The 144179-nt window shown below is 44.7% G+C and overlaps 2 protein-coding genes across 4 annotated transcripts; one reads left to right on the plus strand and one right to left on the minus strand.

Annotated features, from left to right (window-relative positions):
• The first annotated feature begins 22475 nt into the window (after positions 1-22475).
• Positions 22476-30658, plus strand: RFXAP (regulatory factor X associated protein). Its single transcript, XM_084642249.1, has 3 exons — positions 22476-23192; positions 25214-25321; positions 27099-30658. Exons 1-3 carry the CDS (start codon positions 22737-22739, stop codon positions 27207-27209), a joined length of 675 nt encoding a protein of 224 aa, XP_084498375.1. The 5' UTR covers positions 22476-22736; the 3' UTR covers positions 27210-30658.
• A 12440-nt stretch (positions 30659-43098) lies between these two features.
• On the minus strand, positions 43099-112553 carry SMAD9 (SMAD family member 9). Of its 3 annotated transcripts, XM_084644776.1 has the most exons (8): positions 112406-112553; positions 96291-96402; positions 85000-85629; positions 73902-74159; positions 68048-68155; positions 59429-59650; positions 49740-49996; positions 43099-45003 (listed from the first exon to the last, which is right to left on the minus strand). In XM_084644776.1, exons 3-8 carry the CDS (start codon positions 85409-85411, stop codon positions 44860-44862), a joined length of 1401 nt encoding a protein of 466 aa, XP_084500902.1. In that variant the 5' UTR covers positions 85412-85629; positions 96291-96402; positions 112406-112553; the 3' UTR covers positions 43099-44859. The 3 variants fall into 3 exon arrangements, with proteins under 3 accessions (XP_084500902.1, XP_084500901.1, XP_084500903.1); XM_084644775.1 differs by lacking the exon at positions 96291-96402; XM_084644777.1 differs by lacking the exons at positions 68048-68155; positions 96291-96402.
• Positions 112554-144179: the final 31626 nt, after the last annotated feature.

A 144179-nucleotide genomic window follows, 5' to 3' on the forward strand; every position in this document is an offset into this window, starting at 1 on the left:
GCATGCTACTGTCACACACCGAAGTGTAGGCAGTGTGGTCTAGTGGTTGGAGCAGAATCAGAGAGCAGAGCCTGAGGTATGGTCAGGAGGTAAGCCAGTGGTTGGAGCCAGGACCCAGAACAGAGCCAAAGGGCAGAGCAGGAGGCATGGTTAGGAGACAAGCCAGTGGGCAGAGCCAGGAATCAGGGGGGTTCAAAGGAAGCCAGGGACTAGGGCTGGAGCAGAGCAGGGGCTGGACAGGAAGTAGGTTTGGCACAGTTGCAGGCGTGAAACACATTGAGCAGACTCTGTGCTGCTCTCGCTACCAGGTTTAAACAGGGATCTGTTGGCCCTTCTGTCCAATCAGGGAGCGCAGTCCCTTAGTGAGGGTTTATTGGGCCCAGCCAAGCTTATTGGGTTGCTAGGAGACCGTGCCCAGAGCCATCTTGAGTTCCTGACAGCTGCCAGTCTCGGTACAGAAGAAATCACAAGAGTCTTGGCTGATTTCTATCTTTTCTGGATATGACGTGGTTATGCACAACAGTACACCAGAACACTGTGACGCAATGGCCCATGTGGTGATGTAAGCCTTACACAGCGTTTGCACTGATTTCACAACACAGTCATATTGATGTATAGAAGACTACGCAGAAATAACAAAAATACCAATCTGTAATAGCCTCTGCGGGCAAACAAGGTGGGTTTGAGCAGGATAAGGATATTCCTTGTATATAAGAACAGCAATAAGGGAATGCAATGCTCCTGAAAGCTGGCAGTAGAATGACTGGCCTGCAATGACACAAGCAGAGGCAGTGCAAGCTTGTCCAAGTTCCCCCTCTGATGTACTTCACCATGAACTTAGAGAGGTCACTTACATTAGCAGGTCTATATCCACAGTCAGTTCTCAGTATTTCTGTTGACATGGCCAACAAGCTTGACAATTAGAACAGAGCAGCGTTTCTTCAACACGGATCCCTGGGGGTCCACGAGGATACTCCAGGGAGTCCACAAGTCATATCTGGGGCCGCCGGCCCCACTGATCAACTCCTCCCCCTCCCTCCCAGTGCCTCCTGCATGCCACAGAACAGCTGTTCAGTGGCATGCAGGAGGCTCTGGGAGGGAGGAGATGTGGGGATGGGACACGCATAGGGGAGGGGCAGAAAGAGGCTGGGAAGAAGAGGGGCAGGGGTGGAGTGGGGTGAGGGTGGGGCCTTGGATGGAGTGGGGGCGGGCCCTGGGGCTGAGCGGGGAACTTGGGGGTCCATGAAAAATTTTAAATCAAAATGGGGGTCCTTGGGTTGCTAAAGTTTGAGAACCGCTGGTATAGAAGGTATTGCGCTCAGAATATTTATATAGTAGAAACAGGGCTGAGACAATTCACTCATTTCACATAGACCATCAAAGAGCCTTCACACTGTAACAACTTTTAGTTACTCACAACCTGGGCTAGATTTAACCTGGTGACCTAGTGTGTGATTTTCAAAAGAATCTAAGTGACTTAGGAACAACAATCCCATTGGCTAACACTAGGCCAGCTATATAGGAAAGTACTCACATACACAGCCCTCTGGCTGCATGGTGTGGATGAGATCTGCTCACCTGAACCAGTGTGGGCAATAGTGGAAAATCTTTTGAAAATGTCCCTTACAGTAGATGATTCATGTCAGATTCTGCATAAAACTTCCCAGCCTTAAATTATCCCACCCTCAACTTGTGGCTGTTTTGTTGTTATTATTCCAAATATTGAGTATGCTTTGGTCTGTTAAATTGGGTTGTCCACCTTTTTTCTGACTGCACTGAGAGTCATAAAAACCTCCCTTTCAAACTGTGTTTACACTAGGGATATTAGAAAGAAATCTGTACCAGTGTTACTACTTGTGCAGTTAAACCACTGTTAAGAGTGGGGGGGGATATCTCCCCTCGAAAAAATCCCTAATGTAGACATGGCATTCAACATAAGGGTGCAAATGTTGGCTGCTAACTGCCTACCTTCTACCGTTCTTATTTAAGGCCTTTCAAGCACTGGAGTGTTAACCTGTCAGTGAGCTGATGTATCTGCAGTGGCTCTTTGCAAAAAGAGACAGGCAAAGTATGAGAGTGTTGAAATGCAGTGAGTATGTATCCAGTGCAACTGTATGACCTTTATCAGCTAGAGGTTACCAATCAGTCTTCTATGCATTCATATACTAGCCCCCACAACTAGATATTTATTACATGGACAAAACAATAGCAAGGGAGACAAAAGGATGACCCAACAGACTACACAAATACAGTACTGTTATTTGCATTCATCTCATGTTGGTTTTCACTAAACCATTCCGACTCAACCCTTCAGAGAGAGGACCAAATTCTCTGATTTCTGTGGAGTTATGCCAGCAGCAAATTTGGCCCAGAGATTTATTTTCGTGTTGTCAGTCGTCAGCCTTATATTTGGAACCAAAAGGAGCAGATGGCAGCAATTCTAGTAACAACTGGGTCCTTGTAGTGTGCTTCAATGGAACAAAAAATTACAAATAAGTCTTTTCCATCTGTAATTGTATGTCAGCTATGATCTTCAGAAGAGCAGTAGTACTGGTTGGCAATAAGCCAGTTGATTTTTAATTCTCATTCATTTAGGGCTCTGGAAGCAACCGCAATACAATTTTACAGTACCAGTTTCAGGATGATTAGAGCATAAACTATTTATTCCTCCAGCTTCTGAGGTGTAGATATGTAGCGTCAGATATCCCATGATTTTTGGTGGCAATATCAATGAAATATTGCTATTATAACTGTTAGGACCAATAATTATTTTAATATTTATGCAGAATCATTGGTGTGATTGAGATATTTGCCTCAGAGACCTCACCTGCACTACGAAAATTACCTCCTGCTGACATTGGGTCTCCCTGAACTAGTGCTGGAAGAGTTTAACCACAAGTGAGAATGGGACATGATCATTTTCAATGCTGTTACAGGTACTGTTCTTGAGACTTAGTTGGGGCAGCTCAAAGGGACATATGCTGACAACAACTGTCAGCAATGGGTCAATTTCCTAATGTTGATGAAGTCTCTGAGGCAAAGCAAGTCTCATGACATTAATATCAGTAAAGAGCCAGTCACACCAATGGTGCTATATAAATAACAACATAATCATTAGCAGTAATAATTAATGCTAATATTTCACTGAAATAACAAGAAGAGATCATGGACTATCCCATGGCACCAGTTGTGCATGAACAGAAGTGTATTCTACTCAATCTTCATACACAGCACAGTAGCAACAAAGCAGTTAAATGTATAAGGATAAGGCAGTCACTCACTGCACTTTTATAGTTCAGATTGCAAGAACCATGGAAAGGTAATTTCCTTCTAGTAAATTCTAAGGAATTGGGTTTTTTAACAAAAGTGATCATGCTTTTATTAACCTTGTTTTTTTTCTTCTTATATGTAGGCAGTGCTCAGTGCTCTGAAAAAGCTTTGCAACATTTCAAAGGTCATGATTTGAAGGGCATTTCATAATTTACTGAGCCAGAAGGAGAGCAAGATCCAGACTTTATGGTTCTCAGCTTGGGACAGCTTTCTAAGGAGCTTTAATTACCTGGCACAAAAGCTGGGCCATGTGTTGGGACCACATTCTGCCATTGTTAGTCAGAGGAATGCTCCTCCAGCAATTACAATTTTTCATCTGTGAGAAAGTACTTTGATGAATCAGTCAGGTGGTAGTTTAATTACAGAGCTCAAGCATGATCTCATTTTGATTCAGGAAAAGGCTTTTGAATACTAAAATCATTCCATTAGCTCAATGTTTTCCATACAGATTTGGTGGGAGTCAATAAAGACACATGGTACTATTAGGCAGGATGAGGGGCAATGAGGAGGGAGACTTTTTTTGTGAGATTCCTCAGACTGGGTGTGTGATTAGGCTTTGTGTTTTGAGTCCTGACCAGCAGAATTTTAATCAGGAAAAACAAGAGAATGCAAGTGTCTTAGGAAAATCACAGGGAAATATATTAATATCAAATGAATCAGATGGCAAAAATAGGACTGCACTATTAGTGTTCTACACTTATTTGAGGGGACATAGGCGGTGACTCTGTGGGTGCTCCGGGGCTGGAGCTATCAATATACATAGCTCATGTAATAGATGGCTGCATGCTGTACTTGTGGATGATCCTCAGTGGGTAGACAATCACAGGGAACTACTCTGGGGTCTTGTACATGACCACAGACTAGTGAGGCAGAGTTGTATTCATGACATGGAATAAGCAGCAATAGCTGCAAAACTTTAGAATGGGGAAGCAGACTTTCCTGAGTGTCGTGGGGTGAGCCAGCCCCAACATTACAGTACCAGACCACAAGGATGAGAACTCCCTTCCTCATGAGACAGAGTGGTGTGAACACCCCGTGGATAATCACTGGTCAGTTGGCACCAGTTTGGAGGTGGGAGCTGGGGTGCTGGAACAATTTTTATAGTGGGGGTTCTGAGAGCTATTGAACCAAACTGTAAATCCAGTATATAATGGAACCACTTCAAGCCAAGGAGTGCAGCAGCACCCTGAGCAGCCCTAGTTCCAGCACCTATGGTGGGTGGTGTATGATGGGGGAGGCTTCTGTGGGGGGGGTTTTCAGGGCAATCCATAGTGTGCTGCAGGGGAGGAGATCTAGGTGGCCAACATTCCAGAGATGACTGAGAGAATTAAGAAGTTGGGGTACTTGAACTGTGCAGATTTCACTGAGATAACCCACGTGCCACAAAATCCCAGGAGTACAGTAACAGAAAGAGGCACGGTCAACAGTGATTCAGGCTTTGAGGTTCATTGTGGAAGATTCATGGATGTGTCAATAGGATGCCAGGCAGACTGCATCATGCTAGAATTTTCACAAATCTAGACTTTTGAAGATTGGACAAAGAGGAACTCTACACCTGCTGAACAACACTGACATTAATGGTGTTTCTGTCCCAACTGTGATTCTGGGTGACCTACTTACTCACTTTCACCATAGCTCATTTCCTGACTCCACAAACTCTGCAGGAGCAGGATGTTATGGTCCCTTCATATTCTCCATTTTATTTTTTAGTGATTCTTTTATTCTGTCTTCTCCAATGTTGGTCTTCCCTCAGAAGCATTTAAAGAAACATTTCTAAAATATTTTGGCTTATTTTTCTTATCATGATGGCACCTAGGAATGCCAGTCCAAGATCAGGGCCTCTTTTTTGCAAGGTGCTATGCAGACAAATAACAAAGAAAACAGACCCTGCACCAGAGGGATTACAGTCTAGGTGTCAAATAGGATGCTACAGGTGGACAAAACACACAGAAGGTATATGGGAAGACCAGGCAGCAAAGATAACAGAGTTTAGCAAAAACCCTAAAACCTTTTCTCAAGATATTTTTTTCTCATTGTTTTCCTTTCTCCTCTTCTCTGTCTAACTTCAGGGTATTTTCTTTTCTTCCACTCTCTTCTCCCATTCTCTCCCTCCATTCTTTCCCCATAACTACTCTATCCACTCTTGGTCCTCTCACTCTGTTACTGTCTCCTCACTCTTCTCCTTGACCCTGTTATTATGGAGGGTATAGAGTATGTCCTGCTCATATTTCAGATATGGCTGGATAAGCATTTTGAGGACGAGTGGGCAAGAGGAATTTGCAGGCATTTCCCTCTAGCAGCCTTATCCAGAGATTCCCAATTGACATCAGTGGACTTTGGATCAGGTCCCAAATATAGGTGAGTTGATAGGTTTGCTCTGCAGTCTCCTGTCCAGTCTTCCTCAGCTAGAATATTGAGGGCTGCAACGCAGGGCATCAAGAGTAAAAGTGAAGTGCAAAATAAAGGAAAATGGGGAAGGTTTAGAGTTCTGATGGGGACGTGGAAAAACTCTCCAGAAACAAACACAGTGAACATTAAGCCAAGTGATTCAAGGCCTAAACGATTTTACAGTGGTATTGCTCTTTATTAAGCTCTAACATTGTTACAGGAAAAAGCCTATAGCCGTCCAGGCTGCACTTAGGTTTAATCGCCAGTATAGCACATTAGCTGGAATTACATTTACTCCATGTGCTAGCTAGACTCAAAGTTAAATTAACCCTTGAGAAATATATAAAACCATTTGAAGGGTGGTTGGCAAGGTAGGAGTTTTTATTGCTATTCTAGAGGCTGGATTATGCAGTGTCACTCCCATGCTGCTTCAATAAATATATATTAAATTGAAAAATGCCCCTTTAAAAATTCTCTTTTGGAAATTTGAAGGCTAGCTGTATAATATGTTCTGCAGTAACTGCTGAACTTCTGCAAAAGGACACATTACATTCCTCTTGTAGTAGATAAGAGCTTTGGCCCAAGGAGAGGCTAATTCCTAAAGATTCTTTTTTTGATGCTGTCACATATGACATTCTCAAAAGTGAACTTGGGAAATACAGTCTGATGAAATTACGAGTGACCAACTAGTTGAAAAACCCATTCTGAAAGAGCAATTATCAATGGTTCACTGTCAAACTGGAAGGATGTATGTAGTGGGAGGTGGGGTCTGTCCTGGGGTCAGGTGCTATTTAATATTTTAATTAATGACTTGGATAATGCAGTGGAGAGTGTGCTTATAAAATTTGTAGATGACACCAAACTGGGAAGGTTTGCAAGCACTTTGGAGGATAAGTTTAGAATTCAAAACAACCTTGACAAATTGGAGAACTGGTCTGAAATCAACAAGATTAAATTTATTAAAGACAAGTACAAATATATTTAGGAAGGAAAAATCAAATGCAGAACTACAAAATGGGGAATAACTGGCTAGGTGGTAAGACCACTGAAAAGCATCGGGAGGTTATAATGGATCACAAATTGAATATGAGCCAACAATGTGATGCAGTTTCAAAAAAAGCGAATGTCATTCTGGGATATATTAACAAGTATATTATGTAAGACACGGGAGGTAATTGTCCTGTTCTATTGGTACTAATAAGACCTCAGTTGAAATACTATGTCCAGCTTTGGGCACCACACTTTAAGAAAGATGTGGACAAATTGGAGAGAATCCATAAGAGAGCAACAAAAATGATAAAAGGTTTAGAAAATCTGACCTATGAGAAAAGGTTAAAAAAAACCCTGAGCATGTTTAGTCTTGAGAAAAGAGAGGACCTGATAACAGTCTTCAAACATGTTAAGGGCTGCAGACATTATTTTATCATCCAACTTCAACCCAGAAGACACCTGGCAATGGGCAGGCTCTGATGTAAACAACAAGCACCTCATAGATGATTCCCACCATCTGGTCTCTTGCTCTGCTGAAGACAGTGGCCAACCATCAACGATATTAGGATGTTGCACACACCTGATGCACAAATGGGGGATCAAGGATTTGCCACAGTGTTAATGTGGAGATCTCCAAACCATCAAACACATTGTGAACAAGTGCTCCCATCTTTTCATTTCCAGGAGGTATACCAAAGGTGCACTTGGCATCTCCTGAAGCCTCAAATGGATTACAACCTTTCTGTTAACTTGTAAATGTTGCTATTTCCATACAAAAGAAGAGCTGTGATAAAGAGGACAGTGATCAATTGTTCTCCATGTCCACTGAAGTTAAGGAAAGAAGTAATCTGTAGGTTAGATATTTGGAAACACGTTCTAACTATAAAGATAGCTAAGCACTGGAATAGGTTATCTAGGGAGGCTGTGGAATTCCCATCATTGTAGGTTTTTAAAAACAGGTTAGACAAACACTTGTCAGGGATAGTCTCGATATACTTGGTCCTGCCTCAGTGGAGGGATGGACTAGACGACCTCTTGGGGTCCCTTCCAGCCCTATGTTTATTTGATTCTATGATTCTGTATAATCTGCTGGTGACACAAACTACAGCATTTGAAAGTAGCCTCAGCTGGTTTTATTTTAATAGGTGAGAGCTCTTGGAAGACTACTCTATGACAAATTATAAGGAATTTACAAATAAAGATGTATGAGCAAGTCAAATCAGTGGGAATTTTTAAAATGATGATGATGATGATTGCATAGCACCAAGAATGTACATGGAGCCATACAGTGGAAAATCTGTGTCAAACAGGTTGCTACTCCCTTAGCCCAGAAAATCTTTGAATCTAATGGCCCCAGCAAAGACAAACCTTGCAAACAAGACAGAAAGAGTGGGATTACAAGCAGACTTTAAGCTGAGAGGTGCAGCACCTAACTTTTAAGCACACTGCCACCAAGTGCAATTCACAGCCCCAAGTTGGGTGGCTAGGCTCCCTGTACAATTCCTGGTACTAGACACATTCTTGGTTTTCATCTAAAGACTCAATGGATTTAAACATGACTGTTGAAACACAAATTAACAGTATGCTTTACCACTGCAGAATTAAAACATACATGCTCAGAAAGAGCTAGTCTCTTTAGCTGGGAGCTATGCACTAGAAAATTAAGAGCAAGAGATAAAAGGGATGGAGCAAAGAGGGAACTGGGAGTTATAAAGCAAAACGTACATATTTTCTTATAGCATGGAATACTGACATTACAAGTGAGATTAATGCATGCAGCAGCTTACAAGCATTTCACAGAGTCTAAACACTAAATACATTCTTATCAGACTAACAGCTATTTTGAGCAAAACTAACATACAGATGAATTGGTCTGGACTCCTTTAGTAAGTCTTTTGATACTGCCTCACATGACCGTCTCATAAACAAACTAGGGAACTACAGCCTAGATGGAGCTACTATAAGGTAGGTGCAAAACTGTTTGGAAAATCATTCCCAGAGAGTAGTTATCAGTGGTTCACTGTCATGCTGGAAGGGCATAATGAGTGGGGTCCAGCTGGGATCGATTCTGGGTCTGGTTCTGTTCAATATCTTCATCAATGATTTAGATAATGGCATAGAGAGTACACTTATAAAGTTTACGGATGATACCAAGCTGGGAGGGGTTGCAAGTGCTTTGGAGGATAGGATTAAAATTCAAAATGATCTGGACAAACTGGAGAAATGATCTGAAGTAAATAGGATGAAATTAAATAAAGACAAATGCAAAGTACTCCACTTAGGAAGGAACAGTCAGTTGCACACATACAAAATGGAAAATGACTGGGAAATGTCTAGGAAGAAGTACTGAGGAAAGGGATCTGGGGGTCATAGTGGATCATAAGCTAAATATGAGTCAACAGTGTAACACTGTTGCAAAAAATGCAAACATCATTCTGGGAGTAGTAGGATACAGTAAGCAAACATGAGAAGTAATTCTTCTGCTCTACTCCACACTGATTAGGCCTCAACTGGAGTATTGTGTCCAGTTCTGGGCGCCACATTTCAGGAAAGATGTGGAGAAATTGGAGAAAGTCCAGAGAAAAGCAACAAAAATGATTAAAGATCTAGAAAACATGACCTATAAAGGAAGATAGAAAAAAATTTGTTTGTTTAGTCTGGAGAAGAGAAGACTGAGAGGGGACATGATAACAGTTTTCAAGTACATAAAAGGTTGTTACAAGGAGGAGGGAGAAAAATTGTTCTTCTTAACCTCTGAGGATAGGACAAGAAGCAATGGACTTAAATTGCAGCAAGGGCGGTTTAGGTTGGACATTAGGAAAAAGTTCCTAACTGTCAGAGTGGTTAAGCACTGCAATAAATTGCCTAGGGAGGCTGTGGAATCTCCATCATTGGGGATTTTTAAGAGCAGGTTAAACAAACACCTGTCAGGGATGGTCTAGGTAATACTTAGTCCTGCCTTGAGTGCAGGGGACTGGACTAGATGATCTTCCGAGGTCCCTTCCAGTTCTATGATTCTACGATTTACGAACAAGGAAAAGAGCATAGGGTTTAGATAGCAGTAAGAGCAAGGAGCCTGGGGGGTCAGGGAGCAAGGTGGTTCCTGGATATGGACAGCCAAGTAGGGAGCGTGAGGTTCAGATTATCTTTGTCTCTTCTGTGGGAGCACAGCTGCCTTTTCCACAAGCATCTCACACATTCACAGCCAGAACTGTAGCAGTCATCACTCTAGAAATTTATACAGCTAATTTTTAATTTCTTAGATTAATTTCTCATATGAAACCTTATCAGTGGGACAAATGCAATACTGGTGACAGAGTAGACTAGAAAGGAATTTGCATTTATATAACACCTTTAATAGACAAGTTAACACAAAGTGTTTTTCGAAGTGATGACTCCAACCCTTCTGTTGCCTTCCCTTGGCACAGAGGGGAGGAGAAAGTTCTCAAAGTCATAGAAGATGGCCGTCAGGGACTGAGAAATGTGGTGTGCTCCTCTCACATTACTTAGCTGGTGGCAGTCCTTCTGTGAACTACTCAGAACCCTTTTTGGGTTAGGACCCCTACAGTTACAATACGTGAAATTTCAGATTTAACTAGCTGAAATCATGAAATTTACAATTTTTTAAATCCTATGACCATGAAATTTACCAAAATGGATGTGAATTTGGTAGGGCCCTAATTATAAACCTTCAGGGATATGAAAGGGGTAAAAAGTAGCTTAGCCTTTCTGCTGCTGGGCTTTTTCCAAAAGCAAGATGGATCAGCCAGTTACTGTAGGGATAACTAAACGTATCATGATCTTCTTGATGTAAGGACTTGATTTATAAAATGAAACATTGCCTCTTTCCCCCAATTCATCAAGTAAATGATGCTTAGTGTCAAATTCTGCCCTGACATAACGTAATTGTACAGGATGTAAGTCAGGGCAGAATTTGTCCCTTAGCATTTATATATATATATAATAGAAAACAGGCATATTTGTACATAATATCACTATCTGAGATCTTTATATACATTGTTTTCAAAAGTGAAAACAGAAAACAGCACAGGAAAACTTTGTAACAACACACAAGCAGATTAATATGGCTTAAGACTGGCATTTATGAAAATAATGTCTGCCCACAGTAGATGAGGTAGCTGATCAGAACTACTAGGTACTTTCCTCCAAAAGACCTTTTGTGACAAAAGCTGAAGCATACTGAGCTAAACTTCATCTTGTCATTATTTTTACTTTCCAGAGCTCAGCCTTTGCACTACTCCTTCCCCACCAATAGAATCACAAATCCACACCATCTCCGCTTCCGACATTCACCCAGTTCAAATCCCATTGACCAGCACTCCAGCAGTGGCTTTATCCTCTGAGTACTGCACTGTTGTTTTCAACCCTTAACTACGTGTACACTAAATGTCTTTTACCAAATGTTTACAGCCAGATGCTACCTTCCTTACAATGACTCCTTACAGAGGAAGTTATTAAGCAGAGTGAGTAATGGCAGGAGAATTTGGCCCACAATAAGTGACAGTGACAGAAGAAGCAAAAGACTAACATGGCTTGAATCATGTGCTTTCAGATTTTTAGAAAATACCCCGATACCTTATAATAACTGCAGAAAAGCAGAATGAGATAAAGTTTATGACCTGACTATTAATTAGCTCCTTAGTCAAATTTGTAATATTACTTGGCGTACAATATGCTTGGTTTCAGCTCATGTAACAGAAATGACTTATAAATGGGAAAAGAATCAATGCTACAGTAACTAAGTTCTTTTTTGTACAGTTGTACAATGTGCAATTGTAATGTGACAAGGCACTTTGAAGCTGGTGATGCCTTCAAGGGGAGAGGAAGTATGCTACCATCCCCACCTTACTGTCATTTCTGTGAGGAGAAAAGCAGACTTGTTGATGTTCTGAGCATTTGCAAGATGCGTTTTTAAAGTATTCCCAACTCCATGATTTTAGTGTGCAACAATTTAGAGCCAAATGCTTCCCTCTATTGGGCACTTGCAGAAAACTGGTTTGAAAATTGAGGTTGGAAGGGAAAGCAGCCTAAGCAGTGTGTTTTTCCCTCCCTCTCAGTTGCCTCTCTACACAAACACAGCACATTTGAAGATCAACAGGGTCTGATGAGATATGATTGCCAAGATAGAAGGCACAGTCAGAGAGCAGCTGCAGGGACATAGCACATACATATATTAGTCTGTTTTTCCTTCCATCAGCCATTTCTGCATGTTATGACAGAAAACTCATCGTGTAGCATCAACCAGAGACAAAACCAGGGGAGAAGCACACAGCTGCTTCAGCACTGATGTGTTACATTCTCAGGATCATTCAGCGATTCAGTCCTTTGAATAGTGTGAACCTTTCTCTCCCCTGGGGGAGCTCTTTCCTTCTGAGATGCTCTGAATCTGATCCCACTGAAGTCAATAGAAGCTTTTGCTATTCATGACAGCAGGCTCTTGACCAGCTAATGGCAAAGAGAGTTAAAGCCCTGAGAGCAGCTGGCAGGCAAAACACATTAATGAAGAACTTATAAATCTTAATTAGTGAGAGGAATATGGTCTTAATCAGTGACTGCATAAGCCAACAACTCTCAATCTTTTCCATATCAGGACCACCCTTCCTCCCTATACCACCTTTCATCTACTTGGTGTCTAGCTGAGAAAATCTCCATCCCGACTAGCAGTCTGTGATCCCCTGATATCCATCATGACAATCAATTTAATAATAATAAAAAAGCAGTTTCCTAAGGACAAACTAGTAACTGAAACATCTGTACCTGCAGATAAGAATTTGCAGAATTGCTATTTCACAGCTTGAACGAGGCAGTAGGAAGAGGTGAAGAAATATAATTGCAGTCCAAGAAAAGAACTTTCTGTACATAACATGAAACAATTCTCACTCATGGAGGTGACTCATGAGTGCTACCAAAAAAAAAATCATGAAAATCAGAAAAATTGGATGATTTTTAAAACACCTATATGTGAGAAATTCTTTGCATAAGACCAGGAAGACAAAATAAAATATAGATGCTGAGCTAAATATGCAAGCAGAAAGAAGTTTTAAAACTTTGCAAGAAGTAGCTGCATGGTTGACCTGTCACAGAATGTCCATGTATGTACTGTGCAAGTCTCACAGACAACATCTTGCTGGTTGACTAAAGTGAAGGTGATAGGTCTATGTAGGGCGAAACTTGTTTGTAGCTGGCTTGAGACTCTAATGAAATACGAATGGCTCCATAATCAGTGCATGAAGGAAGTTAAGTAGTAGAGCCAAAAAAGGTGACTCCCTGGCCCAACTATTATTACGAGTTAGAGAACGTAAACAACTGAAATTCCCCAAGGCCATAGATGTTAGAAGTGGAAAGACTTGCTGGACTTCATAGATCATCTGGTCCATCTCCCTGACAACACAGGATTGCTTCTTTGCTAACACTTTCTAGTGCTTTGTTCAGTCTAGTTTTAAATGTCCAAAGCAACTGGGCTTTTATCACTTCTACTGGAAGAATGTTTTACATCCTAATGGACCTCACCGATTTTCCTGATATTCAACCTCATTTTTTTTCATTTCTTCATTTCATTGCATTACTTAGCCTTACCACTTCATCAAGCACAGTAGTTATGCCTACTTTTACTATACATGATCATTTTTCTCTCTATTTGGTGCTCACACGCTTTGGGCTGCAAACATTGAAATCTTCTGCATTGTCAGTGTAAAGTGGAAATGGATTAAATGTTTTAGAAAAATAACAGTCAACCAATGTAACAATAGTCATTAGAATCAGGGATATTGACCCTTGCCAAAGTAACCGCTATGTTATCTACATCAAAGTCATATGCTATACCCACTCTAAAGGAACAGAAGACATCTAATCACAATCAAGAAGGACACTGGCTCTGCATTTGTTGAGGACATCCAAAATGCTACTGATAGTGTACCTGTGCTAAAAGAAGTAACATATGCCCACCCAGTCACAGACAATGAAAAATGCAATAGCAGCAAACATGGGATCCAGATGTCAAATCCACTCCAGCTGCTGAAAAGGCTATCACAGAAGGCTTTGTGTTGAGAACACGAAGTGGCCAGGTAACCAAAAAGCAGCTGAGGTTCAGCGATAGTAGTTCAGGACAGGTGTCTGCTAAGAGGCGAAATAATCCCCTTTTCTCTCCAGGAGATTGAGATCATCTTCCCTGACCTCCTTCCCTGGCCTGCACATTTCTATTTGTTTTTTTAATTAATTTTAATCAGATATCATTTTATTTTCATTTAATATAAAATAAATAAATGAAGGGGAGGAGGCAGATATAACAGTAACCATTAGAATCAGTGGATGTGCCCTGCCATGGGACAGAAATACCCCTGAGAAATGTCATGTGCCTGAGACCAAGAAATAAAAACTAGCCTTTTACCAGCACTCTGACATGTCACGCTTTTAGTACAACCTGAACCTTTTCCCACAACTCAGACCAAACTGATCCCAAACTTTTTTCTGAGTTTGACATACCAGGGCACAATCTAGACTAGTCCTGTAACCTGGGGTGCCCTTTACACTGCTTTGCTGATGTAGTGTCCAGTCTGGACTGGTCATAAACAGCCTCCAAGTTACTCCTAGCTATGTCTGTGCATGTGCTGCAGCCAGCCAGCCATCCACACCTTGGCTTTTACCAGTCTGGTTTATGCTGTAGGGTGACCCCAACACACCCCCAGTCCCAGATTTTCCCACAAAAATGTATGTCCTGTACTGCCTGGCCTGCTCCTGGACAGTTTAACATATTAAATTTGTTATTCCTTTAGGGGAATAATATGCCAGCTTATTATCTTAAATAGTTATCCAGACAATTCAATTTAAACACATTGGATTAGATAAAATAGTAAAACAAGTTTATTAACTACAAAGAGAGAGATTTTAAGTAAGTGCAAGTAATGGCATACAAGTAAAGGCATACAAGTCATAAAAATAAAGATATAACATTTACTAGTGCCTAACTTAACAAAGTATATTAGATTCAAGCAAAATTTCTCACCACATGCTTTCAGCAAGGTTACTGACCAAACTCTTCAGGTGAGGATCCCTCCCACAAAGTCCAGTGGCAGTTCCTTTTGTCTTCTGAGGTGCAGAGAATATGCTGGGCAGGGAGAGAAAGGGAAGGGTGTCTTGGGATGTCTGTCACTTTTTTAATAGTCTCTTCCCCGCTTTCAGAAGCATTTCCAGCTGGGAGCAAGGAACAGGCAATCTAGTGAAGAAAGAAAACTCTATGCTGTTTCTTTGCTAAAATGTAGATTTTTGTCCCTGCCCAGTTCCTTGCCAAAGAATGGCCACTTAGCAGGTAATGGTCCATCAGCCTTGGTCACACCCGGCTGAGGCACCAGAGCTTGCCTTTGTCTCTGAGAAACTGCTTTAGCCACACCCCAGACTTATCTAGGAAACATAGTTCAGTCATGATTTCAACTTATGTTCATAACTTTACATATAATGTTGCTCTGTGCATTTTGTCATAATATTCTTGATGAGCAAGTTATTTAAATAATACCTCACAAGGCAGACCTTGTACAAACATTATTACAGTAGTAAAAAGAAAAGGAGTACTTGTGGCACCTTAGAGACTAACCAATTTGTGGCAAAAACCAATTTGTGGCAAATTGTGGCAAAAAAGGTGCCACAAGTACTCCTTTTCTTTTTGCGAATACAGACTAACACGGCTGTTACTCTGAAACCTATTACAGTAGTGTGTAGGGTGAACACAGGTGTATACTCTGTCACACTGAGGTTTGCAAAAATGTAGTCAATTTTTATTTTTGAAAGGCTATGTCCTTCTGCATGTTGTCTGGAAAACCGAAACACTTCAGTACTGTGAGAAAGGCTGTTTATAGTATTTGATAATATAAGCATCAAAACTTTGGTTATCAAAACCAAAACTTAAGAAGTTCACCACTGGCAGTCTAATGCAGTTTGCATTGCCATTAATGATGAGGGTTCAACATTCATTGCTTTCAAGGAATTAATATTCATAAGGCACATTTCACCATTTTGTTTGTTTTGTCTTTTTTGATTGTATGAGGTTTTCCTATTACCAGGCTTTAGAATCTCCTCATGGTTTTCTGACTAGGTTTTATTACTCAATATGGATGGTGTTAAGCGGTAAAATGAGCAACAGAACTAAAGGACAAGAAGCCATTTTTTCTGCTACCAACTTTTGAATCCTTTTCAAAAAGAAATGTCTTTGTTAAGAGATGGGCTTTAAATGAGATTAATTCTCAGTTTAGGATTGGCAACCCTCCAGGAATTAAAGATTAATCTTTAATTAAAGATTATATTATATGTGATGAAATCTTCAGGAATACATCCAACCAAAAGTGGCAACCCTATCACAGCTTTACTCAGAAGGCTCTATTTCCTTGTATTATTCATGTATCTTTCAAAGCTGTGTTTTAAAATCTCAGGCACTCTCCTTAGCTTGACGTTTTCATTTTATAATGGTGTAATAAGGTTACAAGATAATTTGCATTTATTTTATGGTTTCTCTGTAAGGCTACCTTAACGTTGGATATATGAATTTCATCATCTCACTTTCCACTGAAGTTCTCAATATTTCATGAGATACACACATTAAAAGATAACAGCAAAAGCACTTTGTGTGCAAAACACTCTTAAACAACAATAAGCAAACAGACCTCATACCCTCTGTTCTCATAAAAGGGAAAATTTTGCTGCAGCTGCAAGTATACACATCAGTGCCATCTTATGCCAGAACTAGGGCAGCTCAAGTGGCCTAATCACTTCATATGGATAGTGAAAGACAGGTTGATGTGCTAATACTGAGTTCACACCCTTATATTAATATTTGGAAAAAAAATCACTGCCTGTCAATATATTCTTAGTGTATTCCAATTGATAATGGCTTCCCCAGTTCCTCAGTTATGACCTAATAACTCTAATTTATCACCAGTCTGTACATATGTACAAAATGAAAAGTGGTGGTAGTAATGCTAACAATATACTTTGGAAATTTTACCTCTGCTGGGAAATTATAGTATATGAAGCCATGGAGGATACAAGCCCCTCAAATCTCACATCAAAGAGAAAAAGATTCTCCAGAAACTTTGAAAAATGTGTTATTTGTCAAGAAAATCAAAACAATGCAAAACTGTCAAAAGCCACCAGTGGTGGGTGGTATTCTGTGCTGCTGGCAGAGGAAGCCAGGAGAGATTAATTGTATTGGTGGCTACTGGATGAGTTTACTAGTTTAGATGATGTGCCATCAATACTCTCACCATCATCAATATTCTCACAATCTTCTTGAGTTCTGTCCCCAGTGACTGCTTTTCTAATGAGTACTTCTCACCAGGATAGTTACTGAGGACTAGGTACTAAAAAATTGGCACAAAAGCTCTGGCACATCAAAATGAACCACTTTATGAGCACTAATGTAGATCAGAAATGTACAGACTCTATTCAAACCACGAGTAGGCAGCCTGCACAGAGATGAATATCTATGATTTAAGCATGCAGTTTTTGGCATCCGATGTTAGACAAACCTGGGAAGGCCAAAGACTGTGTATCTGTTCCCAGCTGGGCAGCTGGGACATGGAGATACCACATTGTCAAAACATGGCCTTAATTCCCCAAAATCAAGGCTGGTACAAATGGTATATGGCATATAGCATTTGGTTTTTGCATTTGAACGTTTCTTTCTCAACATTTTCTACAGTCTCTCCTAGGCACATCAGGAACAAAACAATATTTCATTGCAATTTTTAACCCATAATATTCCATGAGTTCAAAGTTAGGCTAAATTGATTAGCTATCCATTCCTTTTCCACTTCTGTTTCTTCTTACACACAAACGTTCCAAATCATTCAAAAAGCAACGTTCTGGTTAACACAAAGTAGAAACATCATAATATTATAATATTTTGCTTTGCATTCTAAAGTGCCTTTCATCAAAGGATATCAAAGTATTTTGCAAACTAATTAAACCTTACAACATCCCTGTGAGATCCATCAATGGCGATTAGCCAAGATAGTTAGGGACACAATCCCATGCTCTGGGTATCCCTAAATCTCCAACTGCCAGAAGTTGGGACTGGATCACAAGGGATTGATCACTGAAAACTTGCCCTGTTCTGTTCATCACCTCATAAACATCTGGCACCGGCCACTGTCAGAAGAAAGGATACTGGGTTGGATGGACCATTGGTCTGACCCACGGCAAGCCTACACTCAAAACACTACATGGATGCAACTGCATAACTGTGGCACTTTAATGAAGATGCTCTAAACTGATGGGAAAGAGCTCTCCTGTCGGTGTTGTTAATCCACCTTCCCAAGAGCTATGTAGATATGTCAGTGGGAGAAGGTCTCCTGCTGATATCCCACTGTCTACATGGTGGGTTAGGTCGGTATGACTATGAATTTTTCACACCCCTGAGCAACGCAGGCATACCATTATAGATCTATACTGTAGACCAAATCTCAATATGCCCATTCTTGTTATCTTCATTTTTTTCAGGTGTAGAAATTGAGGAACAATTATACTAACTAAGGGCCAAATTGTGCCTTTAAAGCACAGCCCTCCAGTAAGAACTCCAGTGCTGCAACTGAGATCAGAGAAAGTGCCTGAGATACCGTCTCCTCAGGTGAAAAGAGAGGGAGCTGCCAACAGGGTGGTCTTTGCAAAGACCTCTCAATTTTGGACATAATCCTCCACTTTGGTCTGAAATAGCCCATGCCTGTTGGTTTTCCTGGCATGTTGCAAAACCCATCTGTCAGACAGGACTCTTAGGGAGGGCTGGGGTATTTTGTAAGGAGTTTTGCCTTTGCTTGTTGGGCATTGTTAGGGGGCTTATTCCTTCACCCACTTACTTCCCTGGTCCTTCTCGCATGAACAGAGAGCAACAATACCCGAAGTCCAAAGGTGCAAACAATTCGATGTTTATTGGGGTGAACTTCCAGCAAGCATGATTCCAGTTTCCTTCCTTAGTATCCTCCTTCCCAGCTCTGACACCACAGAGCCTTACACCTGTGTCCCTGTTCCCATTCCTACCCTTAGCCAAACATGATTCCAACTTCCTCACTCCCATTCCCTGTTCCCATTTCCCCCTTTAGCAAAACATGATTCCAATTTTCTTACCCCCATTCCCTGTTCCCATTTCCCCCTTTAGCAAAACATGATTCCAATTTTCTTACCCCCATTCCCTGTTCCCATCTCCCTTACCCACATGCCCACACCCACACCCACCCACACCCACACCCCCTCACTTCCTCATTGACTACAGATTATATAGTAAAACTTGAGTTCTGCTTAGCTATACCTTAGCCAATCATTTTCCTGAAATTTAACTAACCAATCCTAACATATTGTAACATGATTATGTAACCAATTATATCCCACCACCTTAATTAGTTTACACCCAGCAAAATTAATTATACAGCAGACAGGAACAATCACAGAACCAGACAGAGATTATACAGACAAACAATAGCAAAGTGGGAACTATAATGACAAGACAATACAGAAGTGAGGATTTCACATCCCAGCTATTGATAAGTGAGTTCTTGCCAGACAGGATGCTATCAAACTAAGTTTCCTTGTACATTTTCTAGGCACTTCCCTTTCTCTGGAGGTGATAGGAACTATCAGGACAGGATTGTATTCCTAACAGCCGAATAGCACCTTATTTCAGTGTGACTAGTTTGGAATGTGAGGATGTGACCGTTCGCTTCCCAGCTTATGGCTGCCTCTGCTGCTTAGCCAAAGGCCTTAGCCTAAGAACAGGGCCTCAGACTGTCACAGTAAGAAAAGGCCCTTACACCAGCAGACAGTGATTTTGATTCTTTCTTTTATACCTCTATAATTAGCCAAGTGATAAGAATACACCTAAATTCTTAGAGTATAGGCCTTTACAGACAGGCCTGAATATCTATATCCTAACAGGCATGTGAAGGGGTCTGATGTATAAAACATGTTCCAACTAATTATTATATGGTTTTGTGGAGAAGGGGGGAGAAATGTGGTAGTATTCAGGTTTTGTCATTATTTTTGTACTATGTTTTTAATTAATCAGAAGGACATCCAGAGTTTCAGACAGGCATTCTGTCTAGTTGCATTTAAATCAAAACAAATAAAATTAATTGACTTCAGCAGAACTACTCAAGTTCACCATTGAGTAAAAGGGTTCTGAGAATAGCCCTAATTGTCTGAGGTGTATATTATTATTCTCATTACTATTGCTACATATTTGCAGTAGTGCCCGCTATGTGCTAGGCACTTTCCAAAAACCTATGAACAATCCCTGCACCACAAAGATCACAATCGAAAGACAGAGATCAGGGGATGGGGAAAAAATAATATGCAACTTCTATACAATTTATATATACATCAACACGATTCACTCTAGGTACCAGTTCAGAGCTGGTTCTTTCAGAGGGCTACAAATTTGGCAAGATTCTTGTTGCATGCATGCAAGAAGGCACATCAGTGCTTTTCAAAAATGGAAGGTATTGGTGCTGTTGATACGTGTTGTGGTTCTTTCCACTGCATCCTAGATAGAGCTGGGTAACAATGGGGCAGGGAACAGGCAAGACTCTGCCCAGCCCTAGATGCGGGGCTACATACAGGCTGATTCGTGGGGCAGATGAGCAGGACAGTTCCCTGGATCACCATGTGGCTTGGTTTTTTTGCTGGGCTGCGTGGGAGAGTGGGAGCCTAGAGGGGCTGTCCGTAAGTTACATAGCACATTTCTGGGTCATTTTCATCCCCTCCTCCTTGTCACTCTTTGCAACAGTGTAACAAACATGCAGTATTAAGGGCCTGTGCCAGATTGTACTCCTTTAGTCACCCCTTGCATACTAATTGTAATAATCTTTGTACAAAGTAAACCTCATGAGATATCATTTGAAAATTCATAATTTCACTTGTCCTGGTAACATATGTGGCAACAATGTATGTAAAACTATAACATTCCACTGTATGGTGTTACTAAAACATGTTTCAAGCCTGGGGAGTGACCAAACCAGTTTCTCAAAGATATAGGGCAAGCTGACATCTCAGCCAGGTGTAAACAAGGTCATTGGGTCATTCCTGCTAACTGGCTATTCACTGGCAAGAAAAAGGGCCTGGGCAAAAATAATAATTTTATTAAGATGATGTTGAAGTAAAAAGAAAACGGTACAGAGTTTAAGCATAGAAGTTTCTTGTTATCAGGGAATAAGGTACAGATTATCAAGGGGTGCAAAATTCGGTTTAGGAGCAGGTGGCGTAAGGAATACATAATCTGCAATCTCCCCGATTGGGGGTAAAAGTTTAATGGGTCAAAGTACAGACATTGAGATATGGGGGTATATCTACATTTTAGCAAAGAAACAGAATGGGGTTCCTGTCCACAGAGTCTGCCTGTCACCATACTCCCAGCTGGAAATGCTTCTCAAAGGGAAGACAGGACTATAAAAAGAAAGGGAAAACACCCCAAGGCACCCCTTTTCCTTGCTCTCTCTCTGTTGATTCACTGCACCAGAAGGAACAAAGGAAGCAGCCAGTAAAACAGAAGGAGGGGTCCTGCCCTAAAAAGTTTGGCCAGGAAGTTTGTGGAGAGCATGTGGTGAGAAAACTTTGAGTTTAACACAGTTTAAGTTAGGCACTAGTTGCATTTTATCTTAATTTTTATTGTAAGCATTTCTGATTTTTACGTCTCATTACTTGTATTCACTTAAAATCTTCCTCTCTGTAGTTAATATCCTTGTTTTATTGTTTGATCTAATCCAATGTATTTGAATTTAAGTGCTTGGGAAACTCCATTTGCAACAACACAATCTGTGCATATAATTTATATTAATAAAATGAGGGCCTTCATATAAGCTTGCATTGCCCAGGAGTGGGCTGGGCAATACACTATGCACACTTGTGCATGCGGGAAATCCAGGACTGGTGAGGGAGGAGCTGCTCTGGGGGTCACCCCACAGTAAGACGGAGGCTGGAGAGAGCCAGAGTGTAAGCTAAGTGTGGCTGGCAGGTGGCAGCTGCACAGACACTCAAGGGGTGGCCTGCATGCTGGGAACTCCTTTAGCAGGGCATTGCGAGGCATCCGAGGTTGCAGGGCAGGTGTGACATACTCATCAGCGTGGGTTGTACCCGAAGTCCGGGTAGCCCCAGCAGGGCCTGGCGCCCCGTGCCACAGCTCTCCGGCACAACAACGCATGTGGGAGTGGGGCTGCCCCGCTTGGCACGCGGCACGCGCACGGACCTCCGCAGACAAGGCGTCTCCATTGTCAAATGACCACCCCAGCTACCCTGGGCGCTTAAGGGCGCCGCAGGCCCCCCCCCACTCCTCATCTCATTTGGGGGGCAGGGATAGCTCAGTGGTTTGAGCATTGGCCTGCTAAATCCAGGGTTGTGAGTTCAATCCTTGAGGGGGCCATTTAAGAATCTGGGGCAAAAATTGGGGATTGGTCCTGCTTTGAGCAGGGGGTTGGACTAGGTGACCCTGATATGCTATGATTCACGCCTCGCCTCTTCGCCCATGTAAGGTTTGCGCACGCGCAGTAAATTGCGTCTTGGGGTCGCGACAGAACGACCGCCGCGCACGCGGACCTGACGCCCTGGTGTGGCACTTCCCTAAGTGCCAAGTTAGTTTTCCACAATGCGCATGCGTGCTCACTCCACACTCCCCTCAACAGTTGCCGCCGTAAAGCGGGCCCAGTCGCGCGCCTGCCACTGCCCCCAAGGCGCATGCGTTCCCGGGCCCACAACGCATGCGCAGTAGGCACCCGGGGGGTGGCTGCGGTACCCCCGCACGCGCGCTAGGTCTCAGCGCTGGGAGGCAGCGTGTTCGTTTGGTCGCCGGTCAGGCCCGCCGCGCCTGCGCAGTCACTGCTCTGTGGCGGCCGGTCCAGAGCCGCCCGGAGCGCCTGTCAGAGGCGCTGGCTGGGTGGGAGAGCGGGACGGAGGGTCTGGGCGGCGGCGGCAGCAGCAGGGCCCTGTGGGCCGGTCCCGCCGCCGCTTCCTCCTCGCCCCCGCAGCTGACGCTGCTGGTGATGCAGCCGTGCAGCGGCGACGAGGAGGCGGCGGGCGGCATCGTGCGGCGTCAAGGCCCCGCGCAGGCCCCGGGGACCTCCGGCGGCCTCGTGTTCCTGTGCGAGCTGGGCCCCAGCGAGGGCGAAGGGGACGCGGCCGAGGAGGGCGAGCCGGCGGGCGGCGAGAGCACGGCCAGCCCGGAGGAGCTGGAGGACGAGGAGGCGGCGGCGGCCTCGGGCGGGGAGGCGCCCCCGGGGGGCGGGGGCTGCAAGAGCTGCACGTACCAGGGCTGCAGCGAGACCACCACGCAGGTGGCCAAGCAGCGCAAGCCCTGGATGTGCAAGCGCCACCGCAATAAGATGTACAAGGACAAGTACAAGCGCAAGAAGAGCGACCAGGCCCTGGGCGGCGGCGGGGCTGGGGCGCCCCCAGCGCAGGGCGGGGCTGCCACCCCGGGGGCCAGCGCGCGGGCCGAGGTGAGGGGTTTGTGCCCGGCTCACCGCTGTGCCACGCTGCCGCGGTATCAGGGCAGAGATGTGCGGAGGTGGGGGGCAGCCGAGGCTACACATCAGCACCCCCCCCCACCCCCACCGCTGTGTGCAAGGGTGGCTTGCTGTGCAGCGACCAGTTAGCAACACACCGAATCACTTGAGCGAAGGGAGAGTTGCAGGTAATCAAGTTTTCGGCGGGCTCCCCCCATTGGAGGGGGGAAACCTAGCCTGCCACTATGTGCTGCTGTTACAGGTGTCTGGGAACGGCACCTCCCCCACTGTAGAGCCACATAACTCTCCTAAAAAAGAAAAGGAGTACTTGTGGCACCTTAGAGACTAACCAATTTATTAGAGCATAAGCTTTCGTGAGCTACAGCTCAAGTGAGCTGTAGCTCACGAAAGCTTATGCTCAAATAAATTGGTTAGTCTCTAAGGTGCCACAAGTACTCCTTTTCTCTTTGCGAATACAGACTAACACGGCTGTTACTCTGATAACTCTCCTAGTTCTCTTCTCCACTAAGGTACAGATTCAGTGCAGAATGGCACTAGTTATTTACATCACCTGCCTAGCTTTTTGGCTGCCCCTACTCCCCACACAAAATGAGTTCTTTCTAACCAGCCTGTCAGCCTGGTATGATTTCCTGTCCTGTCGAGTTCCAGTTATCTAAGCATGTTTGTGGTGGCCCAGGTGGTTCCAATAATAGTAATTCTCCTGTACCAGAAGGAAATCCACACCCTTCTTATAGACTGAGGCCACTGTGCCAGGGAAAGCCTTGCAGAAAATAACTTTTTGGCCATCCGCTTTCCTGCTCCCCCCTCCCTGCCCCTTGTCTGTTACACTTATGAAACCCTGTAAGCATGCTTAGTCCTTGTATAATACTTTAAACATTCAGAACTATATGGAGTCTCACAACATCTTCATAAACTGAAAAACAGAGGCACAGGGATCACACAGTAAATCAGTGGTGGAACTGGTATTAGCAGTTTTGGCTCTCAATCCCAAACTCTATACAATGTAGTCTCTGATAGTTGCCATAATTTTTATAAAGAGTTTTCAAGCAGATTTTGCGTTTTGTGCATGTATTGTATCTTGGAATAGTATTTGGAAGGGGGAAACCACATTTCTTCTACTGAGTTTAAAAAAATGGTGATGGAGGCAGTTTGTACTGAGGGGATGGTTTTGGAAGGGGCCGGATTTTCCTTTTCCACAAAGTAGTGTCTACACTAGGCTTTGAAGATTAGTGAGACTCAAGATCGAATATCCATATATGCATCTAATAAAGGCTGAGTCTTTTGACATTTAAAAAGAGATTATATGCTTTCAAGCACTGTAGACAATCTTGTTCATCTAATAGGTCTCTTTCATTTTTTTTCTTTTTCTTCAACAGTGTTGAAGTAGCAGATGCTAGGATAGGTATTTGCCTGACCCCTTTCAGTTGGAAGAATAGTTAACAAACTTTACAGGGTGGGATGCCTCAGGCCAGAGAGAAACCAGTGTGAGGAATCTGCAGGATATTGTGAAGTTAGCATCTTATCTGTGCTAAAATGTGGATAGAACTGCTGCAGCTGTGAGTATAGCCTGACCTGGCCTCCAACCTCAGATTCTCTAGACACACATTACTTTCACGGAAATATGGTTAAAAAGTGTGGAGGGAACAATTGGACTGTTTCAAATTACTTAATTTTTGATCAAATAGATTAAAATTTTATTAGCTAGCTATGGTAACTTGGTTAGGAGTCTAATTTAGAAGTCTAATTCACCAGTTTTTGGAGTCGTGCTCACTGTGGCGAGTGGAGACTAGAAGCTGTATGGAGGGAAAGGAGAAAAACAGAACATTGTGTGGATTCTTTTCCTCTCTGGCACACCTTTATTTCCTTCCACAGGTTAGGAAAGGGAAGCAGGCCCTTTTATTGTGAAATCTTTCCCCTGTAGAAATGAAAATGCGTTGTAATGACTGAACGTATAACATATGTCTTTCCTCTTGTATTTTGTGTCTCATGTCCAGGATTGCGTTGAAGGTTCAGTTTCTGTTACAAAACAAAGAACAGGGTCTATTGGAGATCGCCCAGCAAGACCTACTCTTTTAGAACAAGTATTGAATCAGAAAAGGCTGGTAAGTACCATGGCTTCACAAGGCTGAAGATAGTAGGGTTGCATTTTGAGAACCAATTTTTGAAAAATTCTGTTGCTTACTCCTTTTCATATAGAATATGTATTGAAAGTTATTGGTGCCCCTCTGGAAACTTGGAAGTCAGTAGATTGCTGTTGTGCATTACATAGTTATACAAACACGTTTTAAAAACTGAAATATCAGAGTAGACATGAAAGATGCACATTTCAACATCTGCTCAGAACACAAATATGAATAATCATGAGTATATGAATCACAATTACATTAGCTACATGTGGACATTTCTGTACTATTAGAGAAATGTGCAGTTCTTTCTTTGGGCAGATATCATTCGTAATGTATATAGAATGTTTTAATCTGTTAACCTAACTTTGCTGTAAAGTCTCCAGTAAAACAGTAAGATGTGCACTTTAAATGGTTCCAGTGCAAGCTTCAGTCATGGCAGTGTAAGAAATAAAGTTAGTAGAATTCTTAGACTCACTACCTCACTTACTATGATATTGTATACACCAGTGGTTCTCAACCTGGGGCCCAATCAGCACTGAGCTGCAGCCCATGTGACATCCTCAGGGCCGTACAGGTAATATTGGATGTGGCCCACAATGGTAAGTAGTTTGAGAACCACTAACACTAACATCTGTTTTACATTCTAGTCAACACAAGATCATTTTTGTGGCTCCTTTAACTGCCTTCCCTGAAGGTCACTTACATGGAGGAGAGAACGTAATATATTTGGTGGTTTTGGCTTTTATTGTGACTGTTTCTACTGTACCTTCACCATTGCTTTTAATCTCCTTCCATCAAAAGAGAAAACTGCTCTTCTACTACCTTCATTAACAATGAAAAGCAGCATAACCTGCCCTGATTATTGTGCTGGAGGTCTCTTTAGCCACCTACGTGCATGATTAAAATGGAGGACTCCAGGTCCCAGATATTGTGAAGATGAAAGTCTTTAAAGAAAAGACCTCAGAATCCTAGGTTTACAGCAAAATAACCTTATTTTTGTCTCTCCTCTCCCAGTGATATACAATATATAGAAGAAGCACCTATTTAAAGTCTAGAAATAAACTTTGGAATAGTGTTCATGAAGAAGAAGTTATTTTCTCTAATTCTTTAAAGTAGCCTGCAGAAAAATTGGAGTCACAAAGCAACCCTTTGGCTGCTCTCTGAGTCTTGCTATTGTATTGCAGTTCTTTGGCTCCCTTGCCTGACTGACAGTACCTTCACAGCTCTTAGCTGCACTTGACAAGGTCCTTTTAGTAATGGAAACTGAAAACACTTTTATGATTTCCCTAGAAATATAGCAACCAGATGATCTTGGGAAAAGTAAATATTTCTTTGAAAGGCCTTTGCGCAAGATTGAAGCTCTTTCATTCATGGTTCTGCCCATCAAACAGAAAAAGCAAGGCACAGGTCCTCCTTGAACTGTGTTGCTGTCTTCTTCAGTGCTTTGCCCCTTTTTCTCATTCAGCAATATTTCTTTAGGAAAGATCCCTTTGTTTTTAATATAGCCCACCTGGGCCAAAGTATGTGGGAAGGAGGAGGACATGATCTCATAAACCATAAGGGTATTTTTAAATGGAATGTTATTGTATACATCTTGAAGTTTTCCAGAAAGCCAGTTCTTTTTCCAAGTGGCACAAGGATGAAAACATTTCCTAATACAGTAGATAATGCTTAGCACTTTTATGGCACCTTTTATTCAAGGATCTTAAATATTTTGGTGTCAATTTAAAATATCCTCTTTTCTTTCTTTAAGTCATTATTAAGAAGTCCGGAGGTGGTACAGTTTCTGCAGAAACAGCAGCAACTGCTAAGTCAACAGGCTTTGGAACAAAGGCAGCAACAGTTTCCAGGAGCACCCGTGTAATGGGGAAAAAGATCTGCAGCAGAATCTCTTGCTGAAGTGGTGGAGGGATATGTATCTTACATAAGTGAAAAAAGGCGTGTTAAATATTAAGATGGAAGACTAAAATTGTTTCTGCTGCATTATACCTGTATTGTTTTGTGGTTGCACTTTTGGGGTTCTGAGCTGCGTGGATGTCCACAAATTTGTGAGCAAATCAGGAGGAATCTGGTTCCCCATTCTGTTTCAGAAATGTAACTTATTCATAATTTTTTTTATATAAACGTCATTGTATCAGTAATCCTTACATAACCCCCTACCCCTAGCAAAGTCTTCCATTATAAACTAAACACTTTGCTATGTGAAAGATTTCAGTGTAGTCACTCTTTGATGATAATCATTGAAGAAATAGAGGCAATTACTTTCTGTGGAAGTTGTGAAATAAAAAAATTACTGACTTTGAGCCAGCCCAGTAAGATGATATAGTAGCATATTGCTCAGGGATCTAAGAGACTTGGAGGCATTAGATGCTGTTGCACTAACAGTTATAGACAAAATAATGCCATGCAGTAGCTGCACTAATGGCTAAGAGTGTAAGTCATTGGTTGATCCTGTTGGTCTGTGTCCATAATTCACAAGTCTAGCTGGATTGGAGTGTTTAACTGTTCTCTCTAAAAGAAGTGCTACAGGGCTGTAACCAGCGTAATGGGTAGTTTGAGGGAATTGATGTGGAAAATAGTCCCAGAATGAATAGAAAGGAGAAATTGCCATTTAAAGGAAGAACTAAAGTGCAAAAAAGAAAATAACCTAAGGTTTTTCCATTGTTTACATGACCTTCCACTATCCAGTGTTCATGAACTTTACAAAAAGTAATATTCAAAGAATTGGCGGTCAGTAGTGGTGGACCGTAGCTTGCTGAGTGATAAAGTGACCTCATGGATGAACCAGTTTAAGAATGATATTAATTATTATTAATTTGTCTTGGATTTGAAAACCGTGAGTGACTTTCATTCCTCTCTGTAAGTGAATAAAATGAAATATTTAGAGTTAAAGTTGTTGAATTTAGTTATAACATCTGTGTGCAAAGAGTAAAACTAAATCCATATCACTTGTTCCTTATCCATAATCTTCCTCCTACAAAAACAAACCTTTTAAAAGAGCTAATACAAAAGAAATATAATCTAATCCACTCAGGTTTCTTGTTAATTAAAATTGTTCATTGTAACAACTGGTTTACCTGTTTAAGAATTGAAACATTATATCACAAAATAATGAATCCTGAGTTTTTCTTAGTATTAAAACTAATTTTCTAGTAGAGGGTTTTTAAGTAATAGTATAAGTACTTATTAAGCTGTGACTTTGGTACAAACTCTTAAGGTCCACTAATAAGTATCAATTCAATAATATTTCTGTTACTCTTGTATGGGTGTTGTGTAAGATGTATTTATTTACAGAAATTGTTCAGATAGGAATCTATTAAACAGCAATTGTGTGTCTGGAATTGTGCAGGTGGTTCTCATTTCAAACATGTTTTAAGAAATTTTGTATAAAAAATTTTGGACCAATAAGTGTTCTTTGAGCAACTTTTTTGTAAAAACTCGTGTTCCTTATATTTCTTATTTGAATGTATTGTACATTCATTTTTATATTCTGTCTCTGTATTCAAATGGCTAGCTCTGGTTAGGTAACCTTACACTGTGCTGCATTTCCAAACTGCTTGTGTTCAGAGAGAGACCACACATTTAAAAAGATAAAATCAGATAAAGTGTTTTCAGGGTGTAAATGGTTGTTATATGAAAAGAAAAAATAAATACTAATTATAGATTTTTATTCTGATATTTATATATAGAAGAAAGTAGTGGGGGTTTTTTGGTCTAATTTGGCTAAGTTTTTGGGGGGGGTGTGTGTGAAAACATTTTGGGCGAGACAACTTGCAATTCAGTTAATTTTAAAAAAAAAAAGTTACAGTAGTCTTTGCTACTATAGGTTTCAGAGTAGCAGCCGTGTTAGTCTCTAAGGTGCCACGAGTACTCCTGTTCTTTTTGCGGATACAGACTAACAAATTTATTTGAGCATAAGCTTTTGTGGGCTACAGCCCACTTCATCATATGCAGAGAATGGAACATATAGTAAGAGGATATATACACATAAGAAAATATGAAAAGGTGGAAGTTGCCAAACTAACTCTAAGAGGCTAATTAATTAAGATGAGCTATTATCAGCAGGAGAAAAAAACTTTAGGTACTATACTTGCCCCAGAGCTCCCATGCCAATTATTGTGGGGTTTTTTGTTTTTTTTTTACAATCTCATTTTCTTATTTTTAAAGTTTTCTGGCCTGTTAACAATTTGCTGAGCCCATACATAAGAACATCTATACTGTGTCAGACCAGTGGTCCATCCAGCCCAGTATCCTGTCTTCTGACAGTGGCCAATGCCAGAAGCTTCAGAGGGGATGAACAGAACCCGACAATTATCAAGTGCTCCATCTCCTGTTGTGCACTCCCAGTTTCTTGTAGTGAGAGGGTTAGGACGCCCAGAACATGAGGTTGCATCACTGGTCATCTTGGCTAATTGTCATTGATGAACTTATCTGAATCTTTTTGAACCATTAGTTTTGGTCTTCACAACATCCCCTGGCAATGAGTTGCACAAGTTGACTGCATTGTGTAAAGTGCTTTTTTTGTTTTAAACCTGCTTCCTGTTAATTTCATTAAGTGACCCCTGGTTCTTGTGTGATATGAAGGGGTAAAGAATGTTTTTTCTCCACACCATTCATGATTTTATAGGCCTCTATTATATCCCTCCCCACTCTCATAGTCAGTTTTTCAAACTGAAAAGTCCCAATCTGTTAAATCTCTCCTCACATGGAAACTGTTCCATACCCCTAATCATTTTTGTTGCCCTTCTCTGTACCTTTTCCAATTCTAATATCTTTTTTTGAGATGGGGCAATCAGAAGAAACTGGTCTACAAAGAGTAGATCTGGAAATGGACTATACAAAGTGCTGTCAAATGCAAAAATAAATTAGAAATTTTTCTTTTAATCTTTTAGTAATAGTTAAGGTGACTGCTAATTGTTACAATAATACATAATTATCAGAATTTGATTTGTTAATGGTGGGTCTTTCTGAAATGTCACTCAAAATACTCATTCTGTCTAAATTATGTTTGTGAATGTTTAAATTGAAGGTCTGATTCAGCAAATCCTCCATTTACGCAGCTCCTAATAACTTTCAGCATTTGGATATTGTGAAGCAGGAATATATCACACTTGTCTAATGATTTCAATCTATTAAAAACAATCTGACATTAATTTACTAAAGTGAAGTGATGACTCAGGCAGTAGTGTGCTGTTTGTGATTTACTGAGCTTGTAAAGCATGTTAGGAGCCGTACAATTTAAAGATGTGACATAAAATGACTTAAGTTAGAAAACTATGCTTCAAGAACTAGGCTGATCTCACTCAGAACATAAAGAATAAAATGTATGGGATGAAAATAAAATATAAAAAAAGGAAAGCAGAATCAAGTCATGTTGGGACTAGCAACTTCTTTGTGAGGCTTATCATCCTTATATTGATAACTTGTTATTCTGTTGTCTGTCCTAGTACATAGACATAACAGCTGGTGATTAGATTTCACTCTGATTGCCCTTGACAGTCTAACAAGGAAGCTAAATTTTTCACATGCCTTCCTTAAACTGTGAGATATTGGCATCTGAAAATTAGAATGTTGCATGCAGTGGCTGAACAGGCTACTTCCTTGCATAATAACTTATACAAGTCCATTTTACAAGCACATCATATAACTCAAATATCTATTATCTACCATATTGCAAGCTGACTGAACTCAGAAATACATGATCTGTGCTATTTTAGTATCTGTTATCTTAATTTTCTCAAGTATGATATCTATTTGGGGCAGAGTGTCTTTCTTGAGTGTTTCATAAATCCTTCTCAGAGTTTAACATATTAAATAAGTATATTTGATATATCTAGCTTACCTAAAGGCTCAAATTTTTGACAGTGAGGGTGATGAATCATTGGAACAAGCTACAAAAGGACATGGTGTATTCTCCATCTCTTGAAGTCTTCAGACCAGACTGGATGCCTTGCTGGAAGATTTGGTCAAACAAGTTAGTGGGCTTTTATTCCCAGTAACTGAGTGGTTAGAACACTCGCCTGGGATGTTGGAGACAGAGATTCAAATCCCTATTTTGCCTGATTTGGAACAGAAACTTCAAGTCTATATTCAAGTCCCATCTATATGCCCTAGCCACTGGGCTATGGGATATTCTGTTGTGGTTTTATCTCAGTAGCTTCTGTTGAAGCTCTTCCAGTTTGAATAATTAAATAGTCATTGGAACCCAGGTCTCCAGTGTTTGTGCCAACCATGGGGCTAGAGTCATTCTCTCTCAGTATTTAAGTTGTTTTTTTTTTAATATACAAAGCTGCTATGGTAGAGATTGAGAGGGCCCCACCCCAGAATATGATTTAGCTCAGTAGCCAGGGCTCTTGTCTGAGAGGGAAGATGTGGGTTCAAGTGCGTGCCCCAAAACAGGCAGAGTGGGGATTAGAACCCTAGTGTTCTACATTCTGGCTGACTTCTCTAACCATGAGATGATATACAGAATGGGGGGAATGTGACATGCCAAGCATTCAAATGTATACACCACTTGCCCAATGTATGCAGGAGTCTTCGCTACCCCTCCAAGTCAGGGACCAGATTGGGAAAAACTGGCACTCCTGCTCCACCAACAATTTACTCATGCTGTTAAAATGAAAACAGATTCACAACGGGTCATGTTGATCTATGTCCAATTCCCACTTCTTTTCTACAATGTTTGCATGCTGTGACACTGGCTGATCATCATCCACACAGAAGCCATTATTTGATGCAATTTCGTAGATCAAATGTTCTGCCAGATAGCCTATCAAGGCTCACAAACATCTGTTCAGGCTTTATAGTTATTGAGTGAATGGAGTGACCTGGATACAAAGTATTGTTTATGGTACAGAAGCTGTCACATTCATCCGTGAGAGAAGATGATCAGGTTACTATTGCAGTTTTCAGTCTTCTCAGGCCAGGCACTACACTGCCTCCATAGTCCTTGAAAGGGGATGAGCTCTTGTAGTGATCTATTCAATTTATGTTAAACTTTCTACAGAGGCTTCCTATTCCTCTATCACTTTAGTTTGTTTGTCCACATTAGCAGGCTAGGTATTTGCCTGGTCATAGCAGTAGTAAATGCAGGCAGTGATCTAAGAAGAAATTCTTTGAGCAGACACCGGATGACCTTTTATTCTGTTGGCCAGTACGACGACCAGCTGCATAGATTTGCAGAATGGCTTGGGCCATTCAATGTAGAAGGCAAGCACTCTTCTGACATCTAGGAAATGCAGCTGATGCTCCTCCGACTTATGGGGCTTTGGAAAAAAAGATGGGCAGATAAATCTCCTGGCCCTATGAAACTGGGCAGGAAGGCTGGGTGTGGACACAGTTGGACCTTGTCCTTGTAAAAGACTGTATAGGGCGGTTCTGTGATAAGTGCCCTAATTTTAGAGACACTGCAGGCCAAAGTTATTACAACCAAGAATGTGACCTTCCAAGAAAGGAGGAGAGACTAGGAAGCCAGCGGCTCAAAGGATGTGTATGTGCCATGAGCCAGGATAACATGAGTTTTAGGTCCCACAGAGGGACTGGGTCCATGACATGTGGATAGAGGTGCTCAAGGCCATTGAGGAACCTGGCAGTCATGCTGTGGGCGAAAGCCGACTTGCCCTCTAGTGGCGGATGGAAAGCCGAAATAGCAGCCAGATGGACCTTAATGGATGACAAGGCCTTGGAGCCTGAGGTGCAGAAATATTAGGATTAATGCAGCAAAGTCTGCTCGGGCCAAATGCCTTTATTGGAGAACCCGTACATAAAACGTCTCCACTTGGCTGTGTAGGTTGCTCTAATGGAGGGCTTTCGGTTGTCCAGCAAGACTTGATGGACTCTGGTTGAGCACTCCTACTCCTCTGCATTTAGCCATGCAGCAGCCAAGCGGTTAGGTGCAATGCTGCAAGGTTCGGGTGCAGGAGGGCATCGTGGCTTTGTGAGAGAAAATCTGGCCAGAGTGGTAGCTGAAATGGAGCCACCATCAAGAGGTCCAGCAGCGTGCCGAACCAGTGCTGGTGTGTCCAAGCTGGCACTATGAGGATCACTTTTATTTTGTCCTGCTTAATCTTCATGGGGACTCTGTGGATCAATGGAACTGGGGGAAAGGTGTACATTACAGTCTCTAATCACGGGAGCAGAAAAGTATCCAATAGAGAGCCTCTGTCGGACCCTCGAAAGGAGCAGAAGACGTGGCATTTCCTGCTGTGTCTGGACGCAAACAGTTTCACTCAGGCAGTACACCACCTATGGAAGATGATGCTGACCATCTCCAGATGGAGAGACCACTCACGGTGAGATGAGAAAGTCTTGCTGAAGCAATCCGCCAAAGAGTTTCTGGTACTGGGGAGGTGCGTGGCGACGAGATGGAAGTCGTATTGCACACAGAAGTCCCATAGCCTGAGAGCTTCCTGGCAAAGGGCAGATGACCTGGCTCCGCCTTGCTTGTTGATATAGAACACAGTCACTGTATTGTCTATCAGGACCTGAACCATTCAGTTTTATCAGGTGAGGTAGGAAGGTATGGCAGGCCAAGTGGACCACTTTGAGCTTCCTGATATTGATTTGTAGTGAACAATCGAGGCGGGACCAAATTGGGTCAAGCACCCAATGGTCCGAGGTCAGCCACAACCAGGGTGAACGAAGGGGGGTAGATGGTCGAGGAAAAAGCAGGGGGGTGGATCCTGGGAAGTGGCTGGGGCGCCATTCTTGGGTGCATCCTCAAAATGCCTGCTTCTGGCTGCCCTGATCTCTAAAGGGGCCAAGCTGGGCAAAGTAGCGGGAAGACAAAGGTTGCTGTCGCTTAAACCCCTTGTCTTTCTCCTTTTGTGTAGGAGTTGGACCGGCACACACCCCACAATCTTGATGGAGGTGGGAGAGGCGGCGGCTGGAATGGCTTTCTAGCCTGTTGAGGGGTGTGCAGGCCCAAGGACTGGAGGGTGGCATAGGAGTCTTTAAGGCCATGGAGCCATATATCGGTCATCTTCGAGAAGAGCCCTGCTCCCTCAAATGGGAGATCTTGGAGGGTAGTTTGTATCTCCTGGGACAGCTTGGAGGACTGTAGCCAGGAGCTGTGCCTCATGACCACTGCGGAGGCAACCACCCTGGCAACCGAGTCTGTATTGTCCCAGGCCATCTTGAGGGCGCCTCTTGCCACTGCTTTGCCCTCAGCCACTAAAGTGGAAAACTCCTGGGCTTGGTCCTGTGGAAGGCCCTCCTTGAATGTGCTGATGGAGTCCCACAAGTTGAAATTGTATCTGCCTAGGAGGGCCTGATGGTTAGGCACCTGAAATTGTGGGAGTCAGAGATGGATCCCTGGCTGGGCTAAGGGGTCTGACCACAGCGGTACCCCTGTGTAGCTCCAGGGGAGGCACATGTGATAACACAGGTCCTTTGCCCAAAACCCCCTTGTCTTGCAGTGCCGATGGGCCCTTGGGCTTCAGCTTCTTGGGGAACGGTGCCGGGCCGGTTTTGGTGCCAGTGGTGCGCTGCACACCGACGCCGAAGTACTAGGCATGCAGTTTGACTGGGAGGGCTCTGAGGCAAGACCAAGCACAGGCTTCATGAGGAGGGCCCTCAGCTACCCTGCTCCTTCTGGGTTCTAGGGCGAAAGTTCTTGCAGATTGTTCTTGCACTTGTCTTTTCAATGTGATTCCCCCAGACACCTCAAACAGCTGTTGTGGGGATCACTAATGGCCATTTGCTGAGTACATGATGAACATGGCTTAAAGGCTGGGGGCATGCCGCACTCCGCAGCGAAGTCCCAGCTGGGACTCTTAACTACTAAAACTAAGTACCTAATAACTAACTACAAAGGAGACAGAACAATGGGCTGAAAGTCCCGCTAACGTTATTGCAATGCAAGACAAGGCACACCGACTAACTGTCACAGACGGTAAGAAGGAACTGAGAGGGCGCAGGGCTGGTGATGCCTGATATACCAATGCATGAGCACAGCACTCAAGGGGACAGAAGAATCCCATGCACCGCTACAAACTGGGGACCGAATGGCTAAGGCAGCAGTTCTGTGGAAAAGGACCGAGGGGTTACAGTGGACGAGAAGCTGGATATGAGTTAACAGTGTGCCCTTGTTGCCAAGAAGGCAAATGGCATTTTGGGATGTATTAAGTAGGGGCATTGCCAGCAGATCGAGGGATGTGATCGTTCCCCTCTATTTGACACTGGTGAGGCCTCATCTGGAGTACTATGTCCAGTTTTGGGCCCCACACGTCAAGAAGGATGTGGAAAAATTGGAAAGAGTCCAGCGGAGGGCAACAAAAATGATTAGGGGACTGGAACACATGACTTATGAGGAGAGGTTGAGGGAACTGGGATTGTTTAGTCTGCGGAAGAGAAGAATGAGGGTGGATTTGATAGCTGCTCTCAACTACCTGAAAGGGGGTTCCGAAGAGGATGGATCTAGACTGTTCTCAGTGGTAGCAGATGACAGAACGAGGAGTAATGGTCTCAAGTTGCAGTGGGGGAGGTTTAGGCTGGATATTAGGAAAAACTTTTTCACTAGGAGGGTGGTGAAGCACTGGAATGCGTTACCTAGGGAGGTGGTGGAATCTCCTTCCTTAGAAGTTTTTAAGGTCAGGCTTGACAAAGCCCTGGCTGGGATGATTTAGTTGAGGATTGGTCCTGCTTTTGAGCAGGGGGTTGGACTAGATGACCTCCTGAGGTCCCTTCCAACCCTGATATTCTATGACGTCGCAGCCAACCCTACAGATATTGCTATGGCAGAAGTCGCCATCGACACTGCACATGGGCGTGCACATACCTAGAATGGAATCGACTTGAGCAAGCACTTGAAGAACCAGATTTCAGTGGTTCTTCATTTGTGTAGTTTACTCATCTGATTGTTTTCTAAGGGGCGTGCTCCTGCGCCTGTAGTGAATGGGAGCAGGACTGGGCCCTAGACCCTTATCAAGGTTTAATTTGTAAATCTCAGCCACACAGAAAAATGCAAGCCGAAAAACTGCTCTCAGTTTGGAAGTAACTTTATTAACAGTAAGCACAAGACATGTATTACACTAGGATCATTCTAGCCAAAAGAAATGAAAGTTTGATTTAAGAAGTGTGTTATTCAAACATCAGACTAAGTACATTGTTTTCAGGCAGCCCCAGTGCTGCTATGGGTTTATTTTTGGATTGTAGATGTACCCTAAATCCCTTTTTTCTGGACGATGAAGAAGTTTTGCTCAGGCTGTGACAGTGGGAGGAAGAAATGTCAGAAATCAACCAGAGAGAGAACTCATGTAGTTTACTCTTGTATATTTAGGCTGGGCAGAAATTTGTTGTTTGAAATAATTTTGACAGATAATGTTTAATTTTAAGCATTTTTTTTTCAATTTTTATTTATTTAAACTTTCACAATTGCACAAAATTATGGGTTTTAAGCATTTTTTTATTTCTATCCATTTAAATTTTCACAGTTGAAGGAAATTATGGGGTGAGGTGTCAGACAATAATTATTTAATGACAGCAGACATTGAGATCCAAAAAATTAAAGCTTTCTAACCATTAGAACACACATTTTCAGCATCACATATGAAAATATACAAAGTAAATATTCTCTCATAGGTTCTCAAGCTGCATTTTTCTTACTTCACCTATTTGTAAATTATTACAGATGGATACTTTCCCCACTGGTTTGTGTGTACAGTGAAATTGATGTTTACTGACATTCAACAATAAAAATCTAATCCTTCCAAGCCTTTGTACATTTATATATTCCATTTGTACTGGGTTTTTCCCTCAAGTAGAGTGTGATAACTAATACATACCAATAAACAGCAGAGAACCTCTCAAATCCATAGTTTGGCCCCTCACATGCATACATTTTTGGAGGATTAGAGCCTTCATTACTATACACACTTTATAATCCACACACAAAGGGGTTAATCTTCCCATTTATCAGTAAAATTTAAATAGCAGAGGCAGTGCTGTAATGAGATCTTGAATTACTAATGAGTTATCTTTACAAAATATGCTGTGGTAAATTTATTTGTATTTTAGAAAGAATTATAAATAATTAAAACAGAACTAAAAGTGCCAAAATAAATGAAGAATATGTAGCGATGAGTTATCCCTGCTCTTTGTTAAATTTGCTCCCGTGCTCGTTAATCTGCAGTGTCTCACAGGCATGAGTGTGAATTAATGAGATTCTACCATACATTGTAATATCAGAAACATTTTGATACAGATGACATGATAATGTATTTGAAAGTGCAAGAGGTTAGGATTAACCAAACTTCCAAGGATTTCAATTTATGATGAATTATGTATTTGAAATTAACTGGTTGGTCTAGTTTTCCTGTGCTATTATAATGCACGACCATTTTAGGATTAACTCAGAATACAAAATAGCAGTATACATGTGTAACAAAAAGACTGCACATCAGAAAACAGTTCACAATTTGCCAGTGTGAATATTTCCAGCTATGATGGAAGTGCAACTGACTCTAAAGGACTCAGTGTGTAATTTAAAACAGAATTAAACCAGCCAAACCCAAAATGGTTATTAACCAAGACGGCAACCCCATGCTCTGGCTGTCCCTAAGTCTCTCTGACTGCCAGAAGCTGGGACTGGATGGCAGGGCATGGATCACTCAATAATTGCCCTCTTCTGTTCATTCCCCCTGAAGCACCTAGCATTGACCACAGTCGGAAGAAAGGATACTGGGTTAGATGGACCATTAGTCTGATCCAGTATGGCTGTTCTTATGTTCTAACCCAGGGAATCAATTTAAGGAGGAAGTATTTGATCTACTTTGCACAAGCAGTTGATTGTAAAATAAAAGCTGTATGTTGTCTTGTCTTGTGCAGGTGCTCTGGGGCAAAGTGGGTGTTTGACAGGAGTATTAGCTGACCCCCTTCTAAACCAAGGTTTAACTACCACTCAGCCTCTCTTCACCTGGCAGAGGTGCTCAAAGGAAAGGGCTCTGAGAGTGGCTGTTCTGGGAGGAGGATGCCATTAAGAAGGTAGCGCTCGCTCTACACCAGGAGTCATGGCATTATGCTGAAGCCCCCAAGCTGCGGAGATTTTTTGTTCATGTGAACTTATTTTGATTTCTTGTTATAAAGGTTATTCCTTATGAAACAGGCCTTGCTGACTGTGACTCTCCTTTTTTTCCCTGTCAAGTCATTCCAGCAGCTTACTGGGTGAAAGAGGGTACAGGGATTCTCTCCTCTATCCAGGAGCCAGGCAGAACACTGCCTGACAACTCCCTAACAGCGTGGGGGCAGCTAGCCCCAGTCCATAGTTCCTGATATGTAGTGCCCAGCCAGACTGGGACTATGGCTAGGCGCTTTTGCGCCATGCACAGACTCAGATGGAAAGATAGGGAGGCACGCATACCTGCACATTTCTGCTGCACACATAAGTACACTGTCCAGCATGCTCCCTACCATCACACCTTTCCTGGGGGCATTCTGCTCATGAGCTCCTCTCCCTGGTCCCTCAGTGAAGCAGAATTTAGTCCTAAAAACTTTAGAAAGCTGCAGCCCTGCATGGACCCTTCTCAGCTCTTTCACTAAAGCTCCCCATTGTACCTGCTGACTATTCTGACTAGCTGCCTGTCCCAACTCAAAAGCAGGAGACACCCAGGATAAAACCAGCTTTCTTGGCAATGGCATAATCTGTATTATGAGCAACATGTCTCGGCTTTGAAAATGACACTTTAATGAGTGTTCTATTCTGAGTTTACTCCATTGTTCCCCAACCTTTATTTACCGCATCTGCTTCTAGTTTTCCTGGAATCAATAATGAAAGAGAGAGATTAATAGGAAGATGGATGAAATGCTTGTCTATGGTTTTGACTTCCATCACAAAATGCCCCGCACTGCTAGGGATGATATCACACATTACATTTCAAATGGTCTATAGATCTCCCCCCAGATTTATCAGATAGAATTTAAGTATTCTTAAAGTTGCACATGAAAGAAAAAGTCCCTAATGAGCCAAGAACACTGGCTTTCCCTTTGAGATCCATTCCAAGAACAAGTAAATTCAGCCACGCTTCTTTATTAATGTTTCTATTCAACCGAAAGAAACAGATGCAGTTTCTGCCATAGTAGTCACTATAAATCTAAGGGACTGTACAGCTCTCTAAGCAGAAAGTGGTGAGTGATGCTTCCTGATTCTCATAGCTTTGCAAGCAGATAATAAATGCTGTCAGCCATGAAAGAGCAGGGTCAAATCAGACAAAGCTAGACACAGATGCCTCTCCCTCAATCCTGAAGCTGAGGGGGCCCACTGATGTTCATGCTTCAGTGCCACAAGGTGTGGAGTACAAGTTGCCTCTCCTTAGCAGAGCTCTCCTGTGATAATGTTGCAACCACCGTCTTGGTCACTACCAGGGAAGAACCTGCAGAGCTAATGTGTGGGCCACTTCACTACAGTTTGATTTAGACTATAATCCTGACCGAACACCCATTGGACAGACTTACTGATTTCTGTGGGTGTTGGATTGGGCTCTAGATTCCCTAGCTGGCAGCTGTGTCACAATCATATCCTCTGTGGAGCAGAGGCAACAGGACCTTGGGCCCTAAGGGGAATGAGGATGTCTTCCCCTTTATTGCAGTCATAACTATTGCACTGCAAGGCCTTCTGTGCTCCTGTTTAACAGGAAACCTCTTAACTCTCTCCACAAACACATGCACTCACCGGGTCTGGACACTCTATATACCTGCCCATCTGGTGTGGGGTAAATGGGGGACTAAGGATGGGAAAAAGAAGGAGGGGCCAACTGATGGCTTCATGGGGGATGCCAAGTTTGCTTGAACGGGCTCTGAAAAAAGGTGATATATTAATACTGCTATTTCTGAAATACTGGCAGAAATTAAACTACCATCAACCCACAACAATTTTCTCGCACAGATTTCCTAATAGGCAAATAAGCAGTCTGAGCACCAGGATGAATGTTCTTTGTGCCACCAGCAACTCAAACCTCATAACGCTCTTGATACATTGGCCTTCTCTGTAAGAACCTTAAACATGGTTTGAATTGTTGATACCCAGAAGCTTTAAAAAAAAAAAAAAACATTAAAAACCTTGTCTTTGCTAAGTAGTTTTCCTCTAAGTGGCTTTTAAATCTCTCTGGCAGCCTCTCTAAAAAGCTGGAGTATTTACGAGTTCATTTAAAGGTTTTTAATTGAATACTAGCTGACAGCTTCATGAAGACCTTTGAGCAGAAAATATCACTGTTTACAATGGGGAAACATTGCAGTGAAATACAGAATTACCTTGCCATCAGTTATGGGAAATTTATGTCCAGTTTCAGACAACGTGGACCTGTCATTCAGAAGAGGCTGAGCACCCACCTAAAATCAATCAGGGCTGCAGACACTGAGGCCCTTTGAAATTCAGGCCCAAGGGCCCAGATCCTCAAAGATGTTTAGTCCCTTAGGTGCTTACTGCCACTGATGGGAACTAAGTATCTTTAAGGATCTGGTATAAGGTGGCTGAAGCTGGGCACTGCAAATCAGTGGCTGCTTTTGTAAAATTTGGACTGAGTGTAATTTAGGGTTTTGCCACGTCTGCTGTGAGCGCTTTAAAACCTGATGACATACCTTAACAAGGCAAGTGGGGTTTACACACTAGGAACTTGGTACTGCAGCCCTTACTCAGGGGTGTAGTCTTACTTAAGTTAATGGGGCTATTTTTATAAGGATTACTCCCAGGATGGTGGAATGCAGGAGGGAAAAAGCCAATCTGAGGTGACTGGTGTTTTAATCACACACAAATCACATGGGTTATTACTGTGCAAATGCCATTGCTTTCCAGCGGTAAAACCCCCTACGAACCGCAAATATTTTAGAAAAGAGACTGGTGCAGCTGGTTCTGCTGCACTATCAGCAGGAGACAACTGGATTCTAAAGCTGACAAAGACCAGGTGCACCTTGGAAGGGACATGTTCACTCTCCAAGTAGAAGAGGAAGGTGCTGAGAATGTCTATATTCAAGTCCATTCTATACAGGCATTAACAGGGGATTGAGGAGGAGGAGGAGGAGGTTGCAACTTCTGCCCTCTGGGCTGGAGGGAGTCAACTGTCTTTTACTGAAAAGGGCAGCGCAAACCTAGGATACAGAATGGGGGAAAGTAACTAGCTGCTGGAATGGAGCAAGTGGGTTTTCTCCATTCTCAATTGATAAAAATGGAGGGGGAGCTGCAGTCAGAAAAGCACAGAAAAATTGGTGGAGAAACTGAGCAATGAGTATTTTGAAAACCACAGTTCAAAGACCCCAGTAGGGTGACATTGCTGATGCAGAGGATGCTGTGTAGAGAAGATTAGAGAGCTGATGAAAAAGTCTTTTCCGACTAATTTTCGTCAACTCTGCTAAGCAGTAAATGGCATGCCTAGAGTTGCTCTGTACCGGTATTACTTGATTTCATTGCTGTGGGAGATTATAAAGGAAGCTTCTCCTGTCAGATAATGATGCTGCTGATATCAAGTGGTGACAGAATGGGGCTTTTCACCAATATACATTTCCCTTGCTTGCTATCTTGCACAGAATTTAATGATAATTTATTATTCTGTGCAATAACGCTGTTGGAAATGCTTAAAGCTGTATGCAAAGGAAGTAACCCTGTTGGTTTATTAAAAATTCTTGTGCTACATTCATAATTATCACCTTATAATAGATATTACACAACTTCTAGAAGTTGTGAGAAATCTTTTCAACAGATGTTGTTTGACTTTCATACAACATATACCTAAAGGTTTCAGAAATCCTCTTCTTACAATTGGACAGTGCAATGCTTAGTTCTAGATATTGTGCAAGGAGAAAAGAAAAATCATTCTGTTCAATAAAAGTTTCAGGGTGACTCTTCTGTTTAGTAAAAGGCGGGATCTATGAAGTTACTGGAGTTTCTGTCCCTTACAACAACCTGGTTCCTGGCAGCTAGCTAAGCTGGCCTGCCTAGGCATAATCAAATGTTCACCCACCCCTTTCACATGTTGTTGGTGATCATGAAAAAGGATTGGTGCCCTTCAGAAAAGGTTACGTGCCCTGGGCGAGTGGAGTTTTGCCAGTCTGGTTCCATTCACCAGAGTGTAGGCAACAGCTTGTCCAACTTGCAGAGGGAACGTGGACTGGAAGCTTATAAAACACTTTTGCCCACTGCTTTGCTCTGGACTTTCTGTTCCCCCTGCAGCCCTGGCCATTCCCTGCAACATGGCCAAAACCACTGTGCAAATGCCAAGGCCTATGGCTAAGATGGTAAACAGCCTATTCCAGCAACTGTAGGGATGAGTACTGTATCCTTTGCCCCCTGAGACTGGCTGAGAGCATCACCTGCTGAGTCCCTGAATAATCAGGGGCCCAGAGTCAGTCCCCAAAGCAAGGCACCATCAATACAGTAAATGTATCCGACTCAATCCCACTCCCACCTCCCACTCTTGTATGTTTGCTGCTCCCAACTCTGCCATGTACCCAGTACACAGGCTCTCCCACAGGGAATAAGCTAGTTATGTAATTTCACAATTTACACTTTACTTCCCTTTTGTGACTCAGATTCGAAGTCCCTTTCAGACGTACCATGGATAGCACCACAATAGTCTAACTACAGATAGTTCTAATTTAAAAACAAAATACATCAATACTGCTCAGTGGAATTACATGCCAGATAAGTATTTAATTTATTTATTTATCTATCTATCTATCTATCTATCTATCTATCTATCTTGCAAAAAGCAGTAGAAGTTAACTCAATTTTTATATATATATATATATATATATATATATGCATAGATTTTGGTTTTGTTTAAATGAAATTGTTCTTGTTTTTCAGTGCAACAGTACCATACACTACTGTGTCAACAGTATCTGACTACTGCGGTTAGGCCAGGATGCTCTGACAAGGAAGAGCTGAACACCTCCTGTGAGCCAGCAGCTCCCACTGAAATCAACGGTACATGTGGAAAACTAAGCTTCTCATAGGACCTGGCCCATAATGCTTTGCCATAGTGTGACAGACTGTACTTTATGAAACTATGATAAATCTTGTACAAAGTATGCCTTGTGAGATATTGTTTGAAAACTCTTAACTCGCTGATCATTATTGTCCTGGCATAATATGTCTGGCAACATTGTATGTAAAGTTAGTAACATCATAGAATCTTATAAGGCATATTCCAATTCTGGGGAAGCAGCCCAAACCAGTTCCTCAGAGACAAAAGGAAAATGGATGCCTCTGCCAGGTGTCAACAAAATCAATTGGACAATCACCTGAGTAAGCGGCCATTCTTTGGCAGGAAGAAAGGTGTGAGCGATAAATTTGTATCTTGGCAGACAGACTTGCTGTCACCTGAATCCCAGTTGGAGATGATTCTCTAAGAGGAGGAAAAGATATAAAAATGAGGAACAGAGGACCCAAATCACCTCTCTCCTCCCTTTCCAGCTGCTCACAGCATTAACAACCCCTAAAGAAACACCGAACTGGGGGAAGGGGCCTGCCTGAAGGAGTTCAGCCAGTAAAAGCATGTGGTGAGAAAAACCTTTGCTTTGAATTCACTTCGTTTGATAAGTTATTACTTTGCATTTTACCTTTTATTTCTTTGTAACCAATTCTGACTTTTATACCTCATTACTTGTAATCACTTAAAATCTATCTTTCTGTAGTTAATAAACTTGTTTTACCTAAACCAGTGTGTTTGGACTGAAGTGTTTGGGAACCTCCATTTGAGATAACAAGGCTTGTGCATATCATTTTCTATTAATGAAGTGACGGACTTTCTATGAACTTGTATTGTCCAGGAAGGTGCTGGGCAGTACAAGACGCACATTTCTGGGGACAAGTTTGAGACTGAGAATTTGCTGGTGTCACTCTGTAATATAATTCAGGAGAGACTGGCTAGAACACTCAGATCTTTCAGCTGGGAGTGATTTTGCATGCTAGAGGCTGTGTTTGAACAGGCCAGGAGTGGTTATTCTCAAAACAAAGCAGTGTAAAAGGCAACCCCAGGTTGCGAAAAGAAGGGACACAGCTGTTCAACAGTCCATATTGTTCCCTGCAGAATGTCACAAATAGGGAGACAGACTGGAACTGCTGTTTATTCCTTTAACTCACCAGCTGAAATTCACCCTATGAACAAATCCTGCGGGCCACTTTGGTCCTACTTAAGTCCTCAGAATTTAAAATGGATTTATGTGGTGCACAGCTGTGGTGTTGGTTCTCTACAGCCAGGGGTTCTTAATCCATATGGCATGCTGAGAATTCTCACCTCTCAAAGACTTGGGTGGGAAGTGAAGATGCTCACAGGAAATGTTTAGCTCTTTGCAGGGATCTGGTTTATTTCATATAAGAGAACAGATGTGCTAACCCTGAATTTATCACCTTGTCATACTAGCATCATGTTAACGAGAAACAACAAAACATATCATGAAAAAAATAGGGATAGTAGACTATGTATATATATATTTACATCTACATATAGAAACTTCTTTTAATTGGAGATTCTATAAGCCACTGCCTGCAATAGCATCCATCCTATAGGTAATATTAGAGATGATTCTTAAGAGACTGAGGAGATGGGGTTATGAGGTGAGCCCATCTGTGTGAGCACCTTATCCAGCCATTGCAATGGTCCATGCAGATGAATCTCAATCCAGCAGGGAGTGCTTGTCACGTCCTGGCGATGATACTCTGCTCCCCAGCCCTACAGAAATACCAAAGGATCAAAAGGTGAGGTTTTTTCATTGTAATTCCACCACTAAAGGCCCAGCTTCATTGCAGCCAGTGGGAAAGTGGCCAGCGATGTCAACTAAGTTGCCAGCATTTAATACATTTTCCTAGGGCCAACTTCTCCAGTAAGTGGGGAGTCTCAAGGGCCAGAGCTGTCTATCCATTTCAGTGAATTTAAGATTGTTGGTGACATGATTATCTAAAAGTCTGTGGTTCACACAGATGTTTGAATACTAAAGACTCCTACAAGGCCCCATGAGCCTCTTCTAATTTACACTTAGTTTATTTATAGGTTTGTCCATCCTCCATCAATCCCTTCCTCTTCTGGGGATTCTGACCTGCAACTGTCCCTTGTGGGGAGGCTTCATAGCTTTCTCATTCTGGGTTCTTGAGTACATGGGTTTCTCTCCCCCTGCCTTTCTTCTAATGGAGGGGGAGGGGGTTCTTCCTCTCTTGGATTCTCCTCTAGGGTGGGGAACATTTTGGGCTTCACCCATTTGTGTATGTTCCCATTCCCTATATCATCATTCCCTCATCTCCTGCTCTGCCATTCTCACTTTGGGTCTCCAATCTTCCCATGTCCCTCACTTCCTATTTCCCTCTGTCTCCTCCAACAACTACACCCTCACCTTAAGATAAGGTAAATGGGGCATACACACACTTGCTCTCTGTTCCTCTCTGTGCCTGGCTCTCACAGACCCCACCACAGGGAGATGGGATATACAAGAAGCCTTCGGCTTCTCAACAGTTCTCTACAGCGGATCCTTGTAGCAGGAGGCCACTCTGCCAGCTGCCCAGGACTCTTACTGGGGTTTGAGAGACCCCAGGGGAGTATGATGGGGTTAATAATGCATTGGAGTCCTGGAGCACCAAGACAACCAACAAGTCTGTTTCAATGGGTGCAGAACTGAATTCTTATTGTGCAACTAACTGTATAAAATAACATTCAGTATGAAACCTAGTGGAGCGACTATGCCCAATTTCAGCCCAAACACAGAAGGCCCAATTCTACCACACCTAGTGGGACTACGTAGTACCTTACTCAATGAAATCAGCACGGTAAAGTGGCTTAAGAGATTACAAGACTAGCTCAAAGTTACACTTCTGGGCAATGTCAGAGCCAGGAACAGAACTCCGAAGTCAATAGGACTAAGCACAAAGTAAGATACTAGTCAGCATGAGTGAAGTTGGCAGGAGCAGGCACTTTTAGTGGGTCACTAAGCAAAGATGCTGAGGTTTAATCTATGTTGCTCCTGATCTGGAGGGCTAATAGATTTGCCATCACCAAAGAGACATTTACTTTAATATGGTGTAATTTTTACAGGGAGAAGAGTAAGCTTTGGGACCTGTCGAACAGGCTCCTTTTAATCAATTAATGTCATTCTGGGCTGCAGTGAAGTCAGTTTACATTAAAGTTCTGGAAAAGTTTTCATAAAAACTCTTTTCTTTACATTGGCCCCAGTTTATGTACCAGACCTCCTGGATCTGTAATACTGGTGTGTTCTGTACTCTTTTTTCATCAGAAAGTGCATAGAGAGTAGGACAAATGTCAGAAGTGCCTAAGCCCCTCACTTTATTGGCGGTACTGCCAATCTGAGGGGAAAAAAAATCAAAGTTTGTGTACACCTGACTAGTTTGGTGCATGGAACAATGACTTACATTGCAGCAAGCCAAATGTCCAATCCATCTTGTTTAGGTGGCTGGACAGCTCCCTCTTGTGGCCGCTTGAACACGTTCTCAGGCTCTTTAATGCTCAAATAAATTGGTTAGTCTCCAATGTGCCACAAGTACTCCTTTTCTTTTTACGAATACAGACTAACACAGCTGCTACTCTGAAACCTGTCTTTAATGGGTTTGTTACTCTTCATGCTGCACACTCAAACCCACCGGGACTAAAATGGCAAGGAACTGTGACTTCTGCTTGTGTCTCTATCAAAGAAAGTTACTCCAACTCCACTGCTGCTTATGAACAGCCTGCCCTGGGCTGCAGCTGGAATTCTTGGCTCCCAGTACTAAAATGAAGCTGGAAGCTTAAGCAGATGGAGGAGCTCTCTGAAGTGATTAGAAAGGGAGTGCAATCAAAACTACGGGCAAAATCCTAACCTTGTTGTCTTGTGCCATATGATTGCGATGGGGATGGCAGTGACTAAGTGGAGGGTCCAAGAGCCTGCTTGCCAGCATAGAGCAAATGGCTCAGAGGTTTGGAGGCAATGAACTCAGCAGAAGTCCACACTGGCGGTTCCAAGTAGGAGAAGCACAGGCCCCTCCTGGCAGGTTCTGTCAACAGCAGCCTACATGCAGGGAGCCTGGGGGTTGGCCATGCCCTAGATGAACAAGCTATGCAGTCCCTTCAAGCTGTGGAGCACCACGGTAAGTGTTTTCCAGGTCCTCTCTTTAGCACTGCGACCTCAGGCAGTGTAGTCCAAGAGGAAGTGAACCAAACTGGGAGTCAGAAGACTGGGTTCTGTTCCTGATACTGACAAGCTGTGTGATTGTGGATGTCTCATTTAACCTCTCCGTGCCTCAGTTTCCCCATCTGCAACAGGGAAAATGATGCCTATCTTTGTAAAGAACATCACAATCTATAGATGAAAAGCGTTCTATATGTTCTTAGTATTATTACAGTTAACAGCACTCAAGGATGCACAACGTTGTAATTCTAACCAGCTGCTGCATGGGTGCACTGGGGAAGAAGGGACAGAAAGCAGCTGCTTGCACCCTCTGTCCCCAGTGGAGGAGAGGACAAGGTTTTGCGACAAAAATGACCATACGAGGACTCCCAAAGCAGTTTTCCAAGGAACAAATAAAAAGGAGCAATGAAGTTTGAAAAGATTAGAAATGGACCTCTCACACATTGAGGATAGGGAGCCAAAAGGGTGATAATGTTTACAATTGTTTCAACAAAGCAAGATGATAACATGGGAGCAGTCTGGTTCAGCATGAAAACACAACAGCAGTCGCTGCCACTCGGGTTTGATTCCAGATAACACATCAAAGAGAGCGCCAGTGAGTTACTGAGATAATGAAGGTGTTGCATGCACTTCCTGAACAAACATGCCCATTCATGTCTTCCAACAAAGAGCACTGTTTTCGCTACTAATGCTTGAGTTGTACAAGACTTCAATTCCTTGCGAAACTGGAACACAGCATAACAGTGCAGATCATGGCTTGGGAGACTTTGGCTTGCACGCTTAGGAAAAAAGTGCCAGGGGATTTTTAATGTCCACAAAATGCAGATAGGACTTTGGTCCTTAAGGTTTTATAGGAAAGGTCTGCACTTAGGAAGCTGTTCAGACACTTTTTGGGGTGGTTTGAGCCTGCTGATATTCATTCTAGGCAGATCAGTCCTGATTCTTGGCCCAAAAGCCCTGTCCCCTCTGGCATAAATACACTCAGCTTACTGCAGTCATTTGGACAGCACCACTTCTTGTATAAAGCTGCAAAGACCTGTCAGTTATTACAAACAAGATCAACTAGACTGAGGGAGTCTTCCAGAGCTGAAGAAGTGAAGAGAAAAAACTTTCAGTCCTCTGTGGTTAGCTTTCTCCCAGAACTGCAATCATAAGCTCTAGAAGCACTGGGAGAGGTTTGTTCAACCACCTGAAAGTTACCAGGCTCCTCTTACGCTATGTCTACACTAGCAATTAAAAGACAAAAAACTTTTGTCGTTCAGCGATGTTAAACTTTAACAGAGATGTTAAAGTATTTTGTTGGCAAAAGAGCCGACAAACAGCAGCTACACTGCCCAAGTTTTAGAGACATGGCTGCGTCAACATAGCCGTGTCGCTAAATCCTGCATAATGTAGACATGGCCTTCGTCAGGACAAACTAATGGGAGATGGATGGGCCTGTGAGGTTATAAACTGTAATTGTAAATGAGAGGACAAGCTGCCGGCAGAGCTCAAAAGGTTCTGTATTCTATCCCTTGCTCCTAAGCTTTTTCATTTTTCACTTAGGTCGATATTTCCAAACCTGGGTGCCTAAAGTCAGGCTTCCAACTCTGTACCTAAACAGCAATGGGCTGGCTTTCAGAGGTGCTGAGCAACCCCAACTTCAAATGATATTGAATGGGAATGACGGGCACTCTGAAAATCATCCACCTTTATCTAGGTGCCTAAATACGGATTATGGAGTCTGACTTTGGGGACCTAGATGTGAAAATCTGGCCCTAGTCTCCTCTTGCTGGGAAAGGGCATTGAGAAGATAGTAGAAAAAAGTCAACTCTAGCAGAATCTGATACATTCCAAGTTTCTGGAGAGCAGTTAGTCTGGCTTTAGACCAGGCCATGGCCCAAAAAAGCAATAGTTTCAGTGGTCAACAGTCTCCTCAAGTCAGTGGGCAATGGGCAGTTGTCTTCAATACTATTGATCATAAGGAGATACTAACTCACTAGCTGAACATGGCTGGGATGGATGAACAGTTTTGAAGAGATTCTCTTCATTCCTTGCAGCGAGAGATCAGAAATGTGTGGACCACCATCAATTCCTATCAAGTTCAATGAAAACTGAAGGTGTTCAGCACCTCACAGCTAGGCCCCATCACTTTCATTCTACAGCAACTACAGACTGTGAATTGTTTAGGAGCATTAATACATTTTTTTATGTTAGTGGCGAGACAAAAAACTCTATTGTAAAATAACAACACAGTTAACTGATCCCAGGGATTTCCCTTTTCTTTCCAGAAAGGCAACAGAAGAAAAGGAATCCTTACTTTAACAAAGCTCATTCGGATAGTGCACATCTTGGTCAGCTCATACACCACCTCAAAGCCATGATTGACTGACTGGGCGAGCAACTGGGCAAAGAGCTGGTTGTTGAAAATCTTGAGGCTGCAGCCGCTGGGAATCTTGCAGACAGTGGCTGGGTGGAAGCCATGCTGATAGTTACAGTTGCGGCTCTGTACAAAAATGCTGCTGTCACTCACGCATTCTGCATACACCTCACCACCAACATAATACAGATGGACACCTTGAAAGAACAAAACCCACGAGTTATTTCTCTGTAATCCTTGACATATATTATATCAGGGCTTTACACTTTGGCTACTTTACTTCTGTACAGTGTAGCCAGGGGGCGTGGTCTCCCTCAGAGACTGATTGGAAGGAACCCCCGTCCACACCTTGGTGGGCAGAGCCAGGACACCCACGCCCACCCTGCCAAAAGCAGAGGGGTGGGACAGGAAGTATAAAGGGCAGGCCAGGAAGTATGAAGCTCAGTTTGGCTAGAGCCACCAAAGGAGACAGATGCCTCCCACCTGCTGTTCGAATGGGAGCCTGAAGAGGACCTCAACCGCGCTAACTCGGCAGGATTGCCAGAGCTGCCAGCCAACCAGGATGCCGAGGAGCTGCTGCTGGTGACATATTCTGGTGTATGGAGGACAACCCCAAGACACAGGTACACAGCAAAGGGAGCATAGGAAGTAGCCCAGAGACAGCTGACTACAGTCCAGTTGTGTTGTTACCTGAACCCAGGTCAGCGTATTTCGGCTGGATCACCACTGACCCATTAGCGGAACCATCTGCCAATGTTAAGGCCCTGGGCTGGAACCCAGTGGAGTAGGGTGGGCCTGGGTCCCCCCTACTGCTAACCCCACCCTAGGGTGGCAGCCTCCCCACTTTGGGCCAAGAGGCCTGCATTTGTCTGCCATTTGCCAGAGCTAGGATGTCAGACTCTTTGGTGCTCCACCCTGCTTGAAGGCCTGAGCCCCTAGACTGGTGCTCTGCCCTGTTTGCAGGCCTGAGCCCTAGACTGCTAGCTACTCTGCCCTGTCTGAGGGCCGAGCTTGTTAGATCACTCATTTCTCTGCCCTGCCTGAGGCCAGAGCCCTGGACTTCTTGCTGCCTAGCCCTACTTAGAGGTCCAGGGCCTCAGACTGCTAATCCCCCAGTAACCCTTGTCTTGCCAGGGGCCTGGGAGTAAAGGGGCATGGCCTCCCTTGGAGACTGATGGGGAGGGACAGACATGCAGTCCTACATACAGGAACCAGCCCATTATTATTCCATCCATGTAATTCCTGTATCTCACCCTAATGATAGTTACTGTAAAGTCACAGATTTCCTATACAAAATAATAAAATATTGCTACTGATACATATAAACACCTACATACATACACATTAAATGTAACATATCATGCACAGAACAAACCTTTCAGTGAATTATGTCACAATTCTATTCCATACCAAAAAACTATACCAAAAGCCCATTATTAAGGTTGCAAAATCAAGCATACTACAAAGTTAGGAAATGACAGAATTAAGGTTGCCTGCGCAGTCTTAATTTCTTCCCCTGCACACTGGATATACCTCATTCAGTACACAGAGTGGAGGGTACTCTCTTACCGAGCAGCCATTCAACCGTTTGTTTTATCCTCACTGTTCAATGGGTGGTCCCTGTCTTATTTACACTACTCAAACCCTGCTACAAAGACAACAGTATTAATTTCCTCATGTGTTTTTCCTGCAGCATCTGAGTGTTTAAAAATATTAAATTAATTAATTTTCCAAACACTCAGAGAGGAGGGGGTAGAATTTCCACCTTACAGACGGGGAACCGAGGGACAGACAGATTAACACCAAATGTATTCACTAATTTTGAGTGCCCAATTTGAGACATTAGCACCTGATTTTTCAGAGTACTTAGTATTAGGGCTGTCGATCAATTGCCGTTAACTCACGCGATTAATTAAAAAAATTAATTGTGGTTAATCTCCCTTTTATACGCACTATTAAACAATAGAATACCAACTGATTAAGTACATTTGGATGTTTTTCTACATTTTCAAATATATTGATTTTCAATTACAGCACAGAATACAAAGTGTACAGTGCTCACTTTATTTTTGATCATTTTTACAGTGCAAATATTTGTAATCGAGAGTATTTCAATTTACCTCATACAAGTACTGTAGTAAAATCTCTTTATCGTGAAAGTGCAACTTACAAATGAAGATTTTTTTGTTACGTAACTGCACTCAAAAACAAAACAATGCAAAACTTTAGAGCCTACAAGTCCACTCAGTCCTATTTCTTGTTCAGCCAATCGCTCAAACAAGTTTGTTTACATTTACAAGAGATAATGCTGCCCGCTTATTAGTTACAATGTCACCTGAAAGTGAGAATAGGTGTTCTCATGGGACTTTTGTAGCCGGCACTGCAAGGCATTTACATGCCAGATATGCTAAACATTCATATGCTCCTTCATGCTTCGGCCACCATTCCAGAGGACATGCTTCCATGCTGATGATGCTTGTTTAAAAAAAAAAAAAGTGTTAATTAAATTTGTGACTGAACTCCTTGGGGAAGAATTGCATGTCTCCTGCTCTGTTTTACCCACATTCTGCCATATATTTCATGTTATAGCAGTCTCGGATGATGAACCAGCACATGTTGCTCGTTTTAAGAACACTTTCACTGCAGATTTGACAAAATGCAAAGAAGGTACCAATGTGAGATTTCTAAAGATAGCTACAACACTCGACCCCAAGGTTTAAGAATCTGAAGTGCCTTCCAAAATCTGAGAGGGACGAGGTGTGGAGCATCTTTTCAGAAGAATTAAAAGAGCAACTCTCCAATGCAGAAACTTCAGAACCCGAACCACCAAAAAAGAAAATCAACCTTTTACTGGTGGCATCTGATTCAGATAATGAAAATGAATGTGCATCGGTCCACACCGCTTTGGATTGTTATCAAGCAGAACCCCTCACCGGCATGGACACGTGTCCCCTGGAATGGTGGTTGAAGCATGAAGGGACATATGGATTTTTAATGCATCTGGCACATAAATATCTTGTGACGCTGGCTACCACAGTGCCATGCGAACGCCTGTCCTTACTTTCAGGTGACACTGTAAACAAGAAGAGGGCAGCATTATCTCCTGCAAATGTAAACAAACTTGTTTGAGCGATTGGCTAAACAAGAAGTAGGACTGAGTGGACTTGTAGGCTCTAAAGTTTTACATTGTTTTATTTTTGAGTGCAGTTATATTTGTACATAATTCTAAATTTGTAAGTTGCATTTTCATGATAAAGAGATTTTACTACAGTACTCATATTAGGTGAATTGAAAAATACTATTTTTTTTACAGTACAAATATTTGTAATAAAAATAATATAAAGTGAGCACTGTACACTTTGTATTATGTGTTGTAATTGAAATCAATATGTCTGAAAATGTAGAAAGTATCCAAAAATATTTAAATAAATATTCTATTTTTTTAATCACACAATCAATCATGATTAAAAAAAATTAATTGCTTGACAGCCCTACTAAGTATTATATAGTACTTTCTTCTCCTGTAGTCCCCTGCCTCATTCACCACACACTTTCCAACTTTGGCAATAAATGAAGCAGGAGTCATACAAACGATTGCCTTCACTACACAGCCCTGATTCACTTCCAGAGCAGGTCCATCCTGGGCATTGAATGAGATGGGTTCTGTGGAAAACACACTATATGATCATGTAATTAAAGACCGTATCATAATGCACATGCACAAGGAAGCCAAATTAATGTTGCACAGGCACTAGCTAGAGTTAATCTCTAGCTCACAGTGTTGCTGCTCTCACTCAAGCTAAGCTAGCTCAAGTGTAGTAACAGTGGAGCTATCTGTTGCAATGAAGACACGCCTCTCTGCCTCTTTTTTTTGGTCCATCTGTAAAGTGGGAACAACAGAGGTGTTGTGTGGATAAACACATGTACTGACAGTGAGCTGCTCAGACACTACAGTGATGGGGCAATAGAAGTATGTGATATAGGCAGACACAGCGAGAACACTGCCACTGACTAGCCTCAGGGCAGGAAGAGAAAACCAGAAATAAAAATATTCACTGTGGCTTAAATTTTCAGCAGATACTAGTAATTTTGGGTGCCCAACTTGAGACAACTTAAAGGACCTGATTTCAGAAAATGTAGAGCACCCACCCTCTGAAAATCAAATCCCTTTAAAAGGTATCTCAAACTGAACATCCAAAATGAAAGACAACCAAACTCGTAAGTCACTTCTGAAAATTTAGGTGACACTATTTTATTTTTGTGGATTTTTTAAAAAAATATGCATATGATGAAACTAAAATGCCAAAAGTATTTCCATTTCTCCAGTGTGCATTCACCGGAGACAAGCACCTTCAATGACAACCAGTCAGCTGCACTCACTTCCAGAATCCCCAAATCAGGAGTTCCCATGCTTTTATGGGATTTCGTTCATCTCTTCAGATCCCCGAGATCCAGCACCCTAGAATCCTCCAGATCTTTTCGGTACTACAAAGTAAATAGATCAGAAGCCTCACGTCTATCTTTGAAGTTTGACTGATGAAATTGGACCAATTTCTAGCAGATAATTGCACTATGCTCTGGATTATTACTTGCTTTGATGTGGTATTTCCAGGAAACAGTTTCAGGCTGGTACACTGGATGACAATTCTATTACATACACTTATCCTAATGATCTAATCTTGTTTACTCACTGTTTTTTCTGTTAACAGAAGAGATAGTTGTATCCATTTCAACAGCTTTCATCTGTCTATCTGACATGCTTTAGGAACTATGAATCGTTAGTCCTGTCCTACAGTCCTGTGCTTAGGGCATTTCCACTCCTTCTGAGCATTTTCCTTTCAAGTTGGATGAATAGGGAAATGCAGAGAAATAAAGAGAGTCTCAGCTGGACCAGCATCTTCCGTGGACAATTAGGAATCTACTCAAAGGAAGAAAGCTAATGTAAGGTTCTAGGATTTTTAATCAACACAGATAGATCTTCAAATCTGAACAGATGAGAACCACTAGTGTTTACCACATTTTCTTCTTGCTCTGGAGATCATTCCTGTTCTTCCCCTTTGGGCAGAAACTCATAGGAATTAGCAGCCTCAAATGAGAATTTTAACCGTGAGAGGCCTAGCAATTGCTGCTCATGGATCTACAACACACTACTATACTAGAGTATGTTTATATACAGTCTTTGTCTTTATTTTTTAATAAACTGGAACTGGATGACTCTCTCATTTCCACTGTTCAAAAAGAAATAACAACTATTTGGGGTTTCATGAAGCAACACAACATCTTAACTGTTCCAAAGGACAATACTTAGAAAGGTGGGAGGCCGAGGAATGGCATCCCTGCATTTGGCCTTCAGATATGCTGTTTTTTGTACCAAGCATATCAGATTTGTTACTTGGTTTAGGCCTTCACCATTTCAATCAGTTTAAGACTGAACTAGAGACAATTAAAATATTGTTTTGAGACTGGGAACTGGTTAGGGCCACTGAGAGTTGTATTCTGTTGGACCCTCATTTAAAAAAAAAAAATAAATGTAGTTTAGCTGATCATTGTTAATGAAAGCTTCTGACCAACACTTACTACTGCAACTAGATAAATTACAACCTCAAAAATCTTGAGTGTATCTTCAGCAGGGAATAGTCCAGTTCAATTTGGCTGTTTTATGTCCTCCAGCAGAAGCCATTCCAATGGAAGGGGGAAATCCATAACTGAGCACTTCAGAGTTTGTTTATTTCTTCAAATGCACACTGCAATAGAGGCAGTTGGGATTATACCAACAGGGGCATGTACATTTATTGATTATTCTGGATCCCCATCAGGAAAGGAGACACTATTTAAAAGGCTAGAATTCTCCTGGAAACACTTATAGTAGAGGTTGGGTTGCTTATTTTTCTGTGGCAGAGCCAAGTTTCCTGTTTCTTCCCTGTTTCTGCCATTGGCCTGCCAATGCATTAGTGACCTATATCAAAACTTTTATAAGACTAAATGTCAACATCATTGCTCATACTTTGTTTTAGATCTTCTAAGGGCCAATCAGACTCTAAATACAGACGCTCCCCGGGTTACGCAAGACCCAACTTACGCAAATCCGCACTTATGGAAAAAGTTCCGTAAGCTAGAAATAGGAGGGGTTTTTTTTTTGCGCGTGAGGTGTACATTTCCAACTTATGCAAAATTCAAGTTACTCATGGTGTTCCGGAATGGAACAACTGTGTAAGTCGGGGGGCATCTGTACTTAATCCTCAGACAACTAATGTCAGTTAGATAAGGGTTATTATTTCAGCTTTATGGAGGGGAAACCCAGACACAGAGTTTCAGCAACTCATCCAAGTGACTTCGTGGCAAAGACAGAAACAGAATTGTGCTGACTCACGGTTCTGTGAACAAGGAAGAGGACCAGTCACAGAACAGAAGATCATTAGGCTCAAATCCACAAAGGCATTTAGGCTTCTAACTTTTGTTGATTTCAGTAGATGCTAGGAGCCTGTTTTAACTGAGCCTTAGGCCATGTCTCCACTAGCAAGCTTACACCAGCACAGCTGTATCGATTCAGCTGCGACGCTGTAAGATCACTTGTGTAGCTGCTCTATGCCTGTGGGAGAGAGCTCTCCCATCAACATAATAAAACCACCTCCACGAGTGGCAGTAGCTGGGTCAAAAGTGGTAGTGTAGATGTAGCCTTGGTGCCTACGGGACGAGATCAGAGCTGACATTAGGCATTAAAATGTCCCAATTACTCAGATCTCCTCAGAGAGAGAAGTAACAAAAAAGAAAGCAGTGGTCTATGAAGAGGGAGAAGGAAATCCAAAACTCCATGCTTTGTTTTATTTTGAGAAGGTTAAAACTGCTGATCCATTTGCTGGTCACAGAAGTGGCAGGAAGATATTATGAGCTGGGGGAAACCTTATTGTGGGTTGAGTTAAACCCCCATTGAGATTGATAGGTGTGAACTCACCCTTCAATTAACATGCCTATGAGCATAAACCCTCACCTAAAATACAAGGAGTGTGTGAACCCACCCAAAAGCTTTTGGCGGAGTATTGTTTTGGGTAGGTGTGTATGGGGAGGGAAGGGAATAGCAGAAGCGATATACGACTGAAAAAGACAAGAACAGAGAGCAAGAGAGAGAGAGGCAAAAAAGCACGGTGGCCAAGCAGTAGCCCGGGGTGACCAACCTGAGCCTGAGAAGGAGCCAGAATTTACCAATGTACATTGCCAAAGAGCCACAGTAATACGTCAGCAGCCCCCATCCGCTCCCCAGCCCCCAGTGCCTCTCACAGGCTGACAGCCCTCACCAATCAGTGCCTACTCCCCACTCCCCCCACCCACCGCAATCAGCTATTTCACATGTGCAGGAGGCTATGGGGGGGGACGGGGAAGGAGTGAGGGTATGGCAGGCTCAGGGAAAGGGGCAGTAGCCTTCGGAGAAGTGGTGGAGTGGGGGCAGGGCTTGGGGCAGAGCAGGGGGTTGAGCAGTGAGCACCCTCCAGCACATGAAGTTAGCATCTGGAGCTTCAGCCCCAGAATCAGTGCCTAGGTAAGGAGCCACATATTAACCTCTGAAGAGCCGCATGTGACTCCGGAGCCACAGATTGGCCAGCCCTGCAGTAGCCTATGAACACCATGTGACCCTGGAAAAAGCTAGAGAGAGATTTTTTTGGGCTGTAGGCTGAAGAGGCTTGGAGCTGTAAACTAAGAAACTGCTCCTTTTGTTCTGGGTTCCTCCTGCATTCGGAGAAGGGGGGCTTTGTACATTCCTAATAAATAAACAAGACTGCATCAAAGAGAATATCAGAATCCATCAACTTCTACTTCCAGCTGGAACATCCCCAGGGCCCCATAATGTGACTACCCGCTCAGGCTGAAAAAGGGCCACACTGATGCCAAGTGCGGGATCCAGTTTCCAAGGAGAGAGAGACTGTGAGCTGGACTTCTGTTGAAACAAGACGGAACAAATAAAGGAGGTACTTGCTCAATCAAAAATGTCCAGTGGGATTTTAAACAAGACCTACAACCAGAGCTGGAGGTTTCACAAAGGAATTTAAAACAAGACCTGGAAACTTCACAAAACAAATTACAGCAGCATCTGGAGGATTCCCAGAAAGGGCTGAGAGCTGTCAAATCTCCGTTGGAGCAACAACTGCAAAAACTCCAGGCAAACTGGGATGTCCAGATGCCAAGCTCCCAGGGAGGAAAGGCAAGACAGATCAAAGAGGTGACCAGCAACCTGGCTGCCACAGACCAGAGGTTTCCACTAAATACTGGCGACTGGACAACTTTTACCCAATTTGGAACTTGCTAACAGAGATGAGCTGCAGCAAGTAGCAGCCTTCTGTGTCTTCTTGGAGAAGGGGAGGGCAGATTGAGAATCTGATGGGGATGTGCCACTCTCCAGTAGGAGGGTGGTAAAGCACTGGAATAGGTTACCTAGGGAGGTGGTGGAATCTCCATCTTTAGAGGTTTTTAAGGCCCGGCTTGACACAGCCTTGGCTGGGATGATTTAGTTGCGGATTGGTCCTGCTTTGAGTAGGGGGTTGGACTAGATGACCTCCTGAGGTCTCTTCCAAACCTAATATTCTATGATTCCAAGGCAAAAAGACATCTAAAATGCTCATCATTGAGCAGAATAGTTGCATCACAGGAGGGGCAAGTTTTGAACTCCAGGGATTTTGTTTCAGCTACAGCAGCTAAATCTTGGTACCAGAGAAGCCTCTAAGGACACTAAAAAAATAATAATAAAAAAAGTGATTGTTTTAAAGCTAGCAGGTGTAAGAGAAAAATAACAACTATACTAATGACATTATCTACAATGAATTTATATACACGAGTAGAAAAAGTCACACAATGTACAGTGAAGTGGACACTACAGGGGTTCTGTCTTACTGCCACAGGCGATCACAAGGAACTGAAGGATGGTTGGACCTGCTCTGCTCTTTCTGGCCTCCTCCCTCAGGGGGAGACGAGGGCATACAGAGTCCAGGCATGGACCCAATGGACGCTGCTGGCCAAAAGAATTCAGTTTTGTGTGTATGGAGCACATGTGCACTTCACCAGAAGTGGAATACATGTGGGCAACTACTTGAAAAAGAACTTTAGATTTCTCTTAGATTTAATTAGTAAAAGTTCCCAGAAACACAGAATCAGACTGGACTGGTTTCCTTAACCTGCCAGAGAAAAAAAGCAACAGAGGAAACTTTAGCAGTGCTATCTAAATTTATGGCTCAGCTAGTTAGTGTGTTGTCTGTCTCCACCTGCTTTTTGGTGATAGAAAAACCAGCAGCAAGGCACCAATAATTGTTTTCTTAGTGACATTTCAATGGCAATATTCGCAGTTGCCAGAAGTTCTGATAAATACAAATGAAAACACATACTTCCAAGTTAGAGCAAAGTTTTGTTTTTAACTATGGGCTTCATATAGGCCAAGTAAATAACCTGTGTAAAAAGCTACCCTCTTCCCAGTAAAGAACCAGTGCCTCATCTACTGCTTCAGAAAGAAGCCAAGCAGGTGGCTTTACATTCATGTTGGTTAGGTAGACAGATACAATGGACAGACAGACAGACTTTTCTAGTTCTAGACAATGGACGTTCTTCCAAGCTCTATTCCTCACCAATAAGAGGGAATTTGCTCTTACCTTTTCCTATGTGTCGCCTGGTGTTTTCTATAGTTGAATTCCTGTTGACATTAGAGAGCAGTCCAAGACAGAATCGGTTCCTATTATTTGAAGGATCCGTGAATCCATCTATAAGAATACTCCGAGAGGAAGCCTGGAAAGTCTCCCCTACTCGGTTGTTGAGTTCATAGTAGGCAACTGAGCACCAGTGCTGGGGTTCCTCATAGCAAACAGGTCGAAAGTCTGTAGGAAATAAAATAAATCAGGTGCCTAGGTTACAGTAATGCTTGTTTTTCTATCCAAACACTCTCAGACCTGATCTCCATCTAATCAGTCACTTTTCGTCAGGGGCAGTCTCAACAGCAGGTTCCATTTCTTCTTAGTTTGCTGACTAGCGCTTCCAAAGGGAGAACATTAGAGAACTTAAGCATGTGCTTAACTGGAAGCATCTGAGTAGTCCCACTGAAACTCCAGTGGGACAACTCGTATTCTTAAAATAGAGCATGTGCTTAAATTCTTTACTGCACTGTGCCCAATCACCCCCCTGGAAGCTTTCCAGGTTGAGTTAGATTTGCAATGCCCAGGCAGTTATGTGCACTGTATCTCTGACAAACAGGAGCCAGGAGTGAGCAAACTGGTTCAGTTTCACAATAAAAAGTGAGCTGAGCCTTCATGCAACGTGCGATTAAACCTAACGCCAAGCAAGGAGGTTTTGCATGTATCAACCCTTTGTTTTATTTCTTATTTTTAATTTTTACACACCTCAGGATGGCCTGCCAAAATGCCACACAAAAGGCCGTTCTTGCTGGAACCCCAAGTTTTGCAGACTCAAAGTCTGGATAAGGATCCATCTCGGTGCTTATTAGAACTGAATCTTATTTGTCCCATGAGCATTAATTAACCTGTCCCCCTGCCACGGGCATTTGAGACCCAAAAAGCAGTGAAACCCACTCCTGCTGTGAAATGTACAAAATGTTTCCAACTGAGAGTAGCTAGGCAGGTGGCCAGCAGGGATCAGTGATCTTCTTAATGTTTCTGGGAGTATTTATTTGTGGTGGGGGAGGGGAGAGGAAAGATGACTGGAAACGTGGTAGCTGTCACATGGGTGTGATATGTACCCACAGGTTCGTAGCTTGATTACCCTCATCCTCCCTCCCCTCCAGTTGTCGGCTACATGCACTTGTGATTTCCTGTCTTAATTGAGATTGTAAGGTTTTGAGGGCAGGGACTGTCCTTTAATATATGTGTTGCACAGTGCTCAGCACAGCGAAGCCCTGAACCTGGCGTCTGTGCAGTACTTCAGTACATGGAGCAATTATAACAACTGCACTCAGAGCAGGCCCATAGGAAACCAGAGCAGAGGAACTTCTCATACCACAGATTCCATGGGGCACTGCTCCTCAGTGGTGGTCTCTGAGACGGGTGAAGGGGTGGGCTAAGGGAGGAGCAAGTCAGTAGGTCTGCAAGCTGAGGTCTGTAGTCACTACTGTAGGCCAGAGGCCGTAGAGGGAGGAAGTTACTCACCTTCTGCAGTAATGATGGTTCTTCAAGATGTGTCCCCCTAAGGGTGCTCCACTGCAACTCTAATTGGAGATTTTAGGTCTGTTCAGCCCGCACATGCGCTCTCCCTCCCTCATGGTCTGCCTCAAGGCTTTCTAGCGCAGCGTAGGTGAACCCTCCCTCAGTTCCTTCTCTACCACACAGCCCTATATTGAGAACTCCGAAGTACAGGGGAGAAGGGCAGGTTGTGGATCACCCTTACGTACACAAGGTGAGTAACTTTTTATTGTTTGAATAGCGTCCCTATGGGTGCTCCACTGTAGTTGACTTCACAGCAGTATCCCCCATGGTGGGCTGGGGCTTCGGAGTGGAGTTTGTTACTACAGAGAGTACTGAGGAGCCGGAGATGACGTCGGAGGCCCAGTCTCCAGTGATCACATAATGTTCTGTGAAAAAGTGTGGTCAGAGGCTTAAGTTGCTGCTCTGCAGATTTCCAAGATAGGGACATCTTTAAAGAGTGCAACCGAGGTAGAAATTGACCTTGTGGAGTGCGTACAGATTCCGGACAGAGGCAACAAGTTGAGTCCTTGATAACAGAGATTAATGCAACTGAAGACCCTTTTGGATAGACACTGAGCCAATATCACAGAGCCTTTGTGTCTTTCTGTGAATAAAAGGAAGTCCTTAGTCCTGTCCAAGTAGAATGCTAGTGCTCTTCTAACATCTATCATATGCAGAACAGCTTTCCTGTTGTCACAATGTAGTTTTGGGGGGAAAAAAACAGGGGAATGGATCTGTTGATTCATATGGAAGGAGGAGGCAACGTTAGGGAGAAATTTGGGATGCAGCTTCAGGGTTACTTTATCTTTAAAAAAAGACCATGAATAGGGGGTGTACTATCAGGGCTGCAATTTCTCCTATGCACCTACGTGAGGAGATGGCAATTAGAAATGCTGTCTTCATGGACAGGTGAAAGAGAGAGCAAGTTGCCATGGGCTCAAAGGGAGGTTTAAGTCTAGGTTAAGATCCCAGGTCAGAGAGGGTGGTCTCATACGCGGGAAGAGATTAGCAATGCCTTAAGGAATCTATGCATCAGCAGGTGAGCGAACACCAAGTATCCATCTACTTGATGGTGGAAGGCCGTTACGGCTGCAAGATGTACCTGAAGGGAGTGGAGCAAGAGTTTTGACCTCTTGAGGTCTAAAACCAGAGGGAGAGAGGACAAAGTCTGGTGATTAGAATGACACCAAATTTAGAATTGTTTCCATTTTTGTAGGTAAGTACATTGAGTGGTCAACTTTTGGCTGTGTAGCAACACATATTTTGCCTTGTCGGAGCACTCTACCTCTAAGTCTTGGAACCACGAAGGAGCCAAATACTGAGATGGAAGATCCACAGATTGAGGCGAAGGATCATCCTGTTGTTTTGAGAGAGCAAGTGAGGAATGGGCCAAAGAGCAACCAGAGGGCATACTGTCATGTGTGTCCAGAAAGGGAACCAGACTTGTCTTGTGCAGAAGGGGACAATCAGAATAACTCACACTTTGTCCCGTCAGATTTTCAAGAGGACTTTGGATATGAGAGGGAATGGAGGAAAGGCATATTAAGGTCCCTGTCCCATAGAAGGATGAGTACAGCTCCCAGTGAATGTGTCCCCAGGCCAGCCCTGGAGCAGTAGCGAGGACGTTTCCTGTTTCAGTAAATAGTGAAAAGATCTGTAGTCAGGGTTCCCCAAAGGGTGAATATGTTGTGAAGCACCTGAGTTCAGTTCCTATTTGTGGTTGTGAGTTCCGACAGACTGTCAGCTGTTGCAGTCTGCAGATACATAGCTGAGATGAGCACATTGTGATGGATGCACCAATTTCAAAGTTTGAGTGCTTCCATGCAGAGGGAGGGAGATCTGGCGACCCCTTGGTGATTTATGTAAAACATACAGGTCATATTGTCCATCATGACCTTTGTGTGGGTATTTTTGATGAATGGCAGAAAGTGTACACAGACGTTCCTGACTGCTATTACCTTCAAAGAATCAATATGGAGGGCCACTCTTGTGGAAGACCACTTGCCTTGAACCTTTCGGTCACATAGGTTGGCTCCAAAGCCTATTAGGGAAGCATCTGTTGTTAGAGTCAGCGTCGATGGTGGCTGCACAAATGGAACACCTGCTTGAAACCTATCCAGAAAGTACTTTAACCAAACTGCTATCAGTGCCCTGCATAGTAGTCTGTCCCTGTTCAGGGAATTGACTTAACTGAGCCACATCTGAACACACCTCACGAACATCTGGGTGTTTGAAGTGACAAAGGTTCATGCTGCTATATGACCTAGCAGCTGCAGAAAGCTCCTGGCCGATGTTTGGGGGATGGCCTGGACTGTCCCTATGAGACTCGTGAGGTTGGAGATGTGGAAGTCAGTATCTTGTAGGCTGAGGGCTGCAACCCAATCTCCTTGCTCCAGAGCTGGAATAATGGCTGCTAGAGTGATCATCTGGAACTTCTGTGCCTTTACGTATTTGTTTAGTGCCCTTACATCTAGAATGGGCCTCTACCCTCCCTTCACCTTGGGGAATCAGGAAATAACTGGAGTATAACTCCTTGCCTCTGAGTTGCATCGTGATTGGTTCTATGGCCCCTAAGTGTAATACGTCTATTTTCGTGGTGAAGTAGGTTCTCATGAAAAGGGTCCCTGAAGAGGGAAAGGGAATTAAATGGCATAACCCTTCGAAATAATCTCCAAGACCCATCTGTCAGAGGTGATATTGTCCCAACTGCTGTGAAAGAGGACCAGGCGACTTCCAACGGGACATGACAGGTAGAAGGCAGCTGATGTTGCAAGAAATAGCTATTTGGACTCTCAACCAACCCATTAAAAGTGTTCAGCGGAGGCGGGAAGAGAGGATGCAGATTGGGGTTCTGACTGCTTCCACTTTTGTACTGTGGGCTTTTTGCGCTGCGGTTTGTAATCATGCTGTGACGATGGGTACTGAGGAGGTCATGACCTCTGCTGTGGTTGAGAGCTGTATCTTCTCTTTTGTCCTGTAGTGTAGATTCCCAGAGAGTGTAATGTGGCCCGGGAATCCTTCAGGGTGTAGAGAGAAGAGTACGTCTTATTCACAAAGAGCTTGGGCCCTTCAACGTGAGATCTTCCACTGGCGTCTACAGTTCTTTGGGCAACACTGAAAAGGTGTAACAAGGAAGCCCGCCTCATTACCACTGCCATGGACACCGAGCGGATCGCTGTATCAGCTGTGTCCAGTGCCATCTGTGGCACAGTTCTAGCTACTAACTGGCCCTCTCCGACAATGGCCTGAAACTGCGCCTTCTGCACCTCTGGTAAATGTTCCACAAATGCACTGAGTTTCACATAATTAATCAAATCACATTTGGCCATGACAGCTTGGAGGTTCGCGATGCTAAACTGCAATGTTGCCGATGAATATGCCTTCCTCCAAAAGAGATCTAGTCTCTTCCAGTGTCGATTGTATGGGGTTGACTTTACATGATGTTGCCTGCCGCATGCATTAATCACATCTGCTACAATTGAGTCAGGTTGCAGATTTAAAACAAAAAGTCTGCCTCTTTGGGAGGGATGTAGTACTTCTTGTCAGCTTTCTTGCAGGTTGGTGCAATGGAGGCTGGTGTCTGCCGGATGACTTTGGCAGGATCTAGAATCACCTCATTAATTGGGAGGGCAATTCTGGATGATGAGGCAGTGTGCAGAATATTCACCAGTTTGCAATGTGTGTGTCACCTCCTGCAGGTGACTTTGCAGCTCATCTGCCACCCTCTTGGTCTTAAAATCATCACCGAGTGATTGGGGGGGGGGGCATTATAGCCTTGTCTGGTGAAGATGAGGAGAAGATTTCAGGAGGGGTAGCTTCTCCTTCAAGTCCTTCTTCCTGTTCTTCCAAAGCTTCCTCCTCCACTGGCTCAGGGGCTCTGGACAGAGAGGTCGGAGGGGACCATTTGGTGGATTCTCTCTGAGAGACAATGGACACCCTTGACGTGTGGGATGTGTACGTCGCCCAAGGATCCCAATACAGCCATAGGCGAGGGAAAGGCATGGATGGCAGAGACACCCAAGGGGCCCATAGCACGATAGTGGGTCGGCTCAATGGAATTGAGGACCCTTGTATTGTAACAGTGGGCCATGGTAAGAAGCCAGGGAAATGACATCCTTCTGGTCACTGTCAGACTCATCACTGGGTAAGGGTGGCATTGACCAAGATGTTGGTGGCATACAGCCTGGTGCTGAGGATGATTCCGGGCACCGGGATGCACTCGGTACCGGGGCCCCGATACCGAGTAATGGTGATTGTGTTTCTTCACCAACCGTCAGGTCGCTAGGATACCAGAACTCTTGCGGTATCATCGGCTCACTCGGTACCACAGAGAGGGTCTGTGATACGTTGCTGGTACCGATGGTTGTGAAGGTGCAGAGCACTCCCTAAATGGGAGTTTTGTCAAATTTGGTAACAAAGGTTTACTAGGTGCCACTCCTTTAGAGGCAATACGGTATTTGTCTCTCCCCTCAGGGGGCAGGACCATTGCCTCGGAGCCTGAGCCCCCGCTTCTCTAGACAGTGCGGCTGAGCTCACAGCGGAGGAACCCTGATGCTTCTGGGTACCGCATTTCGGAGCTGCCAGTACTGAGGTGGCCAATCACACTGGGGAAGCCCTTTGACAGGCCAACGGTGCTTGGAGCCCTTTCTCCTTGAGCCTTTATGGGGGGAATCTGCTGTTTTTTCTGCGTCTCTACCCCCTTTGAAGTTGAAAGCTCCAGGGAGGATCCGGGGTTGGCACCGGAGTCCCCTGGCAGCTGAAGTGCCTTCTCCATAAGGAGGACTTTTAACTTCAGCTCCCAGTTCTCGCGAGACCTCAGCTTTAGCTGGTGGCAGAGGGAGCACTTCTGAGGGATATGGGACTCTCCCAGGTACTGGACACTGTGAGAGTGTCTGGCTATTACAGGAATCGACTCCTTGCAGGAGAGGCACCTCTTGAAGCTAGGAGAGCCAGACATGCCCAGGGAGGTAGGAGCTATCACTCTCTAGCAGTGAGGAATGCAGAAAAAAGATGTTCTGTCCTCTTTTTTTTTTTTTAAACCAAGAGAAGTTAGAATAACCTCTCAACACCCCTGGGGTGGGGGGAGGGACAAGGGGGATCCTCCCACAAGGGAAGGAAAGGTAAACTAAAGTTCTTTTTCTTCTTTTAGCCCAGGGGGGTAAACAGAAACATTAACTATTAAGAAGACCAAAAGAACCAAAAACAACAACTACTTAAGCTAAAGATGTAGAGAGAAAAAAAACAAAAAAACTGCTCGCTCAGCTGGAGGCCAAAGGTGGTCGATAAGGAACTGAGGGGGGGGTTCATCCACGCAGTGCTAGATAGCCTTGAGGCAGACCACATTTGAAGCACTGGAAAGGGTGACCTAGGGAAGTGGTGGAATCTCCTTCCTTAGAGGTTTTTAAGGTCAGGCTTGACAAAGCCCTGGCTGGGATGCTTTAGTTGGGGATTGGTCCTGCTTGGAGCAGGGGGTTGGCCTAGATGACCTCCTGAGGTCCCTTCCAACCCTGATATTCTATGATTCTATGACATGGCTACCTAAAATCTCCAATTAGAGGCGCAGGGACGCAGATATACCTACAGTGGAGAACCCACAGGGACACTACTCGAAGAATAGTTGCAAAGTGGCTCTAAAGCTGTTCCATGCCCTAGCCTTTAGCATAGGGATGGGGGCTTCCAACCCTCCCAGCTTTCACTAGGTCTCCCACACAGAGCATGGGGATGAAGAGCTGACCTTCTCTACAGCTCTTTCTGTGCACCAGTGACACTACTTATTATTCAGAAAATATAGGTATGTATTACAGCAATGTGACATTAAAAAAAAAAAGATGGAAATACTAAAGCCTCTGAACAGAGTGCTTTACGATGGGTAAGTAATTCACCCCAAATTGAGTCAATAAATCAGTCCTGATTTTGACTTAGATCTTGCTGTGTTACACATTCCTCCCTCCCCTCATTCCTTATTTGATCTTCGTCACTACAACCTGGATAATGGTGTTTGTTTTCATTAATACTTCTAACTTTTGTGACCCCACAGATGCAAATAAAATCAGAATCTTTTGTCCTGGTACCTGAGTCACTGAATGCTTAAATCCCTCTCTTGCTACTGAATGACAAGCCTGGGCTGCCTCCTTAACCTCAGATCTGGCAACGCCCACTGTTACAGATGTGCCTTGTCCTCCAATCTGGGAGTCGTCAACAGAGGTTCCGTAGGCAACTTCTCACCTCACCTGGACAGGCTCAGGGAGGAGGGGCGTTTCTTGTGGACAGTCCTTGGCGGGAATCTGTCGTTGTGCCCATGAGGAGTGCCTTCTACTCTCATGGGCAGCCCTACAAGAAGAGTCCTTGGACTTAGATGTTGAAGGCTCCACTCCAAAGCATGTGCTTGGAGAGGCACAGATGAGAGCCACCTAGCCTTCTCCCTCACGTGCTTTCGTAGGCGAAGCTCACAGGCTTCTCAAGTTCTGGGTGGGAAGAAGCGATTGATCCTGCACTTTGCAGAGATATGTGCCTCACCCAGACAATACAGGCATCGCTGATGTTCCATCTGATGGAAAAGGAGCAAGGGCAGGAGATGCTATTCTTTAATCCTGGGAATCTGAGCATAGTCCCAGAGCAGAGGAGCAGGTTCCCCAACCAGGGAAAAGAAATATTCTATGCTAACTATAAATTTAACTACTAATTACTAAGCTAAAATATATAACTATTTACAAATATTTTCTTTCTTTGCAGGTTATACAACTGAGCGACGGAGGACATGAGTCGGACTCAGACCATCTGGCAGCAAGAAGGAACTGGAGAGGCGTAACCCTCACTCCCTCTTATACCCTAGGCCAGGAGCACAAGGAGATCTACTGTGCATGTGCGGGCCAACGGACACTGCTTTGAAGAATTTCCAGACTCGGGTGCACGGTGCAAATGCATACCCACATGTGGAATACACACAGGGACAAGCACTCGAAAAAGAACAATAGGCCTTCCTGCTCTGAAGAATATATAATAATTCTTTGGCTAAGAATTATTCCCTGGGGAGCAGTACAAATACTTGTATATTTTCAGTTTCTCCAGCAGCAGATTTACCTCCATTGGGCAATGATAGCACTAACTGATTGTCAGCTGTTGCATCCACTGATCGTCCATTTTGGTTTCCTGGTGTTTCTCTTGCATTGTAAGGTGGGGGCGTTTCAACTAAAAAACAGAAAGACACTGAGATCAGCAAGCTGGTAAATTTTACCCAGGTCTGCCTGGTAACTATTCAACACTACTTCAGCATAGTTTAACTGGAGAAGGGTCCAAAACAGAACCTGAGTCTGAACCCCGCCCTCCTCAAACTCCAGGTCAAGACTGTTTCAGATTCAAATCCCTGGAGATGAACCTGTCCCTATGGTTTAGGCTCTGTGTCAGGTCCAAAGGCAGAAGGGTCCTAATTTCCAAATACAGTTTGGATGTGGCCCAAGATGACAGAAATTTCAGCTTTGATTTTGGCACTGGTTAGTCTGCACCCAGTCCCAGTTTAGCCTCAAACCCAAACTCCATGGAAAGAGTGGAGTTCCATAAATGGGCTCCCTGAACCCAGCCCGCTTCACATGGAATCCTGGTGAGGTTGGAGAGCAAAGACACACTAGCTGATCTCAACTGCCTTGACGAGGGAGAGAGAGCCGCACACAGGCCTAGACTAATACACAATCAGCAAGACCTGAAAATGAATCAGATGGATTACAGGCAGAATATGGAAGGCAGGCACTGCTAACTGTCTTGCCCTATGCCATGAAGCAAATGAGAGCCACTGCATTCTGCAGCCATTGCAGCCTCCGGCTCAGATTCAAGCAAAGACCAATCAGGACTGAATTACAATAGCGGTGAGGAACGTGGCTATAACTGTAATGAGTTCTGCATTAGACAGAACCGGGCACTTTCCAGGTCGAGTGATAGCCACTGTGAAGTAGTGTTGTACTAAGAGTTTCCATTCTGGAAAGCAATTCAGAATGACCCCTATTCTCCTGACCTGCCTAGCAAGTGGTGGCCTTGCCCTGGGAATAACGGAGGTGCAAAAAGCATCCACAACCACTTCAAAACAAGAGGTGCCAGAAACATTATGTAAGCTTTATCTGGATTGAGTTTCAGCCAACTGTCCCCCATCCAAACAAATCTGTCTGTAAGACAACCAAGAGATAGTTACAGCAGGACAACAGGAAAGGAGGCACACAGTTAGAAGTCACTAGTTTCACTCTGTATCCCAATCCGTATCCCTATCTCCCATCCAGCTCATACACGTTCAACAAGATAAGGAATAGAACAGAGCAAGCAGGGAACTTGTAGAAGGAACTCCCTTCTACAAGGCAGCTCAGTCACAGAAGAGTCGTGGCAACACCCACACCTACCATGGACCACAGCTAGGCTACCAACCCAATCCTTTGAGGGGGCCATTTAGGGATCTGGGGCAAAAATTGGGGATTGGTCCTGCTTTGAGCAGGGGGTTGGACTAGATGACCTCCTGAGGTCCCTTCCAACTCTGATATTCTATGATTCTATGATACCTGGTGATAGGTCTAACATAATTAGCAGGGAGAAGACATTCTTGTCCCTTACCGGCAGATCTTCCACCATGTTAATCAGAACTCTCTGGGTCATGAAATGGTCTGGACCTAGATGTGCAAAGATGTATTTAAACAAAAATGATCTAATCCAGGTGGGATTAACCCAATCCCCACTATCTCAAGAACCGCTCTCACAAATGGAGGAGCAGAGGCTGGCCAGTAATTTGCAGAACAAATATTTTAGAACAGAGGCTGCAGTTCCACACATGTATGTGCAGAGGGAGACTGGCCTCTCAAACGTTTGATCATTTCCACTAGCACCTTCCCTCTAGCCTTAACCAGCCAAGATAATCTATGGCACTGGCTGCTGACTACCAACGACAGCCTGCCTCTCAGAAAGAGACACAAGATGACGCTCACGCAGGACAGAGCGGGCATTCATCCCCTCACACTTTGGGGAGGGCCAACTCTCTTTTAATCTGACCGATCTTCTTGTCAAAGAACCAAACGCACTAATGAAAAATAAACAAATGAACTACAAAAACAGAGCTCCTAATTCCTGAATTTTTTCATTTACAGAACAGCAGCCTAGGAACAGGAAAACACATCCTCCATTCTAATATATGCCAAGAAGGAACAGAGTGCGTTAGAAAGCGGAAATAAAGACCTTGTTTTCATATTTGAAAACACAGATGTAGACCTCGATCCCGCAAACATTTAAGCATGGGAGTCAATTTACTCTTGGGAGTAGCAATTTAATGGGACTACAAACAAAGAGTTGCACTGGTGTTTACATGTTTGCAGGACAAATAAGAGTATCTAGGTTGATATTCACCCGTGTGCAGAGAGACAGCAAAAGACATCTGTGTTGACCTGGTTTGACGTGAGTAATTGGACATGGGTGAGAGACAGGATTAGAGAAGTAAATGGATCAGTAGGCTGGAAACAGCAAGTCTGCACCGGCTAAGATAAGGGGGAAAACACCCAGGGAACCATTTACAATGGACAAGTTAAGTCCGAAACATAGAGATGGGGTAAAGAATAAGTTGTGCATGGACAGAGCATGCTGTACAGGGGTTGGTTCCTACAAAATGACCAAGCCAATCCCAAAACATGGGATGCAATGTATAGTAAATGCAATGTAATTTGTAAATGTACATAAAGGAAAGTTTGCAATGTAATTTTGGATGTGTTGTATGCCCTATACCAGGGGTCGGCAACCTTCAGCATGTGGCCCACCAGGGTAATCTGCTGGCGGGCTGCAAGATATATTGTTTATGTTGACCATCCGCAGGCACGGCCCCCGGCAAATGCTGAAGGTTTCCGACCCCTGCCCTATGCCACCCCCTTACACTTGAATCTGATCAATTCAGCATAGCTTTGCTGCATGACTAAAAAAAAGAACCCAAGAGAGAAGAGTTGGAGTTCTAGGGGAACCCCAACACTGTGCACCCTTAAACCCTATTTTGAGGGCTTAAGTGGGAATTAAGTGGTACATAGGCATTGGGTGGCCCTCCACGTATAGCGGATAAATACACACTAACTTGTAAAATGACCACGGAACCAGCAAAAAGGCAAGAACTGCAGTATACAGATTGATGTTATTATTACGTATATTTCAGCAGTGCCCAGGACCAGGGCTCCAATGTGCTAAGTCAGGGTTTCCCAAATGGTGGGCCCCAACTCACTGTGGGTGGCAGAAGGGTCAAGGTAGGTGGGTCATGCATACCCCAGAAGCGCTCCCCCCACACACACTGACTTCCCCTGGGCAGCAGGCAATGGCATGGGAAGTGGGATCCAGGCATTAGAGCGGAGGAGGCACCTACGGGATACATCTGGGATGGATACAGGATGCTGACTGTCTGCTTGCTGGCTCTGGTTGTTTTTCCTGTGCTGTTGCCTGGATCCTGCTCCCATGTCTCTTGGGCAACAGCATGGAGAGAGGGATGTGGGCAGCAGCAGTGTTGAGGAAAGATCTGGAGCCAGCAAGTGGACAGTTAGCACATTGGTGGCGATCACAAACCAGCCACAAGGAAAGATGGACTATCTGGGGCTGCAGGAGGGGAGGCCAGGATAATGGTGGGTCCTGTGACAGGGTTGGGGGAAACCCCATCCTGTGAGGGGTGACTGTGCCTACCTCTCTTAGGAAATGGCGGGGTGGGGGGTGGGAGGGGACATATGTATCTTATGCCTACATCCATCTCAGCCTGAGTCCATACGCTCGCCATTATCCGCAGGGCGGTGCAGCCTACTGGCCAGAGTCCATAAATTCGCCCTTGCGACTGGGTAGTAAGGCCTAGGGCCCAATGTCAGTCAATCCGCCCCTTTTCGCAGGGCAGTAAGGCCTAGTGGCCAGAGTCAGGAAATCCGATCCTTCTCACAGGGCAGTAAGGTCTAATGGCCCAAATTTCTACATTCGCCCCTGTCCACAGGGCCATAAGGCTTAGTGGCCAGAGTCAATAAATTTGCCATTGTCAGCATGGCAGTAAGGCCTAGTGACCACTGCCAGAAACAGAGGGAGGGGTTGCACCCCCAGCAGGGAGTCCAGGACCTCCATCTCCACCGGATCCCAGCCCAAGGCCCTGGTAGTGGCCATAGCACAGGCCACTGAGTCAGCGGGGCAAGGCTCTGACTCAAGGCTTTGACTCATTCACCAGTCCACCGTTTGATTCCCCTGGGCTGCTTCCTGCCATCGTCCCTGCTGCTATGGTCAGGTGTCTGTTACCTCTAGGTTCTCCAGTCTGCCCTTTCTCCAGCGCCTCCGAACCCTGCAAGGCCTCCGGGGTTGCCTTGGCATCTGCCTGGGATGCGGCATCCCCGGGCTCCTAGGGTCCCAGGCTTCCGCTAAGCCTTGGATGGGGTGGGCGGCACACGTCCTTCCTCCATGGCAGTCAGCCCCAACCGAGCCAAGCTGCTCCCTTTTATATCAGTGCACCTGGAGCATGCCTAGTAGAGTGAAGTGGGTGTGCCTTCCTCAACCCACAATGTAGGGTTAACCCTTCCCCGTCCAGTGCAAGGTTCACAGTCCACAAAAGAGATGAATGTGCTAAGCACTGTACAAACACATCAATAAGCTAGCCCATCTTGAGTAACTTACAATCTAATTTGTGGGAAGATGTAACAAGTGAGAGTGACAAAGAAAAGGAAGGAAGGGGGAAGGGAAGATGAAGGTTATGAAAAAAGAGTCATGTGGTTACCCAGATAGCTATTGCACATCTTGAAGGTTCCTGAAATTACCACAGCCTTTTTAAAATTAAATAAACTCAGCTGTCCCTGACTGTTTCGCAATCAAATAATTTTGTCTCCAATTCAGAATCACGTATGCTCCGATTTGCTAAAACGCAGATTAAGCCACTTACATTTTCAAGTGGTTTTACAAGCTTTCAGGATCAGCTGAATTCACAAGACATCCATACTGTGTAATTTACAATGGGCCTCATCTTCCAAGGACACAAGTATAAATCAGGAGCAGTTCCACTGAAGTCAACAGTTACCCAGGTGTAGAACCACAGCGAGTGAAAAGAAAGGCCCTACTTATACCCTGTCATTCTGGGAGTACATCAGTGAGGTTGCAGAATATGAGCTAAAATGATTAAAGATGCAAAAAAGAAACGATAGAACAGGTAGGAAAACAAAATCTTCCTATGTCCATAGTGTCGGATTATAAATAAATAAAGGACAAATGAGAACATTAAGGACAGGAATTTAGATGCTCAAAAGTCAAGCTGCAAGATTCAGCTCTGAATTACATCCATGTAAACTCAAAATTGAAACTAATAGATTTACACTGGTGTAACAGGAGCAGAATCTGAGCCAAGATTTCTGTAGTAATGTTAATTTGGAGTTGTTTCACATGGCATATGTTGAACACCACGAGTATCAATATATTCCTTGAAACTTTAAAAAGTAAGAGGTTCACAATATGTGCAACATGAATGAGTGAACTTTACAAAGAAGGGAACCTTGGACCTGACTTAGCATCCTCTGAAGTCCATGGGAGTCCCTCCACCATCTGCAGTGGGCGCTAAATCAGTTACCTTTTTCATTTCCTGAATTAAGTCTTTCTGTTCATGAACTTCAAGTGACATCAACAAATGTCTTCGTATTTTACTTTCCCTGTCCCCCAGGGAAAAGTCCAAACCTATTGAACCTGGGGAGTTCACAAGCTACACTGACTTTCCCGCTGGAGTTTCTAAGCTCCTTGAGAGCTACTGGGTCTGCCCAGAGCTCACAGGCTGTATTAAAGGAGAGTCTCATTCAATTTCTTTTCATCTATTTAGCCTCCTAACAGAGCATGTCCATCTTTTGCTTCAGCCTCGAAACACCATGCAAGATCTCCTCCTGCATTCACATTCACTGTCACAGGTGGACATCTGGAGACCATAGTTACTGCTTACCTGTTAGCTGATATGGACTTCCTGGTCCAGAAGAACTTCCTGGAGAGTTAGGGTAGCTGATGCTGCTGGGTGACTGAGAGAACATGTTACTGGGTGATGATGGAAAAGGGGTGCAGGGAGTGTGCTGGAAAGAATCAGGATAGGTGGCATTATGTGGCATCAGAGGCTCACTGTGGAGGGAAGCACTCCGGAACTTGGCAAGGAGGCTGAGATGCGGGTTAAATTCACTGTGTCTTGGAACCAGCACTGGAGGCAACACTGAAAACAAACAAACAGAGTACAAGTTTTAGTCAACCACTCACTCTAGCGTGCTGTATCTGTTTCTACGTCTGAGCGACCCACCACACTACCAAAACATCACTTCAGACACACTATCCTCTGAATGCTGCTATAAATGTGTTACAAATGTATTTTAAATACCCTTTACCAGCATCCTCATGGTTTGTTGTTGTTACAACCCAGTTCATCCAGCACCCCTCACTGAGACTAGAGCAGTGGTTCTCAAAGCCAGTCCACCGCTTGTTCAGGGAAAGCCCCTGGTACGCTGGACCGGTCTGTTTACCTGCCACGTCCGCAGGTTCACCGTTCCAGGCCAATGGGGGCTGAGGGAAGCAGTGCTGGCCAAGGGACGTGCTGACTGCCCTTCCCGCAGCCCCCATTGGCCCGGAGCAGCAAATCGCGGCCACTGGGAGCCGCGATTGGCCGAACTTGCGGACGTGGCAGGTAAACAAACTGGTCCAGCGCACCAGGGGCTTTCCCTGAACAAGCGGCGGACCGGCTTTGAGAACCACTGAACTAGTGGATAATAAATCTGCTCAGCAACTTTCTTCTTTCTTCAGTGGCAACAGGGTACCATTCCTTACACAGTACGACTAACGCTTTCAGATAGCCAGCCCAGTTCTCCAGCTGCTACATGAACAAAACTCCAGCTGTCTTCAACAAGGAGAGAGAGAGTATGCATGCACACTCCCCCCCCCCAAATAATAGAAGTGGCACATTTATACCCATTAAAATTACAGCTCCCACAATCTCTTTTCTGGGATGCTGAAGAAGTCAGAGATTTGCTCAATACTCTTGATATTTGTCAAATTCAGAGCCCACTTTAATAGTAAAAAAAAAAATATTTGGCATTTTTCAGGGATGGGGTAGTATAATTATCTGAATTTTACAGATGAGGAAACTGAAGCATGAAGAGATCAGAGACCAGATTTTAAAAGGTATTTAGGTACCTGAAAATGCAGACAGGTGTCGACTAGGATTTTCCTATAGTATTCCTTTCAGAATATCAATTAATTTATTTGTTCTGGTATTTCAACGCAGGTCCAGAGAAACAGGAGAGTCAAGATGCTCATGATGGAATCCATGTAAGTACAGCAGCAAGATAGACTTGGGCCTGGTCTGCACTTCGGGGTTAGCAAAAAGAAAAGGAGTACTTGTGGCACCTTAGAGACTAACCAATTTATTTGGGCATAAGCTTTCGTGAGCTACAGCTCACTTCATCGTATGCATACTGTGGAAAGTGTAGAAGATCTTTTATACACATGCTTTGTGTATACAAAAGATCTTCTACACTTTCCACAGTATGCACTCGATGAAGTGAGCTGTAGCTCTCGAAAGCTTATGCTCAAATAAATTGGTTAGTCTCTAAGGTGCCACAAGTACTCCTTTTCTTTTTGCGAATACAGACTAACATGGCTGTTACTCTGAAACCTGTCATTATTCAGGGTTAGGTTGAATTTAGCAGTGTTAGGTCAATTTTAAAATGAAAGTGTCCACACAACCAGCCACGTTCCGTCGACTTAAAGGGCTTTTAAAATCGATGTCTGTACTCCTCCCTGGTGAGGGGAGTAGTGCTAAAATCGACCTTGCTGGGTTGAATTTGGGGTAGTGCAGACACAAATAGACGGTATTGGCCTCTGGGAGCTATCCCAGAGTGCTCCATTGTGACCGCTCTGGACAGCGCTTTGAACTCCGATGCACTAGCCAGGTACACAGGAAAAGCCCTGGGAACTTTTGAATTTTATTTCCTGTTTGGTCTGCATGGCGAGCTCAGCAGCACAGGTGACCATGAAGTCCCCCCAGAATCGCAAATGAGCTCCAGTATGGAACGAATGGGAGACACTGGATCTGATTGCCATATGGGGAGAAGCATCTGTGTAGGCAGAACACCGATCAAAAAGAAGAAATGCAAATATATTTGCCAAAAATCTCACAGAGCATGTTGGAAAGAGGCTATAACAGGGACACACAGCAGTGCTGCGTGAAAGTTAAGGAACTCAGGCAAGCCTACCAAAAGACAAAGAAGGCAAACAGTCACTCTGGGTCAGAGCCCCATACATGCTGCTTCTATGATCAGTTGCATGGCATTCTAGGGGGTGACCCTACCAGTACCCCACCACTGTCCGTGGACACCTGCAAGGGGGGAGTCTCATGCAACAGGGAGGAGGATTTTGTGGATGAGGAAAAGGAGGAGGAGGAGAATGCGCAGCAGGCAAGCAGCGAATCTGTTCTCCCTGGTAGGCAGGACCTTTTCATCACCCTGGAGCCAATACCCTCCGAAGGCAGGATCCCTGACCCTGAAGCTGGAGAAGGCACCTTCGTGAGTGCACATTTGTAACTACAGTACAGGGTTTAAAAGCAATAGTGTTTAAGGTTTGATTTGCCCTGAAGAATTGTGATACATTCTCGGCCAGTACAGCTACTGGAAAAGTCTGTTCACATGTCTGGGGATGGAGCGGGAATCCTCCAGAGACATCTCCATGAAGCTCTCCTGGAAGTACTCTGAAAGTAGTCTGGAATCATTGCAGCACAAAGCATGGCAGCAAATGGTCCTTGGTTTTGGTCGCATTCAAGCAACATTCGGTCTTTACCTTTCTGTGTTAGCCTCAGGAGAGTGATATCATTCATGGTCACCTGGTTGAAATAGGGGAATTTTTGTAAGGGAACAGTAAAAGGACCCCGTTCCTGCTGGGCTGTTTGCGCTTGGCTAAAAGGGATCATCCCGGAGAATAACCATGGGGTGGGGTGGATACAGTGTGCTGCACATCCACCCAGAAACCGCAGCCCCTCCTTTTAAATGTGAAACCCAACCCATTGCTTGCTCTGGGAAAGGAGGGCGCTGCAGTTTGAAAACATTCCCACATGTTATGCATAAGAAGCCAACCCTATGTACCCTTTACCTTACCATGGCTGCATGGAAACCGAATTCTGCTGCCCAGCCATGTGTGATGTGTCACCATACTGGCAGCCGCTCAATATAAAAGGCAAAATGCGACCTTGTACCTAAAGCACATGCGCTGTCTGCTGTGAATTGCTTGATTCACTGTGAAAGAGTCTCCCTTTTATTCTCAGAAATGTATCATCTTAAATTTTACTCTCCCTTTTTATCTCCCCCCAGGTGCGAATGTTTCCATGCTCCCCCTATCATCTACGTCCCTGAGGTTATCGCAGATTAGAAGACAAAAAAAAAAAAAAAAGCACTCACGATGACATGTTTTCTGAGCTCATGCAGTCCTCCTGCACTGATAGGGCACAGCTGAATGCATGGAGGCATTCAGTGTTAGAGGCTAGGAAAGCATTAAGTGAGCGTGAAGAGCAGAGGCAGGAGGCGAAGAGCGGAGGCGATGCTCAGGCTAATGTGGGAGCAAACAGACATGACGAAGCATCTGGTGCAGGTGCAGGAAAGCCAACAAGAGCACAGAACCCCGCTGTATCCATTGTACAACGCCTGACCTCCTCCCCAAGTTCCATATCCTTCTCACCCAGACGCCCAAGAACACAGGGGAGGAGGCTCCAGGAACCCAGCCACTCCACTCCAGAGGATGGCCCAAGCAACAGAAGGTTGTCATTAAAACAGTTTGATTTGTAGTGTGGCTAAAATAAGCAATGTGGCCTTGTCCTTCCCTCCTCCCCCATTCCACCCTACCCAAGCTACCTTGTCAGTTATTCCCTTTTTTTTTTAATTAATAAAGAAAGAATGCATAGTTTCAAAAAATAGTTACTTTATTTCCAAGGGGGGGGGAGTGTGGTTGGCTTACAGGGAATTAAAATCAACAAAGGGGGCGGGATTGCAGCAAGGAGAAATACACACAACTCTCACACCAAAGCCTGGCCAGTCATGAAACTGGTTTTCAAAGCGTCTCTGATGCGCAGCGCGCTTTGTTGTGCTCTTCTAATTGCCTTGGTGTCTCGCTGCTCAAAATTGGACGCCAGGCGATTTGCCTCAACCTCCCACCCCGCCATAAATGTCTCCCCCTTACTCTCACAGATATTATGGAGCACACAGTAAGTAGCAATACAATGGGAATGTTGGCTGCGCTGAGGTCTAACCTAGTCAGCAAACAGCGCCAGCGAGCTTTTAAATGTCCAAAGGCACATTCTACCACCATTCTGCACTTGCTCAGCCTATAGTAGAACTACTCCTTACTACTGTCCAGGCTGCCTGTGTACGGCTTCATGAGCCATGGGAGCAAGGGGTAGGCTGGGTTCCCAAGGATAACCACTGGCATTTCAACATCCCCAGCGGTTATTTTCTGGTCTGGGAAGTAAGTCCCTTCTTGCAGCTGCTTGAACAGCCTGGAGTTCCTAAAGATGCGAGCGTCATGCACCTTTCCCAGCCATCCCACGTTGATGTCGGTGAAACGTCCCTTGTGATCCACCAGCGCTTGCACCACCATTGAGAAGTACCCCTTGCGGTTTATATACTGGTTGGCAAAGTGGTCCAGTGCCAAGATAGGGATATGCGTTCTGTCTATCGCCCCACCACTGTTAGGGAAACCCATTGCAGCAAAGCCATCCACTATGTCCTGCACATTTCCCAGAGTCACTACCCTTGACAACAGAATGTCAATGATTGCACTGGCTACTTGGATCACAGCAGCCCCCACAGTAGATTTGCTCACTCCAAATTGATTCCCGACTGACCGGTAGCAGTCAGGCGTAGCAAGCTTCCACGTGGCTACTGCCACTCGCTTCTCAACTGTCAGGGCCGCTCTCATCTTGGTATTCCTGCACTTCAGGGCAGGGGAAAGTTCAAGAGTTCACAGAATTCAAGGAAAGTGGCCTTACGCATGCGAAAGTTTCGCAGCCACTGTGAATCATCCCCTACCTGTAACACTATGCGGTCCCACCAGTCTGTGCTTGTTTGCTGGGCCCAGAATCGGCGTTCCACTGTATCAACCAGCCCCACTGCCACCGTGATATCCCAACTGTCACAGTTCATGTTTTCAGGAACATCTGTGTCCATGTCCTCATCAAAATTGTCCTTGTGCTAGCGTCTCTTAGCCCAGTTCTGCACATACTCCAGGATAACATGTGAGGTGTTTATAATGCTCACAACAGTAGCGATGAGCTGAGCGGGCTCCATGCTTGCCGTGGTATGGCGTCTGCAGGAGAGCAGAGTTGCAGTGGAAGCGATGGATGACAACGGATGCCACAAGAATAGATATTTATACAGAATGACGAGAGGACCTGCGAGGTGGATTCATGGCACCAGAAGAGCAGATTTGCAGCGGAAGCGGTGGAGGATGATGGTTAGCAGTCGTATTGCACAATCTGCGGACAGCAGCACCCAGGACACAACAGCAGCAGTGACGGTGAGCTGAGCGGGCTCCATGCTTGCCATGGTATGGCGTCTACACGGAAAAAAAGGCGCAAAACGATTGTCTGCCATTGCTTTCCCGGAGGAAGGGGCGACTGACAACATGTACCCAAAACCACCTGCGACAATGTTTTTCCCCCATCAGACACTGGGAGCTTAATCCAGAATTCCAATGGGCAGCCACTACCCACAGTGCACCGCTCCGTAAGTCGATGCTAGTCACAGTAGTGAGGACGCACTCTGCTGACTTAACAAGCTTAGTGTGGACATACGCAGTCAACCGTATAAAACTGATTTCTAAAAATCGACTTCTATAGAAATCGACCTAATTTTGTAGTGTAGACATACCCTTGGATAGATATGGTTGCTAACTGCATAGCAAAGTCAGTGAATGCACCTTAAATGCCTGGAATAACATTTTGTGCCCTCTAGTCCAAGGGTGAAAATTAACTTGTACTGCTATGTTGCTCCAAAGGTCATGCTCCCAGCAATGGAAAGGGACAGAGCTGTGTGTTGTATTTAATCATAGCATATTGTCAATTAATTTTCCATTTAATAAATTTTTATGAACAAAACTTATGGTCACCTTTTTTGTTAGACTTCCTTTCACTTCCTAGTTTCACTTCGTTCTCTCTTTTCTGTGAAAAATGGGGGGGCAACTTTTCCTGTCTGTAGCATCTGTTGTTTTTAAGTTTTCCTTCTCTATCCCTTCATATTGTGTTCTCTTTTTCTTGCCCAACATTGTCTCCACTAGATCCCCCCAAGTTATTCTGTTTCTCCTGTCTTCCGCATTTGCCACCTCTCCAATCTCTTTCAATATCATATTGCTCTTTCATAACTTAACCCATCAATCTTTTCCTATCTCCTGCCTCCCCGAACACTCCCACCCGCCCTCTGGCGCATAACACCTAATAGCCTGACGACTGAGTATTAAAAACCAGTACAAGTGGTTGGGATGGAGTGGGGAGGGGATTCACTGTCCAGAGGCAATGCCCAAGAGAAAAGCCATCACCTCAATTACTGGGAAACTGGGAAGGCACTGGGATTCCTACCAGGGTGCTGTCCATGGGTCCTACTCTAGGACTCCATCTGTCTAATCTGCCTCTTGCCTGAATGTGTCCGATAAATTGGAACCCTCCAACCTGACACCAATCCCTTCTGGCTGCCGGAAAGAAGGAATATTTTTTCCTGTTCCTCTCTCCTGGTTGCGATGAGTTCAGGTTGGTGGTCCCCCACCTCCCACCAATCTCCTGACTGTGATGCGTCTTTGCTGCTCAACCTCTCCCTTAGCTGCTGGGGTTTAAAAGTCTTCTCTCTCCAGTGAACAGCTCCAGTGCTTGATGCTCCTGCTCTTCAGAATTTCCCCAAGCAGAACCATGAAACTGACCAGACTTTTGTCAGTTTCCTTGTGGCCCACAGGGTTTATAGCAGCCACAAAGGGGATGGCCATGGTCAGTTTCACTCTACTGTAGTTTGTGGAAGCCCTGAGCAGCACTCACACTACAGTAGCCTGTCTAGACTTAGGAAGCTAGCACTGCATCACTTGTGCTCTCTTTGTATTTGGAAAGTTTTCTTTGCCACCATGAGGACTAGAAACAATTTTTTTCCTAAATGAACCCTGACAGTCTGCAGGTGCTGATGGCACTTGCCAGGGAAGGCTTCCTACTTGCCCAGGATAAGTGGGCAAGGGGAGTTTCCAAGCCTTGCAGCTTCGTAAGCTCAATAAACTGTTATATCCAGCTCTGACTGGCACACTTCTCCAGTGTACTGCTTCTGTCACATCACTCTATCTTTCCGCTGCCTGCGCCATACTGTGCCTAGAGGGGTGAAGCTACTGGGGTGGCAAGGAGAGTGGCGGGTTTTTTTCGTTTGTGGCTAGTAAATCTCCAGAGGTTCCTTATTCTCCCTGCTCCTTTGCCCGCAGATGCCATTCTCTGAATTGTAAGAGGTTGCCATGCTGGAGACAGGATAACCACAGGTATGACACTGAAACCCTGTATGACCCCCTCACACCCAGTCTGCACGAGTGATTTACCTAGTTCACCTCTACTCACCGCTTTGCCCCACCTTTTGTCTAATATCTGTAGCTGGCCCTGTGGGGGTACATTATTCCTCCTGCTCATTACAGGAGTATGACAATGTGCCCCTAGCACAGCTGGCTACCAATGAGCTGATCCCCTGAGTCCTGCCATTGCTGCTCCTGGACTAGGTTCTTTATTGGCTATTGCCTTCCACCCTCATCTATTGCAGTAGCTCTTGCTGAAAACCTGGCCAGGCACCAGATGAAGACAGTTGTGTGGCACTCTGAGAGCTTACACGTGCACCTGCCTGTTGTGCCTGTGGCTGCAGTTGCTAATAAACACAACAAAATTTTCACACATTTTTATCCCTCATATAGTTGTTTAATGAAGGGTACATAGTTGCTAAACCGCCACTGATTGCCAACAGGGCCCATGCCCATGGGCCCTGCCACATTGGGGCATCCATGCACACCCCGGCACTCCTGCCAGGGAACAGGGGAAGCCCCTGTCCCCCAACCCCACTCCCCAGCAGCTGTGCAGGACGGGCAGGGCATAGCAAGCTCCCATGGCCTGCCAGGAGCTGCAGGCAGAGGAAGCCCCTGCGCCCCAGCCCCATTTCCCCGGCCGGAGCACCAGGGGGGGGGTGAGGGGGACTGCAGGTGGAAGGGGTGGGGAGGGGCCCCCACTTGCTCTAGACCAGGGCACCAAACACCCCTAATCCGCTTCTGGGTACAATAGCACATTTTCAGGGTCTGACCCTTGTGCACGGCCGCAGAGTTTTGCACTTTTGAGAAAGCAGTCCTAGATGAGATTCCCCCCTTCCCTGAACTTTCCCTGTGTTCTTGATCATGGGCAACCCTACAGTAACAACGACATGTAGCATGTGAAGGGGGAAAATGGTCAGTTTTAAGCTTTACAAGGATTCAAATAGTTTCCCAGGGTCCTTTTCACTCTTGGACCACGGCCACTTTTCCATGCTAACAACTATACAAATATTGTAGAGTAGATTTTTAGGCAGCCCACTGGCTGGGGAGTTATCACATCTTCCTTTCTGGACAATGAAACACATTTACAGCAAGTCAAAAGTTCACCTGTGCTTCTGCTGTCTGCAGCAGCACTGCATATTAGAAGCTCCATTGTCTGTCACCCAGTACACAGAGCAATCTCATTTAAAAATAACAAAGCAGGCAGTTTTCACATTATTTTAAAATTGCACTTTTGGTTGGCAGTATTCCATTTGTAACTCAGACTTCTGACCTGGAGAATGGGGAAATGACTCTAGCCTTCCAATCCACCTCCTCTGAATTGGAAGGATTATTCTCTTTCTCCAATCCTCAATCCTGCGAATAAAGGGGATGTTTCAAAACCGGGGAAGTGACAGTGGTGCTTTCTAACAGCACCCACTGTGCACTGGGCCAAAGTCACTGCCTGGATTCCACCAGCAGTTGTGGGCTTGGGGAAGTTTCACTGGAGGGAGGCTGGCAGTGGCAGAAGCCACACGCAACCTACGTTCTGTTGTTCAGCATCTGTCACAAAGCCGACGAGGTGGCCTGAGGAGAGAGGGAGGGGTCAGTGCATCTTGAGTTCCAGGCTGGAGCTTAGAGTTAGTCTCCCTGGTGGATATCTTCTGCCCCTTCTTTCCCTTTCCGCCCTCTTCCATGGTGAGTCCTGTCCGTCTTTGGGATAGGAGGAACTCACTGAATAAATCAAAACCACTGGTTTTGAATTTAAATTATGGATCTGACTACAGAATGGGTCACTCAGGAGAAGGGACAATAGAATGGGAACAATGGAATTTATGGAAAGAGTGAGTTGAAAAAAAAAGAACATTTGTGGAGATCGATACAGCATAGCAGTTTTGAGACTATCACTGGGTTTATTATTGAACAATTCAAGATTTAGTTTCTTTAGCTCCTAAGACACAAAGAAACTCACACAAGCCTACAGGAACCACAGTTAGATATGAAGAGTGTTGTATTTTTCTGTAGCTAACCAGAATTGTTATTTAAATAGATTGCAGCCTAGACAATTGGGAGCTGTCACATTTTGTTCAAAGGAAAGGAATGCCAGGCACCAGGAACAAATACTGACAGAGTCTGACCCTTAACCCTCTGGGCTTAAGGGCAAAGACAACAAACTTCAGAGCTCCTGCAGCAGCATCCAAAACTGTCACAGAACAACAGCTGTTAGCAGACATTGACTAGATCATAAGATCTGTGCTGTTTGTGGTTAATATACTGATATAAATGGAATTACTCCTGATTTACACCAGTGTAAGAGGACAATAAAGCCAACATCCTTTCAAAGGCAAAGATACACAAAATGGATATTATCTTAGTGTCTTTTTGGAGATAATTTGAATAGCTTATTTTAGTAAATCATTAAATCAACCATTTCCACCCAAATTAGACAACTATCAATTCACCTGTAAGATTTTAGACAAAACAATGTTTTTAGCAGTTCAGATCCATTTTGGAGTGAGCTCAGTTTTAAAGTAAGGAACACCAGGAAGGGGTGCAGCCATTGTTGCATATATGTTAACAAATGCCTTTTTCTCTCTTAAATTATATGAAACAGTAATAAAAGAAAAATCCCAAAGTTCATTTTATCTGATCTTAATGTCACTTCAAAGTTTATGACTGACAGAGGATCATCAATGGCAGTACCTGGTTTAGTTACTAACTACAAATCCTATTCACAAGTAAATTGCCACAAGACCAGTATTGGACTCAACAATTTTACAATCATTGTTCAGCAGTTTCTTTGCCACACAAACCCAATGGATTGATCCTGTGATAAGGGCAGGGATTTACAAACCTGGTTGAAGTCTACCCTGAAGATGACCCTCAACAGAAAAATTTAAAGTTGCATGAATACTTGGGGCTTGGGGGGTAGGTATAAATGTTCACCCAGCTCTGAAAAACTCACAACGGCAGGACAGCAGGTATTTTAAGAGGAACTGATCTAAGGTCTAGGATCTCTGGTGTACCTTCATGACAATTAATCCATTGCTGTGGATCCACTCTAATCTTTAAAACGGCCATTTACTGTGGATTAGCAAGTCAGCTTTTGTCCTTTTAGAGTTGGGCAAAGATCCAATCAGGATGGAGAGACTCGTTTGTGCCTACATTTCATGCTAATGGGCACAACAGTGCCAACACATTATCTAGTGAGGTTCTCAGGGCAGCTAGCACCCAATACATCAAAGGAGAAAGCTTTCAGCACCCTGGACAAGTTCCTGATGTCCTTCTCCTCTCACATGTCAATGGGATTTCCTTCTATCTTACCAGAGGAGAGGCGAGCCCCTAGTAAATCACAATTATGGCCAAAAGCTAGATCTGGGATCCCTTTCTGCAGAAAAGACAGCTGATCTTTCCAGCTGAACAGAGCCTTCTTTGTTGTTATGATGCAGCAAGTACAGACATTTCACCCAAAGAGTTGATATATATATTTATATCATTTTCAGCTGATATATTACCTGGGGTCTCCACGCGCCGGTAATGGTAGGGATTGATGCAAACTTCTTTCTGCTTCGAGCCAAATGGAAACTCGCAACATTCCAGTGGTTTCAATTCATGGTGAGACTGTAAATCGGGCCAACGCCACACTCGGCAATAGATGACGTGGGGCAGCCCCTTGCGATGAGACACCTGCAGCCTCCCATCCAAGGAGCGTGGGATTGTGACGCACTTACTAGGCTGACCAGGACAGCTCAGAGCCCTCTCAAGTTCTTCCATAGCACCTTTCTTCTTCTTCAGTTTCTTCACCAGGGAATCTACAGCCTTCTCTGCCCACTTCTCCTCTTCATCTCCTTGTTTCCAGCCCAGCAGTCTCTTCACTGCTGGGCTGGTGAAGGAGAACAATGAGCTAATAGGGGTGCTGGAGTGCATAAGAAGCAAAGATGGTGTGTAAGTGTAAACAGAAGCACAAATCTCTCTGCTGCTTACAAAGCCTGGGTGAAGTCTTCACAATATTCAGATGGGCAGGTGCCTTCACAGAAAGTCTCTTCTCCACATAACAGTCTTCCTAATCTTAGACACAGTTTGAGAACATTCCAACTGGGTGGGACTCAGACCTCTCCCCAATACCAAGAAAATGTTGATCAAGCCTGAAACAAACACACAATCCATAGTTAGGTTTAATACATTTCCTGACTTATGTTTTTAATAAAATTAGATAAAAAGAGAAATAAGTTCAAAAGTGTGTTTTTTTTCCACTCTGTTTGCTATTTTGGGCCCAATGCTATCCCTGGAAGCTGGACCCTTGGTTTTTATATTTCTTGGACGTTAGACTGAGCAAAGAGTCTAGTCACTTTAACTAGTGTTTACAGTCAGCTTCCAGTGAATTCACTTCCTGTTCTCCTGTGGTGGTCAGCTTCTTGAGGGCCTTCCTTAAAGCATGGGAGGTGGAGGACCTCAAGAAGCTGACCACCACAATGCCTGTGCCCAAGAGAGTCTGTACACCCGGCACCTCACAGGGCTCTGTACCTGAGTGCTTTCCTCTGTGGACAAGGAGGAAAGGACATTTGTCATGCAGCCCCAAATCACAGTGGTCTTTGTTGTTGCCCATATGACCCTATTTGCCCAGCAGATGTACATGACAAGCACTGGGAGAAAAGATTTATCATGAAAACATGAACAGCATGAGTGAATTGAAAACAGGGAGGAAGAAACACATTTGTGTACACAAAATACACACACACTTATTTCAATGCCATAGTGCCAGTCTCTGTGCTACGTTATAAATGAATTCAACAAGCCAGAATGATTTATCAAAAGAAAATCAAGTAGCTGATAAAGCAGTGAATTGTAGTTGGTCTAGGTCAGCAATTCCCAAACTTGTGTAACAACTGGATCAGTTTACCAAACAAATGGCCTGGTCCTTCCAGGAAGTGTTGAGTGCCCTCAACTCCAACTGACTGATGCTCTGCACCTCCTAGAAGCAGGTCCTAAGGCCTGTCTAAAATCACCTAGGCAAGGCTACAAGCTTCTTAATGAGGCTTTGATCCTTAATCTGTTTAGGATCCATTAACCAGGGGATGGGGCTACTTAGGGAAAACTGGGGTTTAAAAAGCCTGTGCCTAAGGGACCAGAGGAGCAAGCAAACAGGAGCAGTAAACAGGGGAGTTCTGAGAGGGAGCCAGAGAGCCAGATCCACCAAACATTCTCTAAACTTAGGCCAATAAACCACTCCCCACCCAAACCACCACAATCCACACACACACACCAAAAAAAAGCTGCAGGAATAAAAAGAATGCAGGCAAAAGTCCAGCAGCAGAGTGGGAGCTATCTAGTTTATTGCACTGAATGTAGCAAGTATTATTACCTGCTTTGTGGGCAGATACCATATGTGTGCATTCGGTACAACGTGCTCATGGCCCTCAGAAACCGTGTATGGGCTCTTGAGACCAAAGTGGTTGAACTAGAGAAGCTAAGGGAGACAGAGAGGCACAACACAGATGAGAGTTTCCGGGACACAACAGAGTAGTCCTACCCCCAGTCTGACAGCCTCTGTGCTGTTGAGAATGAAAATCTCGGGGAAGGAGAACAGCAAAGTGGAGTGGAGGGAAATGATTCCATAGTTGGGACCTTCCTTCCAGATAATGTCGTGGTATCCTTTTGTGCTGAGGATACCTCTCCGGGGATGGAATACCAGTTATTGGGAAGAGACTGATATTAGTAATGGGGAATTTGATCTTTAGAAATATAGATAGCTGGGTTTGTGGTGACCAAGACTAACGCATGGTGACTTGCCTGCGGGGTACAAAGATTGTGGATCTCGAGACACCTAGATAGGCTTATATGCAGTGCTGGGAAGGAGCCAGTGGTCGTGGTATGTGTATGCACCAATGACATAGAGAAGGATAGGAGATAGGTCCTGAAGGCCAAATTGAGGCTGCTAGGTAAGATATTGAAGTCCAGAACCTCCAAGATAACATTCTTTGAAATGCTTCCAGTTCCATGTGTAGGGCCAGTTAGACAGGCAAAACTGCAGAAGATGATGATGGTGCAGGAAGGGTTATAGGTTTATTAGGAACTGTGGAACATTTGGGAAAGGAGGAGCCTATACAGGAAGGATGGGCTCCACCTAAACCAAAATGGCACCAGATTGCTGGCATGTAAAATTAAAAAGGTCATAGAGGAATTTTTAAACTACAGGCTAGGGTAAAGCTGAGAGGTGCAGAGGAGCAAACAGTTTGGACAGAGACATACCATAGGGGAGGCTGTATTAACAAGGATTTGCTATATCCTAGCAAAGAGAAGAGGATAGAATTTGATAAGTAAAGCTAGGAAATGCAGAGAAAAAACAGTCATATGACAAAATGTCCCATTCAATTACATCACATGAAAGCAGACAACTAAAAAGTGACAAATTATATAAGTGCTTGTATACAAATGCTGAAGTCTAAATACTTCTAAACAGATGGGTAAACCTAGTATTAAGCGAGGATATTGATAGAATAGGCATCACAGAAACTTGGTGGAATGACGACAATCAACAGGACATGGTAAAACCAGGGGACAAAAATACATAGGAATTACAGAGTAGGTTATGCTGGTGGGGGAGTGGCACTGTATGTGAAAGCATAGAGTCAAATACACCAAAAAGCTTAAATGAATCAAACTGTACCATAGAATTTCTATGGATAGAAATTGAAGAGTACAGAAGTAGGAATATACTACCGATGACCTGACCAGGCTGGCGATGGGGAGTGTGAAATGTCTGGGGAGGCTAGAGAGGATATAAGAATAGAGAACTCAATAATAATGTGGGATTTCAACTATCTCCATATTGACTGGGAACATGTCACCTCAGGAAGGGATGCAGAGAGAACGTTTCTAGACACCTTAAATGGCTGCTTCTTGGAGCAGCTAGTCCTGGAACCCACAATGGGAGAGGCAATTCTTGATTTAGTCTTAAGTGGAGCACAGGATCTGACCCAAGAGGGTGAATATAGCTGAACCACTCGGTAATAGCAACTATCATATAATTAAATTTAACATCCTCGGGGGGAAAGAAATACCAAAGGAAGCCAGCAAAGTAATGTTTAACTTCAGAAAGGAGGACTACCCAAAAATAAGGAAGCTAGTTGAAACAGAAATTAAAAGGTACAGTCACAAGAGTGAAATGCCTGCAAGCTGCATGGATTTTTTTTTTTTTAAAAAACACCGTAATATACGTTCAAACTAAATATACCCCACAAATTTAAAAAAAAACAGTACGAAAGACCCAAAAGAAAATGCCACCATAGCTTAAAAAAAAAAAGAGTAAAAGTGGCAGTTAAAGGCAACAAACCTCCTTTAAAAACTGGAAGTCAAATATTACTGGAGGAAAACAGAAAGGAGCATAAACTCTGTCAAGTGTAAAAGTATAATTAGGCAGGCCAAATAAGAATTTGAAGAAGAATTAGAAAAAAAGACACAAAAACTAATAGTAAATTTTTTAAGTACACCAGAAGTAGGAAGCCTGCCAAACAATCAGTGGGGCCGCTGGACGATTGAGGTGCTAAAGGAGCACTCAAGAAAGACAAGGCCATTGCAGAGAAACTAAATGAAAACTTTGCATCAGTCTTCACTGCAGAGGATGAGAGGGAGATTCCCACACCTGAGCCATTTGTTTTAGGTGACAAATCTGAGGAACTGTCCCAGACTGAGATGTCAATAAAGGAGGTTTTGGAACAAATTGGTAAATTAAACACCAATAAGTCTCCAGGACCAGATGGTATTCACCCAAGAGTTCTGAAGGAACTCAAGTATAAAATTGCAGAACTACTTAGTGCGGTATGTAACCTATCACTCAAATCAGCTTCGTGTAATTCTGATGCTTTAAAAAAGGCTCTAGGGGCACTACTGGCAATTACAGCCCAGTAAGCCTGAAATCAGTACCAGGCAAATTGGTTGAAACGATAATGAAGCACAGAATTATCCGAAACATAGATGAATATAATTTATTGGAGAAGAGTCAAGACAGCTTTTGTAAAGAGAAATCATGCCTTACCAATCTATTAGAATTCTTTGAGGGGAGTCAACAAACATAGGAACTAGAGTGATCCTGTGGTGATAGTGTATTTGGACTTTCAGAAAGCTTTTGACAAAGTCCCTCACGAAAGGCTCTTAAACAAACAACGCAGTCATGAAATAAGAGGGAATGTCCACTCATGGATCAGTAACCGGTGAAAGATAGGAAACAAAGGGTAAGATAGGAATATATAGTCAGTTTTCAGAATGGAGAGAGGAACCAGCAGTATCCCCCAAGGATCTATACTGGGACCAGTGTTGTTCAACATATTCGTAAATGGTTTGGAAAAAGGGGTAAACAGTGAGGTGGCAAAGTTTGCAGATAATACAAAATTAGTCAAGACAGTTAAGTTCAAAGTAGTCTGCGAAGAGTTACAAAGGAATCTCACAAAAGTGGGCAACAAATTGGCAGATAAAATTCAGTTCTGATAAGTGCAAAGTAATGCATATTGGAAAACACAATCTCAACTATACATACAAAATGAAGCAGTCTAAATTAGCTGTTTCCACAATAACTCCAAGATCTCTTTCTTGAGTGATTAGTTCCTGAAAACATCCATTCAATGTGCAGCAGCAGTCAAAAAAAGCGAACAATGTTAGGAACCATTAGTTGTATGCAGTGTTGTAGCGGTGTCAGTCCTAGGATATTAGAGAGACAAGATGAGTGAGTTAATATGAGAAGAGTTCTGTGTAGCGCAAAAGCTTGTCTCTCTCACCAACAGAGGTTGGTCCAATAAAAGATATTAACTCAACTACCTTGTCTCTCTAGGAACCATTAGGAAAGGGATAGATGATAAGTCAGTAATCATAATGCCACTGTATAAATCAGTGGTACCTCCACACCTTGAATACTGCATGCAGTTCTGGTCACCCCACATAGGTGCTGGAACTAGGAGTGCTGGGGATGCAGCAGCTTGAAGTGGTTCCCATCATAAACAGGGTTTACAGTTTGGTTCAATGGCTCTCAGCAGCCCCACTATACAAATTGTTCCAGCACCCCGTCACCTTATCTCAAAAAAGCTAATATTAGAAATGGAAAAGGTACAGAGAAAGGCAACAAAAATTATTATGGGTACGGAAGAGTTTCCCTATGAGGAGAGATTAAAAAGTGTTTAACTGTTCCGCGTGGAAAAGAGACAACTAAAGGGGGGGAAATAATAGAGGTCTATAAAATCATGAATGATGTGGAGAAAAAAAAAAGTGTTATTTACCTCTTCACATAACACAAGAACTAGAGGTCACCCAATGAAATGAAGAGGCAGCAGGTTTAAAACAAACAAAAAGTATTTCTTCACACAATGCACAGTCAACCTGTTGCCAGGGTATGTTGTGAAGGCCAAAACTATAACTGGTTTCAGAAAAGAATTAGATAAGTTCATGGAGGATAGGTCTATCAGTGGGTATTAGTCAAGATGGTCAGGGATGCAATCCCATGCTCTGGATATCCCTAGGCCTTTGACTGCCAGATGCTGGGTCTTCTAGACAACAGGGGATGGATTACTTGATAATTGCCCTGTTCTGTTCATTCCCTTTGAAGCATCTGGCGTTGTCTACTGTCAGAAGACAGGATACTGGGCTAGACAGACCTTTGGTCTGACCCAGCAGTCAGATAGCCAGACTCTACTCTATACACAGCTATTGAGTTTGGGCTGCTCCAAATTCCAGCCTCATGAGAGAAAGCAAAAACCTGAGCAAGGAGCAATGGTCTCAAGTTGCAGTGTGGGAGGTTAAGGTTAGATATTAGGAAAAACGTTTTCACTAAGAGTGTGGTGAAGCACTAGAATGCGTTACCTAGGGAGGAATCTCCTTCCTTTGAGGTTTTTAAGGTCAGGCTTGACAAAGCCCTGGCTGGGATGATTTAGTTGGGGATTGGTCCTGCTTCAAGCAGGGGGTTGGACTAGATGACCTCCTGAGGTCCCTTCCAACCCTGATATTCTATGATTCTATGAATGGGAAGGAGCACTGATGATGACTAGTGGATCAGGCCCTACGGCAGGAATGGGGAACCTAGAGAGCCAATGACTAAATCCTGCTGTATCAGTACGGTTGTAAGTACTGTATCAGTATGGTTGCGAAGCCAGAGCTTCGCGAACCAGCTGAGCGGCGGAGAACCAGCTGAGCAGTGGGGACAGCAGAGCAGCTCACAGCAGGAGTTTGCCTGGGAGTTCACCTGGAGGGAGCCCAGTGAGGCTTACGTCTTGCAAACTGCTCTGAGGAAGCTCGTAGTAGGAAGGTGATATGGAAGGGGGGGGGTTCAGCTGTTGTGACCTGCACTGGATGTGCCATGTTTGTCTTTCTTCCACAGGACAGAAGCGACTTTGTCTGTACAAAGTGCAAGCTGGTCTCCATATTGGAAGAGAAGATTGAAGGTCTGGAGCAACAGATAACAACCCTGCGTTGCATACGGGAAACTGAGGATTTTCTGGATGAAACTCAGGATAGGCTTCTAGGGGCACAAAGCTCTACAGATATAGAGCAGGTTGCACAGAGGAGCCAAGAGGCCAGTGAAGAAGCTTGGCAACATGTGACCTCCAGAAGAAGAAGGGGGAATGTCCAGGTTCCAGTAACACAGACACAGGTAACTAACCGCTTTCATGTTCTCTCCACAGGTATCGTTGCGGAGAGTGGACCAGATGATATGTCTGGGGCGAGAAAGCAGAAGGAGACTCCGCTGGTTGGAAGGCATGAGATGCGATGTCCTGAGGTTGGGGGTTCCACGACCACCACTCCCAAGAGGAGAAGGCGGGTGGTGGGGGTCGGGGACTCTCTCCTCCGGAGGACTGAGTCATCTCTCTGCCGCCCTGACCGGGAAAACCGAGAAGTCTGCTGCTTGCCAGGGGCTAAGATTCGCAATGTGACGGAGAGACTGCCGAGACTCATCAAGCCCTCGGATCGCTACCCCTTCCTGCTTCTCCACGTGGGCACCAATGATACTGCCAAGAATGACCTTGAGCGGATCACTGCGGACTATGTGGCTCTAGGAAGAAGGATAAAGGAGTTGGAGGCGCAAGTGGTGTTCTCGTCCATCCTCCCCGTGGAAGGAAAAGGCCTAGGTAGGGAGCGTCGAATCGTGGAAGTCAACGAATGGCTACGCAGGTGGTGTCGGAAAGAAGGCTTTGGTTTCTTTGACCATGGGATGGTGTTCCATGAAGGAGGAGTGCTGGGCAGAGACGGGCTCCATCTTACGAAGAGAGGGAAGAGCATCTTTGCCAGCAGGCTGGCTAACCTAGTGAGGAGGGCTTTAAACTAGGTTCACCGGGGGAAGGAGACCAAAGCCCTGAGGTAAGTGGGAAAGCGGGATACCGGGAGGAAGCACAGGCAGGAATGTCTGTGAGTGGAGGGCTCCTGCCTCATACTGGGAATGAGGGGCGATCAACAGGTTATCTCAAGTGCTTATATACAAATGCACAAAGCCTTGGAAACAAGCAGGGAGAACTGGAGGTCCTGGTGATGTCAAGGAACTATGACGTGATCGGAATAACAGAGACTTGGTGGGATAACTCACATGACTGGAGTACTGTCATGGATGGTTATAAACTGTTCAGGAAGGACAGGCAGGGCAGAAAAGGTGGGGGAGTAGCCCTGTATGTAAGGGAGCAGTATGACTGCTCAGAGCTCCGGTACGAAACTGCAGAAAAACCTGAGTGTCTCTGGATTAAATTTAGAAGTGTGTGCAACAAGAGTGATGTAGTGGTGGGAGTCTGCTATAGACCACCGGACCAGGGGGATGAGGTGGATGAGGCTTTCTTCCGGCAGCTCACGGAAGCTACTAGATCGCATGCCCTGATTCTCATGGGTGACTTTAATTTTCCTGATATCTGCTGGGAGAGCAATACAGCGGCGCATAGACAATCCAGGAAATTTTTGGAAAGCGTAGGGGACAATTTCCTGATGCAAGTGCTAGAGGAGCCAACTAGGGGGGGCGCTTTTCTTGACCTGCTGCTCACAAACCGGGTAGAATTAGTGGGGGAAGCAAAAGTGGATGGGAATCTGGGAGGCAGTGACCATGAGTTGGTTGAGTTCAGGATCCTGATGCAGGGAAGAAAGGTAAGCAGCAGGATACGGACCCTGGACTTCAGGAAAGCAGACTTCGACTCCCTCAGGGAACGGATGGCCAGGATCCCCTGGGGGACTAACTTGAAGGGGAAAGGAGTCCAGGAGAGCTGGCTGTATTTCAAGGAATCCCTGTTGAGGTTACAGGGACAAACCATCCCAATGAGTCGAAAGAATAGTAAATATGGCAGGCGACCAGCTTGGCTTAATGGTGAAATCCTAGCGGATCTTAAACATAAAAAAGAAGCTTACAAGAAGTGGAAGGTTGGACATATGACCAGGGAAGAGTATAAAAATATTGCTCGGGCATGTAGGAATGTTATCAGGAGGGCCAAATCGCACCTGGAGCTGCAGCTAGCCAGAGATGTCAAGAGTAACAAGAAGGGTTTCTTCAGGTATGTTGGCAACAAGAAGAAAGCCAAGGAATGTGTGGGCCCCTTACTGAATGAGGGAGGCAACCTAGTGACAGAGGATGTGGAAAAAGCTAATGTACTCAATGCTTTTTTTGCCTCTGTTTTCACTAACAAGGTCAGCTCCCAGACTGCTGCGCTGGGCATCACAAAATGGGGAAGAGATGGCCAGCCCTCTGTGGAGATAGAGGTGGTTAGGGACTATTTAGAAAAGGTGGACGTGCACAAGTCCATGGGGCCGGACGAGTTGCATCCGAGAGTGCTGAAGGAATTGGCGGCTGTGATTGCAGAGCCATTGGCCATTATCTTTGAAAACTCGTGGCGAACCGGAGAAGTCCCGGATGACTGGAAAAAGGCTAATGTAGTGCCAATCTTTAAAAAAGGGAAGAAGGAAGATCCTGGGAACTACAGGCCAGTCAGCCTCACTTCAGTCCCTGGAAAAATTATGGAGAAGGTCCTCAAAGAATCAATCCTGAAGCACTTGCATGAGAGGAAAGTGATCAGGAACAGCCAGCATGGATTCACCAAGGGAAGGTCATGCCTGACTAATCTAATTGCCTTTTATGATGAGATTACTGGTTCTGTGGATGAAGGGAAAGCAGTGGATGTATTGTTCCTTGACTTTAGCAAAGCTTTTGACACGGTCTCCCACAGTATTCTTGTCAGCAAGTTAAGGAAGTATGAGCTGGATGAATGCACTACAAGGTGGGTAGAAAGCTGGCTAGATTGTCGGGCTCAACGGATAGTGATCAATGGCTCCATATCTAGTTGGCAGCCGGTATCAAGTGGAGTACCCGAGGGGTCGGTCCTGGGGCCGGTTTTGTTCAATATCTTCATAAATGATCTGGAGGATGGTGTGGATTGCACTCTCAGCAAATTTGCGGATGATACTAAACTGGGAGGAGTGGTAGATACGCTGGAGGGGAGGGACAGGATACAGAAAGACCTAGACAAATTGGAGGATTGGGCCAAAAGAAATCTGATGAGGTTCAATAAGGATAAGTGCAGGGTCCTGCACTTAGGACGGAAGAACCCAATGCACAGCTACAGACTAGGGACCGAATGGCTAGGCAGCAGTTCTGCAGAAAAGGACCTAGGGGTGACAGTGGACGAGAAGCTGGATATGAGTCAGCAGTGTGCCCTTGTTGCCAAGAAGGCCAATGGGATTTTGGGATGTATAAGTAGGGGCATAGCGAGCAGTTCGAGGGACGTCATCGTCCCCCTCTATTCGACATTGGTGAGGCCTCATCTGGAGTACTGTGTCCAGTTTTGGGCCCCACACTTCAAGAAGGATGTGGATAAATTGGAGAGAGTCCAGCGAAGGGCAACAAAAATGATTAGGGGACTGGAACACATGAGTTATGAGGAGAGGCTGAGGGAGCTGGGATTGTTTAGCCTGCAGAAGAGAAGAATGAGGGGGGATTTGATAGCTGCTTTCAACTACCTGAAAGGGGGTTCAAAAGAGGATGGCTCTAGACTGTTCTCAATGGTAGCAGATGACAGAACGAGGAGTAATGGTCTCAAGTTGCAGTGGGGGAGGTTTAGATTGGATATTAGGAAAAACTTTTTCACTAAGAGGGTGGTGAAACACTGGAATGCGTTACCTAGGGAGGTGGTAGAATCTCCTTCCTTAGAGGTTTTTAAGGTCAGGCTTGACAAAGCCCTGGCTGGGATGATTTAACTGGGAATTGGTCCTGCTTTGAGCAGGGGGTTGGACTAGATGACCTTCTGGGGTCCCTTCCAACCCTGATATTCTATGATTCTAAGTACCTGCTATAGGCTGATGGAGAAAATGGGGCACATTTCTTATCTGAGGGGTGTCCCCAGGCATTAATGTATGTAAACAACTGTTCTTGATAAGGTAATGTAATTTTACAATTAGCAGATCTGAAGCATACGTGGAATACAAACTCACATACGTAAGAATATTGTTCTGAGATTTTTTTCCATTTTGAACAAGGTTTTAAATAAACACATTAATCTCTTCCAGTCAAATTAAATAATTCAACAGTGACCTCAGCATGAGTCTGAACACTATTGTTGTTAGTGGGAGAGAAGCCAAGGGTACATGTATAAAAGCAAAAGCAGTGCTCTGCAAACCATGTGATGAAGTCTAAGATAAGGCTATATTGTACGATTTCCTTTCGTGCTCCTTCCTTTCTCTCTTAAAACAAGAATAAAAAAAAAAATCTAAATGATCATGCAAAGCATAAATGGTATTAAATGCTGCTTTTAGATATACATATCCCATACTGCTATTGACTAATATTATCATCAGAGCATCCTACCTCAGTGCTATTAGATTACAGAATACTGCAGGCTGCTCGGCAGACTAAACCATTTGTTCCTGTGCCTGGATGTTCCATTAGGAAATACTTAGGCAGCCTCTCTGCTATAGTGCTGTAAAGACAGAAATATGGTAATTTACAACTTAATTTAATTTAGACAATCTTTTAGGACCACATTTGTTTCAGACCTAAGCATCTTGTATCGAGCAACTTATACTGGCAGTGGGTGCCTGCAGCACTGCCAGGTTAAAGTTCTAACATGCTTGAAGCAATGCTTGAGTCTGACATGTTCCCAGCGTTGATAGTCTGACATGTTTTCCTATGCGGATGACCTGAGTCCATGGGCAAAGCGTGCCACAACTCTGATCAAACTCTATAGTTTTACGAAGTCACGAGCTTTGCCATCTGAGATCCAGTGTTGCCACCAGTTCTGGTCTTACTGTCTTTGAATTTCGAGCTTTGTGGTGATAGCACATGCAAAACTTGTGTGAATACCTTGCATTCAGTCGATAGTTATTTCTCTGGCATACCTCACTTTCCATAGAGCCCAGGGTGGAAAGGTAAGACAGCATGAAGCCATATTACTTTTCCACAGACTCCTTCTGTGATAGGAAGACCCTTTAAGAAGGACCCAAAGGCTGTTGCAGGCCACAGAATACCCCGGCAGTGTGGCTCTATTGAAGCCATGCTGCTAGGGACCCTGACACTAAGAGGAGAGGACTGCAAAGGACACAGAACCATCACACACTTGCTGTTTTGTGACCTGATCCAACTCCCAATGAAGTCAGTGAAAAGGCATCTAGTAATGTAATGAAAGCTGCATCAGTTTGTCCAGTAGCAGCACACAGCCCTGGCATGGTAGAGCCCTGTAGTCAGGAATGACTCTTGGGAGTCTCAGACTCTGGGACAATTCAAGTAGAGCACACCGAAGAAATGGTGCAGCCATTGGAACTTACTCCGGCACAGAGGACTAGCACAAGGCTTATGCATCACTTATGACCCATTTAAATCCAATTTTGAGGAGTTTAGTGGTGCATAGCCCTTGTGCTGATCTTCTACACAGCGGTGGATTTCACCCAGCAGGTATCATCTGCTCTTGTTGAGGTCAATGGGAAAAGTTCCACTGGCCTTATCGGAAACAGGACATGGCTACAAGCTACTGTGTAGAGAGCAAATCCAGTTTTGCCTAATGCTGTGTACATACGTATCTACAGTAAGAACTGCGCCCAAATGCACATCCATCTAGGACACAGCGTACAATGCTCTTGCTCTCACTGTACACCCAACCGACTGACTCACAAGCAGCATGGGTACCCGTCTAGAAAAAGACTGCTGTCATCAGCCTCGGTGTCACTGAAACTGCTAAATATGTGCCCAGAGAAGATATTCTCAGAGGGCTGTCTAGACATACACTGTGCAGTGCTTTGGGATCACATATTCCTAGACACTGGGAAACAGTGAATCTATAAGACAGCAACTAAACCTCCACAAAAATCAAAGGGAAAAGGAACCATCTGCAGAGAAAATGTCTCAAATATAAAGGACTGTGTGTTTAAAGCGATACTATCTGTACGTTTCCTACATACTACTGTTACAGCTAACACCTCAGATTACTGTAACTAAAAGAGATCATAGGGAAAGAGTGTTTTTCCCCCCAGGGTTTTTCTAAATGTGTGCATTTGACACCACTCTGTGTATATTCTGTTTCATTGCAGTTAGTTCCCCCTGTTCTTTGTGCAGGTCTTTCACACAGCAGCAAAGGACAAAAAAAAACAATTTTTAAAATATGAAAATGTGGTAAAGTCAAAATTAGTACAATGCTTTATCATAATTAGCTTTTATATAGTGTTTTTCATCAGTAGATCTCACAGAAAGCAGGAAATCAGTATCATTATCTCCATTGTACAGATGGAAAATTGAGGCAGAGAAGTGAACTGAGATCAGTGGGAGAACTGGGAACAGAATCCAGGTCCCAGAGTGTGAGTCCAGAGATGTATCCACTAGGCTACACTAACTCCCATAACAAGGTACAGTTGAGAGGCATGGAAATAAAGCTGAGGGGGTGAGTAAGACAGAAAAACCATTTTGAAAGGGAAGAAAGGGAAACAAGGAAAGCACACAAGACAGGAGGAAAAAAGCTGAAGGGAAGGAAAAAATACGAGGTAAGATGGAAGAATCCTATTGCAGCTTCAGATTAAACATAAAGATGAAAGGAGGCCTGCAGCTGAAGGGAATTCAGTGACCCACACATTAAGTTTATTTTTAAGTAGCCTGTATTTTGAAGCCTGTGAATTTCAGTTTCAGACTATCTACACAGTTGAACACTACGCCCCACCCTCCTTTATCATTTACAATTTCTAAGCCCTGTCTAACATATCTGAACATGGATACCCTTTAATCTAGCTTTAGTTGTTTATACTAACTATGACTTGAGAGAAGGATTTTTGATAATAGTAATTCTAAACCTTGTCTTTTTGTCACATGTACATGCAAATACTAGCAAAGCAGCTGGGGTGAAATCCTCACCCTATTGAAAGCAGTGCGGGTTCTGCTACTGAATTCAATACAGTGAGGATTTCACCCCAGAAATTTTACCCTTAAAGAATTCTCTCACTCACTCACCTTTGAATGACACGTAGTGTGATGAGAGAGCTCTTCACTCCTTTCTCCCTGAGCACTGTAATCAGTCCTGGATCTCTACCCGTGACTCTCAAACTACTTCAGCTGTTTGGTACTGCTAGTGACTCCCCATGCCTGATGGAAGGGAAGTCAGCCGCTTCTATAGCACCAGACCTCTTAGCTTGGAACCTGCAGGGCCTTCTCAGGGTACATCTATACTGCAATAAAAGACTCGCGGCGTGGCTATGGCTGGCCCAAGTCAACTGACTCGGGCTCACGGGGTTTGGGCCCTGCGGTTAAAAACTGCAATGGAGATGTTTGGGCTTGGGCTGGAGCGCAAGCTCTGAAAATGCATGAAGGGGGTGGGTCTCAGAACCTGGGCTCCAACCTGAGCCTGAACAATAGAGTCGTGGGGTTTTTACTGCAACATAAACATACCTTTTAGGGGCTGGTGTCTGGGACTGAGGAGGGGACAGGTTCTCCCAATCTAGCAAAGAATCCAGATAATAAGGCTAACTTAACTTTCTTACACAGCTCCTTTCACCATGGAAACTTAAAGGGGGTGAGAGTCTCAGGGCAGCTTCAGGCTGGAGCAGCAGTGAGCTCTTGAGCCAGTATGGAAGCACTCGGCATTCATGAAGACATCTCTGTGCCTCCAATGACATCTGTGTAGGAGTCACACCACCCATAGGAGCTTCCGGACTCAACCCTCTGGTATGTTCACTGGGGTCAAATCTCCTCTCTCTGCACGAAGACTCTGGAGGAATTCTGGGCCTTTCAGATTTCTTTACATGGCATTCTTCCGAACCCTGTCATTATATAAAGTCTTTCCATCCACTTACTGCTGATTCACACAAACAGGGCCCAATCCTGCAGCCCTTCCAAAACCCACTGTAATCAATGGTAGCTCCAGATACAGAGCTTGCAGGATCAGGCCCAAAGTAAGTATCCGTTGTCTTCATCAGAGCAATATCCGTCTCAGATCTTACAGTTTACTGCTGTGATGGGAGGAGCAAAGCAAGAGAATCACGATGGACCCACAGTGAGGCAGAGTGGCCCCCCTTCACTACAGAGGCATGGTGGGAGTAGTTAATATCACCCTGCCCCCCCTTGCAGGAACTGCACAGGCAGGACAGGAAGTATAAGAGTAGGGCTCTGCAGCTCAGTTGGGGCCAGACCAGGGAAGGAGGCAGACGATCCCTCCCAGAGAGCCAAGCCCTCAGCAGAATCTAGGACCAGCCGTCAGGAAGAAAGTCCGCCCACTGCCCCAGGAGACAAAAGACCCTGAGAAGACACCAGAGTAAGGGTCGCCTGACTGTAAATCCGAGCGCCAGAGCCCAGTGGTGACGGAGCAGTGACGGAGCAGAGCCAGCCAGAACCAGTAGGAAGTAGCCCTGAGAAACAAGAGGTTGGCCCCAGTTGCGCTGCCGCGATATGAGGCAGCAACCACACGTTTCCCTGTGGAGGGATTAGCCTGACCAGATAGCAAGTGTGAAAAATCAGGACAAGGGTGAGGGGGTAATAGGCGCCTATATAAGAAAAAGCCCCAAATACCGGGACTGTCCCTATAAAATCCCGCCTACAGTGACAGTCACCCTAGGTGGGATTGCCCACTCCTACCCGGGCCCTGGGCTGGGACCTGGTAGAGCAGGTCCCCTTAGCCTCTGACCCCAGTCCTGTATGCGGGGCTGGACGCACACTAACCTTTAGGCAAGAAAGCTGAAGTAGACCGTTGCTGTTTGCCCCCATTAGGAGGCTAAGGGCCATAAACTGTTTAAGTGCATAGCCCACGCCTAGAAGACCCGGCCCATAGACTTCTGTTCACTCTGGCCAGGAGAACAGGACTACTGGCTCATCGGGGTGTGCTGAACCCTCCTTCTGGAGACCTGAACTGCTATTCAGCCAACTTGCATGGTCGCAGGTCAGACCCGGTAGGCATGCTCACTTCCTGATGCCATCAGAAGGAGTGTCCCTGACCCCAAGAGGGAAGAACACTACAAGGTGGTGGAGAACTCAGGCATCATCCCACCCCTGAGTCAAGGGGATGAGCCAAGGGCTAACCAGAGACCACCCCACAGAAGGGGGACAGAAAGAGATCCCACCGTGGTGGATATAGAGAAGCCGATAAAGTGACTTGCGGAAAGCCAGCAGCAGCTCCTTCAACAGCTGGGCAGTCAGAAGCAACAAGAGAGTTGGGGGCCCAGCACCAGGACCAGCAGCAAATGCCTGCAGCAGCTCGCTACCCTACTATCAACACCAGTTGCCCCTAACCCTGGTGGAAAAGCAACTGATGCTTGGCTAAGATGGGCCCCAACAACAATCCGGAGGCCTTTCTTGTCATGTTTGAGTGGCCCACCTCAGGAGCCAACTGGCCCCCTGAGCAGTGGGCCACCCTTTTGGCTCCATACCTAATGGGTCCAGCCCAAGCTGCGTACCACAGACTCCTGGTGGTTGACGCCCAAGACTATGGGTGCCTGAAAAGTGATGCCCTCGACATCACGTCAAGACATATCAGTGACGACTGTGCGGAAAGCCATACCCACCCAGGGCCAGGCTGAGGATGGTTGCACAACGTCTCAAGGATGCATGCTGGCAGTGGTTACAATCTGAGGGCTTGTCTACACTTACCGGATGATCGATGCTATTGCTCGATGATCGATGCATAAGCTATTGCATCGCTTAATTCGACTTTTCCCTTTGGTGTAAACAAGGCATGACTGGCATACTAGGGCCAAGGTCACCGAACAGGTGGTGCTGGAACAATTTATGCACATCCTCCCGGCACAAGGAAGCATACGGATCCTTCGCCACCGGCCAGTGACCCTGAACGCGGCAGTCACGCTCATGGAGAATTTTTTGGCCATGAGATCCCCGTCAACCCCAGAGTTCATGCTTCCACCCTGATGACTTCGCTACCAAGAGAAGAGAGGACCCGAAGCCAGTGAACAGCCCCAGGCCCGGCCCAAAATGCCACGACAGACAGGACTTCACCAACCCCCAATGATCACCCAACATCTAGGGCAGGGGTCTCAAACTCAAATGACCACAAGGGCCACATGAGGACTAGTACATTGGCCCGAGGGCCGCATCACTGACACCCCGCCCCCGGCTACCCCCAGCCTCGCCCCCACTCCGCCCCTGCCATGAGGCCCTACCCCTGCCCCGCCTCTTCCCACCCCTTCCCTGCCCCCATTCCAACCCCTTCCCCGAAATCCCCACCCCAACTCTGCCCCCTCCCTGCCCCCAGTGCAGGAGGGTTGCGGGGTGTGGTGGGGCTCAGGGCAGGGAGTTGAGGTGCAGAAGGTGTGCAGCATGTGGCAGGGGGCTCAGGGCAGGGGGTTGGGGTGCAGGAAGGGTGCGGGGTGTGGCAGGGGGCTCAGGCAGAGGGTTCAGTGGGCGGGTGCGCAGGGCAGCTCCCTGCCTGCCTGCCCTGCCCCCGCGCCACTCCGGGAAGCGGCCGGAACCTGGGGGGGGGGGGGGGGCAAGGGACTCTGTGTGTTGCCCTGGCCACACCTCCCGGTACCTCCCCCGAAGCTCCCATTGGCTGCGGTTCCCCATTCCTGAGCGCCGGGCCAGAGCTGCTCTAGATAAACGCTGGGCGGGGGGTGGAGGGGTGGGAGGGAAAGGGAGCTGGTGGGCCGCAGAAAACAACCCTGCAGGTCGCATGCAGCCCACGTGTTTGAGACCCCTGATCTAGGGGAACCACCATGGTCCCGGACATCGTGAGGAAATCCCAAAACCTGGGCGAGTAGACCTGCTCAACAAAACCCAAGGACAGGCCCAGGTGCCCTGAAATCAGCCCATGTTTCACTTGTGGCCATTTCAGCCACCTCTGCCGGGAACGTCCAATGATGGGCTGTAACTTCTAACAGGGCTGTAACTTCCCTCAAGTCCATAAACAACCCTCCGACAAGTGGACGATCCTGATGGAGGTTAGCAGGGTGCAGGTCTCCACACTCAGACTTGAGGTCTGGGCAGACCCTCATCTGCCAAGACCTCATTAGGACCCCCAGGCCCACGAGAAGGGATCATCTGCCTCCAGTGCATTCATGGGGATGTGAAGCCCTAGCCCACTGCTCGAGTCACCAGGATGGTAAACAGTGAAACTAGGACCATGACAGGCTGTGGCCTTGAAGCTGGCATATCCAGTCATCCTCGGCTGCGACTGGGGGTGATTCATGGAGGTCCCATGTACTGCAAATCCCAAATCCAATCATCCACAGTTGGCATTTGAGGGAGACCTCCTTGAAGGGATGAGGGAGATGCCCAGTGACCCAACCCGAGTGTCCGGGAATGTCAAGATAGCGAGCTCGACACTGCTGACAAGGGGAAAAACCCTGTGCAACCCTGTGATGAAGAGTTGCCCAATTTGGGACAGGTTTCAGCCAAGATCAACAGGAAAACCCTCATGCTTAGTTGAGCATATGAGCAGTTAGCACAGATTCATAGATATTAAGGTCAGAAGGGACCATTATGATCATCTAGTCTGACCTCCTGCACAATGCAGCCCACAGAATCTCACCCACCCACTCCTGCGATAAACCTCTCACCGATGTCTGAGCTACTAAAGTCCTCAAATCATGATTTAAAGACTTCAAGGAGCAGTGAATCCCCCAGCAAGTGACCTGTGCCCCATGCTGCAGAGGCAGGCGAAAAACCTCCAGGGCCTCTTCCAATCTGACCTGGAGGAAAATTCCTTCCCGACCCCAAATATGGCGATCAGCTGAACCCTGAGCAGATGGGCAAGATTCACCAGCCAGACACCCAGGAAAGAATTCTCTGTAGTAACTCAGATTCCACCCCATCTAACATCCCATCACAGGCTATTGGGCCTATTTACCATGAATATTTAAAGATTAATTAATTGCTAAAATCCTATTATCCCATCATACCATCTCCTCAATAAACTTATTGAGTCTAATCTTAAAGCCAAATAGGAAAATCACGGAACCCTGCCGGGCAGCACTCCAATTGGAGTTAACAGGCGATGCCTATACCACATTGACCGCAACCCCCAGATGCAAGAAACCGGAATCAACTGGTAGTGCCCCAGTGCCACCAACAAGCCATTCTGCAACTTGACCATGACGTCCACACCATGCAATGCTTAGCCACGAGTAGGGCACTACCAAATTCATGGCTGTGAAAAACGCATCACAGACCGTGAAATCTGGTCTTTTGTGTACTTTTACCTATACTATAGGGTGAAAGTATACAAAAGTACACAGTGTTTCTCAAACTGGGGATCCTAACCCAAAAGGGACTGCAAAGCTATTGTAGGGGGGTTGCAGTATTGTCACCCTTAACTCTGCACTGCCTTCAGAGCTGGGCATCCTGACAGCTGCTCTCCGGGCACCCAGCTCTGAAGGCAGTGCAGAAGCAAGGGTGACAATACTGCGACACCCTCTTGGGCCGGGACCTGTAGTTTGAGAAATGCTCACTTAAGGGCTATATTTTGCTGTTTTTAAATATATATTCATCCTTTGTTAAAACACAATGAAAATTAAGATTTAAATATTTGAAACCACTACATTCAAGATTTTTAGAATTCTAGGACCGTGAAATTTACAAGAACAGACCACGAATTTGGTAGGGCTGTAGGTATGCTGCCAAAGTTTCCCCCAAAAGTCCTCCAACATTGGGACCAATTCATCCCACCCCTACTCTGGCCATCTGGAAGGTCCCACAATCATCAATGCAGGTCCATTTTGAACTGTTGTATGCCTGGCAGCCACAAATGTGGGAGAGCTGGGAACAGGAACTGTCCCCAGAACAGGGCCTCCTGCAACGTCTTGCAGCCACAAGAGCAGCTGGTGAAAGTAGTGGGTCTTAGCAAGAGAAATATCTCCCCAGCACGCAGAAGGCTCAAGAGCAGACCTACAACAAGGGAGCCCGGGAGAGAACCTTCCAGCCCGGTGAGAGGGTTGTCCTCCTGCTCCCCTCAGATGAATCAAAACTGCTAACCTCACAGGGCCCTTGCCACCAGGCTATCTGCCGGCTGGGGCTGGTCACCTATGAGATCTGGCAACCAGACAAGAAAGAGAAACAGTAAGTCTACGATATAAATCTTCTAAAGCCATGGCAGAATCGAGAGGGGCTGCTAGATTGCCCCGTATGTCCCAAAGTCAGACTTCGGACCCCTCGCCCCCATCCTGACTGACACCGGAGAGCCACAGATTGGGGACAACCTGACCCAAGAACAACAAAGGCAGGTCAGGAGTCTACTAAAGGTGTTCATAGCCTGACCAGGATAGACCACCTTCACGCAGCATACGATACTGATGATGGCAGGGATGATCATCCAAGAGACCACTCGGCCCCTGCTACAAGGAACACGGAGATAGTGGAAAAGGAGGTACAAGCAACGTTGGACCTGGGGGCACTTGAAAGGTCCCAAAGCAAATGGTGCAGCCCCATCGTCCTCATCCCAAAACCTGACAGGACTCTTAGGTTTTGTATAGATTTTAGGAAGGTAAATGCCATATCCAAGTTTGAGTAAGTCAGCCGAACAGCAGTTCAGATCTCCAGCAGGAGGGTTTAGTGAACCCCCATGAGCTGGTAGTCCTGGTCGGTGGGAACAACAATAGTCTATGGGCCTGGTTCTCTGGGCAGCGCTAAGCACTTAAACAGTCTACGGCCCTCAGCCTCCTGACTGGGGCAAACAGCAAGTCTATGACTTCAGCCTTCTGGCTTAAAGGTTAGTGCACATCCAGCCCCTCATACGGGGTCAGGGGAACCCAGGCCTACCCTATTCCACCAGGTCCCAGCTTAGTGTACATATAAGTAGCACAATTACTCAGAATCATCTCCCTTTGATTGTACTGGCCTTCTGGGTATTAAAGTATTAACTTCTTAGGGAAACTGGTGTCCATGTCTATACATAATGAGCCACGCTTGGCTTCAGCAAGGGCTGATCTATAAGAAAACTTACATTGGCACAGCTATGTCTCTCAGATGTGTGAAAAATCCATGCCTCTGTGAGAGATAGCTATGCCAATTTAACCCTCCTGTAAACAGCACGAGGTTGATGGAAAGACTCTCCCATTGACTTAGCTACTGCCTCTCGGGGAGGTGAATTAACTACAGTGACAGGAGAACCTCTCCCATTGGCATAGGTAGTGTCTACACTGAAGTGCTACAGCATCTCAGCTGCGCCACTGTAACACTTCAAAGTAGACACTACCAACGCCAACAGAAGGAGTTCGCTGGTTGCTGTAGTTAATCCTCCTCCTCCAGCAGCAGTAGCTTGGTGGATGGAAAAATTCTTCCATTGTCCTAGCGTTGTCTACCTGGGGACTTAGGCCAGCTTAACGACCCGACTGACATAGTTAAACCGATCTAGTTTTCTAGTGTAGACCGGGCCTTTGGGGCATAGCTGGGGCTTAATTCTCCAGCTGAACCTCACATGTTGATTTCAATCAATGATCTAGACCTTTACCAGAATAAAGAACAAGGGCCCGATCATGCAGTCCTTGCTCAGGTAAAACTTCCATTTGAAGACAATAAGGAGTTTTGTTTGATTAAGGACTGTTGGAAGGGGCTTCCCGAGACAATGAAAGAGGAGGCTTAACCAATTATTGCTATTATTTATTAGTGTTTAGACTCCCTAAATGATAGCAGGACCCCTTGGTGAATGGCACTAATAGATACACAATAAGACAAAGTCTCTTCCCTGAAGAGTTTACAACCTAAATAAACAAGACAAAGACTAGGAGAAAGGAAATATTATCCCCATTTTACAGGCAGGAAGAGTCCCAAATTCCTTGCATACCAGGCATTCCCATCTAAGTTGTAGCAATGTCCAACATTGTTCCTAAAAATGAAACAGTTGGAAAAATAGAGTTAATGATTTTTAAAATAAATGCTGGCCCTTCTCAAATGAAGTGCACATCCAAATGCCATAATGACAAACACTTACAGGAAGAAGGGTACTGCAAAAGTATTTCAGTGTCAGGGCTGAGCTAGAATGTATTTCCATAGTAATCAGATCCTGTAATCCTTCTGATCAATTACTGGGATTCCTGGAGATTTTCCCACACAACCATTTTAGGAAAAGGAATAGCTCAGAATTAGATGTTCAACCTATTGTAATGGAGATATACGTAAAGAGCTGTTACCTAACCTGTACTTAATGCGGACTTTTCATTTGTAGGATTTTTATGTGGAAAATTTAGTATCTCAGGTCCCTAGAACACAATGTACCATTTGATCTATACTGTGCCACACAAACAAAGGTACTAGATGAAGCAAATATTAGATCTTCATAGGTGTAAAATTTTCCAGCTTATTACAAAAGAGATTTTGGGCCCAATTCGGTGAGGTTCTACTAGGTGCTGAGAGCCTTCAATTTTCCCTGAAATCAGGGGAAACCAAAGGTGTTTGGAAATCCTTCAGCATCTGACTATTAATGTTATGTTAACACTGTTGTGATGTGTTTTACAAAGACATAGCTTGGTGTAGTTGAATGCAAAACAAATACAGATGAGGTTTCAAAATAAAAATTCCAGAAGAGAGAACTTTCAGAATTGATTCCAATCCGATTGACAGCAGGTACAAATAAAGTAGCTGTAATTCCATCATGCTCCATTTTCTCCTAAGCACACAAAGTATAAAATGGGTATAAGGGGACACAGAATTTTTTCTTCTTTATATGGGATTTGAGTATTTCACTATAACATGGCTAAGGACCAACAGAGCTGGGTACCCATCCATCCAGGTATATATACAGTTCCCATCCGTGGCACAACTGCACTTGCTTATGACTTCAACTGGAGTTGTGGGGTGCTCACTCCCTCTAAAAATCAGGGTGTTTTTATGAGAGACAATGTGTGGCATTAGGTGCTTAAATTTAAGCACCTGAAGTGTGGAAGTGTTGGCCAATGTCTTATTTTCTATTTCAGGCAGCTTTACACCATTTTAAGGATTTCACACTTAAGTAAAACAACCTAGAAAATTAAACGCAAAAAAACAAAAACAAAAACCACAGAATAAAGAACAAAACCAAAAAACATTTCAACTTTGTTGAATGTTGGTGACTGCCTAGCACAACCATTTGCAGTTAAGTATTATTTACACACTACAGTAAAGTTAGCAAACACTCCATTGCAGAAGTGTAAACCAAATCACGTAACAGCTGCATACCTCAAACTGCTTACAGAATAGAAGCATAACCAAGTACAGTGCAATAGAGAACAAACAACAGAGTACCAGCTAATGGTGATGGACCTACTCCTGCGGCCAGTGAAACCTGGGAAGGGGCGGGGGGAAGAGAGGGGGGAAGGAGGCCTAACACTGAACAAACATCCTGATTTGTTTTTAAATGAACCACAGCTTTGGAGCTTATGAGAAACTCCCATATGAGATTTGAAAGTACAAAGCTTAAAATTTAATGTGAAAGAAAGAAGGAAAGCTGGTGTATACAGATTCCAGAGGGTGTATTTATATGGAGAAATGACTGAAGCATAGAGGAAAAGGAACAGGATTTTGGCAGTGGTGTTTCTGATGGGGAGCAGAGCTGGAGAGCTTGAGGCTGCAGTATCAAAGATGGAACGTTGCCACAGTGTGGACTAATGTTGTGGCAGCAGTGAAAGAAAGGAAGGGAGGAATTTGGAAAGTACAGTCAAGAAAAAAAAAGAGAGAAGATTTGGCTAAGGATGTGAGGAATCAGAGAGAAGCCAAAGTTGTCACCAAGAGTTCGGATGAGGGGAGGATAGTGAAGTTATTGACAATGACAGAGAAAGTGGGAAGAGATACAGAAATTGCATTCCTGCTCTAAGAACCGTGAGGATACACAAAGGTGTTCCTAATCAATGGGGGGGGGGGAGTATAGGGTGAATTTTGCAACCCTAACCTTAAAGTCAACCACCAGAATGATGGGGATTAGCTCTGTGAAGAAGTATTGTATATGAAAGTAGGTTTGGAAAGAAAAAGCCATAGAAATTTTCTACATCTGTGCACCATCCCAAAAATATATCTGCCTGGAGGAGTTACATCTTTGCCTTATTTGCTGCAATCCTGATTCTGAACTAAAGAAACAGTCTATATCTTGTTTGTATAAGGTGTTGCAACAATTCTTGCAGAAACCTTTAATGGTCAAAGCCACATCTGTCTAAAGCCACATACATCTGCAACACAAATCTGGTATCTTATCTTAATTCTAATTCAAATTCATTTACTAGAATGGATTTTAGTAGTCTTGGTTCCAATCCTGTAACCCTTTGGCACAGCTCTCTTGAGTAGAGGCTGCAAGATTTTCAGTTAACTAAAAATAAACAATAGATTTCCCACTGCATTCTCAGGAGCAGTCCCAGATTCTTTGTTATAAGCACCTTTTCATAAATATTAATCTTATTATTTGAACATGATGCAAAAAAACTGCCAATGAAAATGAGTTAGGTTATTTTTTTTGAATGGCCATCTTATGAAACTGAATTCTGTTTCTGATTTTTTCTTATGTCAAATGCTCTCGGACAGTACTAAACCAGCATAAAGCTCTCATATTGTTACTTATTCATTATTTTGTGCTGCTAATGTACAAATAAACATCCATATTATTGTTTATACCAACCAGCAGCAGGAAATCAGACAGTAGGGAACAACCACCAATTGCAGACATGGTTTTTTTGGTATTTTGTTTTTACTTAAAATATTTACCATGCTTTCTCCCCCCCCCCCCGCCCACTAATTTCCAAAGAATATTCGGAGCAAATAGAATCTATAGAAATGCTCATTAGTAACATTACATTATATTATTTGCAATGGACAAATTACTCAAAAGCACATTTTCTTCTTCTTGGCCAGCTTTAGTCTATTAATTTCATTTAAAACAGAAGGCACAGTCCAGCTGATCCTGGAATTGCAGCTAGCCACTATTGTTAGTAATACTCTACTTAGTGCTCTGGTTAGAGGTCACTAATAATTAACAGCTATCAACCTCTGAATTAAACAAGGGGAAAATAAAACTTTATCAAGATGGATTAGGCTGGCCACTAGAATTACAACAGTTTAGTATTCAAGAGAGAGGATTGTGGGACACACTATCTCCCTGACTGATAACAGCAGATAGTTAAGATGAAGAAAGTTTGTAAAGAAAAGAAGAGGGGTGGGGGAATTAACTATCCAATGTTTTGTGACATCTTTTATTGTGTATCTAGTCTTATTCTAGGGGGTTAGCCCCAGTTATGTTCCCACTGAACTCAATGTGAGTGCTACCACTGATTTCCAATGGGAGCAGCATCCAGACCTTTGTGATATTTGATTCCTCTAAACATACTTCTATCCTCAACATATGTTTTGGGCATATATGTATGTGTCTCTTGGGTTTGGACAAATGTGTTAAAATAAGATACTTACCTACCTCAAAAGCACATTGTGAAAATGAGTGTTGTAAGGTACTGGGGATGTACGCCATTGTATTTTATTTCAGTTTACACATATACAGAAGTGTCTATCCCAGACTCTGGGTGCCTTTAATAATTTTACAACCTTAATTACCACAGTGAGTGGTAATAAAATACACTAGATCCATATTTTAGTCACTTTTGCAAAACTGCTGGTGTTTCTAAATGCCAGGAATAAAGTGAAGAAGAAAACATTTACCTTTCCCTCTCCTAGGAAAGCCAGACAGAGATGAGAATCTGAAACCACTGTAGAGCTCAGTAAATATATAGCTATATATTTCTTAACAAATTTCATTTACCAAAAACTTTGTTGATATATACTTATTTGAACTGGTATAACAAAGGAAACGTAAAAATTACTTCCCAGTTTTAAAAGGGAATAGGAAACAAACACAAACCAGCCAACAAATGTTAGCGCAGATCAGCAATAGCGCTGGTACCTATCAAATCTAAAAGAAGGGAGCTGTCTGGCTGAATAAAAGGATGAAGTTTGAGTGATGACAGTTGTCCAAGCCATCGCTGTGAGGATTCATTGCTCAAAGACGAATTTTACAGTACTTCCTTTAGATTACATCACAGAAGGTTAGAAAATAATGTGCTCCTAACTTCTATAAGCACGTTCCTACGTGCATCTCATTTATAAAGTAATGACTTTGTCTTATCTGCACTGTCCTTCCTGCACAACCCCAAACCTGAACACAGTCCAAGAACTTGTACCTTATTTCTTGCTTCTGTGAGTTTAAGAGAAAACTCATTCATTGAGAGGTTGATTATTTTTTGTCAAGAATTTATTTTTTCCTTATATCTATTTAGAATAAACATTTAACTATACATGTATTCTTCATTTTTATTCACATTAATGAGAATCCTTTAAAGCAAGTACAACTGGTAACAGTTCATATACATTTAGACTGAAAGTACAAATATCTGGAAGTCTCCCCACTATATTATATAACAATTTAGAAACTGAACCAACTATGAATTTCCTCCATTTGCAGCTGTCCAGGCTTGCTTTAAAAAAAATAAATCAGGCGACTTCCCATAGCTGAGAAGATTGTTTTGGAAATCCTGCTCACTGGTAGTAATTGCTTGTCCAAGAGACACTGATCTGGTTCAGATTGGTATGCTAGTTACCCAAATGTGCTAACAAAATCTGACAAATACTGATGTTTCATTGGCAGGTATTTCCAGTAGCAAGATTTCTAGACTACAAAATGAAATATGAAGGGAAAAGTGTTTCAAAACGTGCCATGTGGGGTTTTTTTCCCGCTAAATTAGAAGGAAAGAAATCATAATAGCGGGAAGACGTGTCAGCGTTTAGCCATCCATAAAAGTGTTTTTCCTTGTGCTCCTCCTTTCGATCACAATACTGGCGTCAGTTTGTCTCCTGTATCTGTTTCCTCCCTCCCTCCCTCTTGCAAATATCTGGCATAGGAACCAGCCAGCAAAGCGGGGGGAATCAAGTATTTTAGCACAGGGAAACAATCCGCATAGCAGCCTGAAAACACTTGAGAAGCACATTCTTACCTCTGTTTTTAAATGCCGGCAAGGTAAGTACAATACAGAGCAATTACACGGAAGAGATCCACGCCACCACCCCATGGCAGAAGCCATTTCTTTCATTGCCTCCACTGGACTGTAATTATGGAGGTGCGTTTTCGTCTGGGTCAGCACGGGAAAGCGTGCCCCGAGTCCGTGCCCGGCCCGCTAGCGACGCCCGCGCAGAAGCGGCAGCCTCCACCCCAGGCGCCCGCGCCCCGCCGCTGCTCCGTCTCGGGACGGCCAGAGAGGCGGGGAGCGCGTTCCCGCTTGCGCGCGCGGACAAGGGGACCCTGAGAAAGGTCCGGTCCGGTCCGGTCCGGTCGCCTCCCCCCAGCTCTCCGGCCACGCAAACGTGCCCGTCTCGGCACCTTCCGCCCAAGGTGCGGGGCGGGCACCTGCCGCAGGCTCCCGCCGAGCGAGAAGTTTGCAGAGCCGCGGGAGGCTGGCAGGCAGCAGCCTCCGCCACCCCTGGCCGGCCGAGGGGCTCCGCGGGGCGCAGCCCTGGCCGCGGGGCAGCTCCACGCCTCGCGTGGGGAGGGGAAAGGAGGCTCTTACCTGCCGCCCGCGCGCCTCTCAGCCGCTCGCTGCCGCGGCGGGGACAGGGACGGGGACGGGGCTGCGGCAGGGGCCGGCGGCAGCAGCAGCAGCAGCAGCAGTCCCGGCCGGCGTCAGTCAGGCTGGAGCCGCCGAGCCCGAGCCTGCCTTAGTGCGCCGAGCTGGAGCGCGGCCAGGGAGCGCGTCTGCCTCGGTGCCGCCCCTGGGCGCTGCCCACGCCCACCCCAGCCGCGCGGGGGGGTCAGGGCCGCGCCGAACCCCTGCGGGAGGGGGGCCCTGCTCCGCTCCGCCCCGCCCCGCTCCCGCCACCTGCAAGGCCGGCTCCTCGCGGGGGGGTGTTTGGTATTCAGTGAGGGGAGCCCAGCGTGCTAGGAGCTGTACGTGCCCCAGCCCCCAGCGTGCTAGGGGCTGTACAAACAGGCAAGTCTGCTTCAGGCCCGAGCGTGCTAGGCGCTGTACAAACAGGCAAGTCTGCCCCAGCCCCCAGCGTGCCAAGCCTTGTACAAACCCTAAACAAAAAGGCTCCTGGGGCCCCCTTCACTGGTGTGTTTCACTCTCTTAGAGGGGCTAGGACTTAACTTGGGTGCTTGGAGAATCCAGGTGGCTAGTGTGCTTCAGCCCCCAGCATCCATGGAGGTTGGAAATGCAGGGAAGTTAGCTGTGGATGATAACCAGTGGGTCACCCCCTTGCATCCCTCTACCCAAAGCAAGATTGTTCCCTGCACAGGGTTTACCTAGTTTCAGAGTAACAGCCATGTTAGTCTGTATTCGCAAAAAGAAAAGGAGGACTTGTGGCACCTTAGAGACTAACCAATTTATTAGAGCATAAGCTTTCCTGAGCTACAGCTCACTTCCTCAGATGCATCTGAGGAAGTGAGCTGTAGCTCACGAAAGCTTATGCTCTAATAAATTGGTTAGTCTCTAGGGTTTACCTACTCACTCACCTGTCGAAAGCAATGGCATGTCCCTTGTGACTCTCGTTCCCACCCAAGGATGTGGCGCTGCCAGGTAATCAATGCTGAGGGTACGTTTGTAATGAGTTTATTCTTAATGCATCCAACTGACAGCCGTGTTTGTCCGTACGTTGCAACAGAACGTGGTATAACAGTGTTTATAAAAGATGTTAAACCATTTCATCTTTACCCCGCCGTAGACAATGTTCTACTGCTCTATATCCTGCACTAATATATAATGGGACAGATCACTGCTGGGGTGACAGCGGTGTGTTGGAAGGCGAGAGAGGTACTGAAGGGCCCCATTAGCCCAGCCATTAAGGAGTCAAAAGTGCAAGGGGTGGGAGCCAGCTAACACTGACAGCAATACTGCTCCTCTTCACTCCAGGAGCCCTGGAGGCACTATGCTTAGTATAAGCATAAGGCTTTTCTTCTCCACAGCTGGAGCACTGGAGATCCTATCTCTACTCCTGTGTGCATGAGGCTCTCAGGGCCTTCCTTTTGCCCTTTTAATACAAAATATGTTGTAAATAACATCAAACCACATTTGTAAGGGAGTTTTGGATTGTTACGTCAATTTAAGAGATTAGATTGTCCAGAGGATCATAATTTGTAAACAGGTTTCAGAGTAACAGCCGTGTTAGTCTGTATTCGCAAAAAGAAAAGGAGTACTTGTGGCACCTTAGAGACTAACCAATTTATTTGAGCATGAGCTTTCGTGAGCTACAGCTCACTTCATCGGATGCGGAAGTGAGCTGTAGCTCACGAAAGCTCATGCTCAAATAAATTGGTTAGTCTCTAAGGTGCCACAAGTACTCCTTTTCTTTTTGCAAATTTGTAAACAGTTAATCATAGCCAGTATATTACCTATCTGTAATACTTAGGGTGACCAGATGTCCGGATTTTATAGGGACAGTCCCGATATTTGGGGCTTTGTCTTATATAGGCACCTATTACCCCCCACCTCCTGCCCCAATTTTTCGCACTTGCTATGTGGTCACCCTAGTAATACTAGATATTAGCTATTAAATATTTAAATAATCATTTGCACCCTGTGTAACAGCTTGTAACAAAGCATATTATAGAAGCAGTGATACATAGAGTTTAAGAGAAATGACAGCCACCGGTGATCTCTAGGGCTACAGCCACTGGCAATTGAAGTCCCTAGTAATAACTGGTACTTGTGAATTTAGGGCTCTAGGCACTGATAATTAGGGCTCTGTGTCTGTCATGGAGGTCGCGGAAGTCACGGATTCTGTGACTTCTGCAGCAGTCAGTGTGGTTGACCCCAGGGGCCAGCTGCTCAGGTGGCCCCAGGGACAGCCACACCGGTTGCTGCTGGAGCAGCTCTGCAGCCAACTGCTCGGGCGGCCCCGCAGGCAGCTGGCCCTGGGGACCGCCCAAGCAGAAGCTGGTGTGGCTAGCCCTGGGGACCCCCTGAGGAACTGTCCCCACCTGAGGGCCTGGCCCCTTGGGTGGCAGGAGCAGCAGTGTGTTGGCGGGCCGGGGGCGGCAGGAGAATTGGTGTGGGGGAGGGCCCGGGGCGGCCCCTTCCCCCCTGCCAGCAGTGGTCCCCTGCTTCTCCCGCCCCTCTCCCCAGAGCAGCACCCCTGCCCCCAGCTAAGATTTAGTCAGGGGTATTAGTACAAGTCATGGACAGGTCACGGGCTGTGAATTTTTGTTTATTGCCCATGACTTTTACTAAAAATACCCATGACTAAATCGTAGCCTCACTGACAGTACATAACAAACACTGGCTAAATCTAGAGCTGTAGTTGCACTGAGGGGTTCCAGTTGAATTGAATTAGGGCCCGAACCTCTGAAACCTGTCTGCATGGATGGTTAAAGATGCTGCCAAATGTTGGTCAGTTAATTCCACCCTGCCAACTTTTTCATTACAAACCGTCTCCATGGTAAAACATAGCAGCTAAGCTAGGTGGTTTGGGTAGGCATTAGAACACCCCCCACCACACACACACAAATGTAATTATAGCTCCATAATAAAAAGTTTGCAGTGGGGATTGGGGGGATAATAATAGAACTATCCAATTCTTGGACTGCTTCAGCTTCCCTGCCTGGTCCTACACATCTCAAGGCTTCTGCCAGTTCCCTACTATTGCTGTCTTCTATCACCTGCTTGGAGGCTTCTTGATAGATGAGTGGTCGAACAGATGCATTATTCAAAAATCTATTACAAACATTTATAAAGTGGCTGTCACCATAGTACCGAGGTGCTACATGAGCCTTTACACCCATAATACTGTTTATCTGTAAGATTTATATACTTGAAACATTACATCGCAGACGTAAAGAAAAGGTGCACAATACGCTGCAGTGTTCTGTAGCAGCAGGGTTGTTTACTGACTTTAAGTTAAATTGATATAAGCCAGTTAAAAACAAATTAAAATGTGCCCACACAAGCCTTGCACAGATTTAACTAAACTGATTTTAAAACAGATTTAGTGAAATGGTGAAGCTAATGAGTGCGCCTATTGTATCTTCCCTTCATGGTCCACTCCTGGAGTGCACAGTCAGGTGAGAGGCCTCCAGCTGTCATCTGCCTCAGGGCAGGGACCCAGGTCCTACTCCCTTCTGACTGGGGGATTTAAGGCTGCACAATCCCCTGCCCTTACACTGTGATATCCGCAGCAAGCCAGTCTGCCTAAACACCAGCACCTGGGCTGTGCTTTCTCTCCAAGCACAATGAGCAATATGTGCCAGCTGCGACAAGTTACCACACAGCTCTTCCAAAGCAAAGTATATTTATTTTTAGGGCAAAAGTATTGCAGAAAAAACTAAAGCAATAAAAGTGCCAACATGCTTATTAAACATACCAGTAATCACTCATCTTCTACATAAGGAGTCTGGGGGGCCAGTGTTCCTTTCAGTTCTTCAGCAAGGGTTTGGGGATGCTTTAGGACCAAAGCTCCAGTTAATTTCCTAAGCTAAATGGAAGACCCTGACTCTTTTTAAACTCAGCCTTTAAATCCATCTCTCTCTCGATCTCCAGAAAACTCACTTTGAACAAGTGTATGCAGACCATCCCAGGGGATGGTACCACCCCTCTGGAATTGTTTACAGTCTTATTGACTCACCTTACTCAGGCCCCACTGTTTTTAGTTTCTGCAGGAGTTGTGGCAACCCTCCCCCATGCAACAGAACGCAATCGTACACAAATCATTAATACAACAGTCCCCAAAGATACTGCATGGGATTGCAATATCTGTCACAGTGAGCATGTTTCTTGCATGCACAGTTACAGTTCAGATTATACAATGCACCTGATGTAGTCACTTTATCACAATGAGAGGATATGATATACATTGCCTCAATCCCCAGGAAAGCAACTGAATAGCACACCTCATGAATATAGTTAATATGTTATCACAGCCCTAGTCTGTATCACCCCTTCCTACTTTGAGTTCTTTCATTGGCTTCAGATCCCCTTCTGTGTCAATTTGAAAATCTTTGTTCTCACATTCAGGCTCTGCGCAGCTCTGCTCCAGCCTACAAGTTATCACTCATCACCTCTCACTCTCCTGTCCAAATCCTGAGTTCTCCTAATCCCACCTTTCTCCATGCCTCTTCCCTCCCACCCAAGTTCTTGGCTTCTCCCACGCTTCCCCCTATGTATAGAACATACTCTCTGATCCTACATGTCATGCAGCCTTCTCCTTCAAATCCTTCCTCAAGACCTAGCATTTCCCACAAGCCCTAAAACTATGTGACAATTCTTCCTTTACTCTTACGTCTGTATTTTGCCTTTTTAGATTGGAAGCTGTATAGGAGAAACAGAGAGTAAATATAGCAGGGTATCTTCTAGACAGAGGATGCTCTGTTTTCTTTACTTTTAGGATATAAGCTAAATACAACCCCCACACAATAATGTGAACTGAAGTGTTCTGGTTACAACAGATTGTAAACTCTTCACAGCAGGCACTTTATCTCCCTCTGCATACCTAAAACCACAAGGCCCTGATCAGGTACGTACACCATATAACTTTTAACTAGCAGCAGTCTTCAAATACAGCCTTTCTAAAATTGTCACAATAAAACATTTGTTCCCAACAAACACATTCTGTCCTAGACACATCAATCTGTTCTTCCCACTTGTGACTTGAGAAGCCAGTTCCTAAAAGAAAGACAGGACGTTTTACAAATTGATGCAGTTGCCAACTAGTGCAACATCTATCTCAACAGGCTCAGCACTACTGCGCTCATAGTGAGTCGTTGGATTCTCTGTTCTCTCACAGCGAGGAGATTGGAACCACTTTTGTTTTACAATTTCAGCTGCAGCTTTTGAAAGCTAAAATATAAAGCTAAAGAGACAGAAGAAGAAGGCACAACAAGGGAGGCAGTGAGACAGGTTGAGTAGTGCAGGAGTTAAGGAGCAAAGGAAAAAAGGGAAATAATCAGTGGTGGAATGATCTGAGAAGACTGTATAAGAATATTCTAGAGATGCAAAGAGACCGGGGGGCAGAGGGGGAAGAGAAAGTTAGGGAAGCAGCAGCAAAAACAAGGCTCAAGCCAACAGGTTAGTAATTATCAGAGTAAATTGTATTAATGTAAATAGTGACCAGACTGAATGGCTCAAGATACCAATAACGGAACGTGGAGCCTGTCCCCTCTAGATCAGAAGCTGGTTCAAAACAGTATTGAACTAAAACTTGCCATGTTACTATTTTTTTGTGGCACTTTTCTTGTTAGACTCAGAGGAGATGGCAGGAATGTAAAGGGCACAGTATTTGGCGGGGAATGAAGATGAACCATCAACCACTTCAGGAAGTCAAGCTGACTTGAGTTATTGGGTTTCTTGAGGTTCCAGAACTTGATAGGGCACTTTTCTACACTGCACTGGTTCAGCTTTGGGTTAATGACGATTTTTGTTGTTCAGTTTATCTAAGTGTAACCCTTCTGCCCGTCAGAGTTGGCAGCAACAAGGGCCGGGTTCAATATCTAGGGGTTCCATTCCAATAACACAATGCAAACCGGCTCGAGCCCCCACCCAGTGACCTGGGAAAAATATATACCACCCCCGCTGGGCGCCTCCAAGAGGCAATACTTCCCCTCTCGCAAGCACATAGTCTGAGTGTAGCAAAAGTCTTTTAATAACAGAGAGAAACAATGTGGCATTATGTTGGGGAAACACCACCAACAGGATTCATAACACAACCCATGAGCAAAACAACCCCACCCCAGGCAAATTGGGGCATGCCCTTTTCCCTTTGGTTCTTGAGTCCAGCAACCCCAAATCACCCAAAGTCCCAAAAGTCCAATGCCCCAAAAGTCTCTGTCCCTGGTCAGGGCAGCCCCAGAGTTCGAAAGTTTATCGGCGGAGCTTTACCTCCCAACCTGGGTGGAAATGGGACGGGGGTAAGAGGCACCTTACGTGATCTGAAGCTGACCGCCCCATAGCTCCATAGCGGCGCTCCGCCAGCCGCCCCACGAACTCCTTCGCTCAGCTGCGCTCCGCTCCGCCAGCCGCCCCATGAACTCCTTCGCTCAGCTGCGCTCCGCTCCGCCAGCCGCCCCACAACTCCTTCGCTCAGCTGCCGCACGAACTCAGCTCCACGGCCCACAAGCAGCTCCTGCCATCCACACACTGCTCCGCGTCGAACTGCTTCACCAGCCGTCCCACAAACTGCTCCACAATATATCTTCAGGCTCCCCCACTACTTAACACAACACTCAGTGATTTCAGCTCTTAGGTGAATTCAGCTTATAGTAGGGGAGTCCCAGTGCTGGTGCACTGTCAGCCCAAAGTGAGCTCAGCAGCCTATAACTAGACTTCTAATGAAATCAAAATTAGCTCTGATATTCCACAGTGGAGAGAGGAGGAAGTGCAATCAGCATGTAAGGCCCTCACCAAGGGGCCCATGCCACCAAGTACTACTACTTGTCCCCAGCCTCTCTCCATTCACACAGTTTTGGAACCCATGACCCTTGCCTAGCGAGTGCTACTTAGTTGATGGTGAATCCCTCCATCATAACAAAAGGCCACGTACAGTTCCAAGCACAGTTCCCATAATCAGGGTAATAACAATTTATTCTTCCTGCCCCAATAACAGAGACACTGGGGATCCCACAGCAGCCAAAGTGACCATTTGGGCAGCTATGGTCTCATTCTAGGCGTGGTGGGTGTGCCTATGCAAATGAGATCGGCCCCTGAAGTTCTTTTCCACAACTTGCCACACCTCACCACCAGATGTCAGGGTGGAGCTCATCCTGACACTGCTTACATCCTCCCCCCAGCCGAGACTTTGTCGTCCCGACAAATCACACTCCCTTTATACCAACTCATTGGTTTCCTCCAAAGGGCCTCAGGAAGCCCACTTTAGCTTCCACAAGCCTGTGTGCTAAATGTATTGGCTCCTCACTAGTCACCCCAGGTGCATCATAAGTTAACCGTTTCACTGGTCTTATCACCCTGTCTCGTCTATTGAGAATCTCTGTTGCCGAGGTAGGGGGAACATCCTCTTGAGTGACGGATGGAGAGGCTTCCCTGGAGGGTCCCTCGGCTACTGGCGTAGGCCCCTGCACTCCTAGTTCTAACGCTGGAGGGTCCAAGGTGCCCAGGACATCCTCTACCTGTCTGTCCCCATTGTCCAATAACCTGTGTGTGTCATCACAGGGGGGTCTCATCAGCAGCACCGGGGTATCAGAAATGGGCCTAAATAGTTCCGCCATTGGGTTTAGGGCGGAAGAGGGAAAACTCTCGTTTGGTTCAGCTGATCGAGACTGAAATCTTGTCTCCATCCCAGGATACACCAGGGTTGTGTCTTCCTCCTCAGACTCACTCTCAGATGTGCAGAATAGGGGTAAGTTAGCTGCAGGGGGCCCACTGTCTGTGTTGGATGGCGGCTTTGGTCTAGCACCTCTGTTCTGCCCGGCGGCCCTGCCGTGGCCCATCTCACAAGGGGTGCTTACCAATTCCCCCACAGGGAGCAAAAGGTTTCTATGCACCGTCTTTATTTGCCCTGGACCGTCTTCAGGTTTGATCTTGTAGACTGGCAGATCTCCCAGCTTTTCCATCACCAGGTAAGGTATTGCCTTCCATCTGTCAGCTATCTTGTGTTTGCCAGCAATACCCAAATTTCGCAGCAGGACTCTGTCCCCCGGCTGGAGCTCCTGTGAACGCACTCTAGCATCATATCGATGTTTGTTGTGGTCTGCGTTCTTCCGAGCCGCAGCGGTAGCTAAGCGATAAGCATCCCGCAGCTTTTCTCTTAGTCGGGATACATACTGCTGATGAGTTTCATAGCTATCTCCATCCTCTGATACACCAAAGCACAAGTCTATGGGTAATCTTGGTTCTCGCCCAAACATCAAGAGATATGGGGTGACTCCCGTAGCATCGTTCTTTGTGGCATTGTAGGCATGCACCAGAAATGCGACATGCTGGCTCCAGGTTGCCTTCTGCTCTGGTCGCAAAGTTCCCAACATATCTAATAGGGTTCGATTGAACCTCTCGGGCTGAGGATCACCTTGGGGGTGATAAGGCGTTGTCCTAGACTTTTTAATTCCTGCTATCTTCAGCACCTCCTTCAGAAGGTGACTCTCAAAATCCCGCCCCTGATCAGAGTGTATCCGAGCCGGGAATCCATAGACTGAGAAATATTTGTCCCACAATACTCGAGCAACGGTGGTGGCCCTCTGATCACGTGTGGGATATGCTTGTGCATACCGTGTAAAATGGTCAGTCACTACTAGAATGTTTCCAACATTCCTCTTGTCTACCTCCACAGACAAGAAATCAATGCATACCAACTCCAAAGGTTTGTTGCTGGTGATGTTCTTGAGATATGCAGCCCTCGTGGGCAGAGTTTTCCTTTGAACACATCGAGCGCAAGTCTCACATTTCCTGCGAACATCTTCAGCCATTCGGGGCCAATAGAACCTACTACGAATAAGTTCCAGGGTCCTCTCCATCCCTAAATGCCCAAAGTCATCATGCAGGGCCCTCATGGCCAGGGCTCTGTACTTTTTTGGCAGTACTAGTTGTGCTCGTTGTTTTTGTAAAGGGTCAGTGGTCATTCGGTGTAGCACTCCCTGAATCAGTTTTAGTTTGGTCCATTCTCTCAATAGTAGTTTACCCTCCAGGTTAGGTGGGACAACCGCAGCTGGGCTTCGCCCCTCCCTTTTGGCAAGTAGTGTATCACGAATGTCAATATCTTGCCGCTGGGTTTCTTGCCAGTCAGCCGCATTGAGCATGGGCAAAGGAGATTGGTCTAATGCAATATAGTTCACCGAAGCAGAAGGCATGCATTCAGGGGGCAGGCCCAAAGCTTCTGCAACACATCCCTGAAAGTCTTCACGGGCCTCTGGCTCTCGGCGACTCACACTGCAAATAGCTCTCACTCCATCTGTGGGTATCACAGCAACTTCTGGAGCCTGCGGACGCCTGGACAATGCATCTGCATCTACATTGCTTCTCCCTGATCGGTACTGAATGCTGAACTCATAGCTAGCCAAGGCGGCCACCCATCTCTGCCCTGTAGCATCCAGCTTAGCACTTGTTAACACATAAGTCAGTGGATTGTTGTCTGTCCACACCTGGAACTGAGCACCATACAAGTAGTCTCGAAATTTCTCAGTGATGGCCCATTTCAAGGCCAAAAACTCCAGCTTGTGGGTGGGATAGCGAGTTTCACTATCAGACAATCCTCGGCTGGCAAAGGCTACCGGTTTACATTTGCCTTCCACTTCCTGGTACAGGACTGCTCCCAGACCCTCCAAACTGGCATCAGTATGCAGGATAAATGGTTTGCTTGGGTCAGCAAAAACTAGGACTGGAGCATGAGTTAGGCAAGTAATGATTTCTCGAAAAGCCCTTTCACATCTCTCATCCCACCGTGGCCCAAATGGTGCAAAGGGGCCATTGTGTCTCTGCACAGGAGGCTTTGGGGACCTCCCCTTATTCTTGGACTTAGATTTGTTCTTGCTGGACTGATGTCCCCTGGTAAGATCATTCAGAGGCTTTACAATCGTAGCATAGTTTTTCACAAATCTGCGGTAGTAGCCACTAAATCCAAGGAAGGTCTTGAGTTCTCTGTAGTTACTTGGACGTGGCCATGTAGTGAGTGCTTCTATTTTATCAGGATCGGTACTCACACCTTCTTGGGACACAATGTGACCCACATACTTCACTGAGGTTCTGCAGAACTGGCATTTGTCAATTGAAAGCTTCAGACCATAATCCTCCAACCTATCAAGCACTTTAAGAAGTCTTTCTTCATGCTCCTCTAAGGTTCTTCCAAACACAATCAGGTCATCCAAATAAACTAACACTTGCAGTAAATTCATGTCTCCCACAACTTTCTCCATGAGACGTTGAAAGGTGGCAGGTGCTCCAGAAATCCCTTGGGGCATGCGTTCGAACTGATAAAACCCTAATGGGCAGATGAAGGCTGTCTTCTCCTTATCTTCTTCTCCCAGAGGGATCTGGTAGTATCCACTTCGAAGATCCAACACAGAGAACCACTGGCTTCCCAGCAAACAGTCTAAGGCGTCTTGCACTCGAGGCATAGTGTACTGGTCGACCACAGTACGGCTGTTTAGGGTGCGGTAGTCAATACACATCCGGATTTTCCCATTCTTTTTGCGGACTACCACAATGGGTGAGGCGTATGGGCTGCGGGACTCTGTAATGATGCCATTCGCAGCCAGCTCCTGAAGATGATGTCGCACATCTTCCATCTCAGAGAGAGCAATCTTCCTAGATCTCTCCCTGAAAGGTCGAGAGTCATGTAGTCTGATATTGTGCTCTACTCCTTTTGCACATCCCACATCCCACTCATGCAGTGAGAACACCTTGGATCTTTCACAAAGTTTCTTCCTCAGGCAATCTTTCCAGTCCTCGGACACTGGTGAATCTCCAAAGTCAAACTTTGCTGGGTCTATTGCCGAAACTGGAGTTTCATACTGGGGTTTTACAATCGACTCAGGCTCAAAGAGGTCTGCTATCTTTTGTCCTTGCTTCACAAAAATATCACGACTCGTTTCATTAGCAATCAGTATAGTCACCCTTTCCTGGGCTTCAGCAGGTAGGGTTATGACTCCACTGGGGACCAGCACTCCTTCAGGGAGCTCTCCTCCCATCGGCTGCTCTATCATTGCTAACGTCCCTTTACTGCCTTTCAGACAGGTACTCATGACAAGCACTTCTTGCTCCGTCCTTGCAGGCACTACTAAGGGGGTTGTGCCCGCGTACTTCAGTGCCCCAAGCGGTAGCTCAGATGTGTCCCTTTTAGCGCTCTCAATTTTCCTATAGGCTTCAGCACAAAGCGTATGGATCATCAGGGTATTCAGGTACTGGTCCCCAGCCCGCCTTCTGCAGTAATCCGCGAGTACCTTGAAGAGACTGGAGTTGGTCCCTATCAGCACAGACACATCGGAAGTCCCTTTAGGGTCAGGGCATATTAAGGTAGCTGTGTCTACCTCTTCTCTTACCCCAGCAACCTCCTCTGGGAATTCCAGGTGCACTATGACATACCCTTGATAGGGGTATTCATCCATGCTGAGGCCACATAGGCCAAGGCCAGTCAGTGGCTGTATAGGCAGGTGCCTAAGCATCTGTTGGTAGAATGACTGAAATATAATAGTCACTTGAGATCCAGTGTCAAGCACTGCTTTACACTCCACCCCTTCGATCCTCACCATGACCTCTGCTCGAGGCCCTATCAGTCCTGCAGGGATCCCAGCTGGATAGTCTTTTCTGGGGGAATCTTCAAATCCTGCAGACCTGGGGGGTCCCCGTCCCCAGACCCTCTGGCAGCTACCGGATCTCTCCCAACTGATCCTCAGCTTTCCATACACTAAGGAGGGGTTTTCTTCATTACGGCACTTGGCAGCACTGTGTCCATCCTGACCACATCGGTAGCAGAAGAATTGACCTTTCCCCCTTCGCCTGGGGGGGATGGTGGCTCTAAGTGCGGGCTTCTCAATCGCCACAGTTTGAGGCTTCTTATTCCTAGAAGTCTTAACTCGGTCAACGGTACTTTGCAGCTCAGCTATCCGTTCCGTCAGGACCTGCATTTGTTGGGCAAGTTCCTCTCTGGTGCTCACCATCAGTACACTGGCCATTTGCAGTGGTGTTGTGCTGGCTGGCTCCGATGTTTGGGCTTCCCAAAACTCACTGGCAGCCTGCCTTTCTTCCTCCTCTCTGACCTCTTTTATCAGCTGGGAGTAACTTGGGGGATGTTCCCGTCGTTCTCTTAGCCGGAGATGAAGTAGAATCGGGTTCTGATACTGAGTTCCTCTTACAATTTGAGCCAGTCTGGTCTGATCCATCTGCTCAGCAGTCACTGCTCCCCTCATGACAGCTCTCTGAAGCAGTCTCTCCAGTCTCTGTATGTAGGCTGAAGCCTTCTCGCCCTTTTGTTGTCGGGAATTAAGGAACTTACAGTAGCTGTCTTCAGGGCCCTCTACGCTCCCAAAGTTGTGTTCAAGGGCCTCTAGGCAGTCCTTCACACTGACCCCAGGGTCAATGAGCTTCAGGGTGCGAATCACATCTAATGCTGGGCCGCCAAGGCTCTCTATAAGGCATCTTCGCTTTTCTGCATCTGGTACGGCCCACTCTTGCAGCATTTCAGTGGTATGCTCTAACCAGGGTTCAAACTCCTCCTCCCCAGCAAATAATCTTAACTTACGACAAGAGTCTGACTCAGCATGGGGCAGCACAACCTTTTCCAATATTTGCCCCAGAGCTTTTGTCCAATCATCAGCCGAGGCTGCAGCCTCCGAGCTAGAAGCTGCTGAGCCAGGGCCCAACAAACCTGACATATTAGCCATTATACAAACAGTAATTTCCTCAAAATATAAGCACAAACAAAAAAAAAATATAAATTGTTTCCCAATGTAGTGGATCACTCAACAGGTGCTTGCGAGGGGTACTGACCCAGGCGATCCCGGACGAGCCCCCAAAAATGTAACCCTTCTGCCCGTCAGAGTTGGCAGCAACAAGGGCCGGGTTCAATATCTAGGGGTTCCATTCCAATAACACAATGCAAACCGGCTCGAGCCCCCACCCAGTGACCTGGGAAAAATATATACCACCCCCGCTGGGTGCCTCCAAGAGGCAATACTTCCCCTCTCGCAAGCACATAGTCTGAGTGTAGCAAAAGTCTTTTAATAACAGAGAGAAACAATGTGGCATTATGTTGGGGAAACACCACCAACAGGATTCATAACACAACCCATGAGCAAAACAACCCCACCCCAGGCAAATTGGGGCATGCCCTTTTCCCTTTGGTTCTTGAGTCCAGCAACCCCAAATCACCCAAAGTCCCAAAAGTCCAATGCCCCAAAAGTCTCTGTCCCTGGTCAGGGCAGCCCCAGAGTTCGAAAGTTTATCGGCGGAGCTTTACCTCCCAACCTGGGTGGAAATGGGACGGGGGTAAGAGGCACCTTACGTGATCTGAAGCTGACCGCCCCATAGCTCCATAGCGGCGCTCCGCCAGCCGCCCCACGAACTCCTTCGCTCAGCTGCACTCCGCTCCGCCAGCCGCCCCACGAACTCCTTCGCTCAGCTGCGCTCCGCTCCGCCAGCCGCCCCACAACTCCTTCGCTCAGCTGCCGCACGAACTCAGCTCCACGGCCCACAAGCAGCTCCTGCCATCCACACACTGCTCCGCGTCGAACTGCTTCACCAGCCGTCCCGCAAACTGCTCCACAATATATCTTCAGGCTCCCCCACTACTTAACACAACACTCAGTGATTTCAGCTCTTAGGTGAATTCAGCTTATAGTAGGGGAGCCCCAGTGCTGGTGCACTGTCAGCCCAAAGTGAGCTCAGCAGCCTATAACTAGACTTCTAATGAAATCAAAATTAGCTCTGATATTCCACAGTGGAGAGAGGAGGAAGTGCAATCAGCATGTAAGGCCCTCACCAAGGGGCCCATGCCACCAAGTACTACTACTTGTCCCCAGCCTCTCTCCATTCACACAGTTTTGGAACCCATGACCCTTGCCTAGCGAGTGCTACTTAGTTGATGGTGAATCCCTCCATCATAACAAAAGGCCACGTACAGTTCCAAGCACAGTTCCCATAATCAGGGTAATAACAATTTATTCTTCCTGCCCCAATAACAGAGACACTGGGGATCCCACAGCAGCCAAAGTGACCATTTGGGCAGCTATGGTCTCATTCTAGGCGTGGTGGGTGTGCCTATGCAAATGAGATCGGCCCCTGAAGTTCTTTTCCACAACTTGCCACACCTCACCACCAGATGTCAGGGTGGAGCTCATCCTGACACTGCTTACATAAGTACCCTTCTCCATTAGTTGTCATTTACTGGCTATTCAAGAATGAAGTATTACTATTTGTGATTATAGTTTTTGAGCCAAATTCTACTCTCAGTTACAATGGTATACATCTGAATTAACTTCATCAAATTGATCATGATCAGATCTTACCAGTGCTCCACAGATTCTGTGTTTCTGACCTAATTCAAAATCCTGGTCCTAATCTACAAGGCCTGTAAGAGGTTAAGTCCCAGCTACCTATCTTTATTTGTTACCAACGAAGACAGCTGTTCCTCCACAGGGCAAATGCAGCTGAAGAAATCCAGGATAAGATTCTCAAGCAGTGAGTACAGCTGATTATTGGTGGGACCTGAGCTGCAGAATCACTTGTCCAAAAAGATCTGACTGAGCCCAAGATTAACTGAGGTCAGACTGAAACGTAAGGCCCATGTTATTGATTAAGTCTTGCCTTCCCTGCTTCTCACTCAGAAAAACCCACAGCTCCAAACTAGAAACCATGGGGAGATAGAGAAAGAAGAATATCCTACTGTGGGATTTTTTTCAGCTTTTTACATGATGGTGTACACAACTTAGTGACCTATGGTACTGGTGCTTTAAAAACCCCTTGGATAAGATAGATAATGGTAATGTTCTCCAGTTATTAGGTTTCCATTTCTTTTAGCCATCACTGGCTGAAGTATGTGTTATAAGAAATTACTTCTCCGCCGGTTGCCTGGCCTGGCTGAAATATTTATATGTTTCTCAGTTTCAGTCAGCATTGGTTCAAGAACCAATATAGTTCCCTGCCTTTACTACTTCCCGAACTTCATTCATAGTATTGGGAAAAAGAATATGAACGCTCAGCTTGACGATTCTCTGAACTATTTATCCCAATCACCTGAGCCATTTCCTTTACTTTAGGTTTTGTCAAATATTGCCATAGGGCAAAAAAACAATATTCATAAAATCATAGATTTTAAGGGCAGCAGGGGCCATTGTGATTATCTAGTCAGACTTCCTGCATAACGTAGGCCATGGGACTTTCCTGAACTCCTCATTCCAGTCCAATAGCTGTGGTTGAACTCAAGCAGATCTTTTACAAAAACATCCAGTTTTGATTTTAAAATTGCCACGGTTGGAGAATCCACTAGAAACCTTTGGTCAATTGTGCCTGTAGTTAATTACCCTCGTTATTAAACATGCACCTTACTTCTAGTCTGAATTTGTTTAGCTTCAACTTCCAGCCACTGAATCTTATTATACCTTTGTCTGCTAGACTGAATCTATTATCAAATTTCTGTTCCCTTTGTAGATACTTACAGACTACGATGAAGTCATGCCTTAATTTTCTCTTTGATAAGAGAATAGATTGAACTCCTTGAGTCTCTCATTTTAAGGGTTGTTTTCCAGTTCTTTAATTTTTCTCATGGCTCTTTTCTGAACCCTTTCCAATTTTTCCCATATCCTTCTTGAATTGTGGACACCAGAACTGGACACAGTCTTCCAGTAACAGTCACACCAGTGCCAAATACAGAGGGAATATAACCTCCCTACTCCTACTTGATATTCCCCTCTTTATATATCCAAGGGTTGCATTAGTCTTTTCCCCCCTCACAGTGTCACACTGGGAACTCATGTTCAGCTGATTATCCTAACTGTCAAATCTTTGTCAGAGTCTCGGTTTACCAGGATGCAGTCCCCCATCCTGTAAGTATGGTGTTTATTCTTAGATGTATGACCTTATATTTGACTGTATTGAAACATATATTGTTTGCTTGTGCCCAGCTTGCCTAGAGATCCAAATTGCTCTGTTTCAGTGACCTGTCCTTCTCCTTATTTACAATTCCTCCAAACTTAGTCTCATCTGCAGATTTTATCAGTGAAGATTTTATGTTTTCTTCCAGGTCACTGATGAAAAATGTTAAATAGCATAGGGCCAAGAACTGATCCTTGTGGAACCCTACTAGACATCCCCTGCTCGGTGATGATTCCCCGTTTATAATGAAGTTTTGAGTCCTATCCATTAGCCAGTTTTAATCTATTCAATGTGTGCCATGTTAATTTTGTATCATTCTAGTGACTTAATCAAAATGTTGTGTGGTACCAACTCAAATGCCTTACAGAAGTCTAAGTATATTAAATCAACACTATTATTTTTATTGCCAAACTTGTAAGCTTCTTACAAAAGTTAATTTGATAAGATCTATTTTCCATAAGACTGTATTTATTGGCATTATTCTATATCAGCCTGCCACAGGGTGACTGGCCCCATAAGAGGGAGCAGGGGTGAGTGGGGTCCAGTGCACCTGGGCTAAATACTTGCTGCCCAATAAGACTTCAGTGAAGGCATCTGGGCCTTATAAAGCAGGGGTGTGGCGGATGGGAGATCAAGAGCTGCAGATTGTGGGGAGATGCTTGCAGACACTGCCAGGAGTAAGACGACTCCTGCAGGGCCTTGAGTCAGCAGGGGGAAGGTCTGTGGAGACGGAAAAACTCCAGGCAGGAAGAGCAGGAAGACAGACCCCCAGGGAGGAAGTCTGTTCCCTCTAGGGAGTGTTGAAACTGAGGGGAAGACCCGTCCTCATGATGGAGGCACTGGGCCCAGCTGAAACTGGGATGAAGGCTCTACGTTTTAGTTTTCTTTAGGAAGACTCTGCAGGACTTAAAAAATTGGACCCCAAAAGGTTCATTGGACCCCAGAATATCTAGCCTGTGGGGAATTAAGGGGGAGGGGAGACCTGAGACAGACCGCAGTAGAGCCATGCTAGCCAACAGGGGGTGCTACAGGCTATACTCTGACACAGCTGTTCCATTGTTTTACTTGGGAACAATGTCAGGCCGACAGGTCTGTTATTACTCGGATCATCCTGTGTACCCCTTTTCATTATTGACATCATTAGCTTTCTTCCAGTTTTCTAGAACATCTCCTGGGTAATCAGATTTATTGAAAATCATGGCCAGATGGCTCCTTGAGCAGATCTTAAATCTCTTAGATGGAAGATATCTGCACCTGCTGATTTAAAAATGTCTAACTTTAGTAGATGCTGTTTAACATCCTAGTTACTGTAGGAATGGAAAGTATTTTATCATCCTCATATGATATAAATATGTCTTGCTTTTTCCCCAAATGTAGAACATGTTTATTGACTACTTCTTCCTTTTCTGCATTAATATTGGCAGTTCTACCATTTCTAATAATGGATCAATACCATTGTTAAGATTCATTTTGTTCTTGATGTACCAAAACTCCTTATTGTCCTTAACTCTTCTGGCTATAGATTTATCCTATGTCCTTTTGCTTCCCTTATCAATTTTCCTAAAATTCTTGGCTTGTACTTTATATTCATTGCTATCAATTTTTTTAATAGCTGCTTTCACTTCCCTTCTAAGTCAGGCTGTTTTTTTTTAAAAAGAAAAAAAACAGCATAGTCTTCATTCTCAATTTGTGGGAATGTGGCTTTTGGGTCATATAGTAAAATGTTCGTCAACAGTTCCCAGTTATCATTCACAATTTCTGTTTAAATTCTGTCACACAGTTCTTTGGCTCATAATTGTTTTCAGCTGTGTGAAATTGGCCTTTGAAAAGTACCAAGTAGAATTGGATTGGATTTAATTATGTTTACACATAACAAATGTAATCAAATCAGGATCAACTACGCCTAAGCAACCACTAGCTTTTAGTTTTGTGATCAATTCCTCTTTAATCTGTTAAAACTCTGTGTTGGATACAAACTTTTTTTGCATGAGGAAATCTAACTTTTAGAAATTTCAAGGATGGTTTGTAGTGGCAGCATGAAACATGTTCAAGTGTCCTCTTCTCAGAGGAATGTTTTCCTTCACAATTTTTGGGGGCCTTTGGAGGACGAAAGGTGAGCGGGACATGGTGAAAGAAAACTAGTGTGTTTTGGAAGTATTTAAATATATGGACAGGGCAACTTGTTAACTTCTGTTTCCTCCTGACTTGTTTCCTCTTAAGGCTCTGCAGAAGCATCTATTCTAGATTACTTTGCTTTTGCTGAGTTTATAGCTGTACTGTATAGGAATAGGTCAGTATCCCTTTAAATAGTTTGTGAGCCCTCTAATGGTGCTTACTACATTGGATGTTTAGAAATTATCCAGAGCAGCTCTGTGTGTATGTATGTATGTATGTATGTATGTATGTATGTATGTGTATATACACATACACAACAAAGCCAACGTGTGTATATGGTTGTGTATATCCTGGGGTTTTTTGGAGTCTACCATGCCCATGTGTTTTCTTTCCTATTGTGTATTTTGCCTTAAACATTAGAATGAAAAAAGTAAGCAAGAATTTTTTTCCTTTCTATGGATCTGACACCAGCCTCTCTCAGAAGAAAGAGGAGCATCACCAGGGATATGAGCCCAGCCGTTTGAGAAACATTCATCTAGTTTCACCCCCTCTATAAATGGTATAGTGACCTTCCTCCCTACATGCAAGCATGATCACAATTAATGATGAGGGCAGCCATCATTTTTTTATTTTAAAAGATGCAGATTTTCCAACAAGAACAGTACATATTTCCTCTGTAAAAGATATTTATAAAATAAATTCATTAAAACCCAAGACACAAAAGAAAAATCTTTGGGAACACAATATTCATTAGCATGGCCTGTCTGTTCAAAACTGGGATCAAAGCAAGATTCAACAAGTGGAGCGAGATATGCCATTTGTATTGAAAAACTATTTTTGAATTAAAAACTTGATTTATGTGGAGCAAATTTATCTTGGTTTATACTATCTGGCAGAAGTAAAGAGAAAAAGAGCCTCAGTGAAAATTTAGTGCTTGAAACTGGCTGTGTCAAGTAATGCATCTTTTACTTAGTACTTAGCCCAGGGATTTCCAAAAAGCATGTCATAGAATATCAGAGTTGGAAGGGACCTCAGGAGGTCATCTAGTCCAACCCCCTGCTCAAAGCAGGACCAATTCCCAGTTAAATCATCCCAGCCAGGGCTTTGTCAAGCCTGACCTTAAAAACTTCTAAGGAAGGAGATTCCACCACCTCCCTAGGTAACGCATTCCAATGTTTCATCACCCTCCTAGTGAAAAAGTTTTTCCTAATATCCAACCTAACCCTCCCCCACTGCAACTTGAGACCATTACCCCTCATTCTGTCATCTGCTACCACTGAGAACAGTCTAGATCCATCCCCTTTGGAACCCCCTTTCAGGTAGTTGACAGCAGCAATCAAATCCCCCCTCATTCTTCTCTTCTGCAGATTAAATAATCCCAGTTCCCTGAGCCTATCCTCATAAGTCATGTGTTCCAGTGCCCTAATCATTTTTGTTGCCCTCCGCTGGACATTTTCCAATTTTTCCACATCCTTCTTGTAGTGTGGGGCCCAAAACTGGACACAGTACTCCAGATGAGGCCTCACCAATGTCAAATAGAGGGGAATGATCATGTCCCTCAATCTGCTGGCAATGCCCCTACTTATACATCCCAAAATGCCATTGGCGTTCTTGGCAACAATGGCACACTGTTGACTCATATCCAGCTTCTTGTCCACTGTAACCCCTACGTCCTTTTCTGCAGAACTGCTGCCTAGCCATTCGGTCCCTAGTCTGTAGCGGTGCATGTGATTCTTCCGTGTAAAGTGCAGGACTCTGCACTTGTCCTTGTTGAATCTCATCAGATTTCTTTTGGCCCAATCCTCTAATTTGTCTAGGGCCCTCTGTATCCTATCTACCTCTCCTCCCATTTTATTATCCCCAAACTTGCTGAGGGTGCAATCCACACCATCCTCCAGATCATTTATGAAGTTATTGAACAAAACCGGCCCGAGGACTGACCTTTGGGGCACTCCACTTGATACCAACTGCCAACTAGACATGGAGCCTTTGATCACTACCCATTGATGTTGTACCAATAAAATAAAAACCAGCAGGATCTTATTAAAGCGAAAAAGGCAAAATACCACATTTATTGTGAATACAGAAAGAATCATACTAAGCAGTTAGTTATAGCTATAACATTCCATTCAATCTCATATTTATTCACACATTCATTCATTCATTCATTCATACACACACACACACACACACACACACACACACACACAGGTTCTGCAAGGTTGTTATCATAGTTACCAGCCTTAGAGTTGCTCATGCCAAGCCACTGGCCAGGTGGCCTGGACATGAGGAGGGAGCAGGGCCTTGTCAGATGCTCATCTGATGCTCCTGGAACTTGGTTTGCAGAATCAGACCCCAAAGTTCTCACTTTTTAGAGTCTATTTTTATAGGAATTTCTTCCTATGCCAGTCTATGGGAATTGCTTCATCATGCTGTTGCTGAATCAATCAGCAGATAACACATTCCTGACGGCTCCAAGATGTTATCTTGTTCTTTGGTTCTCCCATCCTTGAGGCTGTTGGGTGGATTCCAGTCTGCCCTCCGGGTGGGGTCCTCTGGTTATTTCCACTTGACGCCTTCTTCAGCCGATGGACACTGGATTCTTAGGCTGGCACCTCCCTGATCATTCAGTTATTATCCACACCAAGCATCCATCCACATACATCCTCTATCTCTATTTTAATCACATGGTTAATACAACAAAAGGGCGGGGAGTCTCTGGGTGCTGTTTCTGTTGTTAGAGTATTGCTTTGAGTCTCTCTCTCTGTGAATTGCTTTGAGAACAGACTCTGTCTTAGAATGTACTAACACAATTAGCAGCTTGAAAGTTTCACACATAGAGGGAGAGAAACAGTACCAAAAACCAAGAGATCTCTTAATTAGTAATACCCTGGAATTTAAACTCTGGGAAATCAAACTCATTTGTGATTTTAATACAGAACTTCTTTAATATGATCCAACATTGAGCCTGACAATCTAGGCCGCTTTCTATCCACCTTATCGTCCATTCATCCAGCCCATACTTCTTTAACTTACTGGCAAGAATACTGTGGCAGACCATGTCAAAAGCTTTGCTAAAGTCAAGAAACACATCCACTGCTTTCCCCTCATCCACAGAGCCATTTATCTCGTCATAGAAGGCAATTAGTTTAGTCAGGCATGACTTGCCCTTGGTGAATCCATTCTGACTGTTCCTGATCACTTTCCTCTCCTCTAAGTGCTTCAGAATTGATTCCTTAAGGACCTACTCCATGATTTTTCCAGGGACTGAGGTGAGGCTGACTGGCCTGTAATTCCCTGCATCCTCCTTCTTCCCTTTTTTTAAAGATGGGCACCACATTATCCTTTTTCCAGTCATCCAGGACCTCCCCTGATCGCCATGAGTTTTCAAAGATAATGGCCAATGGCTCTGAAATCACAGCTGTCAATTCCTTTAGCACTCTCGGATGCTGCGCATCCGGCCCCATGGACTTGTGCTCATCTAGCTTTTCTAAATAGTCCCGAACCACTTCTTTCTTCACAGAGGGCTGATCACCTCCTCCCCATGCTGTGCTGTGCAGTGCAGTAGTCTGGGAGCTGACCTTGTTTTTGAAGACAGAGGCAAAAAAAGCATTGAGTACATTAGCTTTTCCTACATCCTCTGTCACTAGGTTGCCTCCCTCATTCAGTAAGGGGCCCACAGCAGAGAGGCTAACAGCTGTCCACCCATAACAAACAATGATAGCTGTTCTCTTATACACTTATACATACACTTATACATAATAGCTATGTCTATTCTATAGAACAGTGGTTCCCAAACTCGTTCTGCCGCTTGTGCGGTGAAAGCCCCTGACGGGCCAGGCCAGTTTGTTTACCTGCCGCTTCCGCAGGTTCAGCCGATCGCGGCTCCCAGTGGCCACAGTTCGCTGCTTCAGGCCAATGGGAGCTGCTGGAAGCAGCGTGGGCCGAGGGACGTACTGGCTGCCGCTTCCAGCAGCTCCCATTGGCCTGGAGCAGCGAACCACAGCCACTGGGAGCCACGATTGGCCGAACCTGCAGACGCGGCAGGTACACAAACCGGCCTGGCCCACCAGGGGCTTTCCCTGCACAAGCAGAGGAACAAGTTTGGGAACCACTGCTATAGAACCATTGATGCCACAAATGCCCTTTAAGATCCTTCAGAGAAAGGTATTTACATAGTTAAGACTTAATCCAAAGCTTTTGAGGTCAGTAAGTCTTTCCACCTACTTCAGTGGGCTTTGTTTCAGGCTCTTATTGACTAAGGGTTGCAGGATTTGGCATTTATGGATGTGACAAATTCAGTCCTTTGGGACTAGCCAGATACCATACTAACTATCAGCTCTTACATTAATCAGATATCTATGAAACTAAGTAATAAGACTAAGCTATTCATTTTAGGTTCAAAGAATTGGGCATGTTTTACTTTAGAGAAGAGAAGGCTAAGAGGGGATATAGTCTTGAAATGTGTACAAGGTTCTTATAAAGAGGATGGTGATCAATTTCTCCATGTCCATGGAGGGTAGGACAAGTAGTAATTAGTTTGGTTTGCAGCCAGGGCTACCCAGGTTAGCTGTTGGAAAGATTTTTCCTTACTATAAAGATAGTTAAGTACTGGAACACGTTACCTAGGGATCCCCATCATTGTCTAGTCTGTTCTTAAAAACCTTCAAACACCTGTCAGGGATGGTCTAGGTATGCTTAATCCTGTCTCAGTGTAGGGGACTAGACTAGATGTTTTGAGGTTCCTTCTAGCCCTATACTTCTGTGATTTTACTGAATCACTTCTTAGCTGATATTTGGTAGACAGCCAGAATAGCTATGCTGTACTCCTGTAAAAAAAAAAAAAAAAATCACTGTACCATTGTTCTCCATTCCAGAGGGCAACTGCTTAGGATTGTGCACATCAGGTCAATTTCACTTAACAGGAACCAAAGGCAAAGTACCAGAGAGTATGTAGAACTGATCAATGAAATTGTTTTTAATTGTTCACTTTATTAATATAACTTCATAAGTTTATGAATGAAACATTCATTCATAAAACCGATTACCCCAATAACTGGCTAATTGAGTTTCACTTTCAATCCAATTGCTGCTTAAATCGCTGAAACTTACACTCTTTCAACATTGTAACTTCTGTTCACTGTTTGTCATTCATTATACTTGTCCATATTGTAACTCAAACTCCATTTTAACTTGTCCCAAACTCCATTTTAAAATGCTCACTCCATTTTGTAAAAGCTTGCTGCAACCTTCATTTTTGCCAAACCCTGCTGTAATCTTATTAGTTTAGAGGTGTGAATGAGGTATGTATGGATGATGGAATCAACCTCCAGCCCCAGCCTGTCCTGATGAAATAAAGTGTAAACACCCACGGCTGAAGATGCAGACAACAGCCCTGACAAAGCAAGAAGAGTCCACCCTAAAAAGAAAAGAACAAAAGTACAATTGAAGAAACATCAAAGCCAGGTCCTAGGCTGAAAGTCATGTCTACAATTGACGGGTGATCAATCACACCGAACCCAGAGGCAGTGTGACACTGCAAGTCCTATAGACTCTGGATTCAAACTAAAGCCTACAAAAAAGGATGGATGAGATGGAAGACTTTGGAGGGTAACATTCTGCTGCCAACATGGAAGGGCATCGTTGAATGCTCAACAGAGACGCAGCCCTTCCTTGTGCCCGGCTTTCCTGGCCAGTGAGCCGCCACAAGCTATGAACCCAAGTCACAAACTCAAGCTACATTCAGGACTGGTAACTATACAGCAGCTGCAGAACATTTTGGGGTGTGAGTGTGTGTATACACATAGGTATTAGATATTCGTTATTGGTCATAAATCAAATTGTGTTATTATAATAAACGTGACATCTTGTCTTGTCCCCTGAAATGATCCTGTGTAGTTTTGTCTGCATTACAAGTCGAACTAGTTTTCTTCTACAGGCATTGATCTGAAGAGGAAAAAAAAACAGATACAGACAGAAGAAATGGAGCAGAAGACTATAGTAATCCCCAAAGATTTTTTTCCGACTTTGGTAGCCCAGATAATTTTCACTATTAGGACAATGGATCCAACTTTAGACATGGGCCACTAAAACTTATCTCTAGGTAGATCATTGGATTAACATGGAACAAATCAGTTTGTTTACACTGATAATATAAAAAGAAAAGGAGTACTTGTGGCACCTTAGAGACTAACAAATTTGAGCATAAGCTTTCATGAGCTACAGCTGCTCACAAAAGCTTATGCTCAAATAAATTTGTTAGTCTCTAAGGTGCCACAAGTACTCCTTTTTCTTTTTGCGAATACAGACTAACAGGGCTGCTACTCTGAAACTGATCATATAAACAGTCACACATTTCTAGAATTCGGCTACTCTTGCATTATGTATATTTGTATAAAATGCAGATGTATACTTGTATAAAAGCTACTCTTTTTATAGATCACTTTATATTTTGTCATTTTCCAAATCTTTTATCACAAAGTATTTTAGGATTAGGACCACATTCCCTAGGTAGAAGCATTGCCAATCTAGAGTAAAATGGCATATAAATTTAGGGCCAAATGTCTTCTGATGTTTACCCTCCCTTTATCACAAGACTTAAAGGCACCATGTTCTACAAACTAACACATTTAGAGCCAGTGAAACCCCATGTAACTATGCACTAATGTAATAGCAAGAAATGTAATTAAAGTCACTACTGTAATAACATCTTATTGGAATGTACAATGAAGACAAACTTGGTTACTCCAGAGACAGAGGTTGTACTGCATAGGAAACAGATAGTTCAGAAGGGTTCTTTGGGGTACAACCAATATCTTTTTAACTGTATTTTTTTTATTTTTTGTAAATAGCCCTACATTGTTTCTTTGGCAGCTGGGAAAAATAATTCAAAAAGAGGATTGCAGGATCAAAGAAACAGAAGAAGTTATGTTGTCTAGTGAAAACACTAAGGGAAAGAATTCTAAAAATGATCTTTTATTTCTAAATATTTAGAAGGCATAGATGCTGAATAAACACCTCATTGAGCAAGAGGCCCTAGAACAACAATTTCTGTATGAAAAGAATCAAGGGCAAAATAAACTAGGTTGGTGACAAGTATGTAAACTGTGTATAGAAATACCACAAGTATGCACAAGGTATCAGGTTTTCCTCACAAACGGCAAGAAATTAACATGACTCATATGTACGTATTTTGTACACAAGTCAGACAAAACGGCAATTAGGGGAGTCAGGAGACTTCAGAGATTCCCAGCTTCTGGGAACTGGGTGGAATGGTCTCATTGAATGAGCTCTTAGAGTCATGCAGAGAGAGGGGGGCTTGGAGAGCCAGGCAGCCTAGTGATTAGAGCACTCAACTTCCAGCCCCTTGTCTCTCAGTCAGAGTGATGGGGTACCTGTTTTGACCTTAAGCCAGGGATCTTCAGCTTTTCACTCACATCTGGAGCTAGGCCCTAAATGGAGTATAGCAGGAAGACCCTTTCCACCAAATGCCAGCCCAGGGTCCTGTGGGAAGTGACACCACCAGGATCCTCCCTTCAGTAAATCTAAGGGTATGTCTACACTGCAGTTAACCCACAGTTGGCCTGTGCCAGCTGACTTGGCATGCAGGGCTCAAGCTAAGGGGCTGTTTAACTGTAGTGTAGACATTCAGGCTCAGGCAAGAGCCCAGGCTCTAGGACCCTGAGAGGTGGGAGGGCCCAAGAGCTCTAGCTGCAGTCCAAGCCCAAATACCTACAGGGCAATTAAGCAGTCCCTTAGCCTGAGACCCACAAACCCAAGTCAGCTGGCACAGGTCAGCCACAGGTGTCTAACTGTAGTGTAGACATATTCCTTAATTCCTTTCTTGGGCTACTTCCTACCTATTGATCCCTTCAGTTTGGGGCATGACTCCTGTAATCCAAATAGTCAATCACCTTACAACCAAAAGAGCAGGACCCTGTAGGACCTGTTGAGTCACAAAGGGGGCAGTGGTAGGCGAAGGTACTGCCTGAGGTCTTACCTGCTTTGTGGCCTCCTCTCAGGCCCACTCTTCTGCCTGGAGAAGGATTCCTCTCTCCTGTAACCTGCCCACCACCCTTTGCCTGAGCTTCTGTGCTCCTTTTAACTTGCTTCTCCAGTCGGAGCATGCCCAACAGGCTGGAGGGGTGGGACTACGTGGGCCCAGTATTGCCTTTTAAACCCTCTGGACCCAGTGTGGGGTTGTGCACCCAATCACACATGTTATAGGCTAAGCTAACTCTAGCCTCTTCCAAAGGCTGCCCAAAGAAGTCCAGGGAAATTCAAAAGAAAAGAAATGATCTTTCTTTTTTGGTTAGAGCTCACCATAACAGAGTACTCCTGGGGCAATTCTGCACCACTGTGCATGTGCTGAATTCATGTCCTGTGCAGAATTTTTTTTCTCCACAGAAAATACATTCTGCTGGAGAAGTGGTGTAATTACACCTTTTGCCAACCAGAGGCTATTGTGGCACCAGAACAGAGAGTATCTGCTGCCAGGAGGGAGCAGCCCCAGCTGCAGATAGGGAAGAGAAGAGGCTGCGTTCCTCACAGCACGCTACCTGTGGGGCCAGGTCAGAAGACACTGTATATGTGGGGGTGACAGTGTAGGGCACATGGGGGTTATGTGGGGGGTGACAGACAGGGGTTCAGAAGGGCTAGTGGGAGGACAGTCTGGGGGATTGGGGTGGGGGCTGAATAGGAGTGAGGGTGCAGGGACACATGGGGACATGGGCAGCTGTGCCTGACTGAATGTGAGAGGCTAGGGGTCAGCCAAGGTCTGCATGGGGGAGGCTCCCTAACAATCCCTACCTCTCCCCAAAACCTATTCCATACTTCTCCCACCCACACCTAATAACACTCCAAAGTTCACACCAAGCTCCTTCCCAGCAATTACTTCGCTCTCCCTCAGCTCCTCCATTACCCTTGACTCCCCCAAGCCTTTACACCGCTTCTGAGGGGTGTGGGAAATACATTTCTGTATTGTAGTTTACATGAATTATTACTCAAAGTTCTGTATTAATATGTCTAATAAGGCATCTATTTGTCAAAAAACATTTTCTGAATCTTTTTCATTGCCTGTACTGTTGTAGACATACTTGCGGACAGGTATTTTGAAATAAATTTCCAAAATAGTTGAAACTGGCGTGATTATATTGTATTAGTTTGACAAATTAAAATATGCAAAATTTTGCAGAATTTTAATTTTTTTGGCACAGAATTCCCCCAGGAGTAATAACTAAAGTGTAGTATTGAATAGTTTACTTAAAGCACTTAAACGTTCACTCAGTGGTTCCACATTTGCTGAGGACTCAGCAAGAAAAAATGGTGCAGCCTGCCTTAGGATTCACAGAATTAAAATATTCGGCCCAAATGGGTGACATCTGCCCACACACATCAAAAGCTATTTTTTGTCAGCACCTCAGTTTTTACAATTAGGGAAGCCAGAGTATTCATTTATTTATTTTGCCTTATGATAGGGATGCTGTGACAAAGTGTGTGAATCTCTGCCTTTGAGTGGTTTAACCAACCACAACAGTGTAAAATACTAAGTTCCAGGGTGAGACGCATGATCTTTATTATTATGTAACGTATATATTGAGGTAGAGGCAAAAGGCCACAGCCAGGTTGCACCTCATTGTGCAAAGTGCTGTACAAACCTATAATAACTGACAGTCCCTGGCCCAAAGACCTTACAGTTTAAAAGGCAAGATGTTACAGCTGATGAGGCAAGCAACTGGGCTGGTGTGGGGTTCGGAGTCCTGCAGGAAAGGATGGGAATAAATACAATAGGATGTGCACAATTCCTAGCTAGTCACTGTAAAGGGATGAGCACATCAGTATTTGATGATAATTAAGGCTACGATTTAGTCACAGATATTTTTAGTAAAATCCTAGGCAGGTCATGGGCAATAAACAAAAATTCATGGACCATGACCTGTCCATGACTTGAACTATGTACCTCTGACTAAATCTTAGCTGGGGGGGTGGGGATGGGGCTGCTGCCTTGGGAGGCTGGGAGGCCACTGCTCTGTGTGTGTGTGTGAGATGTTATCTGATTAAAATATGACCACATAGATCATTGTTGCAAACACTATTATATATCTGCAACAAATCTTGTACAAAGGTTGTCAAGTAAGGTGTCTATGGAAAGGTTATGATTTGCTGAATATAATTATGCTATATGTATGCATGTATCATTTTTGTATTTGAAGTTATGGGTATTGGCTCTATACCTGTATTTCAAATGTTTGCCCTTGGGGTAACGCCCACAAGGTATTTAGCCTGCACATCTTGAAGGGAGTATTCAAATTAAGTGGCTCATTAAAGAATACTTAACTCAACATGGGAGATGCCTATCTACAGATAATGGACTTTCCTGCTGTGACTAAGCAAAAATATGCATGGACATGTGACTTGCCCATGTGATTCCAAACCCCATCTTGTCATGGGTGATTTTCCACTGGTTGTGCTGAGGGCTTTGTTTAAAACAATGGGTTTCCCTCCACATGGCAGAAGCTATAAGAGGTCCCAGAAACACCTCCATTTTGTCTCTTTCTTGCTCAAGCCTTTGGACTATGAACTTATACTAATGGGAGCATTCCAACCAAGGGACTGAGGACCTTCCAATGATTTGGAAGCAGCCAAAGACTTAACATAAGCCAGCAGTTTATTTCATCACTGCTACAAGCCTGAACCAAGACATTTGCAATTATTGTATGTATTTGATTTCTTTAACCAATTTTAACTCTCACCTACCTTTTCTTTTCTTTTTTTTTGTTTCTTTCTACCTTTCTATCTTTAGATACTAAAGGATTGGCAACAGCATGATTTTGGGGTAAGATCTGAGTTGTATATTGACCTGGGAGTGTGGCTGGTCCTTTGGGATCAGAAGAATCTGTTGTTTGATGAAATTGGTTTTAAAGAACCACTCATCTATAAGTCTAGCGTTTTTGGTGGTGATACAAGGACTGGAATGCCTAAGGAAACTGCTGTTCTGACTTCTTGTTAGCCAGTGTGGTGAAACAGAAGTTTACTTGTGTTGCCGGTTTGGTATATCTCACGGGAGAATAACCTCCAGTTTGTGGGGATGGCTGCCCTATTTCTTAGCAGTTTGTCCTGAATGTGGGTATTCTCAGTTGTGACCCACAAAGGCACGGTTACAGGGGGCCCAGGGGCCAGTGGCACCAGCTGCCAGGGGCTACTGAGGGCAGCAGCTGCTCCAGCCACCCCCGGTAGCGCCCACACGCTACTGCTCCCACTGCCCCCAGGAGTGCTGCTCAGGCAGTCCTGGGGCCAGCTGCCGGAGCAGTGGCTGGTGCAGCTGGCCTGGGGGCTGTCTGCAGAGCTGCTCCAGCAGCGGCGGTTGTGGCTGTCCCTGGAGCCAGCTGCTTGGGCGGCTCTGGAGTCAGTCACACCGGCTGCTGCAGAAGTCACGGAGGTTGCGGAAAGTCACAGAATCTGTGACTTCCGCGACCTCTATGACAGACCCCAAGCCCTAATAATAATCACACACATTCATTCTGGCAGTGAAACTTGGCTAGGAATCACAGCTGTCCTAGCCAAGTTGCACTGTCCAAAATGAATTTGTGTGATTATTATTATCAAATACTGATGAGCTCATCCCTCTACAAGTTACATAAGGCATTCTCTACCCCAAAAATGTGCAGTCTAGAAAACAGACACAGAGGACCCAGCAAAATGTGTATGTGTGGGTAGGGGGACAATTGAATATTATGGACTGGTGTTTGTGGGCCATATGGAAGAAATTACTCTCCAGAACTGATTTAACACCATGATACCAGATAGTTGTGACACTTACTCTATTGTTCCTTAACTTAAGTATCTTTGCTTCCGTGATGTTTCTTTATTGTCATGAGGGTGCCTGTCCATAAGGAACTGGATTGAAAAAACTCATTTCCATAGGCCACTAGGACAGCCTCCAGGCCTCTTTCATCACTATCAACCTAGCTGGGATTGATTCACACTGATCAAGAGGTGAAAGACTCCTGTTACTGTTTTGACAGTCACCAGCTTTTGGAGCAATACTTTTCCAGCTTTTATATATTAATAAAGAGATCAGGAAAGGTGGCGATCCATGAGGCAATCATGATCGCAAGAACCTCTTCCATTTTTGTTTGTAACTGTATTACATCCCTACAGCAGTTGACAGATGGACAAATAATTAGGAAAGCATTAGATGTATTGTTAGCTTTTTTAAAAAATGCAGTTTAGCACCTGGAAAAAAGAGCAAGCCAGCAAAATGTGACCAGTTGGCTCTCTATGGACCACTAGTGGTGCATGGATTGTCATTTGAGAGTTGGTGCTCTAAAACAGCTAATAAAAGGGCTGGTCTACACTACAAAGTTAAATCCAGCTTAACTACATCTCTCAGGGCTATGAAAAATGGCATGCCCTGTGTGATGTTATTAAGCCAACCTAAGCCCCGGTGTAGACACAGCTAGGTGATGGAAGAAGGGGAGGACTATAGTGACCTGGCTGGAGGGTTGAGTCCCAAAGGATCACCTTGACTCCTGGAAAGAGAGGGGCCATGGTGCAAGGAAGGGGGCATCAGACCTGAGTGGAGCTAATCCCCAGATGTGGCCCAGGCACCCCTAGGAGCGAGTGAACCCCATCACACATACCCTAAGATTTAAACTTTGTTCTGGAAATATTTTGCCACCGTGGTTTTTATTAATCAGTAGTTCTATGACCATGTGTGTTGTTGTAGCATTCATATTTCAAGTTGTCAGCTTTCACTTTGGGGCCAAAAACATACTATATCTGTAAGAGGTTCCCACACTGTTCACTGCGACTGGAAAAGAGCCAGAGCCTCATCAAGTTTGAGAATCCCTGACTAATGCAATCATATAATTAATCTTCTAAAAGGCTTCTATGTTCGAAAGCTATGTTCATGTATTATTCCTCTGCAATGGAAAACAAAGTGCTGCTAGGACTACCCTCTAGGGTTCTGATTCTGCTGTCTGATCTGTGTGGGTTAGCTCTTAACGCGGAGCAGAGTCCCGCAGAAATCAGTGGAGTGCTGCAGACATACAGTGGTCCATCCACGCAGATAAGATTACAGGATCCAGGGACTAATGGTATAAAATGTTACTCGACTAAGGCACAACCTCTGTCTAATGCAAAACACTAGGAAACTGGAGCCAATTAGTTTTCCTAAGCTTCTGACAATCTACAAGGACAGCACACATTTTGGGCACATGGCTCATTTACAGCTAGAGGAATGTTTATTGCAGGGGGTCTCAACGTTTTTCTTTCTGAGCCCCCCTACCCCCACCATACTATAAAAATTCCTCGGCTCACCTTTGCTACAATAATGGTTTTTCTGCATATCCAGTAGATTAAAAGCCAGGGCCAGCATTATGGGGTAGCAAGCAGGGGAATGGCCAGGGGCCTGACAGCACAGGCAGCCCCACGAAGCTAAGCGGTTCAGGCTGCAGCTTCAACCCTGTGTGGCTGGGCTTGGGCTTCAGCCCCGGGCGGCAGGGCTCAGGATTTGGCTTTCTGCCCTGGGCCTCCACAAGTCTAACGCCGACCCTGCTCTGTGGTTTATTTTTGTGGACCCCCTGAAACTTGCTCAGGGCCCCCCAGGTGGCCCCAAACCCGTGGTTGAGAATCACTGGCTTATTGCACAGAACAAGGACTGCACAGCATTCAACTATATACAAGGGTAATCATAAAAACCTCTCCA

This window comes from Lepidochelys olivacea (genome assembly GCF_965140295.1).
Source record: "Lepidochelys olivacea isolate rLepOli2 genome assembly, chromosome: 1".
NCBI classification, from domain to species: Eukaryota; Metazoa; Chordata; order Testudines; family Cheloniidae; genus Lepidochelys; species Lepidochelys olivacea.

Bases quoted from the DNA above. Each gene is read 5' to 3' on its own strand.
- RFXAP (XM_084642249.1), top strand. From the start codon at position 22,737: ATGCAGCCGTGCAGCGGCGACGAGGAGGCGGCGGGCGGCATCGTGCGG. The intron at 23,193-25,213 runs GTGAGGGGTTTG...TCTCATGTCCAG, and splicing joins GGGCCAGCGCGCGGGCCGAG to GATTGCGTTGAAGGTTCAGT. The intron at 25,322-27,098 runs GTAAGTACCATG...TCTTTCTTTAAG, and splicing joins TATTGAATCAGAAAAGGCTG to TCATTATTAAGAAGTCCGGA.
- SMAD9 (XM_084644775.1), bottom strand. From the start codon at position 85,411: ATGCACTCCAGCACCCCTATTAGCTCATTGTTCTCCTTCACCAGCCCA. The intron at 59,651-68,047 runs GTAAATCTGCTG...TATTTCCTACAG, and splicing joins GCTATCATTGCCCAATGGAG to ACTTTCGACCTGTTTGCTAT. The intron at 49,997-59,428 runs GTAAGAGCAAAT...TGTTCTTTCAAG, and splicing joins CAGGCGACACATAGGAAAAG to GTGTCCATCTGTATTATGTT.